The sequence below is a fragment of the Struthio camelus genome, chromosome 2 (assembly GCF_040807025.1).
Source record: "Struthio camelus isolate bStrCam1 chromosome 2, bStrCam1.hap1, whole genome shotgun sequence".
NCBI lineage: Eukaryota > Metazoa > Chordata > Aves > Struthioniformes > Struthionidae > Struthio > Struthio camelus.
Window position 1 is genome coordinate 74,822,888 of NC_090943.1, and position 105,142 is coordinate 74,928,029.

The 105,142-nt window shown below is 44.8% G+C and overlaps 1 protein-coding gene and 1 long non-coding RNA gene across 4 annotated transcripts; one reads left to right on the forward strand and one right to left on the reverse strand.

The window, feature by feature from the left end:
• Positions 1-21,018: 21,018 nt before the first annotated feature.
• On the reverse strand, positions 21,019-58,531 carry ELP2 (elongator acetyltransferase complex subunit 2). Of its 3 annotated transcripts, XM_068936296.1 has the most exons (22): positions 58,352-58,530; positions 58,157-58,235; positions 56,993-57,078; positions 54,900-55,050; positions 53,610-53,687; positions 51,795-51,859; positions 46,195-46,261; positions 45,115-45,249; positions 44,090-44,185; positions 42,085-42,185; positions 39,916-40,047; positions 39,261-39,410; positions 35,237-35,425; positions 33,086-33,155; positions 29,164-29,259; positions 28,978-29,035; positions 25,895-25,967; positions 25,245-25,428; positions 23,585-23,706; positions 22,941-23,083; positions 22,300-22,413; positions 21,019-21,327 (listed from the first exon to the last, which is right to left on the reverse strand). In XM_068936296.1, the coding sequence occupies exons 1-22, from the start codon at positions 58,481-58,483 to the stop codon at positions 21,171-21,173; spliced, it is 2,478 nt and encodes an 825-aa protein (XP_068792397.1). In that variant the 5' UTR covers positions 58,484-58,530; the 3' UTR covers positions 21,019-21,170. The 3 variants fall into 3 exon arrangements, with proteins under 3 accessions (XP_068792397.1, XP_068792398.1, XP_068792399.1); XM_068936297.1 differs by lacking the exon at positions 35,237-35,425 and having other exon boundaries at positions 58,352-58,531; XM_068936298.1 differs by lacking the exons at positions 56,993-57,078; positions 58,352-58,530.
• Positions 58,532-66,545: 8,014 nt separating this feature from the next.
• Positions 66,546-67,072, forward strand: LOC138066390 (uncharacterized). Its single transcript, XR_011139823.1, has 3 exons — positions 66,546-66,670; positions 66,753-66,829; positions 66,952-67,072. It is a non-coding gene; the product is annotated as an uncharacterized lncRNA (long non-coding RNA).
• Positions 67,073-105,142: the final 38,070 nt, after the last annotated feature.

Consider the following 105,142-nt stretch of genomic DNA (forward strand, 5'->3'; position numbering starts at 1 on the left):
TCGAGACGCCCGGCCGACCTATCTCGCAATGTCCGACCAACCGACCAACCTCGAGACGCGCCAGCCAACCGACTGACCTCGAGACAACCCGGCCGACGGACCGGCTCGAGACGCCCCGGCCGACCGATCTCGCAATGCCCGGCCGACCGACCGACCTCGAGACGTGCCGGCCGACCGACCGACCGACCACGAGACGTGCCGGCCGAGCGAGCGACCTCGAGACGCGCCGGCCGACCGACCGACCTCGAGACGCGAAGGCCAACCAAACTCGAAATGACCGACCAACCAACCGACCGACCTCGAGACGCCCCGGCCGACCGACCGACCTCGAGACGCGCCGGCCGACTGACTGATCTCGAGACGCCCCGGCTGACCGATCTTGCAATGACCAACCAACCGACCGACCTCGAGACGCGCCAGCCGACCGACCGACCTCGAGACGCCCCGGCCGACCGATCTCGCAATGACCGACCGACCGACCTCGAGACGCGCCAGCCGACCGACCGACCTCGAGACGCCCCGGCCGACCGATCTCGCAATGACCGACCGACCAACCTCGAGACGCCCCGGCCAACCGATCTCGCAGTGACCGACCAACCGACCGGCCTCGAGACGCGCCGGCTGACCGACCGGCCTCGAGACGCGCCGGCTGACCGACCGGCATCGAGACACGCCGGCCGACCGACCGACCTCGAGACGCGAAGGCCGACCGACCTCGAGAGGCGCCAGCCGAGCGAGCGACCTCGAGACGCGCCGGACGACCGACCGACCTCGAGACGCCCCGGCCGACCGATCTCACAATGACCGGCAGACCGACCGACCTCGAGATGCGCCGGCCGACCGACTGACCTCGAGACGCCCCGGCCGACCGATCTTGCAATGACCGACTGACCGACCGACCTCGAGACGCGCCGGCCGACCGACCGGCCTCGAGACGCCCCGGCCGACCGATCTTTCAATGACTGACCGACCGACCGGTCTCGAGACGCGCCAGCCGACCGACCGACCTCGAGACACCCCGGCCGACGGACCGGCCTCGAGACGCCCCGGCCGACCGATCTCGCAATGACCGAACAACCGACCGGCCTCGAGACGCGCCGGCCGACCGACCGGCCTCGAGACGCCCCGGACGTCCGACCGACCGACCTCGCAATGACCAAGCGACCGGCCTCGAGACGCCCCGGCCGACCCACCGGCCTCGAGACGCCCCGGCCAACCGACCGACCTCGCAATGACCGGCCGACCGACCTTGAGACGCGAAGGCTGACCGACCGACCGACCTCGAGACGCCCCGGCCGACCGACCGACCTCGAGACGCAAAGAACGACCGACCGACCTCGAGACGCCCTGACCGACCAATCTCGCAATGACCCACCGACCGACCGACCTCGAGACGCGAAGACCCAGCGACCGACCTCGAGAGGCGAAGGCCGGCCGACCGACCGACCTCGAGACGCGCCGGCCGACCGACCGACCTCGAGACGCCCCGGCCGAGCGACCGGCCTCGAGACGCCCCGGCCGACGGACCGACCTCGAGACGCGCCGGCCGACCAATCTCGCAATGACCGACCGACCGGCCGACCTCGAGACGCACCGACCGACCGACCGGCCTCGAGACGCCCCGGCCGACCGACCGGCCTCGAGACGCCCCGGCCGAGCGACCGCCCTCGAGACGCCCCGGCCGACCGACCTCGAGACGCGAAGGCCGACCGACCGACCGACCTCGAGACGCCCCGGCCGACCGACCTTGAGACGCGAAGGCCGACCGACCGACCGACCTCGAGACGCGAAGGCCGACCGACCGACCTGGAGACGCCCCGGCCGACCGATCTCGCAATGACCGAACAACCGACCGACCTCGAGACGCGCCGGCCGACCCACCGGCCTCGAGACGCGCCGGCTGACCGATCTCGCAATGACCGAACGACCGACCCACCGGCCTCGAGACGCGCCGGCCGACCCACCGGCCTCGAGACGCCCCGGCCGACCGACCGGCCTCGAGACGCCCCGGCCGACCGACCGACCTCGAGACGCGCCGGCCGACCGACCGACCTCGCAATGACCGGCCGACCGACCGACCTCGCAATGACCGGCCGACAGACCTCGAGAGGCGCTGGCCGAGCGACCGACCTCGAAACGCGCCGGCCGAGAGACTGACCACGAGACGCGAAGGCCGACCAATCTCGCAATGACCGACCGACCGACCGACCTCGAGATGCGAAGGCCGACCGATCTCGCAATGACCGGCCGACCGACCGGCCTCGAGACGCCCCGGCCGACCGACCGACCTCGAGACGCCCCGGATGTCCGACCGACCGACCTCACCCCGGCCGACCCACCGGCCTCGAGACGCCCCGGCCGACCCACCGGCCTCGAGACGCCCCGGCCGACCGACCGACCTCGCAATGACCGGCCGACCGACCTCAAGACGCGCCGGCCGACCGACCGACCTCGACACGCGAAGGCCGGCCGACCGACCGACCTCGACACGCGAAGGCCGACCGACCGACCGACCTCGACACGCGAAGGCCGACCGACCGACCGACCTCGAGACGCGAAGGCCGACCGACCGACCTCGAGACGCGAAGGCCGACCAATCTCGCAATGAGCGACCGACCGACCGACCTCGAGACGCCCCGGTTGACCAACCGACCTCGAGACGCGCCGGCTGACCAATCTCGCAATGACCGACCGACCGACCGCCCTCGAGACGCGAAGACCGACCGACCGCCCTCGAGACGCCCCGGCCGACCGACCGACCTCGAGACGCGAAGGCCGACCAATCTCGCAATGACCGACCGACCGGCCGACCTCGAGACGCCCCGGCCGACCGACTGGCCGACCTCGAGACGCGCCGGCCGACCTCGAGACGCGCCGGCCGACCTCGAGACGCGCCTGCCGACCGGCCGACCTCGAGACGCGCCAGCCGACCGATCTCGCAATGACTGACCGACCGACCGACCTCGAGACGCCCTGGCCGACCGACCGGCCTCGAGACGCCCTGGCCGACCGACCGGCCTCGAGACACCCCAGCCGACCGACCGGCCTCGAGACACCCCAGCCGACCGACCGACCTCGAGACGCGCCGGCCGACCGACCGACCTCGAGACGCGAACGTCGACCGATCTTGCTACGACCGACCGACCGACCGGCCTCGAGACGCGCCAGCCGACCGACCGAGCTCGAGATGCGCCGGCCGACCGACCGAGCTCGAGACGCCCCGGCCGACCCACCGGCCTCGAGACGCGCCGGCCGACCAATCTCGCAATGACCAACCGACCGACCGGCCTCGAGACGCCCCGGCCGACCGACCGGCCTCGAGACGCCCCGGCCGACCCACCGGCCTCGAGACGCCCCGGCCGACCCACCGGCCTCGAGACGCCCCGGCCGACCCACCGGCCTCGAGGCACCCCGGCCGACCGACCGACCTCGCAATGACCGGCCAACCGACCTCGAAACGCGAAGGCCGACCAATCTCGCAATGACCGGCCGACCGACCGGCCTCGAGACGCGCCGGCCGACCGACCGGCCTCGAGACGCGCCGGCCGACCCACCGGCCTCGAGACGCGCCGGCCGACCGACCGACCTCGAGACGCCCCGGCCGACCCACCGGCCTCGAGACGCCCCGGCCGACCGACCGACCTCGCAATGACCGGCCGACCGACCTCAAGACGCGCTGGCCGACCGACTGACCTCGACACGCGAAGGCCGACCGACCGACCGACCTCGAGACGCCCCGGCCGACCGACCGACCTCGAGACGCCCCGGCCGACCGATCTCGCAATGACCGACCGACCGACTGACTTCGAGACGCCCGGCCGAACGACTGACTTCGAGACGTGCCGGCCGACCGACCGACCTCGAGACGCCCCGGCCAACCAATCTCGCAATGACCCACCGACCGACCGACCTCGAGACGCGCCGGCCAACCGACTGGCCTCGAGATGCCCCGGCCGACCGATCTCGCAATGACCGACCGACCGACCGACCTCGAGATGCGCCGGCCGACTGACTGACCTCGAGACACGCCGGCCGACCGATCTCGCAATGACCGACCGACCGGCCGACCTCGAGACGCCCCGGCCGACCGGCCGACCTCGAGACGCCCCGGCCGACCGACCGACCTCGAGACGCCCCGGCCGACCGACCGACCTCGAGATGCGCCGGCCGACCGACCGACCTCGAGACGCCCCGGCCGACCGACCGACCTCGAGACGCGCCGGCCGACCTATCTCGCAATGACCAACCAACCGAGCGACCTCGAGACGCGCCGGCCGACCGACCGACCTCGAGACGCGAAGGCCAACAAAACTCGCAATGACCGACCGACCGACCGGCCTCGAGACGCGCCGGCCGACCGACCGGCCTCGAGACGCGCCGGCCGACCGACCGACCTCGAGACGCCCTGGCTGACCGACCGACCTCGAGACGCCCCGGCCGACCGATCTCGCAATGACCGACCGACCGACCTCGAGACGCGCCAGCCGACCGACCGACCTCGAGACGCCCCGGCCGACCGATCTCGCAATGACCGACCGACCAACCTCGAGACGCCCCGGCCAACCGATCTCGCAGTGACCGACCAACCGACCGGCCTCGAGACGCGCCAGCTGACCGACCGGCCTCGAGACGCGCCGGCTGACCGACCGGCATCGAGACACGCCGGCCGACCGACCGACCTCGAGACGCGAAGGCCGACCGACCTCGAGAGGCGCCAGCCGAGCGAGCGACCTCGAGACGCGCCGGACGACCGACCGACCTCGAGACGCCCCGGCCGACCGATCTTGCAATGACCGACTGACCGACCGACCTCGAGACGCGCCGGCCGACCGACCGGCCTCGAGACGCCCCGGCCGACCGATCTTTCAATGACTGACCGACCGACCGGTCTCGAGACGCGCCAGCCGACCGACCGACCTCGAGACACCCCGGCCGACGGACCGGCCTCGAGACACCCCGGCCGACCGATCTCGCAATGACCGAACAACCGACCGGCCTCGAGACGCGCCGGCCGACTGACCGGCCTCGAGACGCCCCGGACGTCCGACCGACCGACCTCGCAACGACCAAGCGACCGGCCTCGAGACGCCCCGGCCGACCCACCGGCCTCGAGACGCCCCGGCCAACCGACCGACCTCGCAATGACCGGCCGACCGACCTTGAGACGCGAAGGCTGACCGACCGACCGACCTCGAGACGCCCCGGCCGACCGACCGACCTCGAGACGCAAAGAACGACCGACCGACCTCGAGACGCCCTGACCGACCAATCTCGCAATGACCCACCGACCGACCGACCTCGAGACGCGAAGACCCAGCGACCGACCTCGAGAGGCGAAGGCCGACCGACCGACCGACCTCGAGACGCGCCGGCCGACCGACCGACCTCGAGACGCCCCGGCCGAGCGACCGGCCTCGAGACGCCCCGGCCGACGGACCGACCTCGAGACGCGCCGGCCGACCAATCTCGCAATGACCGACCGACCGGCCGACCTCGAGACGCGCCGACCGACCGACCGGCCTCGAGACACCCCGGCCGACCGACCGGCCTCGAGACGCCCCGGCCGACCGACCGCCCTCGAGACGCCCCGGCCGACCGACCTCGAGACGCGAAGGCCGACCGACCGACCGCCCTCGAGACGCCCCGGCCGACCGACCTCGAGACGCGAAGGCCGACCGACCGACCGACCTCGAGACGCGAAGGCCGACCGACCTTGAGACGCGAAGGCCGACCGACCGACCGACCTCGAGACGCGAAGGCCGACCGACCGACCTCGAGACGCGAAGGCCGACCAATCTCGCAATGAGCGACCGACCGACCGACCTCGAGACGCCCCGGTTGACCAACCGACCTCGAGACGCGCCGGCTGACCAATCTCGCAATGACCGACCGACCGACCGCCCTCGAGACGCGAAGACCGACCGACCGCCCTCGAGACGCGAAGACCGACCGACCGCCCTCGAGACGCGAAGACCGACCGACCGCCCTCGAGACGCCCCGGCCGACCGACCGACCTCGAGACGCGAAGGCCGACCAATCTCGCAATGACCGACCGACCGGCCGACCTCGAGACGCCCCGGCCGACCGACTGGCCGACCTCGAGACGCGCCGGCCGACGTCGAGACGCGCCTGCCGACCGGCCGACCTCGAGACGCGCCGGCCGACCGATCTCGCAATGACTGACCGACCGACCGACCTCGAGACGCCCCGGCCGACCCACCGGCCTCGAGACGCCCTGGCCGACCGACCGACCTCGAGACACCCCAGCCGACCGACCGACCTCGAGACGCGCCGGCCGACCGACCGACCTCGAGACGCAAAGAACGACCGACCGACCTCGAGACGCCCTGACCGACCAATCTCGCAATGACCCACCGACCGACCGACCTCGAGACGCGAAGACCCAGCGACCGACCTCGAGAGGCGAAGGCCGACCGACCGACCGACCTCGAGACGCGCCGGCCGACCGACCGACCTCGAGACGCCCCGGCCGAGCGACCGGCCTCGAGACGCCCCGGCCGACGGACCGACCTCGAGACGCGCCGGCCGACCAATCTCGCAATGACCGACCGACCGGCCGACCTCGAGACGCGCCGACCGACCGACCGGCCTCGAGACACCCCGGCCGACCGACCGGCCTCGAGACGCCCCGGCCGACCGACCGCCCTCGAGACGCCCCGGCCGACCGACCTCGAGACGCGAAGGCCGACCGACCGACCGACCTCGAGACGCGAAGGCCGACCGACCTTGAGACGCGAAGGCCGACCGACCGACCGACCTCGAGACGCGAAGGCCGACCGACCGACCTCGAGACGCGAAGGCCGACCAATCTCGCAATGAGCGACCGACCGACCGACCTCGAGACGCCCCGGTTGACCAACCGACCTCGAGACGCGCCGGCTGACCAATCTCGCAATGACCGACCGACCGACCGCCCTCGAGACGCGAAGACCGACCGACCGCCCTCGAGACGCCCCGGCCGACCGACCGACCTCGAGACGCGAAGGCCGACCAATCTCGCAATGACCGACCGACCGGCCGACCTCGAGACGCCCCGGCCGACCGACTGGCCGACCTCGAGACGCGCCGGCCGACGTCGAGACGCGCCTGCCGACCGGCCGACCTCGAGACGCGCCGGCCGACCGATCTCGCAATGACTGACCGACCGACCGACCTCGAGACGCCCTGGCCGACCGACCGACCTCGAGACGCCCTGGCCGACCGACCGGCCTCGAGACACCCCAGCCGACCGACCGACCTCGAGACGCGCCGGCCGACCGACCGACCTCGAGACGCGAACGTCGACCGATCTTGCTACGACCGACCGACCGACCGGCCTCGAGACGCGCCAGCCGACCGACCGAGCTCGAGATGCGCCGGCCGACCGACCGAGCTCGAGACGCCCCGGCCGACCCACCGGCCTCGAGACGCGCCGGCCGACCAATCTCGCAATGACCAACCGACCGACCGGCCTCGAGACGCCCCGGCCGACCGACCGGCCTCGAGACGCACCGGCCGACCGACCGGCCTCGAGATGCCCCGGCCGACCCACCGGCCTCGAGACGCCCCGGCCGACCCACCGGCCTCGAGGCACCCCGGCCGACCGACCAACCTCGCAATGACCGGCCAACCGACCTCGAAACGCGAAGGCCGACCAATCTCGCAATGACCGACCGACCGACCGGCCTCAAGACGCGCTGGCCGACCGACCGGCCTCGAGATGCGCCGGCCGACCGACCGGCCTCGAGATGCCCCGGCCGACCGACCGACCTCGAGACGCGCCGGCCGAGCTACCGGCCTTGAGACGCCCCGGCCGACCGATCTCGCAATGACCGACCGACCGACCGACCGACCTCGAGACGCCCCGGTTGACCAACCGACCTCGAGACGCGCCGGCTGACCAATCTCGCAATGACCGACCGACCGACCGCCCTCGAGACGCGAAGACCGACCGACCGCCCTCGAGACGCCCCGGCCGACCGACCGACCTCGAGACGCGAAGGCCGACCAATCTCGCAATGACCGACCGACCGGCCGACCTCGAGACGCCCCGGCCGACCGACTGGCCGACCTCGAGACGCGCCGGCCGACGTCGAGACGCGCCTGCCGACCGGCCGACCTCGAGACGCGCCGGCCGACCGATCTCGCAATGACTGACCGACCGACCGACCTCGAGACGCCCTGGCCGACCGACCGACCTCGAGACGCCCTGGCCGACCGACCGGCCTCGAGACACCCCAGCCGACCGACCGACCTCGAGACGCGCCGGCCGACCGACCGACCTCGAGACGCGAACGTCGACCGATCTTGCTACGACCGACCGACCGACCGGCCTCGAGACGCGCCAGCCGACCGACCGAGCTCGAGATGCGCCGGCCGACCGACCGAGCTCGAGACGCCCCGGCCGACCCACCGGCCTCGAGACGCGCCGGCCGACCAATCTCGCAATGACCAACCGACCGACCGGCCTCGAGACGCCCCGGCCGACCGACCGGCCTCGAGACGCACCGGCCGACCGACCGGCCTCGAGATGCCCCGGCCGACCCACCGGCCTCGAGACGCCCCGGCCGACCCACCGGCCTCGAGGCACCCCGGCCGACCGACCAACCTCGCAATGACCGGCCAACCGACCTCGAAACGCGAAGGCCGACCAATCTCGCAATGACCGACCGACCGACCGGCCTCAAGACGCGCTGGCCGACCGACCGGCCTCGAGATGCGCCGGCCGACCGACCGGCCTCGAGATGCCCCGGCCGACCGACCGACCTCGAGACGCGCCGGCCGAGCTACCGGCCTTGAGACGCCCCGGCCGACCGATCTCGCAATGACCGACCGTCCGACCGGCCTCGAGACGCGCCGGCCGACCGACCGGCCTCGAGACGCGCCGGCCGACCGATCTCGCAATGACTGACCGACCGACCGGCCTCGAGACACCCCAGCCGACCGACCGGCCTCGAGACGCCCCGGCTGACTGACCGACCTCGAGACGCGAAGGCCGACCGACCGACCTCGAGACGCGAACGTCGACCGATCTTGCTACGACTGACCGACCGACTGGCCTCGAGACGCGCCAGCCGACCGACCGAGCTCGAGATGCGCCGGCCGACCGACCGAGCTCGAGACGCCCCGGCCGACCCACCGGCCTCGAGACGCGCCGGCCGACCAATCTCGCAATGACCAACCGACCGACCGGCCTCGAGACGCCCCGGGCGACCGACCGGCCTCGAGACGCCCCGGCCGACCGACCGGCCTCGAGACGCCCCGGCCGACCCACCGGCCTCGAGACGCCCCGGCCGACCCACCGGCCTCGAGGCACCCCGGCCGACCGACCGACCTCGCAATGACCGGCCAACCGACCTCGAAACGCGAAGGCCGACCAATCTCGCAATGACCGACCGACCGACCGGCCTCAAGACGCGCCGGCCGACCGACCGGCCTCGAGATGCGCCGGCCGACCGACCGGCCTCGAGATGCCCCGGCCGACCGACCGACCTCGAGACGCGCCGGCCGAGCTACCGGCCTTGAGACGCCCCGGCCGACCGATCTCGCAATGACCGAACAACCGACCGGCCTCGAGACGCGCCGGCCGACCGACCGGCCTCGAGACGCCCCGGACGTCCGACCGACCGACCTCGCAACGACCGACCCACCGGCCTCGAGACGCCCCGGCCGACCCACCTGCCTCGAGACGCCCCGGCCGACTGACCGACCTCGCAATGACCGGCCGCCCGACCTCGAGACGCGAAGGCCGACCGACCGGCCGACCTCGAGATGCGCCGGCCAACCGGCCGACCTCGAGACGCCCCGGCCGACCGACCGACCTCGAGACGCAAAGAACGACCGACCGACCTCGAGACGCCCTGGCCGACCAATCTCGCAATGACCCACCGACCGACAGACCTCGAGACGCGAAGACCCAGCGACCGACCTCGAGAGGCGAAGGCCGACCGACCGACCGACCTCGAGACGCGCCGGCCGACCGACCGACCGACCTCGAGACGCGCCGGCCGACCGACCGACCTCGAGACGCGCCGGCCGACCGACCGACCTCGAGACGCCCCGGCCGAGCGACCGGCCTCGAGACGCGCCGGCCGACCGACCGACCTCGAGACGCGCCGGCCGACCAATCTCGCAATGACCGACTGACCGACCGGCCTCGAGACGCCCCGGCCGACCGACCGCCCTCGAGACGTGAAGGCCGACCGACCGCCCTCGAGACGCGAAGGCCGACCGACCTCGAGACGCGAAGGCCAACCGACCGACCTCGAGACGCGAAGGCCGACCGACCTTGAGACGCGAAGGCCGACCGACCGACCGACCTCGAGACGCGAAGGCCGACCGACCGACCTCGAGACGCGAAGGCCGACCGACCGACCTCGAGACGCGAAGGCCGACCGACCGACCTCGAGACGCGAAGGCCGACCGATCTCGAGACACGAAGGCCGTCCGACCGACCTCGAGACGCGAAGGCCGACCGACCGACTGGCCTCGAGATGCGATGGCCGACCGACCGACCGACCTCGAGACGCGAAGGCCGACCGACCTCGAGACGCGAAGGCCGACCGACCTCGAGACGCGAAGGCCGACCGATCTCGAGACGCGATGACCCACCGACCTCGAGACGCGATGACCCACCGACCTCGAGACGCGCCAACCGACTGGCCGACCGACCGACTGACCTCGCGACGCGCCGGCCGACCGACTGACCTCGAGACACACCGACCCACCGAACTCAATACGCCCCAACCCACCGAGCGTCCGACCCCCCGACACCCTGACCCCCTGATGCCCCGACCTCGAGACACCCTCACTCCATGACCGACCCACCGCAAGACGCCCAATGCCCCGACCCACCAACCGACGGACCTTGAGCCACTCCGACGCCCCGACCGACCGACCGACCGACCTCGAGACGCCCTGACCCACTGACCGTCTGACCTCGAGATGCCCCGGCCGGCCGACCGTCCTCAATACGCCCTCACACAGAATCACAGAATGGTTGAGGTTGGAAGGGACCTCTAAAGATCATCCAGTCCCAATCTCTCTGCTCAAGCAGGGTCCTCTAGAGCATATTGCCCAGGATCACATCCAGGCGGGTTTTGAATATCTCCAGCGAAGGAGACTCCACTACCTTGCTGGGTAACCTCTTCCAGCGCTCTGTCACCCTCACAGTGAAGAAGTTTTTCCTCTTGTTCAGATGGAACTTCCTGTGGTTCAGTTTCTGCCCGTTGCCTCCTGTCCTGTTGCTGGGCACCACGGAGAAGAGACTGGCCTCATCCTCTTGACACTCCCCCTTCAGATACTTGTACACGTTGATGAGATTGCCTCTCAGTCTTCTCTTCTCCAGACTGAACAGGCCCAGGCTCTCTCAGCCTTTCTTCATAGGACGGATGCTCCAGTCCCCTCATCATCTTGGTAGCCCTCCGCTGGACTCTCTCCAGTAGGGCCATGCCTCTCTTGTACTGGGGAGCCCAGAACTGGACACAGCACTCCAGGGGAGGCCTCCCCAGGGCTGAGGAGAGGGGCAGGATCACCTCCCTCCACCTGCTGGCAACACTCTGCCTAATGCACCCCAGCATACCATTGGCCTTCTTGGTCACAAGGGCACACTGCTGCCTCATGCTTAACTTGTTGTCCACCAGCACTCCCAGGTCCCTCTCGGCAGAGCTGCTTTCCAGCAGGTCAGCCCCCCAGCCTGTACTGCTGCATGGGGTTCTTCCTCCCGAGGTGCAGGACCTTGCACTTGCCTTTGTTGAACTTCAGGAGGTTCCTCTCCGCCCACCTCTCCAGCCTGTCCAGGTCCCTCTGAATGGCAGCACAGCCTTCTGGTGTGTTAGCCTCTCCCCCCAGTTTTGGATCATCACCACACTTGCTGAGGGTGCACTCTGAGCCTTCCTCCAGGTCATTGATGAATATATTGAACGAGACTGGACCCAGGACTGACCCCTGGGGGACACCGCTAGCTACAGGCCTCCAGCTAGACTCTGTGCCACTGACCCGAACCCTCTGAGCTCGGCCATCCAGCCACTTCTCAATCCACCTCACTGTCCACTCATCTAGCCCACACTTCCTGAGTTTACCTACAAGGATGTGATGGGAGAAAGTGTCCAAAGCCTTGCAGAAGTCCAGGGAGACAACATCCACTGCTCTGCCCTCATCTACCCAGCCAGGCATTCCGTCATAGAAGGCTATCCGATTGGTCAAGCATGATTTCCCTTTGGTGAATCCATGCTGACTACTCCTGATCACCTTCTTGTCCTCCACATGCTTAGGGAGGAGCTGTTCCATCACCTTTCCAGGGATGGAGGTGAGGCTGGCAGGCCTGTAGTTTCCTGGCTCCTCCTCCTTGCCCTTTTGGAAGACTGGCGTGACATTGGCTTTCTTCCAGTCCTCAGGCACCTCTCCTGATCTTCAGGACCTTTCCAAGATGATGGAGAGTGGCCTAGCGATATCATCCGCCAGCTCCCTCAGCACTCGTGGGTGCATCCCATCGGGGCCCTTGGATTTATGGACGTCAAGTTTGGACAAAAGATCTCTAACCCGATCCTCCTCCACCAAGGGAGAGTCTTCCTTTCTCCAGCCTTCCTCTCTTGTCTCCAAGGTCTGGAATTCCTGAGGACTGGCCTTAGCAGTGAAGACTGAAGCAAAGGCAGCATTCAATAACGCCGCCTCTTCAGGGACCTACTTAGGGGAATCTCATGGGGTAGGGCCCTAGAGGGAAGAGGGGTCCAAGAGAGCTGGTTAATATTCAAGCATCACCTCCTCCAGGTGAGGAGGGCGGGTGCCCTGGTAACAAAAGATATAGAAAAGGCAAAGTTAGTTCTCCTGAAGTCCAGGGCTGCTAGCCTACTCATTGCCCTGCTCCCTCCTCGTAGGATCCTGAACTCCACCATCTCACGGTCACTGCAGCCAAGGCTGCCCCCAACCTTCACCTCTCCAACTAGACCTTCTTTGTTTGTTAGTACAAGGTCCAGCAGCACGTCTCTCCTTGTTGGCATCTTCACCACCTGGGTCAAGAAATTATCCTCAGTGCGCTGCAGGAACCTCCTGGATTGTTTGTGCCTAGCTGTGTTGTTCCTCCAGCAGATGTCAGCGTGGTTGAAGTCCCCCATGAGAGCCAGGGCCTGTGATTGTGAGGCTACTTCCAGCTATCTGTAGAAGGCCTCATGGACTACTTCCTCCTGATCAGGTGGCCTCTAGTAAACCCCCACAACAGTGTCACCCAGGTTAGCCTGCCCTTTAATCCTTACCCATGGTCTCTCATCTTGCTCTTCATCCACCCCGAGGCAGAGCTCCATACATTCCAGTTGCTCTCTCACATAAAGGGCAACTCCACCCCCTCGCCTTCCTGGCCTGTCTTGCCTAAAAAGCACCTATCCATCCAGGACAGCCTTCCACTCATGTGAACTATCCCACCATGTCTCTGTAACCGCAATGAGATCATGGCCCTGCGACCGCACACAGATCTCTAATTCTTCCTGTTTATTCCCCATGCTGCGTGCATTGGTATACAGGCATTTCAGAGAGCCAATCAAGCATGCAAGCTTCCCAGGAGAGGTGCAAGAGGATCCTCCATAGCCATGTTCCATGCTGTCTCCCCTGGCTGTATGCACCTGCTGGAGACATCCTGACTTGAGCAGTGTTTTCCTGACTCTCCTGCCACTATACCACTCCCCTTCCCCCATCTTGCCTAGTTTAAAGCCCTCCTTACCAGACTGGCCAATCTGTTGGCAAAGACGCGCGTGCCCCGCTTGGTAAGGTGGATCCCATCTCTCCCCATCAGCTGTTGATATTCAAACAGGGTTCCATGGTCATAGAAACGAAAATCCTGTTGCCAACACCAGCGGCGCAGCCAGCTGTTAACTTGGAAAACTCGTCTACTCCTCCTCCTGTCCTTTCCCCTCACAGGCAAGATTGAGGAGAAAAAGACCTGGGCTCCCAGACCCTTCACCACCATTCCCAGAACTCCGAAGTCCTGTTTGATGGTTTCCAGTTTGCCTTTAGCGCACACACGGAAGAGCAGCAGAGGATAGTGGTCCAATGCATGGACAAGCCTTGGCAGTCTTTCCACGACATCTCTTCTTCGAGCCCCTGGCAGGCAGCAAACCTCTCCAGACAGGAGGTCAGGTCGGCAGATAGGTGCCTCTGTCCCCTGCAGCAGGCAGTCACCCACAACAATCACTCGCCGCTTCTTCCGGGTGTTCTTGCACAGCACAGGGTCTGCCAGGCCAGTTGCCTCACTTGGAGCCATGCTGAGCTCCTCCTCGGCTTGGAGGGCGCTAAACTTGTTCTTCAAGGGTAAGTCTTGAGGAGGAGCAAGAGCCTTTCTCCTTCTACGAGAGGTCACCAGTTTCCGGCCCTCTTCAACAGTGTTATGATGCACCTTTACACATGGTACAGAGCCCTCCGACAACTCCGCTGCAGTGGGGGGTGGGGACTCCTGGAGCTGAACGGTCTCCGAGAATACCCTGTCAATCTTCCGCTCATCTTCTCGGGTGCTACGCAGCCTACTAACTTCCTCCTGCAACTCCTTTAGCTGGCGATACAACCAGCCAACCACAGCACACCTCGCACAGGAGAGCTGACTGTCAGCCCAGGCCTCACAGAGAGGCCCCAGGCACTCCCTGCAGCCTCACACCTGCAGCAGACAGCATCTGCTGTCTGAGGGTCTGTCTGGGTTGAGGCCTCAGACACAGCTGATGCAGCACCTCCAGCAGCCACTGGGGAACGTGCTCTGCGGCATGTCATGACCATGCCTGGGGAAGGACACACCACTGTGCAAAATGGAGAGGTGCCTTCTTTGCCTTCTGGCGCCCTTCTGTGCGAACTGCTGTATCTGTTTGCTGCGCTCTGGGAGCTGCGCTCTAGGCCTGGAATGCGATAGAAGAGCTAGCTCTTCTTCTGCTTGGGTGCTATCTTCTACAGTTTGTGCTGGAAAACGTTACAAATGTTGATAGGCAGCAGCTGAAACATGGCAGCCATTCTTTATACTGCCATTGACTCACTAACTTTTGAGTGCTTCTCATCTATTCCAGTGAAAGTTGAACAGGTTAATTGAATTGTCTGACAGTGTTGTAATTTAAATAGGTTATAGTGTGTACTGCAAAAAGGATGCTTTTTTTCCTCAGCAGGTCTGTCTCTGATTCCAAATTCTGATTAAAAATTAGTTAAACTTTGGAATGGACATAATCTGTCGCAGAACAATTGCATGTTGTTCATATTGACTTTAGTAAGGCTTTTAATGCCGTCTCCCATCACGTCCTCATGCACAAGCTGATGAAGTATGAGCTACATAAGCGGTCAGAACAGTATGTTGAAAACTGGCTGAACTGCCGAGCTCAATGTCCAGTTGGTGGCCAGTCACCACTGATGTCTCCTAGGGGTTGATACTGGGTCCAGTACTTTTTAACATTATCATTAATAGCCTGGATGGATGATGGAATTGCGTGCACTCTCAGCAAATTTGCAGGAGATACAAAAGTGGGAGGAGTAGCTGATGCACCAAATGGTTGTGCTGCCATTCAGAGGGACTTCAGCAGGCTGGAGAACTGGGCATGGAGGAATCTCATGAAGTTCCCCAAAGGGTAATGCCAAGTCCTGCCCCTTGGGGAGAATAATCTGTGTACCACTACAAACTGGGGGCTGCTGAAAAGCAGCTTTGAGGAGAAGGCCTTGGAGGTCCTGGTGGACAAGAGGTTGAACATGGGTCAGCAATGCTCCCTCATGGCAAAGAAGGCCAAAGGTATGCAGGGCTGCATTAGGAAGAGCGTTTCTAGCAGGTTGAGGGAGGTGATCCTTCCCCTCCACTCAGCACTGGTGAGGCTCCATCTGGAGTGGAGGCTCCATTCTGGGCTCCCCAGTATAAGACAGAAAGAACCAAGTCTTGCTACCCAAGACTGGTAGTGCTGAAGTAACAGGAATTGTGCTTCACTTTTTGTTGTGTTGCTGCTTTAGCAAGAATACAGTTCTTTCAGAGCAGACCAGGCTTTTTTAGAATAATTGTAGAAATGTTTTAAGGAGTTTTATATTTTAGCTTTTTAATTGCCTAATAAAAAATACAGTTTTTAAACATGTTTGGGAAAAATACTTCTTAATGCATTGCTGTATTATAGCTGAGCACAGCTAACAGGCAGCCAGACACAGCAGTTTGTGCAGCAGTTCATGCAGAAGGGTGCAAAGAAGGGGGCCTCGTCTCCATTCATAGTAGCATACATCTCTTCAGATATGGTTGTAACCCTCCACAGGGTACATTCCCCAGTAGCTATTGAAGTCACTGTGTCTGCCACGTCGGAGGTTTCCACCCAGACATGCCTTCTGACAGAGAATGCAGCTCTTCAAGTCTTATGCTGCAGGGAGTGTCTAGGGCCTCTCTGTGAGGCTGGGGCAGAAATTAGCTTTGTGTAGAAGGTGTGCTCTTGTGGATGAGTTGTGTTGCCAAGTAAAGGGGTTACAGGAGGAAGCCAGCAGGCTGAACAGCATCCGAGAGGAGGAGCACTGGGGAGGATGAGCATGGGGATAGATGGGGTATTCTCAGAGACCCTACAGCTTCAAGAGCCCCACCCCTCAACTGCAGTGGAGATGCAGGTGAGGTCTGTACCTTGTGGGGCAGTGAGTGATAACTCCAAACAAGGCAAAGGGCTGGAAGCTGGTGTCCCCTCATACAAGGAGGAAAGCTCCTGCTCCTTCTGAAGGCTTGCGGCTGATGAATGGGTTCACTGCCCTTGAAGTAGAGGAGGAGGTGGTCATGATTTCAAGTGAAGCAACTGGGCCAAGGGACCCTGTGCTATGCAGAGATACCCAGAGGGAGTGGCGAATTACAGTAGTGGGTGACTCCCTGCTGCAGGGGACAGAGGCAGCCATCTGCCAACCTGACCCAGTGTCTAGAGAGGTTACCTGCTTGCTGGGGGCTTGGATCCAGGATGTCATGGAGAGACTGCCAAAGCTTGCCCACCCTTCTGACTCTTACCCCCTGCTACTCTTCCATGTGGGCACCCATGATATTGCTAAGGGCAACTTGGAATGTATCAAAAGTGACTACAAAGCTCTGGGGGCAGTAACCAGGGGTATGGGGGCCCAGGTGTTTTTTTTCCTTGATCCTGCCAGTGAGCGGGAAGGATGGGAGGAGGATTACTCCTGTGGAGTAATCCAGATGGACGCTGTGAGTCAACATTTGGCTGTGCCACTGGTGTTTGCAATAGAATTTTGGTTTCTATGATCACGGGATGCTGTTTGAAGAGTGACATCTGCTTGGGAGAGCTGGGCTCCACCTCGCTAAGCAGGACACAAGTATCTTTGCTTGTTGGCCTGTTGGTTGCTGGCCAACCTGGTAAGGAGGGTTTTAGACTAGGAAAGACCAAGGGGAGAGTTCTAGGGACCATCTAATCAACAAAACAGGACTCAAGGCGGGGGGGTACCTCAAGTATTTGCATACAGGCAAGGAAATGTCTACAAGACACGATGATGGGGAAACCTCTTGCACCCCTCCTGGGAAATCAGCATGTTTGGATGTCTCTCTGAAGTGCCTATTCACAAATGCATGCAGCATAGGGAATAAAGAGGAAGAATTAGAGATCTGTGTGCGGTCACAGGGCCATGATCTCATTGCAATGACAGAGACATGGTGGGATAGTTCACATGACTGGAAGGCTGTCCTGGATGGATAGGATGCCCTTCATGTGAGAGAGCAACTGGAATGTATGGAGCTCTGCCTAGGGGTGGATGAAGAGCAAGATGAGAGACCATGGGTAAGGATTAAAGGGCAGGCTAACCTGGGTGACACAGATGTGGGGGTTTACTACAGGCCACCTGATCAGGAAGAGGAAGTAGATGAGGCCTTCTACAGATAGCTGGAAGTAGCCTCACAATCACAGGCCCTGGCTCTCATGGGGGACTTCAACCACGCTGACATCTGCTGGAGGAACAACACAGCTAGGCACAAACAATCCAGGAGGTTCCTGCAGCGCACTGAGGATAATTTCTTGACCCAGGTGGTGAAGATGCCAACAAGGAGAGACGTGCTGCTGGACCTTGTACTAACAAACAAAGAAGGTCTAGTTGGAGAGGTGAAGGTTGGGGGCAGCCTTGGCTGCAGTGACCGTGAGATGGTGGAGTTCAGGATCCTACGAGGAGGGAGCAGGGCAATGAGTAGGCTAGCAGCCCTGGACTTCAGGAGAACTAACTTTGCCTTTTCTATATCTTTTGTTACCAGGGCACCCGCCCTCCTCACCTGGAGGAGGTGATGCTTGAATATTAACCAGCTCTCTTGGACCCCTCTTCCCTCTAGGGCCCTACCCCATGAGATTCCCCTAAGTAGGTCCCTGAAGAGGCGGCGTTATTGAATGCTGCCTTTGCTTCAGTCTTCACTGCTAAGGCCAGTCCTCAGGAATTCCAGACCTTGGAGACAAGAGAGGAAGGCTGGAGAAAGGAAGATTCTCCCTTGGTGGAGGAGGATCGGGTTAGAGATCTTTTGTCCAAACTTGACGTCCATAAATCCAAGGGCCCCGATGGGATGCACCCACGAGTGCTGAGGGAGCTGGCGGATGATATCGCTAGGCCACTCTCCATCATCTTGGAAAGGTCCTGAAGATCAGGAGAGGTGCCTGAGGACTGGAAGAAAGCCAATGTCACGCCAGTCTTCCAAAAGGGCAAGGAGGAGGAGCCAGGAAACTACAGGCCTGCCAGCCTCACCTCCATCCCTGGAAAGGTGATGGAACAGCTCCTCCCTAAGCATGTGGAGGACAAGAAGGTGATCAGGAGTAGTCAGCATGGATTCACCAAAGGGAAATCATGCTTGACCAATCGGATAGCCTTCTATGACGGAATGCCTGGCTGGGTAGATGAGGGCAGAGCAGTGGATGTTGTCTCCCTGGACTTCTGCAAGGCTTTGGACACTTTCTCCCATCACATCCTTGTAGGTAAACTCAGGAAGTGTGGGCTAGATGAGTGGACAGTGAGGTGGATTGAGAAGTGGCTGGATGGCCGAGCTCAGAGGGTTCGGGTCAGTGGCACAGAGTCTAGCTGGAGGCCTGTAGCTAGCGGTGTCCCCCAGGGGTCAGTCCTGGGTCCAGTCTCGTTCAATATATTCATCAATGACCTGGAGGAAGGCTCAGAGTGCACCCTCAGCAAGTGTGGTGATGATCCAAAACTGGGGGGAGAGGCTAACACACCAGAAGGCTGTGCTGCCATTCAGAGGGACCTGGACAGGCTGGAGAGGTGGGCGGAGAGGAACCTCCTGAAGTTCAACAAAGGCAAGTGCAAGGTCCTGCACCTCGGGAGGAAGAACCCCATGCAGCAGTACAGGCTGGGGGGCTGACCTGCTGGAAAGCAGCTCTGCCGAGAGGGACCTGGGAGTGCTGGTGGACAACAAGTTAAGCATGAGGCAGCAGTGTGCCCTTGTGGCCAAGAAGGCCAATGGTATGCTGGGGTGCATGAGGCAGAGTGTTGCCAGCAGGTGGAGGGAGGTGATCCTTCCCCTCTCCTCAGCCCTGGTGAGGCCTCACCTGGAGTGCTGTGTCCAGTTCTGGGCTCCCCAGTACAAGAGAGGCATGGCCCTACTGGAGAGAGTCCAGCGGAGGGCTACCAAGATGATGAGGGGACTGGAGCATCCGTCCTATGAAGAAAGGCTGAGAGAGCCTGGGCCTGTTCAGTCTGGAGAAGAGAAGACTGAGAGGCAATCTCATCAACGTGTACAAGTATCTGAAGGGGGAGTGTCAAGAGGATGAGGCCAGTCTCTTCTCCGTGGTGCCCAGCAACAGGACAGGAGGCAACGGGCAGAAACTGAACCACAGGAAGTTCCATCTGAACCACAGGAAGTTCCATCTGAACAAGAGGAAAAACTTCTTCACTGTGAGGGTGACAGAGCGCTGGAAGAGGTTACCCAGCAAGGTAGTGGAGTCTCCTTCGCTGGAGATATTCAAAACCCGCCTGGATGTGATCCTGGGCAATATGCTCTAGAGGACCCTGCTTGAGCAGGGAGATTGGGACTGGATGATCTCCAGAGGTCCCTTCCAACCTCAACCATTCTGTGATTCTATGACTCTGCTTAGAGACAGCTCCCAGGCACACAGAGGAGACATCATAAGCTTTAAATTGTCTGTGATTCAGGCTTTAAGACCCCACATGACCAAGAAACATAAGCCTGACACTCTGCAGAGCAGAAAAAAGAGGAATACATAAAGGAAAACAAGCAAGCCAACTAAGTATGCAGATACAAACTTCTTCCAAAGTAGGCTGGTCTAAGCCCTGGACCAGGGCTGTAATACGCATTCTGAAGACAGGCAAAGAAAGCCGTGTATCATACCGTGGCTTGTGGTTAACTGCACATGCTTAAACAGGCAGCTTCAGCACTGGCAGACCAATTGATAGTTGAGTTTAATATGAATAAGGAGGTCAAAATAATTCAATGCTCTGCTTGTTGTCATAGAAAATCTCTACTTGTAGTAACGTAGTTCAGAGAAAGCCTTTATTCTCACACACACACACAGGTAGCTGCAGGGGAAGCATGTTTGATGCACAGATCAGGCAGAGGCTTCCCCAATTAGCATAAGTAAATGGCTTATCTACATTTCTTCAGCTGGTATAGCTACTATCTAGCACTCTCGTGATTGGCTATATATCCAAGGTAAAGAACAAAAGAAAACGGAATTCTAACTAACTAATTCTAAACTTCTAACCAGTTCTAACCTGTTTGAATTCCTGGTGAGCCAGGCAGGATTTGAAGAGTTTGTACAAAGTTCAGGAGTACTTTCTTTTTCCGTCTTAAGACGGCAATTAGTAAAAATGGAGTTAGTCTTCTTACTATTGATTGTCTTTTACTTCCATATTGTAATCCCAAACACAGAAAAAATCCCCTGGAGTCACAGTGAACAAAACTGTCTCATTAGCTTTCTCCTACACAGTGGAAGTATTTAGTACCTCCCCTCACACATTACTGAGTTCCAGGATATTCATCAACCAAAACATACAAAATACTTCATATTTCCTGGAAGAATTCCTGCAGAATTAGAAAAGTATTTGACATTTCAAACTACCACAAAAGTTGCTTTAATAAGTTATATATCAGATGTTTTACTTCATACAAGAGGAAGCAGAAAATTTAAAAATCAGAACAGTTAAACAGCTGAAATAAAACGGTGTGAATTCATGCTGCTCAGACAGGCCTGCTGTCTTTGCTAAAGAGCAAATCTGTTGACACTGAATATCTTAATGCAGTGATCAGCTCCACAACTTGCAAGCTGCAACCACTTGCTGCTGTCCTGATCATTATGTCCAGCTCTGCCCTCATGTCGTCTCCAGCATAGACGCTTCACAGCAAGAGCATGACTTTGGCTGCAATAAAAAGAAATCCATACGTAACCGCAAAATGTCAAGCAGAGTTGGACGTGGGAGTGTAAACATCATCATTTATATAATTAGTACTCTCCTTTCAACATTACCAACTGAGAAAAAACTCACTTGTGACACAGCAGGTATTAACTTCCTAAAATAAGTAGGGTCATTAACACTAAAAACACTTTATCTTCCTGCTCATCAAAAACTTAAATAGCTATTGCTTTCAAGTTTTACCACATTAAGTTGCAAGTCTAGCATTTCAATTACTGAGCTATGACAACTAGATTTCTGACTTTTAGCCAGAGATTTCCTATCAGTTGATGGCTCTTTCAAATTCATTTCAAGCACATACAAGCAAAAGTCACCATCATCTTTCATTTCTGGTTACCAATGCCAGTATGTAAGGGAAGAGTCTATGAAAAGTGTTCCAAGTGAAATATCCGAAGTATCTCTACGGAGAGTTTCTCTAGCTGTCACCACAGCACCACTGTGTATAATTTGTCATTCCATTGGCTTCTGTTAGAAGTTGCTGTAGAAGATCTACTGATGTCCAGTCCAAAATGCTTATTGGGTAAGAGTCCTCACTTATTTACTGATTTATTTAGACAGTGGCTTTTTCCCTCTCACTAATTTTTATCATCCTTTTTGTGGCTAAAGATAATAAAGCTCTTTTTTTTTTTAAACAAAGAAATTGGTCTTTAAGCCAAAAAAAAAGGGAATAACCTGTCAAAATATTTACACAGTGTGAAGTATCTTAATTCTAAATAACCAGTATTTTTATTTCCAGGTTTGGTTTAACAGACATTAGGGACTTAGAGACTTTCAGGGATCACCTTTTCCAAAAAGGATGACAAATTGTTGATATACAAATAAAACATACAAATTCTTTTATATTATAAAAAAAAACTCCAGAACCATCAGTCTCAAGAAGGTAGTTTCCTTGCTTCTGACACCCTTCAAAAGAAATACCTGTTATCCATCTCAACACACTTGGTCCAATCAGCTAATGCTGGTTCCTGCCCACTCCGCTTCCATGTATGCAAGTTAATCTTTCCACACTCTAAGCCTACTGCAATGATGTATCTGTCAAGAGAGCAATTGCATTACTTGAGAAGTTTAAAGCAAACAGTTTAGTAAAGCTAGTGGTAAAAGCAAGCTAGAAAGAACTAGTGCTCAAAACATTTGTGCTGCATGTTGCCTTCAAGTCTATATTTACTTTGTCACCAAGAAATCACAATTTAAAACAAAGTTTCTTTATTAAAAAAAAAAAAGAGTAAACCAGAAACCTGCAAAATATATTGGGATAGAAAAAAAATACAGTGCTCATAAGGAGGGTTATTACAGCATCAGACAAGCTGATATTGTTGGAAAAAACAAATGTGCTTCAGATGTACTAGCCCCCTCACTCCCCTTCTTTTTCTCGTTACATTGTTTGGAGAAGACACTGTACACTGGAATAGGAGGATAGGAAAGTTAATTCAATTAAAGGATGGTATGGTCAAAATATTTGACAAGTTTAAGAGCTACTTAGGCCACAGAAGCTGACTAAAGTGGAAAAAATACTAGTTTCAATATAAACACAGAACTGCATTATGAAAAGACAGCCATACCTTCCATCGGGAGTAAGCACATGGCTGATACTAACTGCCATAACAGAATCGCCAGCATCCAGCACTGTTGAACAAGGCTTGACTGAATCCAACATATTCCATTCAGTAGTACCAGATAAGTCACACTGGCCCCAAATAATGACCTACAAGAAAAAGAATCATCTAGAAATTTTCACTTCAATCTTTTTGTAAATGCACTTAATGAAAATCTCAGGAATAACTTAATTAGAACACCCCAGAGCACAGAACAAAGTTGCTGACCCCTAAAATAGCCAAAATTCCTATCTACTGAAGTTCAAGTCTTTAAAAAGTCTGCCTGAGTGTATTAAAGATACCGACACAAAACACAGATTCCATTACAAAATCTAAAGAAGAACTTAGAGACCCCTAAGAGTTATGTGACATATGTTTGTCATAAGAAGGGAGGAAGTCTACTTGATAGACCACAGTCTTGCACATACATATCCAAGCATTTTATTTGGCGTAGGAAAGTCTAATTGATTTCTATGGAAATTCACACAATAAATTTGTTATGTATTTATAGATTCTGGGCTCATGAGAACACAGCATCTGCTAACCTAAAATACATTTAAAAACAATTCTTATTTATGTTAGGCTTTGTTAATACCTTTTTTACTAATTACCTTTTTGTCCCGACTGCCAGTAATAAAATACTTGCTATCTGGTGTCCAATCACAAGACCAAATGATTCGACTGTGAACAGCTGTATTTTTGTCTGTGTATGCACAGCAACAGAAAACTGGTTCTGGAATAAAATATGTAGAGGAAGACCCTTGCTTCAATTACTTTACATATAAAAAGTAATTATTATTCTTACTTACTCTAAGTAAGGACTGTAGGAATAGTCCAGCATTATTCCAAACATCTTTAAAGGAGTTGGGAATACTTAGCAATGTACATTTTTTTCAACGCTTACCACATGCTCATAATTAGTACTTGTTCAAGAAGGTATCAGTCAGCCTTTACAGAACTAAAACTATGGGAACAGTTTGCTCTTTTACATACACGTTTCAAAAGGCATGAATTCCAAGCATAGGACGTTAAGATTCTATTCAAGCCTACCATAAAAGTTTTCCAGTAAGGCTCCAAGAGCTTAAATCATAATGACCTAATCCTGAAGATTAATCTGTTCCCAAAGAGACAGACAGACAGACTATCATTTCAATACGCATATAAACTGGCAATAAATATGATTAGCAGATCAATAAATGGGAATGATTTTCCTAAGCAGAAAAAGTTGTCATTTTTGAGTGTGGACTTTGAATAACCACTTCTTGGGAAGCCAATACGTGTAGTTCTACTTTACATTGATAATGATGTTCTTGTAGACAGAAAGGTTATTGATGGGCAGATGAACTTTGTGTGAGCACTCCTTAACTTGAAGTACAATGTGCTATTTGGTGTTTAGCTACTGTGGACAATATGCCAGGTTTAGAATAGAAGTCTGAATAGAAGTCTCAGGACAAAACACCATCAGACACAGTATTAATGGGCCAAAACTCACAGCCAAGTCTCTAGGAAAACACTATCAAGCTCAGTAGCCTTTTAACAACCCTGTAGTATTTATGTGCTATTAAACAACTAGTGTAATGATAATGGTTTTCAGCACAAGCATCTCTTCTAGGAATCCCTTAAACCGTTCAGCAGCCACTGCTTCTTGATTTTCCAAGGCTGAAAGTCTTAATGAGAAACTCAATTGAATCTTTACTATCTGCTCTTTTCCCAGACAGATACAGTCCTAGTCAAATCAATCAACTGTGAAGGATTATCAAAAAGCCACACCAAAGATGGAGATTAATCCTGTCAAGAGACTCAGTGTCATGCCCTGAAAATAGGGAAATGGTAGCTCTATGCACGACACCATGCTAATAACGCAACTTCTAGCCTGCTCAGAACACCAAGATGAAGGGTTTGTTTGGTGGAATATCAGTTTAAAGTATAGACACTACATTCTAACACATATACTTGATTTCAGTAAATCTGAAACACAGAATCACAAGCAGAAGAGTGCACGACAAATGGCAGACTTCATTACATCCCCCATTTAAATAGCACTGGATATACGATTATCGACTTTCTATTTTTTAATTCACTTTGTGGCATTTCTATATGCCATGACTGCACTCAAAGTCAAACCAGCCTGCAGCACTAATTTTTCTTAAAAGTTTTAAGGAAAAAATCACTTAAAATATGTTATCAATTCTCTCTCAAACTTTTTGAAGTCAAAAATATTGAACAAGTCTAGAAGTCTTCAAACATGCATATCCATTTCACATATCCTACCTGACTCTGAGTGTAGTTTCTTCCACAGTGACCAATTCCTGTCTCTAGAAACGGCTAGTAAAAGTTTGTCATCGGGAGAAAATGCCAGCTGAGTAACAGTCAGATTGTGAAAAGATAAACTCTGCAGTTTCTTCCAAGAAGTAGTGCTCCACAAAATAATTGCTGCATGTTCTTTTTTGGAAGCCTGTATTGATGAAACAGTATTAGTGTGAACTGAAGAAAGCAAATACAAAAAACAAAAGTTCCAAAACAGTATTAGAGGTCTTGTTTGTTTGTTTGTTTTAAGGCTTGCAGTCAAGTTAGAGTCAGCTTTCCTCTGGGAAGTTTCAAGTTTGTTTCACACACATTATTAACAACTTCCTATTAATACTGACAATATATTAATAAGAAAATGTTTTATGTCAATGTTTGTTAGACTTTACAAAATAAAATTTTTCTTCTCAAAATCTTCAAGTGAATTATACATCCTTTAGGAATACTAAATTTTGCATGTTCACTCTCACCTTTGCAAGGTAACTATCATTTATACAAAATCTTTCACATTAAGTTAAAGAGCAGAATTCAGCCCAAACTGAATCCTGACTCCTGCTTTAACAACCCTAGAAATCTGACAGCACTTTTCACTAGATGGTGCTAAAATCTTTTCTTACCTTACATGCTGAGGCAATTACAGTGTTTGAATTATTGCAGGCAACACAAAAAATTTCATATCCATGTCCATATCTGAAATAAATGTGAAAAGATGATACTTAACACATCACTGTCGATTTTGTGATATTTATCAAGACTTTTATATTAATATCAACCCTTTGCAGAAATGAAAGAAAACCGCTAGGAATTTTTCAGCACTGTTATTGCATAACATGCCGTATAATTCCTAATAGTGTTCTGCATTTAACTTAAACATCTACATAAATTCTTTCATATATGAGAACTGTCTGTTGATAAAGCACACTAAGGTAGTTTTTAATATATTCTTAGTTTCCTGTAAAGTAGTTTTAACACCACCAATAAAAAAAAAAATGAAGCCACATATTTGAAGATCACCAAAGAAATATACCTCAGCTAAAGGATGCTTGTTCTATGAAATACTGAGTAAACATTTCTGAACTAGAGGACAAGAATTAAGTCAGAAGAGGAAGACAACACTATAACTTCCAGCTTCCTCCAGAAACACATTTTTAATCTGTCTTTATACAAGTTCTGCTGGAATTCCAGCTCACGTATTCTGATTGGGATTCAATTTATAAGCAGAAGCACCACACAGACTAACATAAATGACAACCACACAAAATAGATTAAAGTAGAAAAAAATTGGAGATGTAATCTGGAAACAGTGGGCAAGTATCAGCTAAAAGAGATGTGCTGATACTCTGGGGAAAAGAGGAATAGATACCCAACAATTAAATACCAGTGGGAAAAAAATTATAGATAAATATTTAATTGTCTGTTCTATGAAAAGCCATAAGAATTCCAGGATGAAATCTGCACCACGCAACTCACTTTTTTAGAAAAAGTATAGGAATGTTTAAGAAATATACAAATCCCTACTAACTTGCATGACCTTTAGATGATCTCAATTTTTTAGTTTTTCTTGTTTTCTTTTCCAGTTCATTCTTGAACAGAGAGACTGGGCAACAGACACTGTTTCCAGCCTCATCAAGTACAGACATATCACAATCTGTTTACTTCTACTACCCTAAACCCTAACCCAAATAGTAACCCAAAAATCTAACCCTAACCCTTATACTTAATGCTAAAACCTAATCCTAAACCCTATCCCTGACCCTTACCATAACCTTAAAACCTAATCCTATCCCTAACCCTTAACCTAAACCCACACCTTAACCCTAACTGCTAACACTAACCCTAAACCCTACCCTGCATAACACAAACTACTAACTTAACACTAGCCCATCCCATCCCTAACACTAATTCTAAACCCTAACCTTAACCCTAAACCAGAACCCCAACCCCTAACCCTATACCCTAAACCTAATCCTAAAGCCAAAGCCCAACCCTAATCCTAAACCCTAACAAGAAACACTAAATCTTAACCCCGCCTGTAACCCAATCCTTGCCCTAAACCCTAACCTCAACCCCAAATGCAAACCAAACCCAACTCTAACCCAGAGTCCCAACCTTAAATCCTTACCTTTACCCAAACCCAACCCTAACTGTAAAACCTTACTTAAAAGTACTCAGAGTAGATTAACTGCCCAGTTGAATGTAAAGATGAGCTCACACAAAAGTTCTCACTCTCTCAAATGAAAGTAACTTGCAAACTGTTCTCCCAAAGTTTGTTATTTCCCACTCCCCAACTGAAGTAATAAAAAAATGGTAATATATAAAGGTAGATGCAATCATCAGTAAAGGCTCGACATTTTTTTTGTTTCTGACTGAGGCCACTGTTTTGGGAGATTCAGATAAATAAACCCTTGTGAGCTTGAAAAAAAACCCGTACATTTGTGCTAAAGAATCAAGATCAGGAATGAGACAAATTTAAGTGTTCACTTAAATATTCATGAAAGTGTACTTCACGTTCAATAGCCATGAAGCAGCTGCATTTAAAAGGCCAGCTCCCATTCTCCCTTCCAGTTCCTGTCAAGTCCAAGGCATTGGCAACCATGCTAAGAGATTCAAAGAACTGATCTGACTGAAAACTAAATTAAGGAAAAAAACCAATTCACTGCACAGGGACAGGTTGGGGGCAGCAACACAGCTAAGTCCAGCTCTTTCAGCAGAAGACTGCAATTATGAAAAATTTAAGGATTGTCAAATTGTAGTCTAACCCTGCTGAGATTCTTAGGAAACATACAGGTTATAACCTTAATATGCAAACTGTTGTGAAGTGAATACTTAAGGTGAATTTCAGATAAGAAGGAACAAAACAGAAAATTCTAAAATGCTGCAACCTCAAAATAGTATCATCTGTCATCAGTATCAACCCTATCATCTTTGTGATCTGTAACTCATTCTGTTGGCCCACAATATTCAAACAGGGTCTGTGACCATCTTACTCAACAATCATTACTTTGCTCTGCCACCAGCCACATCCTATTTCGGGTCCTGCTTTTATCTATTTCATCTTACAGCTGTGTTAGTTTTTAGCAGAAAGTTCCTTATTCGATGCTTCAACCTTTACTAGCAGCATTACTTCCATACCAGAAAGACAGAATTGACCTGCAAGTCTGTACTATGAAATGGAAAGAAGCAGAAAGCTCCTCATGCAGAGAAACCTTCAATACGGGCAGCGTTAAGCAGATGCACAAAGTCTATAGCATGGAAAAAAAGGCCTATCACATTCCAGAGTACAGCTGAGATCATGAAAGCATACAGTAATTCCTTAGAGCAGACTTGAAAAGTTACTATCTCTTGGAACAAGGAAATAAAAACATGGATCTGTGCCCTAAACAGACCTTCAAAAGATAAGCATCTGAAAGTACAATGAAAGTCTGATCATTAGAAATTGAGCAGGAGAATGCTGGAACATACATATTTCACTGTTACAGCAACATCTAATGAGATAGATTATTAACAAAAATCAGATCCAACTGCTATTTTCTGTATTGTTTCCTGTTTTTATATATTTATTTACTTTACAAGTAATTTGCTGCACACAAAGTCAAATCAGGTAATAAAACAGGAAGAGCTACAAGACCAGATGTAGCATGTTGTAATAGCTTTCTGGAAATTTTGCAAATTAAAAAAAGGAAAATTTAACTTAACTTACAGCTTCTGAATTTCAGGCCACAAGGTATTCTGCAGCAAGTGATCCTCTGGAGGAGGTTCTAAAAGACATTTGTACAACACGTTCAAATTTGGTGCTAAATAGTCTAAAAATCAGCAAAATTCTGCTCTAAATTTATATCTAATGAACCTCATTCGCTATTTTGTATAATAAAAATGAATCTCATACCTGTAAGGATCAAGGGTTGAAAATAAAACTCAGGATATTGACTAGAAATGGTGTTAAATGTTTCTTCATCCTCAGCCGGTTGAATAGCCATATCTCCTATTTAAATTAAGGACTTCATTAGCCAGAGACAGGAATATATACTATATACTTGACAGGAAGAAAAGCATGACCAAGTATTATACAAGTAGAAACTACCTATTAGTTTCAAAATTTCCTTTCCTTCTATATTTTAAAATATTTAAGGCAAGAAAATCTCAAAAACAAGTGATAAACTTCCAAATGTAAGTGATACGCTCAAATAGAGAGTCAAACTTGCATAAATGTATCTAAAATTTACAAGCTTTAGCAAAACTGTCAAGGCCTGAGCCCTTAACTTTAGATAAAGGTAATAAATTAACTGAAATTACTCAGTTAATTTGTAAGTTAAAATTCAGCTTTACTCTTTGTTTTGAAAGTATTATTTAAGAATAAGATATAGAATTGGGAAAAAGGTATTCTCAAACAGAATCTGCCCTTTTGCCAAACATATATTTTGAATAAAGCAGTAAGGAAAAAAAAAGGGGGGGGGGGAAGTGGTCAGATACAGAGAATTTAGCAGAACAGAAAAAATATCTTCTTATCCATTCTGCCTTCTCTTCTCTTGAAAAAGAAATTGGCAGCATTTATCTAACTTAAGACCATTTTCTGTGACCATAATTGACCATGAAGGTTCCTCTGCAAAGTCAGAATGTTCCTGAGTTCTATGGGGCTTTAACCTAAGCCATTCATGCTGACAGAATGTGGTGAATGGTGGACAATGCCGGAAAATTGGACACCTTTTCTACTCAAAGTACTGCTGCTGAATGTGCCACCCCAAAGCACTTGAAATTAGTTATTCTGTGTGTGAAGATACTTTAGGAGACAAGTTTAGTTTCTTCTATCAGTGGAAGGACTTATGAAACAGCAAAAAGAACATAATTCATAAAATTTATTTTGGCAAAAACTATTTCAAGTACAGCAAAGCTACCTTCCTCTCCAAGAAAATTTATGATAGCCTAGCTCTATTGACACTGAAGATCCTGGACAGAATGCTGAAGTTACACCTTCTGATTAGACTTTAGGAAGAAAAAACAGGTCCAACCTAATTGTGGATTCCATTCTACATGTATTTTATCACAGACTTTGATAAACATCATGTTTCCAGTCCCATCCCCAGACTCAATTCTGTTGTATTTATCATTCAAGGCAGGTGTTTGTGCTTCGTGGTCTCCTCACACAAGGGTCTCTACCATCTCACCAAGAAACTCATCTAGTGCCTCATCGCCTTTACAGCCAAAACACTACTACTTATTAGCTAACTTATTCTTCTTTCCAAAATACGTTCACAGAGCATCATTTACCTGGGAGAGGTTTATGGTTATTCCTATTGGAACAGAGTATCTGACTTATCCCCTTTGAAACAGCATTACTTCTATAAGCCAAGGGTGTTAACGTTCAGGGACAGTGTGATTAGGGCTTGAGAAGATAGCTCAGCAGATCAAGAATAAAGATATTTTACAGAGACACAAGCAGCATCAGATAGCTCCGCATTAAAAACTCAACCTCATTTTCACAGTAAGCTATTCAATTCTAATTTTTTGATAAGATTGATTCTAGCCATCTGTGGGGAAGGGATGAGAAAACAGAGGAACAATGGCAGGTGGGGGAACCCCAATAATACTCCATCTACTCCAAGGCCAATCAGAGGAGGGGCATCAGCCCCGTTGTTTAGGGGAGAAACCCATCCAGATGAGCCAACAGGAGAGACTCTCCAAATCGCCTTACAGACTGAGGGGGGTTACTGCCTACAAGGATATGAGACACATTACAGAATACAAGGGAAGAACATTTGGGGATTGCACATGACTTACTATGGGATGTTTAGAGGAAAAAACAAAGACAGGAAAAGGCAGGGATCAAGGTGTTTTGGGGAAGAACAAGTATGTGAAAATAAAGGAATAAGAGGACAAAAGGGGTCGTGTGTAAACAGGTTGCTGGTCATTATGTTTGTCTGGCCATATCCTGTACCTGACCACTGCTATTTGTCCTGTCTTCTCATTAAACTCCATTTCTAACTTTCTTTAGTGAGGGGGGCTCTCTGTTCTGTGTACATGTGCATGTACAGAGATCTAAGTTTCAGCAACTGGAGTCAGACATGAGGTCACAGAGACCTGTGTCTGACGTGCCAACAACTGAAAACAGTGAAGGTATGTACGTTAGTGTGTGATTGCTAGTGAACATCAAGCCAGACTAGCCAGCAAGTAGGGTAAGTGGTTTCAGAGATCACGTGGTCTGAAGGTCAACTGAGAGATCTATTTGTATGTGCGTGTGTCTCTGCACAGCAGGCAACCAGGGAGCATGAGGATCAAAGGGCCAGCTACTGGATGGACTGTCTAAATCCAGTTACAGGAGGGATCCACAGTTTGTGCCTGTGTATGTGTGCAAGGCAGTCTGCACCAGCAGCTGGAGTGGGGCTGAGAGTCTCAGGGGCTTGTATATCCAGATGCCAGCAACTGCAGAGACCAGGGACCTGGGGCCAGCTATTGGATTGACCATGTGTCTAAGCCCGGCTACTGGAGGATCCGCATCATATACACATATGATTTCCTGCTAAGAGACCTTCATCCTGATCAGTCAGAAAGGGGAACAAGATGAGGCCACTGGTGCTGTTTGTGTGAGTGCTGAGTGTTTCTGTGTGTATTGATCTGTGTAGCCGGCTGTGTGTATACGTATATATATATTGTATACATGTGTTTGTGTGTGACCCTATTGGGAATAAATGCTCAGCTTCACTACCAGATGGATCTGGGGGCATGGAGCTGCAGCAGTCTCATCTCTATTAGGCTAGCAGATTCAGCAATCCCTAACAAAGAATATTATTTAAAGTCTTGTCCTTCAGCACAAACAAAACAGCTAACATCCAAAGATTTATGGAAGCTCATTCACAAAAGTACACATTTTGGAGGGAGATGGGGAGGTGAAGGGGAACTGCCAAAATTCAGTCAGGAAATCAAAATTTTGGGGCATACAGTGAGGGCAAGCATCCCCCTCTGAGCAAACAGAATTGGATTGACCACAAGGATCAAAGTTTGTCCTCCCAAAGGTAATATGCTAATTGCAGACTAAGTAGTCTTGATTAAAAGCTATAGGAAGGAACAGGAACAAGTAGCCAATAGCTTACAATGTTGACCTGCCAGTGATGCAAGAGTCAGGTTACAATCCCACCAAATGACAGGTTACTTAAGAGACCTATTCAATGAAAGCCAAGAAATCCTCTGTGTTGTGGGTGTAGAACGAAGATAGCCATTATCTTGTTGGGTCTGATATTTCAATTCCAACAAATACACTACACAAAGGAACCACCAATGAGAGAGCAACCTAGCAGCATAACTGATAAAAAAAAAAAAGAAATAATATTACCACTCAAATATACATGGTCCACTACAGTATTTAAAAAAACCTTACCAAAACCCCTGAACTTAATCAACTTAGCTTACAGCTAGTGTATCCACAAATACAGACAAGCAGAAATGCTTCAGCATACTTATGTTGTGAGTACAGGAAGAAGTGGAGAACATGATATGATTCAAACATGAAGAAACATTGAAGCTGTTTTTATGTATTGGGATTGTGACTTGAAGGTACTGGGTATCTTAGCAGCAGAACTGTTCTGACTTTGCCAGTACTAGGAGATTATCTGTGCTCACTTTCACTTTTTTTTCTTTTTTTCTTTTTTTCTGTTTCATATTTACGTGCTACCAGACAATAAACACTTTGCACAATTCTGTTTCTAGATTATAAACTTGCAGTCAAGCATACAATGACAGACCTAACAGACTAAAAATAGTTATTTTAAAAAGTTTCCAGATGAAGCATCATCACCATTATTTCTCATTACCCATACCTTCAAAGACAGCTTTATTGGACAAACCCAAAGCTGGCACAGTTGCACCTTCTGGGAGGTCAGATGAGTGCTGAATTAAAAAAAAAAAAAGAAAAAGAAGTTAGGCACAGATTGCTCTGTAGCACTAGACTACAAATGACATACTTTATGGAATCTCTATAATAAAGACATTCCATCTCTTATAGGGACTTTGCTAGAGAGAAGTGAGGGGGGAGCACTTTGGAAATCTGCCGATTCCTCCACATCATACCCCAGAGAAAATATATGAACCATATTCTTCCAGAAAAAGCCTTTGTAAGGCCTCAATTCCTCAATTCAATAGTAGGTTCTTTGCTGTAAAGCATTCATCCTCATTCCTACATATAGGCTTTCCATCACAATTTTATTTATTCTAGGATATATATGATGATTACTTAACTTGGAACACTGCAGTTTTTATCACAATATAATTGGGAAATCACCTGTGCTGGGGTGAAATAAGAAGGATGCATTTTGAAGAGGGGAGGGAAAGTGGCAGCCTGTGCCCATGATTTCAAAGTCAATCCAGTAAACAACAGGGACGTGTTTGGAGCAGCACAGAGGAAAGATCATCCTCCAAAAACTACTTCCATAAAGGTATTGGGGAAAAGACAAAAATTAGAAGGGCTAAGTGAGCTCGGGGCCAGTTGCACAGGGATGGAAAAGGTTACATCTAATAGCTGTAACATCCCATCCTTACAGTATCTGAAAAGTTCAAAGGCTACTTTACAGAATTGGATTAATAATTTAGACGACAGCTTAAAATAGTATATTATTCATTTAAATGTCTGTAATTTCATGAGAAAATGTGCGACACACACATACGACTCTAACACCTCTACAACAAAAATGTTTCTTCACTATAAGCCAAGGTATAATAGAAGTCTATGCATCTGAACTCAATATAATCCTATTCAATTCTTTTCAAATATAAAATTGGCTTTTTGATTTTAAATGTTTTTTGAGCAGCTGTTTAAGAGAAATTAAGGAAAAGTTTACACACTTAAATAAGAAAAAAAGCATTCACACAAGCTAATTTCAATAAGCTATTTAAAAGTAGCTATATCATTAGTGCTCATAAAGCCTTTCTCTTCCAACAAAGCCTCTGTAAAATTATTTAGGACATAGATTAAAAATAGCACGCAGAGGAAGAGCTAAGAAGGAAAATCTACATAAAAGTAAAATAATGACATCTGCCTGCGTTATAAAAACCATATAATTTGCATAGTGTCATTAATGCAATTGCTTACAAAGACTCATGAAACTAAAGCAATAAATAACTACTTATGTAACTTCGTGCTATCAAAAATGAATAGATTTCTTTTCCAGATACTTGTTGTTAAATGAAGTGGAACGGCTAATCCTTGTCTGAGAAACTGCACAGAAAACATTGCTTTTGTGCCAGAAATGCAAAGAGCACACAAGGCACTGTGCCCAGGTAACTATCCTGAACAAACTGCTCTACAAAAAGCAGAGAAAAGCAGAATTATACCCTGAACGGAAAGCAAACAAAGGATAGTAGCTCTGTGGTCTTATTTTTCACAGAGTAGGAAAGCATACTTATCTACAGTAACTGTAGCCCTAAGAACTGGGACATAAAGGCCTCACTAGGAAATTTCTACCGCCAAGAGGAAATAAAGCACGAGTAAATACATGCTTATAAATATTTACATACAGCAACTAACACCAGTGCTGAAAGCTTTGTTATTTCAAAGCAGATAACTAAAAATAACATACAACTACATAACAATAATTACGTCTAGACAAGAGTATTACAACCCTAAAATTGAGGATAAACCCTAAAATTAAGGACATTCCCAGGCTTTGTTTGCTTTCAAATCACTAACTGCCTACAGCAGTCTACTTGTGCTGACTTCTTACAATTTACCCTATGCTTTGCAATCTCTGAGACCAGGTTTTGTTTTATTTCAAATATAACTGGTTTTAAATGACAACACCATAAAAATACACATGAAACAAGACACATGGAAGCAAATGGCAGGGAATGAAAAAATAAGGTGAAGGTTTCAGAAGTATTAAAAGAATCTTTAATGCAATTTGATGTTCTCTAAAGCATTAATTTTATTTACATAGAAGAGGGCTAGCCTCATTTAGCATTGTTTGAGAACTTACATGGTAGTGTAACTTCTCTATCGGAATATCAGAGATATTACTGAAATTTTCTACAAAATTCTTGGGAGCACGAAAAACTCGAAGCACTTTTTCATCTGCTCCAGATACAAACTGAAATCGGCCAATCATTGCCAGACAACGCATGTCATACCCATGTACTTGAGGCCTTGCAATTTCATGCCAGGTTACCTAAAGGAACAAAATACATTCTTAACTAGAGAAGCAGCAACATTTTGAGTAGCAAAAAAAGTTATACTTTACTTGCTGACTGTATGAACATAACGTTAATAGCAACTTTCTACTGATGCTCATAAAACTGAGGTATGCTCACATACATCAGTTAAAATCACATTCTTTCACCAAATAGTGTATGTGATTATTAACCTGTGTCCCTGCCTAGATACCTTTAAGGCATGTGCTTGCTTACCTTTGCTACCATTGGCAAACTTCACTCACTAGCACTTTCTCATGTTAGACAGTCAGGAATAGGACACACGTTACTTAAGCAAAAGGAAGATTGTACGGTATTTACTGATCTCAAAACTGTAGCTCTGACAGACTTGAAGAGTGTAGTAACAATTACCTCCCTTTCTTCAGCTGCCTTTCAAGTGCGAAAGCACTGTAATCAACAGTCTACAGAATCCTACCACCTCTCTTCTTTATATAACCGATTTTAGCAGGACCACTCTACAGAAGCTTTGCAAAAACTGACAGAAACAAAACAGAATCTTAAAGGACAACCATTTGGAAAATCCTGATGCCTTTAGAAGTGTTTTCATTCAAATGTTATATTTTTTTCTAGTTTCTGGAAATATTCATAATCACACTTCAAGTATTAACCAAAGAAAATCATTATTAACAACTGACCAAAAATCAAATAGACAAGTTTGTTTTATGATCATACTAAGGAAAGAATGTTAGCCAAAACAAATATGAAGTTGTTTAAATTGGTTTTCTAAAAAATCAAATTTGTTCTACACATGAACAAATGGATTATTCTACACACGAACAAATGGATTATTCAAGAAAGCTTATTTTCCAGAAATACCCTTTTAAGAAAGCTGTCATTTGCTACTACTTATCCATGATACTTCAGTTGGAAGAATATGGTGTGCATTTTTGAGTTAATGTCTAGCAGAATCTTGTTCTGGTTAAGACTGCCTAGAAAGTTACAGTCAGATTGGAATTTATTTTGTAGTAGATATTATATAAACATAAGGAGAGGCATTACCTTTCCTTTGAACTGCCTATACCGTGCTAAAAAATTGCATTAAGTTCATATATCAACATTTTCCATAGAACATAAGTTGGGCAATGAGCTTCTTCCAGAAAAGTCAGCATGCAAGTTTGTGTGACAAAATGAAGCCAATTTTTACCCCTTATTTCTGATATGTGTACCTAGCATAATATCAGAATTGGGATTTTAAGAAGGGTAACTATTTACATTTAACTTTTAATTCTTTTTTTAAAGATTAAAAAATGACTAAGTTACTGTATTACCAGCTTTTGAATTGTCCTTTGTATCTTGTTAAGACAAACATCAGGTGTCACTCGTTTTAATTTTTCAGTTGCTAACCTCTGCATGGTAAAGAAAGTAAGGCGTTTTAAAAGCCTATGTTATCTAAGTTATGTTCAGCAGAACTAACCATCTGGGTTTCAGAGGCACAAATCCTGAATACACAAGAACAGACCCCTTTAGATCACCCAGCTCCATCTAAATGCTTCACCTCACCTCACCTACAAGATACTACAGCTTTCTCCCAAACCCCAAGGAAAGCAGCAATATGTGGCGATGCTGCATGGATTTATGCATGGTCTAACTGGGCAAATGGCTGCTCTTTGTCAAAGCAGGCAAGGGAAGTACAACAATTCAGTTCACATCAAACTTAGATATGGAAACTGCCATGACTCTGTTAAATCAGCTGATTATTCAAAAGTTTCAGAGGTAGCAGGAACAGCTGTACAAGCAGATCTGCCATTCAGAGGGACCTGGACAGGCTGGAGAGGTGGGCGGAGAGGAACCTCCCGAAGTTCAACAAAGGCAAGTGCAAGGTCCTGCACCTCGGGAGGAAGAACCCCATGCAGCAGTACAGCCTGGGGGGCTGACCTGCTGGAAAGCAGCTCTGCCGAGAGGGACCTGGGAGTGCTGGTGGACAACAAGTTAAACATGAGCCAGCAGTGTGCCCTTGTGGCCAAGAAGGCCAATGGTATGCTGGGGTGCATTAGGCAGAGTGTTGCCAGCAGGTGGAGGGAGGTGATCCTGCCCCTCTCCTCAGCCCTGGGGAGGCCTCCCCTGGAGTGCTGTGTCCAGTTCTGGGCTCCCCAGTACAAGAGAGGCATGGCCCTACTGGAGAGAGTCCAGCGGAGGGCTACCAAGATGATGAGGGGACTGGAGCATCTCTCCTATGAAGAAAGACTGCAAGAGCTGGGCCTGTTCAGTCTGGAGAAGAGAAGACTGAGAGGCAATCTCATCAATGTGTACAAGTATCTGAAGGGGGAGTGTCAAGAGGATGAGGCCAGTCTCTTCTCCATGGTGCCCAGCAACAGGACAAGAGGCAACGGGCAGAAACTGAACCACAGGAAGTTCCATCTGTACCTGAGAAAAAACTTCTTCACTGTGAGGGTGACAGAGCATTGGAACAGGTTACCCAGCGAGGTAGTGGAGTCTCCTTCGCTGGAGATATTCAAAACCCGCCTGGATGTGATCCTGGGCAATATGCTCTAGAGGTCCCTGCTTGAGCAGGGAGGTTGGACTAGATGATGTCCAGAGGTCCCTTCCAACCTAAACGATTCTGTGATTCTGTGATCACAAACTTCAGTTCTGTAGGAAAATAGGCTAAAAATATAGTCAACTGTACCACATAATGAAAAGTGGTACTTCAGTAGGTCACCAAGTATTGACAACTGTTTGGAACGCTATTAACTTACATAATGGCCTTGTCCTGGACTTGGTCTCTGTATGTCATATCCAGCATACTATCTTTTCCATAGAGCTGTTGCAGCATCGAGACTGGAGCTTAGGGAAAGAGGCAGTGAAGGAAATTGGAGATGCCCTTCCTACAACACAATGCAAAACTTGGCACTTGAGCTGGGACTGCCACCCCTTCAATGTGGCCTGGAAGAAGGAAATCCAGGAACTGATGCTCAATTCACTCTCCCAAAAACATGAGTCATCCCGTGATAGTTTACATTACAGAAGCTTTGCTGAGACTTATGATAGCCATGCTTTACCTCCCCCAACTAATAGCACAGCTTGGACAGTGCCTCACATGACTTCAATCAGTTTAGTTTCCACCAGTTCCCTGAATGGAACATGAGTACTCTTCTGCCAGAAAAAAGCTGTATTTGGTGATTAACAAAATGCATGAACAACTGGGAACTGGACCTTTTACATTCTTAGACAGGGTCACCCACATCAAAACTCATTGGGAAACAGAAGTCTTATTTTGGAACATACAAATTTGTTCAGGAACAGCTGTTCCTGAAAAGTTGCATGCACATGTGAGGTCAAGTGCACTCAATGTAGTTCAGTCAATCATTTTGGTGAGACAGTCACATTCATAACCAAAATAGTGTAAAAATACAGTGAGAACTGTGCTTTAATCAGACATGTGGAAAAACAAAAAGATAAAAAAAGAATATCTACATAATTATCTACAGCAGTGTTTAGGAAAACATTAAACAAGGAGAACAGGTGGTTATTAAAAGCAGCCATGTATTCCTTCTTCTGAATTATTGTAGCGCTTAGTTTTTTAGAGCCAGAGAGAACACTAACTGAGGGTAACCCAGCGATGAATACAAGCTTAAACAAGTCATGCCACATGATTGCTAAAACTCTGCTGCTAGTGTTTTTGAAGTGAAAACAGCAAATACCAAATGATCAAACCAAACTTTTACATATACAGTTTTGAACAGATTATAGCTTGGGAAATTTAAGGTATGAGTAATATTCAGATAACTTGTTCCAAACTCAGAACAGGTAAGCCTTCTTTACCAAGCTCACAAAAGTCTTTAAGCAATGTACCTGTGTCTCGTGCTTTCTTTTCCAGGGAGCGAAGAGTCTAGTAGTTTGATCACAACCAACACTTATAATAAATTCTCCTTCTGGATCCCACTGTACATCCTCTACACTATTAAAATGTCCTGAAATCACAACTTCTGGATTCCATTCTTTCTATAAAAATTCCAAAAAATATCATCAAAGAAGCATGAAGTCTTCAACTGACTGATTGATATATTCTAACCAAAATACAAGTGACAAAGTTCCTTATCAGGAAAACAAAAAAATGGACATTTGAAAACAGCAGACTATTGGAACCCAGAGTGGCTAAATGAACACAAGTACTTCTGAAAGTTGATTTATTTCTCAAACTAAGATGAAACTTGTGCTATTGGTTCACCTATCATTTCTGAACAAAGCATAACCACAAAGGAATTTGGTCTACTCCACTGGCTTTATAGTTCCCACAGTCAACAGGCTCTAGAGCCTGGGAGATTCCAGCCTCCCTTCTAGGCAGGAGTGAAACTCCTGCAGAATATTATATTCAGCAAAGGTCCATTTCTATCATTTTAAATCGACCTGTTATACTTGATATTTTCTATGAACTTTACAACTTATCTCAAGTGACAGATAAGTGTAGTATTTTTTTAGAACAAATTAAAAAAAAAAAAAATCTTACCTTATTAACTGCAGCCTGTTTCCAAAGGTGTAGCGCTCCATGAAAAGCATGAGCAACAATCATTGAACCATCTGGGCTAAACTGGCAGTCAAAAAATCCAAGTGTGTTGCCACCCACTTCACCTACTCGCACCTGAATTAATGACCAGAAGTGAAATATCCATTAAAATGGCCCTTCATTCTTATGAACTTATCCTAATGTCATAACATGAAAGTTCAACTATAGGCAAGAGTTTACATTAATACCAAAATTATGTTTGAAGAATATCATAACCACAAAGTTAAGCACTAAAATACCAAAGGAATTAAAGCCACATTCCACTTTAATAGGGCCTTCCTTCATAAATATCTCAGAAGGCCATCTTCCTCAGTCACCTGGGGGTAAGAAAACAGAGCAATAGAGGAGACCAGAACTCAACGCATCTACGCTTCAATCCAGCCTGTCTGGATGCAATGGCTTCTTTTCATCTATCGCCTCCCTATTGCTCTGTTGCACATAGTGGTTGCAAGACTCACTTTAAGACTGCAAGACTCACTAACATATCTCCTTTCCCCTCCTCCTCCATGAACACTGCAACTTGCTCTGCATTTTCCAGATACCTTCTGTGGCATATTTGGGCCTCTATGCCTCAATTGTGCATGTGTGCTTGTATGCATGCCTACACACCCCCACACACCCCACAATCCCCATATAGTTTCTTTAATGCTCTTTCAGGTTTTTGATTACATTAAAAGATTGTTTAAGTTGCACTTTCAAGGTTTATTCAAAAGATAAGGACATTATTTCTTTCACATTAAGTTCTAACAATTCCCCCAGTTTTATACAAATGCTTTTGAGTTCACAATGAAATTAATCTGTACCTCATTCCAAATGGCGGTGTGGACTAGTTATATCCACTTAGTTAGCACCAATTCTAAATAGTACTCCAGGTGTGGATGAGACTGATCTGCCATGTTAGAAGCAGAATTCTAGTCCCACCTCTGAGCAGTGAAATGATACTGTGAAGTTTTCCTGTTCCTCATATTAAAACACAAGAGAACAGAGAATGGGACATTCTCCTTGCCTACTTGCTCCCAATACTAATTTAATAATAAAATGAAGAAAAGATTATAGAATGAATTATTCCCTTTTCTTCTCCTGTAGGTTCCCAGTTTGGGTCTCCTTCCTCAATGCAAAAAAGATTACTGCAATTAACATGTCTGATCTGAACTGTAAGCTACACGCTTGAAATCTAATCAATGCAAAAGGAATGTAAAAAGAAAGAGTAACAAACCTGCAACAAGTCTTAAAGCACAACTGATTTTAGGAGGCTCATAAAATTAACCCCAACTAGGTGACTCTGTCAATATACAGCAAGTGGCATCTCTAACTATGCGAGGACCCCATTAATGTTTTAATTCCCACTTCAAGTAGAAAGGCCCAAGAACTTTTCAACAGGAAAAAAGTAATGAAGTACTCTAGCTCTATTCTTTTCCTCAAGAGAGGGTTTGATTTTTTTTTGTGACAACAAAAACCACAAACAACGATCAGCATAATCTAACACAAAATTTCTGCAGAATTTGGAAAAGCAAGTCAACTAAAAGGCATTAGATAAATGTGGTTGTACTACTTGTTTGTTTAGGATGATCTATATTAGAACACTATTCTAAATATAGTGAAATGTGACTATTTGGCATAAATAAGAAAAAACTTAATGATACAGCCCAAGAAAAAGTTACTATGAATAAAACAACGCTGTGCATTGCATGTCAGCTGCCAATTGTGTGTCAGCTGCTCTGTCATAACTGCTTGGGTACATGTTCCCCTAAGTATTAACCACAAATAACTTAAGGTGGTTTCTTCCTCTTCTTACTGGAATACAGTGTGTTACTATGTAACACCTGACTTGCTATTCTATGAATGACACTTGAGTACAAACCCTATTAGCAACTCCTCAATATGGTAATAAGCAAGAGAATAAGTAATAAAAATTACACTGCATCATAATATCATCTTTTTGACAACTATAGTTCTACTCACAACATAATGTGAAAAAGAAAATTTTTGCTAGAAAATGTTTTTGCCTGTCTCTCCCAGCATCTTATAAAGTTTTCATTTACTCCAGTACACACACGATGCTGGAAACACAACATCAAAATACTACATGTTATGAGAAACACTGACACTTGCCTGTTCTAGCCAGACTCCAGATTGCTCATCAGGTGCCCAAAGGATCACAGTTTTGTCCATTGATGCAGACAATATTCTCATTGGTTGTTGCATGCTGCCATCTACAGCACAAGAGAAAAACAACTTATAAGAATTTTTTCTAAAACAATTTGGTCATACTAAAAACCAAACATGACAAAAAAAATTGTTCAGCACTAGAGATGTAAAATGCAGCAGTTAAGTGCCAGACTTAAGCCCTGTGTTTTTACAAGGCATTTATTAGAGGGTATCATATTTTTCAACCATAATTTACCAAGGAAAATGTAAAACATAAACAGTAGAATATGGTTGTTCTCATGTATAATTCTCTACAAATTGATATTGAAGGAGCTGTAACTTGGAGGAAAAGCTAGAGCTTCACATAGAACCTGCCCAGCAGTTCCCAGTTCTTTTCCTCAAATGAGATCTCTGTATTGAATACTTACCATGAGGCTTCCAGTTTAAAACAAAATAATAATCTCTATGCCAATATTCACTCCTCTTCAAATTAAATGTCAGATTCAATAATGGACTTAACAGACTCTAGTACCTTGAAGTACGTACAGCAGTAAGTACTGCTCTCTGAAGTGTGCTGCAATGCTCCAGGCAACAGCCCTGCACTACTAGAACAGAAAGAGGGAGCTGATTCATCAGCCAGGCAGGAAATTCCAGGGAGAAGAACTGCTAGGAAACCTTCCTTGGAGAAAGGAGACACTAGCGTGCATCCCCTGAGGCAGTATCTTATGCTAGTGCCAGATCTCCTATCTTCTGCATTGGGAAGTGGCAAGCAATGCCCTGAGTACATCTCCGAGATCAGCCTACCTCTAATGAAGAGGAATAATACCTATCCTGGGAACCCAAGTTTGGAGAAGCTACAGAATAGAAGCAGCTGCATAGCTGCTTGTATGCAGAACCATGACGTGAGATACCTAGAAAACTTAATGGTCTAACAGGACAGGGCATTTTGGGTTACATGCTCAGATTTTGTCTAACTCTCGCTTTAAGGAGTAAAATCTTTTATTGGTGCTTTTAAATAAAAACTAAAAGAACAGATAATTAAGCCAACACTTCTCAAGCAAGTCCCATGTCTGTCTTTACAGGTATTTTGCCATTCTAATTGCACTCTACTGCCTAAGTGCTGCATATACACCGGCAGAGCTGTGCTTTGTACTGGCAAAGTCACCTGATACCGGTAACCCTAAAACAACTCAGAAAAGGTAGCTTTGCCAATACAAATACACAAGAGCCTTCTGATAGTACAAGCATGTCATAAAAAGAATCTTATTCCTTTATGCCTTGGGCAGACACGCACAAGCAAATCAGTACTGCAAACAAAGCCGTCAGAATTTAAGAATCTAAAAAGAAAGATGAAGACTAGGGCAAGATGCAGAATTAAAGACTCTGTAAACGATTTTCAATAGAGGTCTGAATTAATGCTTTAAAACTACATACGTTAGCTAGCCAAAACTGATACAAGGAATTTCTGGCATGTTGTATTAATACATTGAAGAATGAAGATGAAACTACTTAACGTTGCTGTTTGCTCCTTTCTAATCCAAGAAAAACAAGAGTGCTTTTGAGTTAATACTTACCTTCCAAAGAACAGACATTTCAAGTAAACTTATAAAGACAAAGTACTAGAGCTATTAAGATATACTGAGCAAAATTAAAATTTATTCCATAAACAATACACTGGTGATAATAAAGTCAGCAATAGCTCAGTTATTGTATTTCATAGAAGAAAACATGACTAAGACAGCATCATGCAAGAGAACCATAAGGAGAGCCTATGCTAGTAAGATGTGCTGTTGTGGCACATGAAACCAAAACATCATTTTATGCAGAAAACATCATTTGCAGAATTCTAACATGTTCATAGTCCACACTGACAACTGAACAACGCATACACAATACAAAGACATGTGACTGTACTCCGTGTATGCAACCCCTAACGCAACTGCTAAGATGTTGTTTGGTATCTTTTTACCTTTGAAAAATGGAGGTTGCCAGTGAACTGCATACACCCAGTTTTCATGACCAGCCAACACGGACTCCAAGGTAATTGCATATGTTGTAACAGTATCTATCACAAATTAGAGAAAATAACATTTGTTTCTAAAAGTCAAATCTGAAAACAGTCAAATTAGTGATACAATCAGCTGCTTTCATTATCTACCAATAGCCTATTAACATTGAACAGCTCTTTGAAAACCTACGTGGATGCTGGCCCCACATACCATATTAACAGCACATGTCCAGCCTATTTCCTCAGAGTGATACTAGAAAATTCCTGGAGAACTCTCAAGGACTTTTGAAATAAACACTCAAATTGCCTCTACCCACTCTTAATTTAAGCATACTTATGTCTCTAAATGACTGTAAATACAAGCATTAAGACACTTCAAACAAAGAATCCGGATTTGCAGCAAGCAGCATGAGCTCTTTTTACTCATACAATAAAGTTTGTATAATGTTATATTACCTAAGTTGCCTAGTAACTTTCCTCATGTCAGCATTACGAGCCTCTAATGTTACAGTGCCTAAGCAGTATGTTAAATAACCACACAGTAAGCCTGCACATATCCACCCATTCTCTCATCTTCTTTTAAGGGCTAAGTAATATTAGTACTACTTAATGCATTGAATTTGAAAGACAATTAAAGGTACATTATTAAACTGGAGCGGAACTGTTTTAACAGCTTACTTCCCACAGACAAACGTATCTCAAAACACTGTACTTGGATTTGGAATACATATGACAATATATGCTGATATTAAGCTCTCTGCTTTACTGTTTTTCATAGCACACCTTTAGCTTCACATAGGCACTGCTTTAAATCCACTAGTTTTTTATGGCTATAGAAAAATAATGCAGTCAAGCTGGTCTCAGCCTCTTCTGGTACAAGCTAAACAAAACAAGCTAGATAGTAACCACCTTGTTAGCCCTCCTGAAACCACTAACACATACATGAGAAAAAAGACATACAAGAGCATTTTACAGCTGTTACCTACCTTTAACAGTAAATGCATTCTCTTTCAGTCTTATGGAATCATCTTCAGTTTCTGCAAATTGCTTCGATTTTGTACACACTTTCCAAATTCTTATCAAACAATCCTGAGCACAACTTGCTAAGAAGAGATCCTCACCTATTTGGTTAAAAAAAAAAAAAGTAATTAAAGAGCCATACTTCCATACGTTTTTTCATTGCATGATTAACCTACCATCTTTCTAAACATTCACTATAGTATTATCCTAATTTTCCACCCTGTGTACAGTATCACAAACACTGCTGGTTTTATTTCACCATCAATTAATTCTCCCATTTCAAACCCTTCACTAATTTAGAACATACTGACTATGGTCTTAAGGCATGGCACTGCCTTATGGTAAATATCATACATTCGGTTCCCTATTACTCATGGCGCTCTCTCTCTCTATATTCTGACACCCACAATGAGTTACTTAATACTTTTTAAGAACTCCATTTTTCCTTTTCTTTCATCAAGACTGTTGCTTCTTCTAATTCTATTTTCTTTTTGCCATTGCAAGAAATATTTGACTAGTTAATGCCTGAGTAGGTTTTCTTCTTAATCCCCTATTCTTATAAAAAACAAGGAGAAGAAAAAGACTATTTCCCTCCACTTCCCACTCCCTTCAAAAAAGGAGTCAGCTCTTTCTCACTCAGCTACAGATATCAGCATAAGGACAAGTTGCTAAAATTCCTGTTTATTTTTATTTCGGTACGAGTCAGTTAAACACACTTGAGGTAGGCAGAGCCAAAGAGGGTATGCAAACACAAGATATGAGTGTTTTGTATCAATTTTACTCTAGTCATAATTCCTATAACTAAAAATTATCACAAAGGTTCAATAATTCTTATATTTTTAATATGACACAAAGTTTCACCTTTATTTTTAATAATCTACTTGTCTTAGATTGGAATTACCATTTACTTTGTATCACCATCTCAGAAAAAAGATCCACAGCCAAAGCCCCTTAGAAGTTTCACTGCATCAAAATAATCTACTGGAGGAGTAAAACACTACTGCCATTAAAACCAATATTCCACTTTTTTCATCTTTCATACTTACCACAGACTGCCCACTCAATGCTTCTTATCCAATCTTCATGGCCAGAGAGTATTAATGTTTTCTGAAACTGAATGAAAATTCCTGTTACATCATAGAAATATACTTAATTACCATGCATATATGGCCTTGGACAATTAGCTTTGGAGTTGTAAGTCTTTTATACTTACAGCTCCTATTATTTGAAATTGGAAATATAAGCTGTTACTTAAGATTATAATTTATTGATGGATGTTAAAGAGGCTTTTTGGTGTTGTCACGATTGTATAAAGGCCTGTCACATTATAGCACTTCCCATATAAGACTAGGAAAGCATGAGAATCAAAGGAGCTCACCTTGAAGAGAATTAAAAATTTAAGTTAATCAGGCCTACAATGGTTCACAAAAAATAATGTAATGCAGGTATGACATGGTAAGTTGATGTATTACAGATATGTGAAGTGGATGCAACTGCAGATTATGTGAAAAATGAATACAAGTAAGATCAGGTGTAAAAAGAAGAAAGAGGCTTTAAAATAACTTCAATTATTAATTTGTAATACAATACAATTAATACAAATTACTTACGCAGGTAGATATCTTTCCTATGTTACCTAAGTTTAAAAAGTTTAAAGACTTACACTTTTCTAAAAAAGATATACATCAAGAACTGTATCTCCAGATGGAACCCTCTATAGACACAGGCTCAAGAACACAGGAATGCAATCATGGTCAAGATTACCTTTTAGGAACTTTCAAAAATAGTATATTTTTAGTCATAAAATATTTAATTTTACATAAAATATGTAATCTATTTTAATTCAAGTAAGGTAGATAAGTTTATCGCTTACTCGGCACTTAAAATATTTCTATTTTTCTTTGACCATAGAAAGCTCTACTCCCATGTTTTTTACCCCCTAACTTCTGCTTTAGCTTGAGTAACGATGAGTTGGTATAAACGCCTGAAATAACCATTGCAGTTAAAATGTTAGTGTTAATAAATATGAATAGCCATCATGTTATTTCTTGTGTTATCTTCTGCTAAATCCCTTACCTAGGCCTACTAAGAGTCAAGACTAACGATAGACCTTGCTATCAGCAAACCACCACAACTTCGTTCTGTTCCCTTCTTGTACACAAAGCAGAACAACACAAGCAAGAACAAAAAACACAGCAACAAGAAGAAAGGCTTTCTCAAAACTTGTCTCTTCAACTCAAGGGAATTTGGTCAGCAATAGTGATTCACCCAGACAGCTTTACAGCTAACTAAACACATTCAAAAATTAATGCTTCTCCCTTTGGTCCATACCTTCCTGGATAATCCCCAAAATCATCATCTTCAATCAAGCAATGTTCCTCTGCTTTTTCTTGTTTCACGTTTACAGTTCTAATGTTACAGAACCATCTGTATATGAGACATATGACCAGAACGGTGTAACACAATTTTCCAAATCAGAAAGTTTTTGTCTCAATTAAGAGACAAATTATGTACTCACAACGTGAGTGTACTCACAATGTGTACTCAATTATGTACTCACAGCCATATAAGTCTTATTTGGCTAGTGACTTCTGCACTCACTGGCATTCTTGGATACAGGATTCCAGAAGAGATTTTTATTTTAAATATCCCACTGCTTCTGTGTATACAAGAGCAGGAACTGCCCAGGAAGTAAGTTCAAAAAATGACCTAAAGGATTCTTTTGAAGACTTCTTGTTTCCTATAATGCATGAGCAATTTAATGGGGTTTGTATCCTTTTAACTGTTCACATCTCCAATAATAGTTTGAAATGCATATTTATTCATTTATAAAAATTTGATATACTTTATGCCCTGTATTTTACATTCACTAAGGTTAGTTTGCAATTTTATTCCCAACTGAAAAACTGGTTCAGGCTGAACTTTTGCTAACCTTCTTGTCTCCTGTGGTTCCCTTTATGTTAAACACTGTACATATCTCCTGAAATGCCACTTTAGCAGTAGCTAACACACATCTAATAATTTTAATTCCTATATTTAACTTCAAATTTTTATTTATCCTTTTTTTTTTAAACTTAGCCTCATCTTCTCTCATCAAAGAGGAAAATTAAGAAAAGCAGGTATTTCTCTTCTCTTCAGAGAGTAACACTAATTACTTTGAGGTACTAATTCCCCCCTCCCCCTGGGTTCTGGGTCACTTCCTGAATAGGCTTTTATGCATTACTTAACACTAAGTCAAGCATACAGTTCTCTATCATGCTATAAGGACAAGCATTCACTCAAAATTTTCAAGGGATTTTCTCAAAAAAAAAAAAAAAATCCAACGAAACTGAGAAAGCAGTCACATCGCTGTTACAGCCCTCTACTTTTTCATTTTTTCATACTGTTCATGCTCTTTTCCTTAATCTCTCTCACTTTCAATATTGCACATCTAGTTTCCTTTGACGTATTCTGTTTTAAACCTGCACCCGTTTAAAGCTTCTTATAGATACAAATGGTTAGAAAAGTTTTTAGTATTGGCTAAATTCTACTTATAAATATTTTCATCTGGAATCTGCCTCATTTTACAGATTTTACTTCTATGTTTTTAGCCTTCCCCTTCTCTCTTTCCATTTTCCCCTTGGTCCTTACTTGGTTAGACAAGGACGTTAGATGTTACACTAGTATCTACTAGTTGTATCTAACAAAAACTCATTGTCTCACCACCTACTTTACAGCCTTTCCCCTGCCTCTTTTAATTAACTTCTTAACATATTTGTGTAGCAACATTCTAGTATATTTTCTTTTACGTAAAAAGTAAAGCTGTAATAAAGGCAACAGAACTACTGAAGCCTGGTTGTCTGTGGACATGTCCAGCGCACTCAGCACAACTAACTACCCACTTGTTCTTTGAGTACATGTTCTTCAGGACCAGACCAGCAGTACTGACTGGCAAATTGGCAACTGCCTCAAAAGGTAACAGAAGTCCAAGTCCTATCGGTTTTCTTTTCTGCTGGACACTAGATGGGATCTCTCTCCTCTATCCAGTTGGTAACCTTCACAGAATTAGGAGGAGTCTGAATCATCTTTGAGACTCTGACTCCACTTTCCAATATGGCTGAAATTCACCAGATTATATGGAGGAAGCATATTCAAACATATGCAATAAAAACATCATACAAAATCAAGCTCAACACAGAGCTCTTATGTTTTAAGATCTTTTTTGATACCCTGCTTTGCTTTCCCTTCACAGGCCTTTAATATCAGGCAGGAAGAGATATAATGGTTTTTGAAAGATTCTTCTCTAGGCACCATTATGAATCAATATCCTCTTTCAGTAATTCAGAAAAAGTAAAGAGATTGTTTTCTCTCTCTACTCCTAAAGCTTTAAGGGATCTCTGGTAGATGGTCTTAAAGGATTTGGAGTTTGCCCACTCTATTTCAAAACCAAGCAGCTTTTATGAATATATTTATTTCAACCATAAAATTCCTGAGTTTACCAAGAGGCAGGCTGAGTCAGCTAATGAAAGGAACGTGAACGTGTCTCATCTTTCTTCAGAGTATAAGAACGTCCTTTGTGTTTCCTTTGAATGTTTCTTTATGAACCTCTACTCTTCCTTTTGGGTTCATACAATTGTTTTTAGGACATTAACTACAGGAAGAGAGTCCCAGGAGTCGTAATCAACCAGAGGGAGCTAGGGATCCTCATCAGTCAGGAAAGGATGCAGAACTTTAGGTTTTAATCATTCTTCTATAACAAATTCAAATGAAAAATGACAGAATAACACTAACACTTCCTTTAAACGCCGCTAAAAATAGGACTATAGAAGTCATAATAAAAGCCTCAGCAGATCTGGGAGAACCTGAAAAGAGAGAAGCTCCATGCAGCAGCTAGCAAGGAATTTATGTCAGAACGCTCGCAAGGATATTTTCATTTTGTTAATAGCTGTCATACACTCTATAGGCATTTTTATTCCACATGTAATCAAATTTGGCTCTTCTTTTTGATGCCTGTAGAGTTTACTTAGTTAACAGCAATGCTCTGGAAAACTAAGATAGACACAAACCAGAAGTCCTACCACATGATACAATCAGTAGGAAAAAAGAAATCCACACAAAAAAGCCTCATTAAAAAAAAATCTTCATATTAAAAAACAAAACAAAACTATGAAAGGACTGTGAACCCCCACCCTGCTAAGACAGCTGGTGAAAACACTTCCTAAAATTGACAATGTGAAAACAAAAACTGCAGAAGAAAGAAATCCTCATCCCTTCTATGAGCAGTCTCCTCCCTCCAAAGAGATAGCAGTGTAAAACTTGCTTTAGAACATGGAGCTTGTTTATTCCAGTTATCTTCCTTCATTCATCTACAGACCGTTGGATCATCTGTGTATAAGGATGGCTAAGAATGCTGGAATATTCAAAGCTGGTCAAAAACTGCCAAAATAAGTTATGCATCTCTGAACATGTTATTTGTTAATCAGAGCAACAGAAGAAAACAAGTTCTGCATTTTAAATGAGGAAAATTAACTGTGCAACCTTTGAGATGAAAGTCTTCCTTTAGCACCACTATAAGGTTCACAAGCAGCGCTCTCGCTCTCAGAGGATGTCACTAGACCCATTCAATTCATGCGCTACATAGAAAAAAAAAGCTAAGAAAGTGACCCTTCTTTCCTGCTTAATGGTCAAGATATCACTGAACATAGCAGATGAAGAGTGAAGTATTTTATTCCAAAAAAAACAAAACAAAACAAACAAACCACCTTATTATTGCATGTAACAGCCTGAACATGTAACATAACCTACAAGAGGCTTTTGTCTTTTGTCTCTCTCAAAAGGTAGAAAAGAATACTTGTTCTTCAGCCTTCAAGCCTGAAGAATACCTGAAGGGATTCAGAAAGTAAAAGCTTCTTATACACATCAGTTTCAGTGAGTCTCAGTGGTTGGTTGAGGGTTTTTTGTTTATTTGTTTAGCTTTCTTAAAGCGATTGATATGGAGGGAAAAAAGACACTTTTTCACATGTTTTGGCTGACAATCATTCAACAGCTCCTTTTAGAGTCTAACAAAGTTTCTGAATAGATAGCAGGAGAGGACAGAATTTCTTTGCAGTGCTCCAAAGGACCATCTAGCCATATGAAAAACTAAACATTGCCAGCTTCCAAATAATGCATGAGGGGGAAAAAAAAAAAAAGCGTGTGCCTGTAGAAGATCAAGTCTTTCAAATATTTCTTTGGACTTTCAGGAATATCCAGCACAACAGGCATACTTCGTGACAAACATACAATTTCATAGATAGAAGTCATCTTAATTTTATTCTGAGAACTTACTGAAAATAACATCATTTCCATATGAAGCACTCAATGAATGGACATCCAGTAAAGAAGGAAAGGCATAGTTATTTCATGCCAGCGGGAAACGACTATCTTCATGTAGGGGAAAAATATGAAAACTAACACTTTCACACACTGATCCCAACTTTAACATTCTGTACATAATTACCTAGGAAATGAATGGAGTATTTGAACGAGAGCAGTTGTAAGTGATGGTTGCCTAGAGGGAGACAATAGTTATTGAAGAACCTCAAAATATCAGCAACAGCATACATGAAAAGAAACAAAGTAGAAGAAGTTTGTACTGTTCTGCACAAGAGACAAAAGCTGTAATTACCTGACCATCCTGCTGTATAAACAGATTTATCTTGCAGTTGTCACCACCACAAGCCAATATTGGTACTGGAAAGGAAAAAGACTTCACTGCTACAGTTACAAAAATCTAATATTCTGTGACATTAAGAATTACAGAAATAAGAGAAAAATAAAGATAGCAACACAAATATATAGGATGGCATGATACTATATTTTTAAAGTATTCTAAGTCAGATATCTAATACTGTTCAAAATAAACAAGCATTTCAAGAACACAAGATCTAAAATAGAAGTTATTTTGCCACGCACGTTATTTTGCCATGCACGTAATATCATCTACAAATATTTAGGATGCTAAAGGGTAGTTTTCCTGGAGTTCATACATCTCCAGAAAATTCAAGCATTAGGGATTTTTATTTATTTACATTTATTTAATGGATACCAACATTTAATTTGCTCTTAGTGTAAAAGAAGCAAGTAGTAAATTTGCAAATTAAAAAAAACTTGCAACCTAGGTCAGTGCATTTATTCTTAAAACTAGATGCTTCCAGAACTGAAATTGCATAGAAGACTTGCATTTTTTGAAATGGTGGAATAACAAACACTTTGCTTTGCTGAGAAAATGCCCCCTAGAATCCTCAAAATGTAATGCTACTTAAACTTGTATTTAAAGCAGTCAATCCCTATTACAGTTCCTTTCCCCTGCTAACATACTTATCCAAACTAGCACAAAGCTCATAACCTGAGCATTATCCATGAGGTAGCAAGAATCATAGGATATGACAAGAGAGCTGATGAAGATCTGCAAAATAGGAAATCCTATTCTCAGCGTTTTAGAAGCAGAGTTGTAGCAAACTGTGTGTGTGTTTTCTTCCTCCCTCTCCACACACAGAGGGAGCAGGAATCTTTTTCTTCAAGACTTGGGAAACAACTGTAAAGGAACTCCTTAATTAAGGAGCAGTCAGTATAATGCTTAAGTTATACCTCAGCTGCAACAAATTTTTCAGGTTTTTTGAGCGCTTTCCACCCTTGACTTCTTCACAAAAATGAAGTGAACGTGTGCAGAGAATAATTCCAGATACTGTAAGAAACCTTTGTACTTTTTCTCTTGGGAGCCTAGTACTCCTCCATCCAGATGCAGAACTCTGATGATATTCAAACACAAACCAAATCAAACATACGCATCTAGCTTGTACAGTTTTATTAAAGGATAACATTTAGTTTAGAAAAAAGTTTTTAGAAGTTTGTAACAGCAAAATGTCTGTGACAGGCTACAAAAGCTTTACTATGGAAAAGGTCTGAACATATGCATTAATAGAAAACTATATAAACCACACTAAACAGCCAGACTAAACTTGTTCAGCTGTTAAACTTTTTCACATTTATCTAGGACTGAAGATACTAATGGTCAATACTGCTCTTCAGCCTGCAATTTTTGATGCAGCCATGCAAACTCTTTTTCTGCATCTTGCCGTTCAGTGCAAGTGACAGGAACAAACAGCAGTACAACAACCGAGCGTGTGAAACTAACAGCATCATTCTATCCTATTCACTTACAGCTCTGTTACCCTTTCAATGCCCTCGATCTTACAGTATAAATAAAGAACCCCATTTGGGTATCTGAACACACTGTAATCAGCTATTATTCCAATCGCTAAGCACACACTCAACTGAAATCTTTTAAATATAAGCAGTAGCTTAGAATGATTCCCGGGGAGGGGGGGCCACAAGGTTTAGGATTTTCGTCTGACCAACTCCAATTTATGAAACACATTTGAGGGATTTTGTAGGTTTTATTTTTCCTGAGTTGATATTCAGGATCTGCAGCTGTACTTACCATTGCTGCCAGGCAAGAAGGATAAGCAAACATCCATAACAAATCCATTTCCAAACTGCAAAATCTGAATGCATTTAACTGGAAAAATGAGAACAGACAGTGTTGATCTCATTCATTATGTAAGTATTGCTATCATTTCTTCCTGCATTGCATTGTTAAAATCTCCTATTCAATTTACTTTAAAGAACTACAATACTTCTACAGTTTTCAGTAGCCATTGATTTTTTAGAGGGAAAATAACTCTAAAATAATAAAGTTATCTTTTGTGGACCCATGGAAATCCACCCAAAGTCTCTATTCTCCACCTAGTTTTAAGGTTACTATAATGAAACTGTACAACCTATCAGAAGCAATTAATACTGCAAATTACAAAATAAAAGTCCAACCTTCTTCCAAATGCCCCTGAGATCCTACAAGTGGTTAAACTGGTGAGCCATTAAGATCAGAGTAACAACAGGATAGCAAAATACCCTTCCTACAGGAGTAGGATCAAAAATCCCAGGCAAGAGGATGTGTTCTATCACACAACAGCAAGATAGAAGGGAAAAGACAAGACTTCTGGGTATTCTTTTGGAGAACAGGGGAATGTTTTCTAGAACATGGGGCTGAAGGCTAGCAAGCCCAACCTATTTCTCTGTGTAGGCAGGGCAATGGGAAATCCTCAGGTATAGCAGCTAACGGAGAAAGTAATTTTGAGAGATTGTGTCAGTTCAATTTAACTAACAAGTAACACTTTGCATCTAGATTATCCATTCACTCTTTATGTATTCCAAAGAGCTATTCTCCTGTGTGTACATACAAGGTCGTATGCAGTACAACAGAAGGTCAAGACACTAGCATCTTACACTTTAATGGACTCACATCGATATTAACAAACAGGTGACTAATTTAACCTCACTTTTCTAAGACCAGCATTATCATATTAAGAACTAATTTCACTTCACACACAGAGCTGTAGTTTGCCCCCATATTCCAGGGGGAAATTAGGGTCCAGATTATCGAATTTTGAAAACACATTAAAAAGAACCTACCATCAGTAAGTTCAGCCAATTTATCACAGATGTAAAATGAAGGTTAATTTGACCCATAGTTATTAAACTAGTATAACCCCACAGCTTCCAAAGAGTAATGCAGTTGTTTGATGGACCAAAGTTTAAGGAGAAATCAGAGCAGTACCTTTAAAAGATGTCAGTCTTCAGCCAGGTAGAAGTACTTCAATGCATATACATTCATCACTTTTACAGTTAGATTTTAAGTCAGTATGCTGTCCCTAACATTAATAAGTTTTACCTTCTGAACCTTGCCGGAACCAGATTCTCACAGTAAAATCAGAAGCTGCAGAAGCTACTAGCAGATTTAAATCAGATTCATCTGACCAGTAGACAGCATCCACAGCACAAACAGCTTCAGTATGGCCTTGGAGAGGAATGCTCTTCACAAGCTGAATACATCAGAAAGAGTTATACAAATTAACAAAGTTCAGATCCAGCAACTTATCCAAGAGAATTTTTAAGAGATTTTTGTTTTTAAATATTTTAATAGTGAAAACAAATTGTACGTTCCTGATTGCAGGGCTTCTGCCAAGCGTATGCTTAAGCTACAGCATATTGTAAGAAAACCACACAGGAAGGATACAGCAGCAATGAATATTAGTTTGACAAGATTTTGTTCAAAGTTGAACAGAATAAAATGTTCCTGCGTACACTATACAAACTTCACTATCTCTTGAAGAAAGCCTTGCAAGACTACAGAGGCCACAACAACAACGTAGGTGGAAATAGTACAGAAGTTCGGAACAGCTGCTGTCCTTCCATTTATTCCTTCTCCTGCCCCTTATCCTAAAGGGCATCTCATAAAAGTTGGGAGAACCTTAGCAAAGGAGATGTGGAGCAGATAATACAGTGCAATAAATGAAAGCTAGAGCACTCTGTGTACAGTGTGTTCTCTGCAAATTAAAGCATCTTTTTACACTCCCAAAATACTCACCTGAAAAACAAAAACTTCAAATCTAGACTTAAGTATCCACTTTCCTAATGAATGAATACAGGTGAGTCACTTTGTAATCTGTTCTTCATATATATAAACAGCAAAATGAGAAGTTTGTACTTCTGCGACTGGAAAAATTCTAGCATTTATCCAAGCCTTGGCACAAATACCTTTGACATCTCTTTCAAACAATAGCCTGGTAGACCACAGGAGTAATTTTTGATTGATCCCATTTACAACTTTACTTTTGCTCTAACGTAGAACCATTGTTAAAATATACACAGTTGCATTCTTTTTTGAAGATTGTCATTAGGCTGTGCAGCACATCAGTGGAAAAACAGAGGTTAAAATAATAAATTTAGAGATTTAAATAAATAAATAGTCACAACAGCTGGAAGTCAGCCAGAAAGTTACTTGCTTTTGAAAGTGTTCCCCCATCTAACAAGCCTAAGAAACATTAGCAGAGGTGCACTTACCCCTAGTACGTTACTACTCTTGCACATTTCAAAAGCTAAATCTGATGTACCTTGAGATAGCCTATGAAACGGTTTTCCTATACAGACGTTCACAAGTCAGTGGCTTGTAAGTTAGATTTTAAAAGTTATATAACAAATTAGAGTACCAATCAGCTTTCTTTTCTACTTAAAGTAGCTTTTCCTTCTGGACTTCAGTTTATTCTGAAGGTTCACACTATGCCGTACTTCATCTTTTCCATTACGTTTTTATACCATTAATAATAAATTAGCAAATGTCCTTACTTCTCGCCATTTCTCTTCACAAAATTCAACTTGTTGCACAGATTTTTTTTTAATTAAATATACAAGTTAGGGTATGTGTATTTTTCTAGTAATAGTATCTACATACCAGTGCTAGACAGTTACATGGATTGCCCAGAAATCATTAGAAATGGATATAAGGAAAGGAGGAAGAAGCATACCAAAAACTAACCTCAGAGTATAAAACTAACCTCATAGTATAAGCAATAAGGTAGTAAAAAATAATAATAAAAAGGTATTACATGAAATAAGAAATCTGAAGACTCCAGAACAGAGAAACAGGATCTTTTAGACATGCTAGACAAGCCTACATGATGACATGTTAGCTATTTTCTTAACGGAAAGTTGATTTGAAAAAGATAAGTTGTGGAAGAGAAACAGCAACAATTAGAATTAAACATGGCATAATAAAGTACCAACATTCTGTTCTCATAGGAATTTAAAGACAGATAGTTTGGAGGTAATACATATATATGGGGTTCAATAGTCAAGGAACAATGAAGAAGTATGAATAAGAAATACAGACAAAACAAATAATTTCACTTATCACATAATTTGTGGCACTTGAGAAACTGGGGGGGGGAGGGGAAGCAGGTCTAAAATGGTGTTATTTCTGCCTACCTGATTATTCCATGTTCCCGTTCCATTCCATTCCCAAAGAATAAGTTGTTTATCAGATCCACCAGAAATTAACTCTGTTTCAGTAGCTACAAAAATTTACTTAAGTCTTGTGAACTCTTACTTTATATCAGCAGACAAAAATATAAGCAGTTATTTTCCAAAAGAGTATCACATATATCAACTTTAAATTATCAAATATAATTCCCAAGTTCTCAGAAAATAATTTCTTTTAATCCATTTTAAGATAAAAAAACAAAAGTTGGGAAGAGAAGATAACATTTTAGTGCAACCATTTGAAAGTCATTATTAAAGAGGACTGTTTTCCCCTCATTTCTCCCCCCACCCAAACACACACACACACACAAAGAGAAAATCACAATCCATAGGCACATTACACTACCTGGGCAATAAATATTCTTATTTCTCTTTGTCAGAGTTGCACTAAAAGCCTTAGGGCAAGACTAAGTGCTTTTGAGCAGTCTGCACCAAGCTATTTTAGAAGGTATAATTGCTATCAAGCAAAAGCCTCATTAGGCTTTCATAAACATTTTTATCTTAGATTATTTTTTTCTGGATGTAACCTCTGTGCAACTCACAGTTTTATAAGCCAAAATTTCTTAAAAGGCGTTACAAATCAACCTGCAGTACCAAAACACTCTAAACTCTTCTTAAGAGCCTAAAGGCAGTACAAGCATAATTGAATAAACTTACAGTTCAAATAGCGTTTGTCAAATCTCCTACAGGCACAAAACACGGCGGGCACCCCCCCGCCCCCGGGCAGACGTGCACTGAACAGGCAGAAGCAAAGGGCTTGACCGGATCAGCTTATTTGAACGAAAGCGCACCTGAGTTTAATGTGTTAATTCCTGCAGAGTCATCTATTAAAATATCTACTGGGAAAGCAAGCCGAAGACTGAAACTAGGAAGAACTTGAAGCGTTACAGCTCCCTATGTTTTAAGTTCCCCGGATATTACTTACTCCATCCACCGCCCCTCAGGGGTAGGAAAGCGACGCCAAGCTCCCCCGCGAGGGGGCAGCCCCGGCGACTTCCCGGACCGGGTGTCCCCCCACCGGCTGGACACAGACGTCGCCGCGGTTCGCCCCCACCTCCCGCGGGCCCCTACCCGCCGGACTCAGGTCGAGGAGGGGCCCCAGGCACTCACCACCGTCCCGCCGACGGACCCAGCGCACGCAGTTCACCCTGCCCGTGTGGCCACGGAAGGCGGCGACCACCCGCCTCGCCTGCGGGAGGATAAGAAAGGGCCCAGAATGGGGCCTCGCAACCTGCGGGCGCGGGCGCCGCCCCGGCCAGCCCCGAGCCGCCGCGCCCTCCCCCACCGCGCATGGCGGCCGCTTACCGTCGGCTCGTATAGAATGACGTCGCGACAACTGCCGAAGGCGAGGACCCCACTCTGCCCCCACGACACGACTCCACCACCCGCCCGGTTGGCGCAACAGGCAACATGACTGACTTCTACGGGCGCCGCCATCTTCTCCTCACCACGTGTGCTACCGCCGTTGATCTCACGTAGTTTCCATAGCAACCTCCCTCCCGCCCGCTCTGTACGTATAACGTCTAGGAAAGCGCGCGGGACAGAAGCAGCGGAGGCGGTCGCGTAGGAGGAGCGAGGGCGCTGTGGGGGAAGGGGCGAGCGGGCTCGAGGGGGCAGAGACTGAGGCGCGAGGCTCAATGAGGCGCGTGGGGAGGGCGGTCGTGCCGCTGTTGGCGCGGGGCTGGGCACTGAGCTGCCAAGGCAGGCTGGCCTCATCGGGCGGCCCCAGCTTCCCGCACAGCCCTGCCCTGGCCAGCCCTCAGTGCCTGCCTGTGAATCGCGTGGAAAGAGCACTCTCCACATCCATGGCATTGGACAAGTTGCGAAGGGATGGGGAAACGCATGCTTTGCCCTTGTAAAATATAGGTGAGTGACTGCTATCCCCTCCTCTTTTTTTTTGACTAAAAGCAACCTGTCCTCCCATGAGCACTGCCAGCAGGTTGTACAGCCCAGGGCTCTTCCTGCCTGGGTAGCTGAATGGAGAATCAAGCTCTGTGTCCTGAATGTTTGATTAATGTCACAATCATTATGCTCTTAAGTCAAAAGAACTAATTGCATGTGTTCAAAGTCATGGGCATGGCACTCCAAAAGCAGAAGATGAGCTTAAAACAGGAAACATAACATTAAAAAAGTGAAATTTTTTTTTGTTTGGTGGATTTTTAATCTTTATTGCACTCTTAAGTAACACACAAAAGCCACTGCACACCTATGAACATTAAAAACTTTGGGCCATTTATTTTTGATTGGTTTTAAATAAAAGCCTGGATTCTCACCCAACTAGATAAATCCAAAAGCTGTAGCTGTTTGAACACCATCAGTTTGTCCACAGAGGTTGTGGACTCTCCATCCTTGGAGATATTCTAGAGCCCTCTGGGCAGGGTCATGGGCAACCTGCTCTTGGTGATCCTGTTTGAGCACGGGGGTTGGACTAGATGATCTCCGGAGGTCCCTTCCAACCCCAACCATTCTGTAATTCTGTGAAATGGAACAAAATTTGGCTGCACTGTAGCACCCTATAAATATGTACAGCTTTTACTAGGACTGAAAGTTTTCATTCTATAAATGCATGATCTATACTATCAGAAATAAACTGCATGATATTAAGAAGAATGCAGGTGTGAAGAGGGAGGAGGTAGTCACATACCAGATCCACAAGTAATATAAAGCATCATCTATTGGCCAGAGTAGCCAGATACTTATTGTATAGCAATAGATTTCACATATGCTAAAAAAGAGCTAGAGTGAATATCTGAGATCATATCTATGCTGTTATTACCATTTCTGACTTTTGTTGGCAGGCTACTTAATAGTTTGTTCTCTCTTCATCTGCTTTCCCTTCTTAGAACTATTTCAGATTTTTTGATTAAGTTATCCTTCCAGTATTTCACATTTTGGATATTTGATGTCACTTTCTGCTCAGTGACAGTTCTTTTGAAAGTTCCAGGTCTGTTAGTCCTTAGAGACAGCTGTTAACATCTTTTTCCATAGACTGAACCAGTCACATGTAAAGCCACTGATAAAGAACCATACTTAAATTAAGTCACTTGGTACAGCCTGTTTAATAATATAGTTTATGTTTAATATTATAGTTTATTATGATGTCCTAGAATAACTGCCATAGAAATCACTGGAATTTGCAACTGAACAATGGCCAGATGATCCCATGGGATGATCTGAATATGTTTGAGTATATCTGTCTTTCAAGACAAAAATGGGATCATAGCAGACTGGAGAATTGCATCCATTACATTTTTATTTCTTGATTTATTAATAAATTTTTGCCCTTCTCAGCCCAAGAAATTGAAACAAAACTATATTTTACAGATAAAAAAAGACTGCAATGGTGTTCTAATATTATTTGCATAGTAATTGCCCTAAAAATGGTATCATTAGGGTATTACAGTACATTGATGTATTAAAGAGGCCTATACTATAAATTGTTTCAGCCATTTGGTTTCAAGGACTCAAAAACTGTTATTTTCCAGTGGCATGCTACCTACAACCTGCTACCCTATGAGCTGTGTAACAATGTCAGTGGGACCTTTCAAGCATCCATCCAACCTCCAGGTGCTCTATGCCACACACATAGAAGGCCCTGGAGCAGAGGTCAGGCTAAAGTATAAATTGACAGAAAGCTAGGGCATAGAAAAGGAGATCACAGAATCACAGAATGGCCAAGATTGGAAGGGACCTCTGGAGGTCATCTAGTCCAATCCCCCTGCTCAAGCAGGGTCATCTAGAGCACATTGCACGGGATCGCATCCAGGTGGGTTTTGAATATCTCCAGGGAAGGAGACTCCACAACCTCTCTGGGCAACCTGTTCCAGTGCTCAGTCACCCTCACAGAGATGTGAAACAGGTGTTCTTTGATTCCTGTCCCAAAGAACAACTGGGCTATCCTGAAATAATCTAGGCTACTCTGAACTGGAAAAGCTGGAAAGCCTGCGGTAGAGGAAGAAGACAGCTCTGTGTAGCTGTGTAGAGAAAAGGGAAGGAAGAGAAGCAGTAGACTAGCAAGGTTGTAGGTTTGCAGGGGAAGCAGGCTCTGTGTAAACACAGGCATTATTTTGGACCCTAAAACCATTTCAGTGTGGCTTTTCTTTCCTGTTGTGCCTGTACTTTCATGAACATTGACTGTTGACTGAGCTGTAACCTATTACAAAAACATTACATCTGGGCATGGCTATGGGCCCAGTAGATATGAGAGGAAGGAGGATGCACCTGATCAGATATTAGATACTGTCAGAAATGCTAGCTGCTAAGGGAAGAAATAATTCCCAGTACGAAAATGCATGTGGGTCCAGTCATCAAAGCATAGTTTAATTGACCAGTGTTGTCTGGAGCTCCTGAGGATGGCTGTGCAGCACAGTCAGGTTGCATTGCAATCCCCTCCTCAGTGTGCCCCGCCAGGGTCAGGGTAAGGGCTCTGGCAGCAGCAGGTCAGGCACAGCCTAAAAACAGGGACATGTTGCAGGAGCTGATTTGTTGTGGGAACAAAGCAGGCTCTGACTGAAATAATGGTCATATGTTTAATCTTTTCTGAGATGGATTTGGGTGAGGGGTTCCTCTGCAACATGAGAGGTTTACTCTTCTGATAGATGCGCTGATGCTGCTGATGTCCTGTAAACAGGAAGGCCCTGGGCCCTGCTTGTATCACCTAGTTGTGGAGGTGCACATCATGCTTAAGAGTGCAAGGGCACTAAGGGGCAATGCTGCAGGGTTTTGTGGGGCTGGTCCTAGTGGCCTGAGGCCACTGTTGTGGGGTGGTGTCTTCCCAGACAGCTTGAGGGAATACGCTGTGGGGGGCTGCTAGCACCAGGTAATCCTGAGTGGTCGCCCTGCCCCCCCCCAACCTCCCAGCTGCAATGTTCTGGTACTGCCCCCTCAGACACCTTCCAAAACCAAGACAAATGGGAGAATTCAATAGGGAATATGGACTTGAAAGTGCCATTGAGGATACTGTAAAACAAACGTGGATGAATGGCCAAACACGTAAAGTGGTAACCCTATTAGGACAGATAAGCCTAGACAAGCCCTGTTTCTTACATACTTTCCGTAAGTGTTGTGTCTGACTAAGTACGTGTTCATACAAGATGCTGGACCTTAGGTCTAACCCAAGAAAAGTTGGGTTTTTTTTTTGTTTGGGGGGGGGTGTTGGCTTTTTTTGTTACCTTATATTAAAGGATCTTCTGTGTTTAACAGAATGGAAAACTGAAATGTCTATAGGATAGTGTATGAGAAATTTAGAATATCAGATTATTATGGAAATAGTTCAACCCTAGGTTTCCTAGGAGCAGAGTCTCATATATGTCTAGCAACGAAATTAATTATTTATTTAAATGATGGTACAGTAAAGTAACAGCTCAAGCTGGGTGCCTCTGGGGAGGGACCCCGAACAAAGAAATTTGGGGGTAATTATACTCCTTACAGTCTTATTTCCCCACCTGCTCGTGACAGTCTCTTCCAGTCTTCTTTACTAAGTCGATGGTCTCTTTCCTCTTGATTGGTTCATGTCTACATCCCGGGATGGTTGCTATGTTCTTGCTTCATAGTGCTTTATCTTATCCAAAGGTAAACCGTTACCTCTGTCCACTGTGTTCTGTATCTTTGAGTGCTGGTTCTAGCTAGTTTTGCAGTTGCATCCTCAGCAATGTCTTTCGAGCTCATTTACAATTCATTCTGCGGCCTGCAGGCTTCATCTACTTTAGGCACTAATGCTAAGCTGGGCTAGAGCTAAATTAGCTCCCTTTTCTAACAAGATAATTATAGCAGCACCAATACACCTTTTAGGAACACATGCATTCTGGAGAATTAATCCTGGTGGTCAATGATGTTACAAGGGTGGAAAAAAACATTCAGGACTAGTAGCTCTTAAATGGGCCCAAGAGACAGTTCAACAATTAAATATGGGGGATAGGTACCAACTGCCAGTCTTCATATCTAGTGTCTCTACTGAAATCTGAAATCTATCTATCTTTGCTGTTTTCATTATCCTTCCCAGGAAATGACTGCTTTACTTTCCAAAAATACATTTAAAAATAATCTTTGGTAAAATATTTGAGGTGTAAGAACTCAAGTCATTGAACATCAGAAAAGGTTATGATGACACCTAAACCTACTTCAGAGGTCACTTTATAGCCTAATTTACATTTTTAATACGTCCCAATTTAGATCTGCCAATGGAGCTCCATTGCCAAATTCCCATAAAGGAGATACTACTTCTACTGGCAAAGGATGTCTCTGGCTTAAAACTCTTCACCAGTAAGATATTGGAGAAAGTTCTTATTAGCAAAATAGTTCTTCCAGTGGTAAACTCTGTATACAAGTCAGCTTTTTTTTCAGGCAGAGATGTCTTAGTGCTCTCTATTCAACACAGTTATGCCTGCAAAGCTTTTAGATACAGACCAAGGAAATATAACCCCAGTGAAAAACTGAGAAAGAGTGTTTAATATAAATATTTATATAAATTTTCTCTAAAGAATAATGTGAAAATATAGTAGGGTTGCAAATATGCTTTCACTTCTTGCAGTGCTTATTCCAACCTATTACACAGCATATCTAGTTTCATTTTTCTTTTCTTGTTTTCTAAGGAAAATACAAAGTTGGACATATGCTGTGTATATATTGCTAATTGAATGCATATTGAAAAGAAATCTAATGTTTGTACATTAAATCAAAGTTCTATGCTGTCTTTTATCAGGTGGAGTGTTGTTGGTGTAAAGGAATATGTATTAATAGAAACACGGGTCATTCTGCATGAGGCTATAAAAAGTAGTAACCATATTATATGTTAAGTTTAAAATTTAATTATATACAATTTAATTCTATTTAAAAGAGCTGGTAAAAATTTGTTAAACTAGCAAAGCCAGGTACCCAAAAGTTAGGAATCTTGTTCATGTAGTTGTTGGACTTATCCTCTCTTTATTTGTCACCCATGTATATATGCCTTATGAAGCAATCATTAATGAAGTTACCTTGTACTTAGAATTACCACCTGCTATTTTTACCATAGGATGCTTGCCTCCAGAAGCAACCTGGATGAATAGTGCCTAGTGAATGAGGCAACTATTCAGTATTTCTATTTCTCCTCATTAGTTATGTTGTAGTCCTAGGCCTAATTTGCTGTATGTTATTCTTAGCCAGCACAGAAATATCCTTTTTTTCATAGTGTTTCTTTTTTTTTTTTTATTGAAACTTTCACTGTCACAATACTTGAATGTCTCAGAAATATGAATTATATTTTTCTTCATAATATCACTGTTAGTTAAAGGGGTATTGTTATATTCCTTTTCTGGGTGACAATTTCTTCATAGGAAGAGAAAGGATAATGAAAGTACCATAGTTTTAAGTGCTTCAGTGATCAAGTATCTTAATGTGAAAGATGTAGAAAGTGCTAAACACTCACAGCACCTGTTGACTTTGGCTGTGACCGTTCAATACTTTTGCAAATCAGATTCCACAGTTGGGAATTTTCTGACAACTCTACAGGGCCAGGGAGGCCCTGAGGGCTCAGAGCAATAGCACTAGGAAAATAAATAAAACACAGTAGTGACCAAAACCAAAAATATGAGTTTAAATGATGTGTCAGCTTTAGAGAAGATACAACAGCTAGGAACAACTCCATTCCCTTAGATCATACTCGGTTTTCTCAAGTGCAAATCCAGCCTTTCCTTCTTTTCCAAATTCGTGATCTGCTCCTAGAAATTTCCATGCATGAGGAATATTAACTCTTGAGCTTGCTTACTTTTTTTCTCACAGGAATTTCTTTCTCTTGATTTACAACAGGAAGGGATCATCAAGGACAAATGTCATTCCTAAAGTTACTGACTGGATCCATTAAAATTCAGTGTCAGATTTCATTTTCCTGAGACTAACTTTTTACTGCCTTTAATTAGCAAACACCACAATTTTCTGGAATTATTGGTTTCTACCTTCAGTAAAAATTAAGATTGCCATAGTAAAGCATGTAATGTAAGTCTGTGGCATCCTTTTCAAGCACATTTTCAAGATAAAAAAGGCAGATGTTATCAGTTGAATAGATTTGCTTTAAAATATTTAGAATAAATTTTTACAGAATCACAGAATCACAGAATCGTTTTGGTTGGATGGGACCTCTGGAGATCATCTAGTCCAACTTCCCTGTTCAAGCAGGGTCACCTAGAGCATATTGCCCAGGATCACATCCAGGCGGGTTTTGAATATCTCCAGCGAAGGAGACTCCACTACCTCGCTGGGCAACCTGTTCCAGTGCTCTGTCACCCTCACAGTGAAGAAGTTTTTCCTCTTGTTCAGATGGAACTTCCTGTGGTTCAGTTTCTGCCCATTGCCTCTTGTCCTGTTGCTGGGCACCACGGAGAAGAGGCTGGCCTCATCCTCTTGACACTCCCCCTTCAGATACTTGTACACGTTGATGAGATTGCCTCTCAGTCTTCTCTTCTCCAGGCTGAACAGGCCCAGCTCTTGCAGTCTTTCTTCATAGGAGAGATGCTCCAGTCCCCTCATCATCTTTGGTAGCCCTCCGCTGGACTCGCTCCAGTAGGGCCATGTCTCTCTTGTACTGGGGAGCCCAGAGTTGGACACAGCACTCCAGGTGAGGCCTCCCCAGGGCTGAGGAGAGGGGAAGGATCACCTCCCTCCACCTGCTGGCAACACTCTGCCTCATGCACCCCAGCATACCATTGGCCTTCTTGGCCACAAGGGCACACTGCTGCCTCATGCTTAACTTGTTGTCCACCAGCACTCCCAGGTCCTTCTCTGCAGAGCTACTTTCCAGCAGGTCAGCCCCCAGCCTGTACTGCTGCATGGGGTTCTTCCTCCCGAGGTGCAGGACCTTGCACTCGCCTTTGTTGAACTTCAGGAGGTTCCTCTCCGCCCACCTCTCCAGCCTGTCCAGGTCCCTCGGAATGGCAGCACAGCCTTCTGGTGTGTTAGCCTCTCCCCCCAGTTTTGGATCATCAGCACACTTGCTGAGGGTGCACTCTGAGCCTTCCTCCAGGTCATTGATGAATATATTGAACAAGACTGGACCCAGGACTGACCCCTGGGGGACACCACTAGCCACAGGCCTCCAACTTGACTCTGTGCCATTCACCACAACCCTCTGAGCTCGGCCATCCAGCCAGTTCTCAAGCCACCTCACCGTCCACTCATCTAACCCACACTTCCTGAGCTTACCTAGGAGGATGTGATGGGAGACAGTGTCCAAAGCCTTGCGGAAGTCCAGGGAGACAACATCCACTGCTCTGCCCTCATCTACCCAGCCAGGCATCCCATCAGAGAAGGCTATCCGATTGGTCAAGCACGATTTCCCTTTGGTGAATCCATGCTGACTACTCCTGATCACCTTCTTGACCTCCACGTGCTTAGTGAGGACCTCCAGGAGGAGCTGTTCCAGGGCTGTTCCAGGGATGGAGGGGAGGCTGACAGGCCTGTAGTTTCCTGGCTCCTCCTTCTTGCCCTTTTGGAAGACTGGCGTGACATTGGCTTTCTTCCAGGCCTCAGGCACCTCTCCTGTTCTCCAGGACCTTCCCAAGAGGATGGAGAGTGGCCTAGCGATAACATCCCCCAGCTCCCTCAGCACTCATGGATGCATCCCATCGGGGCCCATGGATTTGTGGATGTCAGGTTTGCCCAAATGATCTCTAACCTGATCCTCCTCGACCAAGGAAAAGTCTTCCTTTCTCACAACTTCCTCTCTTGTCCCCAGGGTCTGGAATTCCTGAGGACTGGCCTTTAGCAGTGAAGACTGAAGCAAAGAAGGCATTCAGCAACTCTGCCTTCTCTGTATCCTTTGTCACCAGGGCACCCGCCCCATTCAGCAGCGGGCCCACGTTTTCCCTAGTCTTCCTCTTGCTATTGATGTATTTGAAGAAGGCCTTCTTGTTGTCCTTGACATCCCTTGCCAGATTTAATTCCAAATGGGCCTTAGCCTTCCTTGTCGCATCCCTGCACGCTCTGACAACGTCCCTGTAGTCCTCCCAAGTGGCCTGTCCCCTTTGCCACATTCTGTACACTTCCTTCTTCTGCTGGAGTTTTGCCAGGAGTTCCTTGCTCAGCCATGCAGGTCTCCTGCCCACTTTGCTGGACTTCTTCCTCAGAGGGATGCACTGCTCTTGAGCCTGGAGGAGGTGATGTTTGAATATTAACCAGCTTTCTTGGACCCCTCTTCCTTCTAGGGCCCTACCCCATGAGATTCCCCTAAGTAGGTCCCTGAAGAGGCCAAAGTCAGCTCTCCTGAAGTCCAGCGTTGCAATCCTACTCATTGCCCTGCTCCCTCCTCGTAGGATCCTGAACTCCACCATCTCATGGTCACTGCAGCCAAGGCTGCCCCCAACCTTCACCTCTCCAACTAGGCCTTCTTTGTTTGTTAGTACAAGGTCTAGCATTGCCCCTCTCCTCGTCGGCGTCTCCAGCACCTGGGTCAAGAAATTATCATCAATGCTTTGCAGGAACCTCTTTGACTCTTTGTGCCTAGCTGTGCTGTCTTCCCAACAGATGTCAGGGTGGTTGAAGTCTCCCTTTTAGACACAATTTGTCCTTTAATTCTTCTCATTGAAGACTGAAAGTTGAATGGTGCTCGTGAAAGAGATTCAACTAGACAAATCTTAACCATAACCATTTCCATTTTTTTTATGGGCTGTATTTTAAATATTCTATGGAAGGCTTCCATTTCCACTGCCTAAGTGGATTTCTGATTTTCTGAAGAAAAAAAAAACTAATTATTTAGAAATACCACATCATAATTAGCTTTCCAAACAATGAATGGAATTGCTTCTTGAAAGAAATTCCCCAAAAATATCTGTGAGTTTTTTTGTTAAAAAGGGAGGTCTTAGGCAAACGTGACCCAGAAAATTGCTTAGCCGGGGGACAGAAAAAAGGATAAAACAGCTTGTCACATAATCAAGCTGATTATGCATTATATTTTTGAAGGAGAAGCTCTAAAATGAGACATGATAACAGATATACATTCCAGAAGATGTATACAAAATAACCCAGAATATTCAGAAATGCAATTTTGAATAGTAACAACCATGTTTTACACCCAAATTTTGTATTAGCAGCAATTTTTATATAACTCAGGTAGAATATTGTTGCACACCATAGAAGGGCATCTTGCTAAAGCAGAAAATAAATTCTCTGATATTTTCCTGACACATCTTCTCAAGCTCTCTTTAAAAAGCATGTTGAATTAATATCAATAGGAGGCTTTACTTGTACATACATATATACATATATATATACACACATACCGCCACACCCACTATACATAAGTTTGATCATGGAGGATTATTGCACAAGTTATATGATATGTAATCAATCCCAAAAGAACCAGGGACCATAATGAGCCTGATCCAAAGCCTTCAATAGTCAAAGAGAATCCTGTTATTTGAGTGGGTTTTGAATCAGGGTTGCCATCCATTAGATAATGGCAGCCTTTTTTATCTGTGTGATAATATTGGTGTTCCTTACTCTTTGTCAATGTCTTGCACACAATAACTTAGTAAACCTGATATGAAAAGTAACAGACTTCTAGTCATCAAATCTGGAGCTTTCACAGGTTTCAATTAGGACATACAAATGGCATTATAGGACTGTACTAGAAAATCGCAGTTCCCTATGCTAAGTCCATAAAGACAAACATCTAATGAATTTGGGAGCTACAGGGAGAAGAGGAATACTGTAAAGCATATAGAACTGTTATAAAACAGTCTTCTCCTGTTATGTGTGACTTCATTTCCTAAAAAAGATAGTGGAGAAACTTTCTTAATTTCTTTGTAAATATACATTTAAAAAAATTACATTTTGGTTCTTTTTTTGTTCAGTATGTTCATGTACAAAGTGTAGGTAACAATTTATGTGGAGATTTTAGTTAACTGCTCTACCACCAAATGTAACAAGGTTAAACAGTTGTAGGAAATAACTGAATCTCTCTTGATGCAGTGGGCACAGAGTGGCATTGCAGGTGACTGGTATTATTTCCTCTCTGTCATCATGCAGCATCTATCTAGGCTACATTCCTCTCTCATAGCAGGCAACTGGCAGTAACATCTCCACTTGTAACCAGAAGACTGGCTGTAGCAGTTACTGACACAGTCTGTGTGAAACCAAGTGGGCTGAACTTGACACCTGTAATACAATCTGCTGGAGTAAAAAGGCCATGGGCTTACTCAAAGAGACATTGTATTACTGAACATAATGACTCTTTTTTTATACAGATACCTTCATTCAACGTTAGGCCTCTCAGTACTGAAAGAAGTTCCAAACCTGAATATAAAAACAGGACTGTAAAGTGGTTCCTGGATCCAGTAATTTATTTTTGAAGAAAAAAAAATTACTTTCTATTTATTATGTCTCAAATAAGCATCTCAAAAGCAGGCTTGATACCCCGCTAGCAAATAGAAAACATTGTTAAGAAGGGAAGAGAGCTATTTCTTAGATACAAGACTAAATACTAATACTTGACAGGAAAGAAATCTAGACAAAAAAATATTGACTGAATATGAGGAAAAAGATCCCAGTGGTAAATCAGTCACAAAGTATCAGATATAGGCAACTTTAGGGTACTGGTAGGAGTTGCATTATATCAGCTCTGGGTTAAAAAAAATGTACAAGTGAAAGACTGCATTTTCTTTACACTGATAAATAGACAGGACTCTGTAGTGAAGGACAAGAAGGTGATCAGGAGTAGTCAGCGTGGATTCACAAAGCGGAAATTATGGTTAACGAACCTGATAGCCTTCTCTGATGGAATGCCTAGCTGGGTAGATGAGGGGAGAGCAGTGGATGTTGTCTGCCTGTTCAGCAAGGCTTTTAACGCTGTCTCCCATAACATCCCCATAGGCAAGCAGATGAAGACAGTGAGGTGGATGGAAAATTGGCTGAACAGCAGAGATCAGAGGGTTGTGACCAGTGGTGCAACATCTAGTTGGAGACCTGTAGCTAACTGGGTCCAATCCTGTTCAATGTATTCATTGATGACCTGAATGGAGGGACAAAGTGTACCCTCAGCAAGTTTGCTGATGATCCAAAACTGGGGGGAGTGGCTGACACACCAGAAGGCTGTGCTGCCATTCCGAGGGACCTGGACAGGCTGGAGAGGTGGGCGGAGAGGAACCTCCTGAAGTTCAACAAAGGCAAGTGCAGGGTCCTGCACTTCGGGAGGAAGAACCCCATGCAGCAGTACAGGCTGGGGGCTGACCTGCTGGAAAGCAGCTCTGCAGAGAAGGACCTGGGAGTGCTGGTGGACAACAAGTTAAGCATGAGGCAGCAGTGTGCCCTTGTGGCCAAGAAGGCCAATGGTATGCTGGGGTGCATTAGGCAGAGTGTTGCCAGCAGGTGGAGGGAGGTGATCCTGCCCCTCTAAGGTGATCCTTCCCCCTTCAGCCCTGGGGAGGCCACCCCTGGAGTGCTGTGTCCAGTTCTGGGCTCCCTAGTACAAGAGAGATGTGGAGCTACTGGAGTGAGTCCAGCAAAGGGCTTCTAAGATGATGAAGGGACTGGAGCATGTCTCATCTGAGGAAAGGCTAAGAGAGCTGGGACAGTTCAGAGAAGAGAAGACTGAAAGGGGACTTATCAATATGTATAAGTATCTGAAAGGAGAGTGTAAAGAGGATGGGGCCAGACTCTTCTCAGTGGTGCCCAGCAATAGGATGAGAGCCAACAGGCACAAACTGAAATACAGGCAGTTCCATCTGAACATGAGGAAAAACTTCTTTCCTGTGAGGGTGACAGAGCACTGGAAGAGGTTGCCCAGAGAGGTAGTGGAGTCTCCACCCCTGGCGATATTCAAAAGCTGCCTGGACGTGATCCTGGGCAAACTGCTCTGGCTATACCTGCCTGAGCAGGGGGGTTGGACTAGATGATCTCCAGAGGTCCTTTCCAACCTCAACTGCTCTGTGATTCTGTGTAGTTAGGTTCCTCAGGTTAGTTACTAGTTTACGACTTTCTGAGTATTTTTCGTTTCTCCTCTTTCAGGACTTTTCCTCCACTTACATTCTTTTTCATTCATTTACAATCTTTGATAAAATTGACGGTAACATACTTAGTTATTGAATGCCTTTGTGAGTAACTGTGAAGATGTCATATGTCATACTGCACAATTTCTAGCTATGTGTTTCTAATTATTACAGGAATATGGGAGGCATCGTCAGAGTTGTGACTGGAAGTTGAGCAAGAGAGGGTCAGATACCGGCAAAGAGAGACACTCAGAGTTCATGAGGGGTTAAACAGGATAGATTTAATAAAGGACATACATTCCAAGCTGCATGGGGACCCCCAGGAACCACGTGGAGGGGTCACCAATGGGAGGCGGCTGGAGGCAAGGGTCGGAAGCACGGGTCAGATGCCCAGGCAGGATTCAACTCATTGTATCCTAAGGGCCGCTTAAATCTACTTATCTCAGTTATGCTAACCTTGAGTAGCTACTGTCCGGGAAGCAGCTAGACATTGTTGACAAAATGGAATATGCATACCTGGCCCTGATGGGAATTCGATCAGTGTGTAGTTTCACACACTGGACCTGCCTGTCACTGACTCCTCACTAAGATATTCCACAGGTGTTTTCACTACAAGAGTTAAGGTAATGAGTTCTATTTTGCACCTAAAGCTGGATATAAAAACAGGACTTTTTATACATTTTACACATTAAAAATTCTGAAAAACACTGGATATAATGTAAACACTCTGGATATAATGTAAATATTTTGACAGTTAAAATAGTAACATGTTCTTTAATAAATTTCATATCTATGTTGTCCTTTCTTTATGTAAAATTACTTTATTTATGAGATGACACAGATACTTCTCACATATGAAAATACACAGTTACAGCAACCAAAAAGACCTGTAAACAACAGAGACAGAGCAGACCGCAAAATATCAGAAATAATCGTTAAACAAAGATATACTTATTATTTGATTAATCTGCAAAGTCTCTTTCTTCCTACTTCATGAATGGAGAAAGCCACAAATTATACATCTGGTTCTGTTATCACCACTTTAGATGAAACCTGCCTGGTTTGTCTAAGTAACTACTGAGGTGAAGAGAAACGTGAAGACAATCCCAGCTCTTCTCAGCCTCTCCTCATATGACAGATGCTTCAAACAAAAATCAAATTTTAAAGAAAACAAAGTTCTAACACTTTAGTGGCCCTCCAGTGGAATAACTCCAGTATGTTCATGTCTTTCTTGCACTGGGGAACCCACACCTGGCACACCATTCCAGATGTGGCCTCAGGAGTTCTGAGTACAGGGGAAGAATCACCTCCCTCAACCTGCTGGCAAGGCTGGCCAGGGTACCATTGGCCTTTGCTGTGAAGGCACATTGCTGTCTCATGTTCAACTTGTCCATCAAGAACTGCTAGGGCGTTTTCTGCAAAGCTGCTTCCCAACCCAGGGTACATGGGTTTATTCCTCCCCAGGGGCAGGTCATTGCATTTCCCTTTGCTGAACTTTGAACTTCGTGAGGTTCTTCTCTGCTGATTTCTCCAGCCTGTCAAGGGCCCTTCTAAATGGCAGCACAACCATTTGGGTGTATCAACTATTCCTCCCACTTTTATATCATTCGTATCACTAATGAGGATATTAAACAGTATTGGCCCCAGTATCAACCTTTGGGGGATACCACTGCTGGCTGGCTTCCAGCTGAACATTGTGCCACTGATCACAATCCTCTGAGCTTTGCAATTCAGACAGTTTCAAACCAGCTTAAGTCCACTTACCTAGTCCCTACTTTATCCATTTGTCTATGAGGTTGTTATGGGAGACAGTGTCGAGAGGCTTACTAAAGTCAAGATAAACAACATCCTCTGCTCTGCCCTTGTACAGCAAGACAGTAATTGTAGAAGGCTAACAGGTTGGTCAGGCAGGATTTCTCCTTTGTAAAATCAAGCTAACTACTCCCAATTGCCTTCATGTCCTTCATGTGTTTGGAAATGATTCCCAGGAGGATTTTCTCCATCACCTTCCCAGGGATCATGGTGAGGCTGACCAGCCTGTAGTTCCCAGCATCCTCCTTCTTGCCTTTCTTGAAGATAGGAGTGACATTTGCTTTCTTCCAGTGCTCAGGAACCTCTCCCAGTCACTATGACCTTCCTAAGATAATCGAGAGTGGCCTCATAATGACATCGACCAGCTCCTTCAGTTCTCATGGGTGCATCCCATCATCCCATGGACTTGTGTATATCCATTTGTTCTAAATGTTCCCTAACCACAGAGGGTAACTCTTCCTTGCTCCACGTTTTCCCACTGTTCTCAGGGGCCTAGGGGTTCCTCACAGCAAGTCTTACCACTGAAGACCGAGGTGAAGGAGGTATTGAGTACCTCAGCATTTTGTGTGTCTTTTGTCACCAGGTCCCCTGCCCCATTCAGCAGCAGGCCCACATTCCCCTAATCTTCCTTCTGTTTCTGATGTACTTGTAGAAGCCTTTCTTGGTGCCCTTCACATCCCTGGCCAGGTTTAACTCCAGATGGGCTTTGGCTTTCCTAACCCCATCCCTGCATGCTCAGACAGTGTCTCTGTATTCCTCTTGGGTCACTTGTCCCTGCTTCTACCTCTTGAATGTTTCTTTTTTACGTTTGGTTTTAGTCAGGAGTTACTTGTTCATACATGCAGGCCTCCTGCCCCCTTGCCTGTTTTCCTGCTCATTTGGAAGGACCACTCTTGAGCCTGGAGGAGGTGATCCTTGAAAATCAATCAGCTGTCTGGGACCCTTCTTCTCTCCAGGACCATATACCACAGGATTCTTCCAAGCAGATCTGTGAAGAGGCCAAAGTCTGCTCTGCTGAAGTACAGGGTTGTGATCATGCTATTTGCTTTGTTCCCTCCTCTCCAGATCCTGAACTCCGCCATCTCATGGTCACTGCAGCCAAAGCTGCCTCAGACCCTCACACTGCACACCAATCCTTCCTTTTTTGTAAGTATGAGGTCCAGCAGAGCATTTCCCCTCATCAGCTCCTCATCACCTGTCTAGGAAGTTGTCATCCATGCACTCCAGAAACCTCCTGCATTGCTTGTTATCCCTCCAGCAGTCACTCATAAGAACAAGGGCCTGTGAACATGAAGCTTCTTACCATTGTCTGAAGAAGGCCTCATATACTTCTTCTTCCTGACCAGATGGTCTGTAGCAGACACACACATCTGCAATTTTGGTCTGCCTACTAATCCTGAACCATAAGCTCTCAGTTGGCTCATTTGCTCTCCCAAGGCAGGGCTCCAAGCATTCCACTACTCTCTCACATAAAGGGCAACCCCCACTCCTCGCCTTCCTGGCCTGTAAAGAGCATGTATCCATCTATTGCAGCACTCCAGTCGTGTGAGCTATTCCCCTACATCTGTAGCCCTGTAATGCCAAACAGACCTCTAATTCCTCCTGTTTGTTCCCCCTGCTGCATGCATTAGCATACAGACACTTAAAAGAGGCATCCAGCTGAGCTGATTTCCCAGAAAGGATTTGAGACCTTTCCCCATAATTCTGTCTTTAAGGCACTTACTTATTTATGTGCATATACTTAGGGTGAGCTCACTTCAGCCCTGAATGAGGTCTCTTCTGTTCACATTACCCAACACCAGTCCACTCCACCACTTCCTCACTTGAGTGTTGGCCATCCTCTCTCTCCCCCATTGTGCCTAGTTTAAAGCTCTTCTTACCAGGTGTCATGGAAGGTTTGGTTTAGGGGAAAAAGTTAGGAACATGGATTTTATTGAACAATGGGCATAAGGTGTCAATCAATCACCCCCTGTCCTCTCTGTGACTGTGGTTAGCCCACAGAAATCTCCCACTGCCACAATTTAAAATCATTGGTGGAGGGCCAACATGTGCCCTAGAGGCCTGTACCTGTCAATCAAGCAGAATATTCCAGAAGGAGGGTGAGTCTACACAGTAGTCTGCAAACAGGTCCGCATTATAATTAGGGATCCAAAACGGACCACTCAGAGCAGGGGTCTAGACAAATTGACCAATCGCTTGCCTGTGGGCCCAAAGCGGGATAGGTATAAAAGGGGCACATGCGAGCCCAGCAGCGGCTTTTGTGACGAGAGCTGAATTCAGAGAAGTGACTGGGGAAGAGGAAGCCTCGGCAACCTTTTTCAAGGCTTTCTTCCCCTTCCCCCCCCCCCCCCCCCACCGAAGGAAGATCTGCTCCCCGGCAGGCTGCGGGACAGCCAGCGCCGCTGTGCCCCCCTGATCTGGGACACTGGATCAGGCAGCTAGGGACCCACCCCCCACCTCCACTAACATCGGGGGACACGTGCGTATACCCCCCCCTCCGTCCCCTTCGGGGAGCAGTAACTGGTGCGACACACCGCCTCGGGGGTGACTCCTCGGGCTTGAAGTGGCGCCTCCTCCCCCCGCCCGGGCGTGGTCTGCTTGTCCCTTCCCCCCCTCCCCCCCAAGCCGCGCGCCTTCCTGCATAACCACCAGGTACCTTTCCCCTTACCGGTTTGAGCTCATGTATTTGTAAATACTGTAATTGTTCCTGATGCATGTTGTGTGGGGAGTTGAATGTACAGTTACTGATTAGTTAGTTGTATATTGCTACTCTTGTTGTTACTACTAGTTTTTAATTGCTATTGGTACCAGTGATACATATTATTAAACTTTGTTATTTGTTTCTGGCTGTTAATTGTGAACCCATTCATAAGTGACAGGGACACCTTTACTGCCATCTGAACCTTTCTTGTAGCGTGGAGTGCTGTGGGGACCAGAGCACAGATGCTCTGTGGTTGGCTCAGCTGCCCCTCCCAGGCCTCCCATGACAGTGCACTAGCTAGCTGGGCTGTGACATGGAACCTGCACTAAACATGCTATCAAGTTACCCCAGAACATACAAAGCAAGAAATAAAGGGAAGCTGTTGAGGATACCTTAAGATACTGGAATTTCCAGTCCCACTTACCCATTTTTCTGCTTCTTGTTTAGCACTTTGTGAGAATGGCTTTAAATAATCAGATTTAGGTAATCTTCAAAGGCCTTTCACCTTTTTTTTTGGACTGTCATTAGTCATTGCCTGACCTATATTGGAAGTGTTCAGAATCCCAGGAATCCCAAGACATTTTAGTTCAGCTGTTTAAATGAAACAGAGAATAGAGAATAGAATCTTATTCTTAATGAGATTTTTTTTTTACCACAGACCTTCAGCAAAAAATGCTCTGTAAGACTGAAGTGTCACTGAGGTATGACAACATAATTGGAAAAAGAAAAAGCATAAACCCTGGCATAGTCTATAATGGTCTGCACACACTATGGGTTTAATAGATTGTGTTGTTATTTGTAGCACAATTCTGCCCTTCAACAGCATACAAGTTTAGACTCAAGTCAAAATGAAAGAGGAATGGCCACATTCATTTTGGAGCCAAACAGATTTTGTCTTATTTATTTGGACTTCGTTATAGCCTGCATCCAACTGCATCAAAATCTTTATAGAGCATTTAGTAGAAGAAATGGCTAATTTCATTGTGAAAACCAACACTTACCTTATGATACTGTTTAAAAAACAACTAAAAATATAGCAGGTAAGGTATAAAACTACAGAGCCTAAGTCTAGTCTTACTTGAATTGTGTAATCTGGAATCATTCTGTCATGCTAAAAATGTATAAAGATATACCTTCATATAATAAGATAAACTTTTCCAGATTTACACCAATGGAATTAGTATCAGGACCTATCCCAAGTTTTCCTAATGAAAAGGCATTCAGTGTGAGTAGATAATTATGGTGTGAGGTGGAGATTAGCACTTGCATATGTGAGAGTCATTATGATTTCTATCTTATATGTTTGCCAGCTTCTATATCAAACTTTATTTGCATAACAAACAGTATTTTCTTGTCCCTTTTTAAACATGTAACTTTTGATAGGAAGTAAACACAGATTTTCTCACATCTTATAAAAGATGTGCATGTTCTAGAAAATGATAACAAAATGTTGCAAACATGATCCTATTTTTTCTGAGATTTGTTTAGAAAGTATTTTTGCTTTCTCACTATTTCTGTCACATACCAGAAAATGCTAATTTCCTTTATTCAATCAATTCATGATTAAGAGAATTCCTAAAGTGAGTCTAATCTTTCTGTAGACATGCAAAATATTATAGGAGAGGTCCTGGACTGATAGGAATTGTTAGATTTCTATTGGACCATTATTTACATCCTCTGAGAGCTTACCTCTAGGCAGTGAGAAGAAAATAGCATTTTATTCTTAGCTTTAGTGTTTAATACTCTTAATAAACTATAACATTATTCAATTTTGATATCTGATGGCAGCCAAATTACATTATAAAAATCTCTTCTGAATATTGGAAATATGATTTGCCTTTTTTGGATGCTGCAGTTTAAGATCAAATGGGGTGTATTTTAGATGAACATTCATGAAACTAAAGAAAAGGGTTGGAGGCCACCTGGGCTGTATTTTTCCTTTTTGTTTGTTTTGCTTTGTTTTGTTTCCTTGACATACAGACAGATATGAGAAAAAATTGCATCCAGATTCTTTCAGGTATTGAAAATGTCTCATCTTCATGTATCTTTGTCAAATAATTGATTTTTTTCCCATTTTCTGAGTTAATGTTCTTCTACACATAATTATTTCCATTTGTCCAGAATATTATTCTTTCTTCAAAAGAGCTCAGTAGATGCAATACAATAATATATTGGAAGAAGCATTAATAAATAACAGCTGACTAGTAGGGTTTTTTTCAATCATTTATCATCACTGTTCCTTTGTAAGTGAAAACATCAACGTAACATTTTTATGGAAATTATTTATATGAACAGCACCACGTGTGCCTATTGGGTGGTTCAGATAGGCCGTGTAGCAATAGCATTTTTGTCCATATTTTCTCATACAGTAGGTCCCTTTCTTTCCTTTCTTCCTAGTTATTTTATATCTTATCTTGATTCCTACAAGTGTGTAATCACAGGTGATTATTTTATCTTTCAGCATGTGGACATCCTTCTGCTTTTAGTTTGAATATATTTTTGCCTTTCAGAACTTCAGAAAGTATTTTTATGCTTAAGGAATTTAAATGTGTTAGATCACTGTAATAAAAGTGATCTACTTCATTCTGATACTCAGAATGAGTGAATCCTAAACAATATCTAGTGGCAAACTAAATATTATACACACTTACAAAATACAGTAACCTACATATTTGAATACTATGGTAGTGTTTAAATCTTTATACCTATAATAGTCATAAAGGTAGGATCAGCTTTTATATTCAAAAGTCCTCCTGCATATTGGAGTCTGCAATAGTCTACATTTTAGGGTTAACATTTTGTGAATCACTCTATTGTTTTATGTCCCATTCAACAAGAAGATATCTGATAAACTGTCTTTTGATTTATAGGGCAGGAAGAGTAGAGAAATAAGTTTAAAGTTGATCATCTTTGGGGCATGAAGTTGGGCTCCAAATCCAAATTAAGACTCCTAAAACAAAGATGACCTAACCTGCAAAAAGTTGCTAATGCCCAGCCTGCACGGACATGAGTTGTTGTTCTCACTCGAGTCTTAGGGCCTGGCTACTCCTATGTTTTTGGCTGCGGTTTTTCATTGTATTATCCCACAGAAATGCTAATGACTTGTTCTATCTGCTCTCTGTTATGTGTGGAATGTCTTCTCTGATCATGCATTATCTAACCCAGTTTTCTTTCCTCAAATCTTGACACCAAGCCTCTCTTCTCCTTAAACCACTTCAGCAAAGCTCTCTGTATCCTTAAAAATCATTTTAAATTGCATACAGAATTTTAAAAAAATGAGACTGAGTAAAATATGACCATTACCTATTCTTCATATTCAGTCCTCCCACAGCCTCCAGTTCTCCCATAGTGTATTGTTTGTTTCCTCTACTTCTACCTATTTAGAGATTTACCTTATTCTGTTTTTGTAAAGAGATTCCTCATTTTAACTTCTTTGCAGACAATAGCTCATTCCAGACAAGCAAAGATTTTTATATTTGGGCAAATAACTTCCCACGTAAAGGAACGCAAAGATGCAATACTTCTTTTTAAAAAAAAAAAAGAGTTCAGACCATCAAATGTTTTCAGTTTGCACAAAAGATCAAATGAAATCTGCAGCTCACATTCCACCAGAAGAACTCGCAGAGGCATAAATTAGATAAAGATTTCTTGTATTTTTAATTTTGCACATTTCAAATTAAAACGTTAAGATATCATTATTTCCTTCACTCTCTGATCTCTTTAGCTACACCTTTATCGTTTCATGTCTGCTATTTTTTGAATGCAGAGATGGAGTTTCACAACTTTTCCGTACCTTGATTAAGACCTTGCCTGTATCAATGCATGACAATTGCTCACCATCCTGTAAATCTGATTGAGTTTGGTCATCTAAGGTTCTTCCCTTAAGGAGTCAGTGACAAGTTAGTGATCAATAGCTTTCTTAAGCCAAACTACATTTTGTATTTACCAGGAGGAAAAAAGCTCACTGTAAAAGATCTTTAAAATCAGGAACACTCTATACAACTGTCTGTGTTGCTTAACACTCTAATATCGCATAGTGACGGCATTTATTGTATCTTCCATTTCCAGATACCCTCCAGCTCCTACCAGTTCTCATATGCAAGCTGGTTCCTTTTTTTGCTATACTGAGAGGCCAACATTTTTAACCCTGACAAATTCTTCACGTTCCTTTTACGACATTATAGCAGTTGCTGAAATCTGTAATGCTGAAATCCCTTGGTTTTCAAATTGTCCATATCAAGGGCCAGCTGTCTGTTCTGCACATCCTGATTTTCTCTGTAGAAGCCAAAGCACAGTGGAAGATGAGGCATTTCTCCCTTCTGCCTTCCCCCATCACATCAGTTCTATGCTGATATGGAGTCAGGGATACACATACAAACCCACAAGCTAGAAAGTGTTCTGAAGTCCAGTAACATAGAGCAGCTTAAGATGGCAGGCTTTGCACTACATTTCTGAGCATACAGTTCTTTTCTGTCAGTTCTGCTTTAGAAAGCTGTTACCTCTAGCTGCAGTGCAGAGTGGATTGGTACATTTTCTTATTTCTTAAATTACTACAATGAATTTTGCCTTAGTTTTTTGATCAGTCCTCCAAATCCCTCAAGCTAACATAATAATCAGACCAACATACACATTTAGAAATGAGGAATTTTCTTATTTGTCAAAAATGTTGGTTTTTTTCCTGTCTCTTTTCTTGTTCGGCAGCCACATAATAAGATACAGATTTTCAGATCTGGCATCTTTTATCAAGAGCTGTTATGATATTCCTACATCTAATAAGCTAGAGGTAAGTAACAGAGTTTGCTTCAAGGCAAATGGTTTGAATTAAAACACAACATCATACATTTGTTTTCTTTCTCCTTTCATTGACAGCTGTTACAGGTAAAGACTATACACTGTAACTGGACCAAATTTGTATTCAACAGGCCAGTTATTTGAGTACCTCTCTCAGAATGGTACTGCAGAAAACCTGTATCTCAATGTTTATATAGCTCCTTACACATGACACAATTTTGCACAAGCACACTTAGCTGTCAAAAGTTTATCCTTTCAGTATCGTTTGTTTTCGGGTACTCATTGATTTCTGTAATTCTACCTCATTTAGGTATATCTGTGACACCCATATCCTCTTCTATTTCTAAGCATTGTATTCAGTTTGAGCAAGTGCCTTGCCACACAAAGACAAGTGAAAGATGCACTTCTGACCTTCACAATCTGGAAACCTTTTGCTCTAATATATTGACATTTTGGTCCCACTCCTGAGTACAGCAAGTATTTTCATACTTACTGTTAGCATCTCTACCATTGTCCTTAAACTTTTGAGGTCCTTAAATTTTTGAGGTACTTAAGAGGTGCAGGTTTTGCTTTATCTATGTTTGAATATAATGTGGTTTAAAATAAACTTGGTTTGTTTAGCTGAGCAGCACGTATACAGGACTGGAAGGGGGTAATAAAGATGTATGAATGTGTGATATTCTGATCCTTGCATCTGCTGATGCTTAATGTGGCCACAACATAGTCTATACTGTGTACAGTGTGGATGGTACAAGCTGGATAGCCTTCAGCATGGCTTTTACCACGTTGTACTGAGGTTATAACTTTGCTAATGACAAAAATTAACTGCATTTAATCTCTAAGGTAGAAGCTAAATCCTTTTGCTTGTTTAAATGTAGGGATTTCAGGAGTCTCAATCTTGTATTCCCAAGAGGGAGAGTCTTCAGTTTAGTCAGCTATATAAAAAGCAAATCAGCCAGCGCTTTGTGAAACATCCTAGAAACTTCTTCCAGAGCTGCTTTGTTGTATAATCTATACAGGCTGTCTTTTGCCCACCGCTGACAGGCCAAAAAATGTGTATGGATAGTTTTCTTAAAACATCACAGCTGGATCGCCTTATTTCTTCTTGTTGATGAGAAGAAATTCTACCTGTAGGTTACTTTTTGCTGTACTCCAAAGGCATACATACTCTCTGCTAATGAAGCATGATAGCTTTGTCTTTCTCCCACTCCCTGATTTTCTTCCGATTCTTCAGTTGAGGCAAGCATTTTCAATCCATTTCAACAAATTGTAATGAAAAAGAATGTTTGTATGAGTCAGCCTCCCTCCCACTCACAGTAATTGTTACCGTTTTCTCCTCTTGAGATAACCTTATTTCTAAAGCTAGCAGAGACATTATTTATGTGGAAAAGGAGTACTTGAGAAAAGTTTTCTTCTCAAACTCCTATTTTTCAGTTTATCAGGTGTATACTTATACACCAAGTATAAATGACTAATTTTGTGTCCAGTTTACAGCGTGTAAACCACATTTGATATTCTGAGGTCGCTACTCTGAAGTGCAACACCATAGGAAGGATTGGATGACACAGAGAAAAGAGAGGTCTGGGTGAATATCAGGAAACATTTTCTAGTAAGAAACTTGGTTAATCTGTAAAAGATTAAACAGGGTTTTCCCCACGTGGGGGCGAGGAAAGGGGAATAAAAGGATTATCAGTAGCTCGAAACACTGAAAATGAGTTAGGCTATCACACCCAATAAAGGACAAACGTTGTAGTGAAGGAGATTGTGAGCAAAACAACTTTAGAGTCTTTTTTGATGTCTTGTATCTATGGAAGGGTAATTAGGTATGTGCACAATTACAGAGCAAGTGGCATGCGTAATGTTTTCCCCAGTCAGATTTGGTTTTTTGGTCTTCTGCTTTGGCTTTAATTAATACTAACACAAATTACTTTTGTTTCTGAATATAAATACAGATATGTACTGGGTTAAGGTTCTGAATCATGCCTGTGATTCATTTAATAATTTCTTTTTGTTACAGGAAGAAACACTACATTTTTATTACAAAAATCACAATTGTTTAGGTTGGAAGGGACCTCTGGAGATCATCTAGTCCAACCTCCCTGCTCAAGCAGGGACCTCTAGAGCATATTGCCCAGGATCACATCCAGGCGGGTTTTGAATACCTCCAGCGAAGGAGACTCCACTACCTCGCTGGGCAACCTCTTCCAGCGCTCTGTCACCCTCACAGTGAAGAAGTTTTTCCTCTTGTTCAGATGGAACTGCCTGCGGTTCAGTTTCTGCCTGTTGGCTCTCATCCTATCGCTGGGCACGAATGAAAAGAGTCTGGCCCCATCCTCTTGGCACCCCCCCTTCAGATACTTGTACACGTTGATGAGATCCCCTCTCAGTCTTCTCTTCTCCAGGCTGAACAGGCCCAGCTCTTGCAGTCTTTCTTCATAGGAGAGATGCTCCAGTCCCCTCATCATCTTCAGAGCCCTCCGCTGGACTCTCTCCAGTAGGGCCATGCCTCTCTTGTACTGGGGAGCCCAGAACTGGACACAGCACTCCAGGTGAGGCCTCACCAGGGCTGAGGAGAAGGGCAGGATCACCTCCCTCCACCTGCTGGCAACACTCTGCCTCATGCACCCCAGCATACCATTGGCCTTCTTGGCCACAAGGGCACACTGCTGCCTCATGCTTAACTTGTTGTCCACCAGCACTCCCAGGTCCTTCTCTGCAGAGCTACTTTCCAGCAGGTCAGCCCCCCAGCCTGTACTGCTGCATGGGGTTCTTCCTCCCGAGGTGCAGGACCTTGCACTTGCCTTTGTTGAACTTCAGGAGGTTCCTCTCCGCCCACCTCTCCAGCCTGTCCAGGTCCCTCGGAATGGCAGCACAGCCTTCTGGTGTGTTAGCCTCTCCCCCCAGTTTTGGATCATCAGCACACTTGCTAAGGGTGCACTCTGTCCCTTCCTCCAGGTCATTGATGAATACATTGAACAAGACTGGAGCCAGGACTGACCCCTGGGGGACACCACTAGCCACAGGCCTCCAACTTGACTCTGTGCCATTCACCACAACCCTCTGAGCTCGGCCATCTAGCCAGTTCTCAAGCCACCTCACCGTCCACTCATCTAACCCACACTTCCTGAGCAATTCCTAGGAGGATGTGATGGGAGACAGTGTCCAAAGCCTTGCGGAAGTCCAGGGAGACAACATCCACTGCTCTGCCCTCATCTACCCAGCCAGGCATCCCATCAGAGAAGGCTATCCGATTGGTCAAGCACGATTTCCCTTTGGTGAATCCATGCTGACTACTCCTGATCACCTTCTTGACCTCCACGTGCTTAGTGAGGACCTCCAGGAGGAGCTGTTCCAGGGCTGTTCCAGGGATGGAGGGGAGGCTGACAGGCCTGTAGTTTCCTGGCTCCTCCTTCTTGCCCTTTTGGAAGACTGGCGTGACATTGGCTTTCTTCCAGGCCTCAGGCACCTCTCCTGTTCTCCAGGACCTTCCCAAGAGGATGGAGAGTGGCCTAGCGATAACATCCCCCAGCTCCCTCAGCACTCATGGATGCATCCCATCAGGGCCCATGGATTTGTGGATGTCAGGTTTGCCCAAATGATCTCTAACCTGATCCTCCTCGACCAAGGAAAAGTCTTCCTTTCTCACAACTTCCTCTCTTGTCCCCAGGGTCTGGAATTCCTCAGGACTGGCCTTTAGCAGTGAAGACGGAAGCAAAGAAGGCATTCAGCAACTCTGCCTTCTCTGTATCCTTTGTCACCAGGGCACCCGCCCCATTCAGCAGCGGGCCCACGTTTTCCCTAGTCTTCCTCTTGCTATTGATGTATTTGAAGAAGGCCTTCTTGTTGTCCTTGACATCCCTTGCCAGATTTAATTCCAAATGGGCCTTAGCCTTCCTTGTCGCATCCCTGCACGCTCTGACAACGTCCCTGTAGTCCTCCCAAGTGGCCTGTCCCCTTTTCCACATTCTGTACACTTCCTTCTTCTGCTGGAGTTTTGCCAGGAGTTCCTTGCTCAGCCATGCAGGTCTCCTGCCCGCTTTGCTCGACTTCTTCCTCAGAGGGATGCACTGCTCTTGAGCCTGGAGGAGGTGATGCTTGAATATTAACCAGCTTTCTTGGACCCCTCTTCCCTCCAGGGCCCTACCCCAGGAGATTCCCCTAAGTAGGTCCCTGAAGAGGCCAAAGTCAGCTCTCCTGAAGTCCAGCGTTGCAATCCTACTCATTGCCCTGCTCCCTCCTCGTAGGATCCTGAACTCCACCATCTCATGGTCACTGCAGCCAAGGCTGCCCCCAACCTTCACCTCTCCAACTAGGCCTTCTTGGTTTGTTAGTACAAGGTCTAGCATTGCCCCTCTCCTCGTTGGCGTCTCCAGCACCTGGGTCAAGAAATTATCATCAATCCTCTGCAGGAACCTCTTTGACTGTTTGTGCCTAGCTGTGTTGTCTTCCCAACAGATGTCAGGGTGGTTGAAGTCTCCCATGAGAACCAGGGCCTGTGATTGTGAGGCTACTTCCAGCTGTCGGTAGAAGGCCTCATGGACGACTTCCTCCTGATCAGGTGGCCTGTAGTAAACCCCCACAACAGTGTCACCCAGGTTAGCCTGCCCTTTAATCCTTACCCATAGGCTCTCAACCTGCTCTTCATCCACCCCGAGGCAGAGCTCCATACATTCTAGCTGCTCCCTCACATAAAGGGCAGCTCCACCACCTCGCCTTCCTGGCCTGTCTTTCCTAAAAAGCACCTATCCATCCAGGACAGCATCCCAGTCATGTGAACTATCCCACCATGTCTCTGTCACTGCAATGAGATCATGGCCCTGCGACCGCACACAGATCCCTAACTCTTCCTGCTTATTCCCCATGCTGTGTGCATTGGTATACAGGCATTTCAGAGAGCCAATCAAGCATGCAAGCTTCCCAGGAGAGGTGCAAGAGGATCCTCCATAGCCATGTTCCATGCTGTCTCCCCTGGCTGTATGCACCCTCTGGAGGCATCCTGACTTGAGCGGTGTTTTACTGACTCTTCTGCCACTATACCACTCCCCTTCCCCCATCTTGCCTAGTTTAAAGCCCTCCTTACCAGACTGGCCAATCTGTTGGCAAAGACGCGCGTGCCCCGCTTGGTAAGGTGGATCCCGTCGCTCCCCATCAGCTGTTGATCTTCAAACAGGGTCCCATGGTCGTAGAAACCAAAGCCCTGGTGCCAACACCAGCGGCGCAGCCAGCTGTTAACTTGGAAAACTCTCTACTCCTCCTCCCGTCCTTTCCCCTCACAGGCAAGATTGAGGAGAAAAAGACCTGGGCTCCCAGACCCTTCACCACCATTCCCAGAGCTCCGAAGTCCTGTTTGATGGTTTCCAGTTTGCCTTTCGTGTCATTAGCACCCACATGGAAGATCAGCAGAGGGTAGTAGTCCGATGCGTGGACAAGCCTTGGCAGTCTTTCCACGACATCTCTTCTTCGAGCCCCTGGCAGGCAGCAAACCTCTCTGGACAAGAGATCAGGTCGGCAGATAGGTGCCTCTGTCCCCTGCAGCAGGCAGTCACCCACAACAATCACTCGCCGCTTCTTCCGGGGGTTCCTGCACGGCACAGGGTCTGCCAGGCCAGTTGCCTCCCTTGGAGCCATGCCCAGCTCCTCCTCGGCTTGGAGGGCGCTAAACTTGTTCTTCAAGGGTAAGTCTTGAGGAAGAGCAAGAGCCTTTCTCCTTCTATGAGAGGTCACCAGTTTCCGGCCCTCTTCAACAGCGTTATGATGCACCTTTACACACGGTGCTGAGCCCTCTGACACCTCCGCTGCAGTGGGGGCAGGGGACTCCCGGAGCTGAACAGTCTCCGAGAACACCCTGTCAATCTCCCGCTCATCCTCTCGGATGCTACGCAGCCTACTAACCTCCTCCCGTAACTCCTTTATCTGGTGACGCAACTGGTCAACCACAGCACACCTCACACAGGAGAGCTGACTGTCAGCCCAGGCCCCACGGAGAGGCCCCAGGCACTCCCTGCAGCCTGACACCTGCAGGGCTGCATCTGCTGTCTGAGGGTCTGTCTGGGTTGAGGCCTCAGACACAGCCGATGCAGCAGCTCCAGCAGCCACTGGGGAACGTGCTCTGCGGCGTGTCATGACCATGCCCCGGGGAAGGACACACCACTGTGCAAAATGGAGAGGTGCCTTCCTTGCCTTCCGGCACCCTTCTGCACAAACTGCTGCATCTGTTGGCTGTGCTCTGGGGGCTGTGCTCTAGGCCTGGCTCTTATATAGGCCTCTGCCTAGCAGTGACTCACAAGGTGCTTGACCCACCCAATCAGGAGCCGCCTGAAACAAAAGCCCCAACTCCCTCTGACCAGGGCAGCCCAGAGAGCTCGTTAGCAGCAGCCCCACCTAGCTAGAACTTCCCAGGAGAAGTTAAGTCAAGGTCCCCTGCAGGAGTCCTTGCCCAGCTCTCCCTTCCTGCTAGCAGCAAGCACCGTCTAGTTCCTTGGGGGTCCCCAGAAAGTCTCCACAACTTCCAACAAGGCCTACAAAAGGCGCAGGCAGAGCCCAGACACTGCTGCGCAAACTGCTGCGTCTGTTTGCTGCCTCTGTTGGCTGCGCTCTGTGTGCAAGTGGATCAAATGGCACCCTGAGTATAACACTGATAGTCATGCTTCCTTGCTTATGTGAAATTTAGAACTGTGCATTAACAACTGAAACAAGTGCTCCCACATGAAGGATAATATTAAACAAATCTAGCTTTAAGTTCTAACCTTTCTACCCATAATTCCTATCTGGAGGCTTTGAAGTCTGATACTAAAAAGGCTATAAAGCTTAGAAACTGAAAACAGTATTTCACAGGTATTAGCATTACAATTAAGAGTCTATTTTACACATAATTTTAAAGTAAGTAATCGGCATTTATATGACACTTTGCTTAATCATATCAAGTGTTTGACATGAAAGTAAATTAATGGCAAATTCATTTCCACCGTCTGCTACTATTAACAGCAGAAAAACCAGAGGAACTTCAAACCCCATATCTTCATTCTTGTTTTAAAATTATTAACTAAAATAGATTTCCCATTTCTTCTGTTAGATTTGTCTTGTTGCATCTTCGTATAAAACAGTATAATGCACTTGCCAAATCTTTCTCAGATGAAGAATAAAGCAGCCTAAAAGGTTCTTTAGGGACCCAGGAGAAGGCTTTTTCAGTCTTCCTATAATCTTGTTTACCACTTGCTGTCATCAGATACTGCTGCTGCTTACAGACAACTCTGGGAGCAGAAGAAAGCAAACTTAATAAGCCTGTAGCACAATCACTGCCCACAACATAGAAAATAATCTGAGTCTTCCAAGAGTTAAGCAATCCAAACTTTGCAGAATATTTTGGCTGCAGCTATGAGGAGAGAAAGGGAGATTTAATTTTACAATGCAAATTATTAGGCAATTTAAATATAGGGCCCATTGTCACTCTAGTATTTGTCATATGAATACATAATTGGAAATTGCTTCCTTTCCTGAACAGCAAGGCTTTGTATATGAAGAATACAATTCATATCCAGCAAAAAAAGAATACAAAAAGAGTGAGTTATGGCAATAAAGTGATTAAAGTGCTAATGTTTATTTGCTTTTACAAAATAATTTGAAAAAGCGGGATGAAATCTGGAATATTTCAAAGGCAAGAACCATTTCCTGTCTAAAGCTATTGCACATTGTTGTGAGGTCTGTCACAAAACAGGCACTCTTAATTTAAAAACGTGTACTGTGTTGCATATAGCAAACACATTCTCTACTGTGATCTGATAAAAGTTAAGAACAGGTTGTGCCCAGTTGGTTAATAAGTGGCAGTTTTAAAATATTCCTATATCCATAAGACAGAAACACATGATAAAAGGTTGTTCTAGTAACAGTAGCCTAAGGGTAAAATGGAACTACCATGTTAAATTTCTTGAGATTTTGAGAACGTAGTTTAAAATAATGTGAACAAAGTAGGTTTCTCTGCTCATTTTACAAAACAATATGCAGAACAACCATGCTTGTGCTGTTTTCTTTACACTGTCTTTGGTAGATGGTTTTCAGATTTTTAGAGAGCAGCAAGAAACCTGAACAAGCATTAGGCCCTGGAAAATGAAAAAGCCCAAATGAAAAAGCCCAACAACAGCAGATCAAGTGGAGAACAATCAAGTTGCACAAAAGCAGAGCTCAGCGTCTTGCAGCCAGCAATGAGCAAGGTGTGACTATCATCAACCTTTAGTGCGTCCTGTGATGCTTGCAGAATAGGTTTTAACAATTGCTTGTTGTTCTTGTTCCATGCCACCTGAGCCTTCCCTCCAGAATTCCTGCCCTCCTTCCCTAACATTTTTTCCTCACATCACTGCCTTACACAGAATTACTTTGAACAGCAAATATAAAGAAAATGAAGATACCTAAAAATAAAGAAATGAAAAAGTAGAAGTTGATTATAAAATACCATAAAACATGGAAAATGTACCTTTTGGATCATATCAACTTAGTCCAATATTATTGCTAGTGGAATTCCTCTATAAGTAGTCATTCCTGTAAGTTGAGTTCTGGGGCTTTTAGATACCTATTTTTTTGACTTACTACATTATAAGTAAAAGCGCTACTGTAATTACGTTGTTTTCAAAGAATAGCTCCATTTACTTTCCAGAGTTGGACTTATATCTGCCCAAAAAAGAGCTGCCCCAAGAGACAGTGTTTTTTATTAAGTACTTTGCAAATGGTAGGTTTCCCTACAAAGTATGAGTTTTCAAGTATCCTATAGGAGAATTGCCTGTGAATCCCCAGAACGCTATGTTCTACCTAACCATCTTCACGTTTTTGCCTTTCTTATGATATTAGAACAAAGTGAAGAAGCCAATAAACTGTGACTATTTCAGTAGTTGAGAAGTCAAATTCCCATATGCTTCCAGTAGCAGATTGATTGGTCACGATGATAAAGTTTAGCAATCTCCAGAAACAACAATAGAGTTGAGGGTTTCTCAGTCTTTTGCATCCTGAATGGGCTTCTGTTTGAGCCCCTAAGACAAAAAAAAAAAACTTTTTTGCCCAGGAGTACTGTATTACTGGTTCCTGGAGGCAGAAGCAGGGCCATTTCCCCAACCAACCTCTAAGACTCCAGGAACGTTATGAAGACATCAGCTTTTTGAAGGCATCAACAAGACCTGAGAATTTCCCTGCTGATAGAGCCCCCTCCCCCATGTGCCCTCAGTGCTCAGCCAGTTGCTAATTGTCTTCCACCTGTTTTCTTAGTAGCAGTCCCAGTGCCAGGTTTGTAATTTCAGTATTGGGTTCCCCGCCTCACATCAAAACCAGGGCTCAAGAATTCTTCAGCTGCTGACTTCCTGCTTGAGATGCTTTCCTCTCTTCATTAGCCACCTCTTGGCCTGGTCTGACACCTCAGACATATTGGCTCTTCTGACCAAGGTATGAATACGCTGACATTTACAGGACAGAATAGAGACCAGATTTCCTTTAAACTCGTATCTCTCTCCTTTTTTTCTCTCAGTAACAGTCTTTAAACATAATAATAAAATACATGGTTTTGAAAAAGTTCCTGGGCATCATCCATAGTGTTTATATTTACTCAAGCCCCTTGCATCTTGCTAATTACAAAGTTTTACTATCCAGTGTGTGAGCACAGATATTTAACACATATGCTATCCTCAGAGGAGAGATACAAATGCCTTTGATTTATGCTGCAGTAACAACTTAAGCTGGGTTGTAGTTTTGTTAAGAGAAAAATAGTAACATTAGACATTTATTTGGAAAGGTATTAATCAATGTAGAATCAATCAGTTTAGCTCACAAAACTCCAGTGCCAAAATTCAGGTGTTCCCTTGATCTGAAATATCCGTAACTGTCTATTTCATGATAGACATGTTCAGGAAGTATTTAGATAGCTCCTGAGAATGGCTGTTAAATTAAGACTGGTTTATCAATTACCACTTCCACAAAATAATAATTTTAAGTCCATTTTCCTGGAACATCTCTCAGACCAGATTGGGGGAAAGCTTTAGTGGAGGACTGGAAAATTTCTCTCTGTCTCTCTGTCTCTTTCTCTGTCTCTCTGTCTCTCTGTCTCTGTCTCTCTCTTTGTCTCTTTCTCTCTTTTTATATTTAAAGAAATGGATACTGTTGTACTTAGAAAAATTAAAACACTGTTCATGAGCTAAATTTCTCTGTCTCATTTGACTTTACTACAAGACAAAAAAAATAAGTTAATCTATGATTAATTTTCCTCTTAGCGTTATTCAGTAACCGCTTTCAGATTTCCTTGCTGCTCACTGGCACCATATTATGCTATGTGACATACCACTATATTTCTTGTATACACTCTCACAAAGCGTGACAGAAAGGAAGAGTAGTTTCAGATGACTTGGTCAAAATTTAAGGCAAAAAAATCTTACCTTCTAAAACTGTCCTCAGGTTTATGTTTGCCATCAAGCATTGGAAAAAGGAAACCAGAAGGTAACCCGTGGTTTTCCCTTTGTATTTCTCTTATGACTCTATGTGTTTAATATTAAATTAAGGTATCTTTTTATTAGCTCTTTAACAAAGCATCCTGTGTTTCCCATCCTGCTGGTGACTTACTCTGTGAAGTTTCAGACATGCCTTTGTAATAATTACAACAATTTTAGCTGGATAAGTATGTGAGGAAAGGTGAATCATGCTAGTATAGCCAGAATATAAAGGCAAAACCTGCTTTTAAGAGAAGATAGAGATTTACTGTTCTTGATTTCCACGCCAAGATTGGAATGTTTCCATCCCATAGTGCGAACAGTAGCAGCTGTGCATATACTGTGCAATGTATGTGATGTTTATGTGTGAGCTATGGGTTTTCCCTCTCTCAAACACATAGTGTGTAATAAAAACTGAAAGGACAGGATTCAAAGGCTTAGATGTTTACAGGATCTCTTTTAGTGTGAAAATCTAGGGGGACAGCATTTGCAAATGGCATTAGAAGCAGGAAGAAATTATTAACACATTCTGCTTATCTGTTCTGCATCTTTGGCATAAAAAATACCTTCTGTTTCTTACTTCATTAAAACGTGTAGTAAAAAACACAAAAAACATAAAATGCTTCCAGCCCCTTTGATACAGCAACTTGAACCACAGTAGCATCTGAATTTGTATAACTGGCTTCCCTGAACTCTGTACAGTCGAGCTAAAAACAGCCAAAGAAAAAGAATAGTACATTACTGTCTCAGGTCTATCTGTACTGGAAATTTAAATGCTTGTTCTTATTGGACCACAAGGTGGGCTTACCACTGACTTTAACAAGAGGAATAAGGAAAAGATGCACCTGATATTGGGGTAAGCCTGCAAAGTCTTGTCAAGTCAGTGGTCATATCAAGAAACACAGATTCATTTCCTTGGTGGTGATCTTATGAATAAAAGATTATTCTATTAAACCAGTATTTTTAAAATGTTATGGGTTTTGACACTCGGGAAGGCCATCAAAGGCGCACTTGTCATTTTTACTTACTGATTCTCATATCTAATTATAATGCTGTGACACTCAATTGGAAATCCTTCAGGAATATAGGCTCAAAAACACAAAAATGAGTTGCTGGAGAAATTTTAGAAACATAAGAAAAACTGGAATGGCCCAGAACTCAAGGACCAGATTTTTCTAGAGCTTATACTAGTATAAATTCAAAATCAGAAGCAGAACTGTTTCTGTTAAACACATTGTTTAACAGATGTTCTGTGAACACCAGAACTCATCAGGCCTGCTTACTTTCAGTGATCTGAATGAAATTTTGTCTGAATTTACAGGCAATCCTGTGATCTCCCATTGAGGTGCAATCAGCAGAGACACTGATGGAAGAATAGACTTCCCGGTATCTAATAGGGTATGAACTTCAGTTGAAGCTTTCCTGAAGGTGTGGCCCTTATACAACATCTGATAGACTCTGTGATGTCAAATACAGAGGGTGTGCCTCAGGTGAGGGCACTGATAGGCTATGTCTAAATTAGCAAGCTGTGTGGAGTAGTATGACTCGGTCTGTAGAGAGAAATAGTCATAGTCTGTGTTAACTGTATTTCAGGGATCTTTAGCACCCCTTATCTGGTCCAAAGGACTATATGCTCATGTGACTGAAGTGCATTAAAGACGTTCCTGGAGAGCATCTCACACTTCAATTTCATCTGAAAAGAATCCATTTCATGCACACTGAGACCACTCCACAACATGAAGTTACACACAGTGAGAGAAGGCAATTGGGAAATCTGCTTCAAAAGTGCACTCAAAATTCTACACATACATAGTGTCTCTCTCCTTTCTTACCTGTTTTCTTAACATGTTTTCTTGGAGAGCACAGCCAACAGAGGCAGCGAACAGACGCAGCAGTTTGCGCAGCAGTTCGCGCAGAAGGGCGCCAGAAGGCAAAGAAGGCACCTCTCCATTTTGCACATTTTGCACAGTGGTGTGTCCTTCCCCGGGGCATGGTCATGACACGCCGCAGAGCACGCTCCCCAGTGGCTGCTGGAGCTGCTGCATCGGCTGTGTCTGAGGCTTCAACCCAGACAGACCCTCAGACAGCAGATGCAGCTTTGCAGGTGTCAGGGCTGCAGGGAGTGCCTGGGGCCTCTCCGTGGGGCCTGGGCTGACAGTCAGCTCTCCTGTGTGAGGTGTGCTGTGGTTGACCAGTTGTGTCACCAGATAAAGGAGTTACGGGAGGAGGTTAGTAGGCTGCGTAGCATCCGAGAGGATGAGCGGGAGATTGACAGGGTGTTCTCAGAGACTGTTCAGCTCCGGGAGTCCCCTGTGCCCACTGCAGCGGAGTTGTCAGAGGGCTCAGCACCATGTGTAAAGGTGGAGTTCAGGATCCTACGAGGAGGGAGCAGGGCAATGTGTAGGATTGCAAGGCTCAAGAGCAGTGCATGCCTCTGAGGAAGAAGTCGAGCAAAGCGGGCAGGAGACCTGCATGGCTGAGCAAGGAACTCCTGGCAAAACTCCAGCAGAAGAAGGAAGTGTACAGAATGTGGCAAAGGGGACAGGCCACTTGGGAGGACTACAGGGACATTGTCAGAGCGTGCAGGGATGCGACAAGGAAGGCTAAGGCCCAGTTGGAATTAAATCTGGCAAGGGATGTCAAGGACAACAAGAAGGGGTTCTTCAAATACATCAATAGCAAGAGGAAGACTAGGGAAAACGTGGGCCCGCTGCTGAATGGGGCGGGTGCCCTGGTGACAAAGGATACAGAGAAGGCAGAGTTGCTGAATGCCTTCTTTGCTTCCGTCTTCACTGCTAAGGCCAGTCCTGAGGAATTCCAGACCTTGGAGACAAGAGAGGAAGGCTCGAGAAAGGAAGACTCTCCCTTGGTTGAAGAGGATCAGGTTAGAGATCTTTTGTCCAAACTTGACGTCCATAAATCCACGGGCCCCGATGGGATGCACCCACGAGTGCTGAGGGAGCTGGCGGATGATATCGCTAGGCCACTCTCCATCACCTTGGAAAGGTCCTGGAGATCAGGAGAGGTGCCTGAGGACTGGAAGAAAGCCAATGTCACGCCAGTCTTCCAAAAGGGCAAGAAGGAGGAGCCAGGAAACTACAGGCCTGTCAGCCTCACCTCCATCCCTGGAACAGCCCTGGAACAGCTCCTCCTGGAGGTCCTCACTAAGCATGTGGAGGACAAGCAGGTGATCAGGAGTCGTCAGCACGGATTGACCAAAGGGAAATCATGCTTGACCAATCGGATAGCCTTCTATGACGGAATGCCTGGCTGGGTAGATGAGGGCAGAGCAGTGGATGTTGTCTCCCTGGACTTCAGCAAGGCTTTTGACACTGTCTCCCATCACATCCTCCTAGGTAAGCTCAGGAAGTGTGGGCTAGACGAGTGGACGGTGAGGTGGCTTGAGAACTGGCTGGATGGCCGAGCTCAGAGGGTTGTGGTGAATGGCACAGAGTCAAGTTGGAGGCCTGTGGCTAGTGGTGTCCCCCAGGGGTCAGTCCTGGCTCCAGTCTTGTTCAATGTATTCATCAATGACCTGGAGGAAGGGACAGAGTGCACCCTCAGCAAGTTTGCTGATGATCCAAAACTGGGGGGAGAGGCTAACACACCAGAAGACTGTGCTGCCATTCCGAGGGACCTGGACAGGCTGGAGAGGTGGGCGGAGAGGAACCTCCTGAAGTTCAACAAAGGCAAGTGCAAGGTCCTGCACCTAGGCAGGAATAATCCCATGCAGCAGTACAGGTTGGGGGCTGACCTGCTGGAAAGTAGCTCTGCAGAGAAGGACAGAATCACAGAATCACAGAATCACAGAATCGTTTAGGTTGGAAGGGACCTCTGGAGATCATCTAGTCCAACCTCCCTGCTCAAACAGGGTCCTCTAGAGCATATTGCCCAGGATCACATCCAGGCGGCTTTTGAATATCTCCAGCGAAGGAGACTCCACCACCTCTCTGGGCAACCTGTTCCAATGCTCTGTCACCCTCACAGTGAAGAAGTTTTTTCTCAGGTTCAGATGGAACTTCCTGTGGTTCAGTTTCTGCCCATTGCCTCTTGTCCTGTTGCTGGGCACCACGGAGAAGAGGCTGGCCTCATCCTCTTGACACTCCCCCTTCAGATACTTGTACACGTTGATGAGATCCCCTCTCAATCTTCTCTTCTCCAGGCTGAACAGGCCCAGCTCTTGCAATCTTTCTTCATAGGAGAGATGCTCCAGCCCTCTAATCATCTTGGTAGCCCTCTGCTGGACTCTCTCCAGGAGTGCCATGTCTCTCTTGAACTGGGGAGCCCAGAACTGGACACAGCACTCCAGGTGAGGCCTCCCCAGGGCTGAGGAGAGGGGCAGGATCACCTCCCTCCACCTGCTGGCAACACTCTGCCTAATGCACCCCAGCATACCATTGGCCTTCTTGACCACAAGGGCACACTGCTGGCTCATGTTTAACTTGTTGTCCACCAGCACTCCCAGGTCCTTCTCTGCAGAGCTACTTTCCAGCAGGTCAGCCCCCAGCCTGTACTGGTGCATGGGATTATTCCTGCCTAGGTGCAGGATCCTTCAAGGAGCCAGCTGAGCTCATGCAAGTGACAGAAAACTAACCTAGCAAAAAAAGTGAACCGTTTTTCAGCAGCACGAGCTGTGAAGTCATCTCAGTCATCTCATCTGATTGCACCCTCAGTCTTGCCACATGTAACACAAGCAAACACTAGTAGTTCTTGAAAAAATTATGCTGAGTTTCTCAGGCAGCAATATATAGTAGGCAGAACTCTACCTTTCTTTACTTTTGCAAGGTTGTATGCGGGTGCAAGAAAGTAGTTTGGATCAAAATTTGTACAGTTCCTTTGTGCTAATTAAAATGAGTCTTTCCATACACCATTTCCAAGGCACGGCCTCAAAGTGGTTTTGAAGACAATTGCAATTTCCTACTTAAAATGAAGGACCAATGCCTTAATATTTAACCTGTAGCTGTTTCCAGCTATTTAACTCTGTTGAGAAGTTAATAACCAATTCCCCTTTGCTAACACAAGTATAAAAATCTTAAAATGACCTTGTGTCAATTTTATGGTGAAAAGTTGCAGTTCAGTAAAGCTACACTACTAATAATAGTGTTAACCTTTTGTTCTTAGCCATCTAAATGTTAAAATCTGACTAAAAATGCAGTTCTGCAATCTTAGGCACAAAGTGTAGTTAAATGACTCTATATACTTAAATAAAACAAGGGGAAAAAAGGAAATGTAGTGAGGATCATTGCATAGACACAGAGTAAGCTAAGCCCCATTTGTGACAGGCCTGAGAAAGAATTGCTCTAATTTTATCTAACCGATTCTTGGCTGGTTATAGCATTTTTGTTATCAGAATAGACTTCTTTATTTGGACAAAGAGTGACCAAGCAGGGGTGATTTATTCACATTAACAGACAGTCACTACTAATGACTCATTAGTGTATGATCAGAGAGGGTTTGAAACCCTATGGGGCCTGTGAACAGAGCTGAACAAATAGCAGAAGAAACAGTAATGAGTTCACCTTTGAAAATTTGTTTTAAAAAAGTAAGCCAGATAAGAAGGTTATAAGTTATCAAGAACCTAGACTTGACTAGTGGATATTCCTACTGAAGGAATGAGCATATTAAGAATTCTCAAATTGCAGTGTCTTTTGGGTCACATTAAATCTCAGACCACATTAAATCAAAGGTAAAGGGCCTTATGCACAGCCTATGGAACAGTCTTCAGCTATTAATAGCCTGGAGGTGCCAGCCTAGTTAGTTATTCCATCCAAAAATAACAGATGAGATTTTGTAAAATGCAGTCCAGTCCAACAAAATGTAACTGTCGGCTCCATGCACTGAAAGCTGGAATTTGCTGTTTCATCTGACTGCATCAGGGTGGGAACTACCTGCTGAAATCCTGTAAAAGCTATAAGGAGTAATTTGTGTTTTAGACCACAGCTCCGCTACAGCCTCACTGTAGTTTTTAACACAGTCAGGGTCCCCTGGACAAGAAATCCCACTTCTTCCATCTCTCAGTCCAGCAGCTCTCTTGGTGCCACTGTTTTCCACTCAGCTGCATCCTTGTGAGACGTCAGCTTCTCTAAAGAAAAAGCTGTGCAGATCTCTACAGAGACAAGCCCACTGTCTTCAGACTCAGTCGTCATAATTTTTTTTTTGTTTTGATATAAAATTGTTGAAATTTTGGTATACAATTTGTCCTTTGGACAAAAATTTGCTGTCTTTGGCATAATAACTTTGTTCTGAAATGCTTTATTAGTACTTCTCTCTCGTGCTGGATTGGTTTAAGTCCAAGTGAGTTCTTATCCTTCTTCTGATCTAAACAGGCAGGTGTCACATCCATTGTAACTGGAGTAGTGGCTCTGTATTTCAAAAGAAATGAAGCTAGCTTCCTCTCCTAGCTCTTACAACTGATCACCTTCATAGTCTCTGCAAAAGATTCTAACAGCCAGAAGTAGGATCACATTGAAAGTTGTATCTCCTCTTTATCACTAATACTTGCAATGAATTGCTAAAGGAAACAATGCTCCACTCAACACTGCTTGGCTGGAAATTCTGGCTTTAACTGAGGGCTGTGCAAGCTCTTGGAAGTGATAAACTAGATGCCACTTTCAGCATGCCTTCAAAGGCAGCCTCACTGCTTCTCACACTTACGAGAGAGTGGTGGTGGCTCTGTACATGCAGGAGGCACAGCAGGAGAGATTCAAAAACACTGGGGAATGGCCTCATCCATTCCACAGGCATGGTAAATAGAAAAAAATAGTTGCGAGTTTTCATATGAGCGCTAAAGTTTTAGTGTGGCCTACTTTGGTTTCAGTGTGTCAGGAGAATAGAGAATCTATATTTTCATTCTTCAGATTTCAGAGCACCTACTGTAAACTTGAAGTGCCTGAACGTCCCTTCTGGCCAAAGGCTGAAAACAATAGAGCTCACAGGTTATGCTAAAAGGGATTTCTTCCATCTTTCTGCTTATCGTTCTTAGGGCTAGCTAGTCATTGGTCCTAGTAAATTTAAGACAGCTCTAGGCCTCTTTAATTTGCACCTGGCTTCCTATAATCCAACAGGATTGTTTCAGAAGACAAAAATAGCTGGCGTACTCATTTTTCTGGCTGACCTCAATACTACTGGGAACAAAAAGATGCTGTACTGTGTTTTGCTAAATGCCTGTCTCCCATCCTATCCTCTCCTGAAGTATAAAATTTTCCCTGGGGCTCTTTACTGGCTTCAAGACTCCTTATGGCAGTGGAGCAGTACGAAGAAATCACAGCTGAATGGAGAACCAAATTTAAAGGACATGAGACTGATATGAAACTGCAATATTTACTGAAAATTTGTTCAAGGAGGGAAACACAAAACTGCTAATTATAGTGATATTACAAACAAGAAGGCAGCTTTTATCCCATGTCTGGAAGATCACCTGTGTTCTAGTTTCCAAGCAGGAGCAAAGTTTCACAGCCAAGATCTTCAGTTGAAAACATTTGCCAGTAATGATCTCCAGTTTCATTCAAGCTGGGTCCAATACAAACATGGCAGTATTCTTTAAAGCAGGAGACTAAGTGACCAGTTTCTTTAATCAAAGTTTTGATTTGTAGGTCTTTCACCAGTTCCCAAAATCCAGTCTGAAAACATGCCTGCCCATGGGACCTTTTAGACCCAACTTCATTAAAGGCAAAATCAAACAGCTTGCTTCTTTGGCTACCTCAAAGCTGTAGAAAGTCACACTGTCTTCTCTGTTCACTACATCCAAAACCTCCTTTTATCCAAATGCAGGAAACATGATTATTAGAACCTCGATCTCCAAACGTAGAACTCTGTCTCCCAAAAGAAATTTTTCTATGATCTCTGAAAACAAATGTCTGAGGTTACAACGTCTACATTGGGGAATTGTGTGGTGCAGCTAGAATGAATCCACAGGTGGAAAACGGTTAGTGGTGATGATCCAACACTGGTATTGGACATGCTTCAGCCTTTGTCTGGTCCCCTGGACTGCACCCAGTAGTGGTAAAGCACATTTAGGACCCAGAGCACTCAATCCTGAGGCGGCACATTGTTTGGCTTAGTTTCATTCAAACAGAATCTAGTTCATACACTCTGAGACTGCTCTGTGATGCAAAGCACAGCACAACGAGTGGGGAAAATCAGGAGAATCACTTCAAAAGCACACTTCTGATCTGACTAAATCATTAATGTCAACGCATCTTGAGTGAGCCTACATCTGTCTGGGCTTAGCCAGCTAGTGGTAGGTTTTAAGGACAATGTCAAAAACTGAGGAAATTCTGATGCACTCAAGTCAGAGGGCTGATGTAACTACAGTGTGTCACTGATGTGACTACAAGTGTCAGCACTCCCTGCTAGCAGAATAATTTTTTTCACCTTGGGTGAGAACATTAGCTTTAAATTTAAGTTTTTTGGGTTTTTTTTCCTTCATTCACTTGTCAGAAGGATATGAAAAAGGCAGAACCAGTCACAGTGATTAAAACCTGTCTCAGGGTGGAGTTTAGCCTGTGGAAATGAAATCTTTAAAAAAAAAAAAAGTAAAGACAAAGCCTAGGGAAAAAAAATCCTTTTCTGTTACTCTGTGACTATCCTGAAATACACACATGAAATACAAAATCATGGAAGTGGCGCTGCATTTGAGACTTTGCCTTTTAAAGACTGATGTTCCCCTAGGCATTCATTTTTGCATTTGTAATCCAGTTAAGGAAAAGGCATGCAAGGAAGAAACCTTTCAAAAAGCTTCATGAATGGCTATATGAACAGAAAATACTTACTATATATGGAGACTAATACATTTTATTGCAAATGTTCAGTGAGTACTGCAGGCAAGGCAGAAACATGAAACAACCCAGGTCCTTCTGGCTTCTATAATTTCTAAAGTGGTGGCTTCATCAGAGGTTTATGGAAGATTTATAAGAGTCTCAGCAGCCTAAAAATAATGAAGAACTTCAGCCACCAGGAATTCTGCTGTTATTCACCCCCCAAAACTATCACACTACACAAAGAAGGGTTACGGCGTCTTGATGGAACTGGAAAGAGAAATGCGATTCTTCCGAGCTTAGGCCAAGTGAGAGTTCCAGAGAAAGCAGAGGTACAACACATCCTCAAAAAAAAGTGAAATGGATATTTCTTCTATTTGCTGAAGACTGAGAACAATTGAGAGAAGTATGATGAGTACTTACTCCTACAGAGACTTCTGACTTAAATCCTGAACCCAAGATTTCCTGAGTTTGTATGTAAACTTTATACAGAAAGGATTTCAGCTGCTGCTGAAATGTAAGAAAATACATTAGATATTTCCAGAAGAAACTCTAGTCTATTTCAAAGTTCTGCAGCTAAAATTACTCTGAATAAAGATTATGCCATCCTTTCTCCTTATAACGTCATATATAGCCATATGTGATGCCCATCTTTCTAATGCACATATAAACAGGCACTAAGTGGTCATTAAGTAAGGTTCGCTATGTCCCTCATGTATTTTTATTTGGTTGAATTATATACTATATACATGATGGTCACGATTTAAAGATGATTAAAACATTTCATTAGCAAGACAAGAGATACCCCTTCTCTGTGGAAGGATTCTGCATATAGATCAAAAGAGATAACAATTGCCATGAAGTTTATGCAAGAGTTTTTCTATCTTTCAGATATAGGATAGCATATTAAAAGAGAAAATCAAAAAAAATCCAAATCAAGCATTTCTTCTAAGAAGGCATGACGGGTACAAAACAATAAAAAGTTTGCCAACAAAAAAACTCTTACAGTTGTGACAGTAGTTAATTTCATCTGAAGTGGGTGGCTCTTTTACCTATATCTTGGAGAATAAAGGTTTTATATTTTTCAAAGAAAAATTTGCTCCTCTTTTAATGGAGAAAATAGTTAAAGACTTTGATTAAACGACTCATTTTTTGTGGCCTCTGATACTTCTGATAATTGGAATGAAATATTTAGCATAGCCATGTTAATATAGGTTTACAAGGGGAATATTCTAGTGTGTATTTGAATAAATTCAAGAATGTAATGAAATTGCAATAGATGCATGTAAAATGCATATTCCAGTCAAGTGATTTAACTATGACAGGGTATCACTATGTGAAATTGCTAATGGCTAAATTTGAAAAAAAAAAATTTCTAAGGAGTTAATGGGAAAAAAGAGAAACATTTGCTTCCATCTAACTGTTTAGATCTCATACTCCATAATACATCCAAATATGTTACTGATAAAATAATACTTGATCTTGAAAGTTATGTACCTAAAATTTCTAATCACTTCCTCATATGCCAAAAAGACCAGGAATTTCAGGATGTATTTCATTTTTCAGCAGAATACACAAATATACTGAGATGTATTCACCAAAAATGGTTGTCTACGTGCAATGCAATTGAAAGGAACCTGAAAGCTTTTCCAGCTACTCTAAATCACTTTTATAGGTTAGGTGAGGACTTCTCAAATGCAATTTTTAAATTGTTTAGAGATGATGAAGGTATGGATGATGGCAAAGCACTTTTGCTAATAGAATACTACTTATATTTCTTTTACAGTATGCTGAAAGCCTTTTTACAGTGTGATCTTAGAATTTCATCTTGTATATGCTGAAGTTTCTGAAATGATTCTTTGCAGGGAGCATTATGACAAAGAACTGATGACAAATTATTTTATCATAATGGTAAATTTTATCTACATTGCAACAAAGTACACGATACAGAAAGGAGTTAATTCAGTAGCATACCTTGGCTATCAAAAACCTGACTTCACATTTTTGTATTTTATATTTTCAGACATCTTCTGTGGGAAAATAATGATTTTCAAAGTATTGTAAATAAAATTGAAGCAATGAAATGCACTTGAAATGCACTGAAAAAAAGGATTGGAAATGAATTGTTTAATGAGTAAGATAAAGTACTGAGAGATTCAGTAGAGAAATATATATCTGAGAACTGTGAATGTACACCTAAAGCCTACCGAGTTACCCTTAAAACATTATCTGATTTTTTTTAAATGTAGTTATCCTTTTTCCATCCGTCCAAAGGTGATCACATCATTCCAATTGCTCTTGAAAAGTCCAGAGTTTGTTGTATCTCCCGTGACCATTCTATCCACATCTTCAAAGACCTGCCATGATGAATTACTATTGCATTCTTGTGAATCACAATTTTGGGAGGTATTGGCCTTTTGGATGTTGAGAAGGGAAGCAGAAGTGACACACAGAAAGGACATATGGGCTCTATCAAAGCCTCAGTGCAAAACTCAAGAGATCCCAATGATCCGAATCCCCGGTCATGATGGTTACCTAATGAGATGTTTCTTGGGAGGTGAGGATGAGAACTTTGTTAGGGGAATTGAGTTAGCAGTTTTCTGTTAGTATCTCATTGAAGAGCACACATTTTCAGTTGCAGGATAGGGAATGGCTGCACTCCAACTTCACTTCTCTAACACAATGGGCAGTCTTCCACAGCAGTGTCATGTAGCATGGGTCTTCCAAAGGTGTAACTACTATTTCTTGCTAATATTTTCCACAGAAAAGTCACTGCTGTTTTCTCTTAACCCAGTGGAACTGCTCTTCCAGCAGCTCATCACAAAAAGTCAGGGAGTCTTCTTCCTCATTCTGGAGTGCTAAGGGTACTGCTCACCCAACACCCCAGACCCAGAAGTGGGGTTTTGTTACGAAAGACTGTTCTGAAATACTGGAAAAAGAAAAAAAAAATAGGACAACAAATAATTCTGCAGCTATAGGTCTCAGTTTCCAGCTTTCTACCATTTCCCCCACTTCACAACAGCTGCTATATAGACCTTGTGGCAGATTTCTAAAATCCTCAACAGAAGCTGTTTTACACCATGAGAAAATTTGAATTTCGTTCTTATCTCCATCTTCAGGAGAAAACAGCACCAGCTCCTGGGGGAGGAGGTTTGTAGGAGGTTCTTATGAGAGACTTTAAGCTACAGTCTCCTAAAACCTGAGAAAGCTTTTTAAAATCACCTAGAATTTGCCATTTAGAGAGCTGTACTGAGGTCAGTGCAACTGCAACAGCATACTGCAGAGCAGTGAGGACAAGAGGTAAAAGCACAGCTAAAACTATTCAGCTGTAACATAAACATTGCATTTTTTAATCTGATGGATGGTATCCCTTCAGGTTACTCAAATTTACACCAGAATCTGAGAATCTGGACTCCAGGATCCAGAAGCTTTATCTTTTCTGGCTCTCATGGACCTCACTGAATTGACCTCAGTCTGACCACACAATGTGAATTCTAAGTTTTTTCCTAACAAACTTGTGTGGGTGTGTGGGTGTAAGCAATTGAAATTGTTACAAACTGTCAATGTTAAAAAAGCTGAGAAGCAGGTTGCACCAACGGGCACAAGCAGACAGATTGTTGTAGCTGGTGATGATCCAGATTAAGAGGTTGCTCGCTCTCTCTAGCTGCTCTGTGCTGTCTGATGTTACTGGCTTGTTTTGTGATTGTAGCTATTCACTTTATTCTTGCTTACTGAGATGCAAAAAGGAAAACAACCTTCATTTAGCAAATCCAGATTCAGGAGCTATCAGAAAAAAAAAAGGCAAATAGGCAGAATTTAGGGTCAATAACCTTCATCAGGTTCAAAAGCAGCTGGATACAGATCAACAGCAACTGAAACAGAGTGAAGAACTATTGAAACTATCCTAGCTGAGCACTTCCTGCAGATGTCCTAGCTTCACATATCTCAGATGTATCATGGAACAAGAGCGGCAGCTGCTTGTCTCAAGGGTGATGACTGATTTCACCCTTATTGTTCTCAGTGCTTTGAATAGTTACGCTATCCATTTAATTAATCAGCAGTATCAGTCAACAAGGCAAGGGAGAATGATACGTTAAGTGAAAGTAAAGCCCTCGCTTGGAGAACCCTGTTAGATATTATCAACTTGCTATTGGAAGCCAGTTACAGGAAGTTTGTTTATTTCTGTAAAATGAGAATGGTGACAATATGAAACAAAAGAAAATTATCAGAAAGGACTTTAAGGAAAATATCCAAAATTTTAAACAGTGCTGAAAAAGATTATATGTTAAGAGAAATACTCAAATGCACTTCTCTTTTTTCAGTTTTATAATTGCCATTGATCATTACTTAAACTATCATTTATCATTAATTTAGGTTTGTGATTAACCATTATATTGTAGGAGGAATACTTTAAGATTAGATTTAATGTGTTTCTATATGATTATAAAAATCCTCATTGATTAGAGAAACCTGTAAATTCATAGAATTTACATGATTATGCTCTATTGTAAGGATTTTCAAATGCTAAGCAAGTAAAAATGAAGAGGACCAGAGTGCTTAGAGATCACATTTTGAGATCTAATATGCAAAAAATCAAAACATGCACACTAGCAAAAATAATCTGGAGGTATAAATTAGCAGGTACTTCGAAGGAAGTTGTGCTTCTCCTAAATGTTCCAGTGCCTTGTCCCCAAAGAACCCAGAGACCTGTGTTTATTTTCCTTCTCTGTCACAACAATGTTAAATATCTTACCTTTGAATAATTACTCATTAATCTCCTCAGTTCAAGATGTCTGTGTACTAATATCAACAGGAACACAGGACTAGTTAAGGTATTCAGTGAAGTAAAACTCAAGCCTCTTTCCATGGATCTCAGGCCTGTGACGAACCAAAGCTAATTTCGGAAATGCCCAAAATACATAGTGTGTAGTAGTCTTTCCCCGGAAATCTAAAATATCCGGTGTCATCTCCAGTATCTTGAGTGCAGCTAACAGAGGCAGTGAACAGACACAGCAGTTTGAGCAGCAGTTCACATAGAAGGGCACTAGAAGGCATCTTCATTTCCAGTCCTAGTAGCATACTTTTCCTCAGGCATGGTCATGCCACGCCACAGAGCACATTCCCCAGTAGCTGCTGGAGTCACTGCATCAGCTGTGTCTGAGGCCTCAACCCAGACAGACCCTCAGACAGCAGATGCAGCCCTGCAGGTGTCAGGCTGCAGGGAGTGCCTGGGGCCTCTCCGTGGGGCCTGGGCTGACAGTCAGCTCTCCTGTGCGAGGTGTGCTGTGGTTGGCTGGTTGTATCACCAGCTAAAGGAGTTGCAGGAGGAAGTTAGTAGGCTGCATAGCACCTGAGAAGATGAGCAAGAGATAGGGTATTCTTGGAGACCGTTCAGCTCCAGGAATCCCCACCCCCCACTGCAGCGGAGTTGTCGGAGGGCTCTGTACCGTGTGTAAAGGTGCATCATAACGCTGTTGAAGAGGGCCGGAAGCTGGTGACCTCTCGTAGAAGGAGAAAGACTCTTGCTCCTCCTCAAGACTTACCCTTGAAGAACAAGTTTAGCGCCCTCCAAGCCAAGGAGGAGCTGGGCATGGCTCCAAGGGAGGCAACTGGCCTGGCAGACC

Excerpts from the sequence above, each read along its gene's own strand:
- ELP2 (XM_068936296.1), bottom strand. The coding sequence starts at position 58,483 with ATGGCGGCGCCCGTAGAAGTCAGTCATGTTGCCTGTTGCGCCAACCGG. Across the intron at positions 33,156-35,236 it reads TAGAGAAGTTACACTACCAT|CACTCATCTGACCTCCCAGA; the intron begins GTAAGTTCTCAA and ends TTTTTAATTCAG. Across the intron at positions 23,707-25,244 it reads GAAACTACACTCAGAGTCAG|AACCAGTTTTCTGTTGCTGT; the intron begins GTAGGATATGTG and ends ATTTTATTCCAG.